Genomic DNA, 136,422 nt, shown 5'->3' on the forward strand with positions numbered 1-136,422 from the left:
CAGATTAGAGTAAATTGGTGAGGATGTTCAGGAACAACACAGGAACCACCAAGGCTCAAACCTGCTGTGAACAATAAACTGCTGAAACACTAGCATCACTGTCCAGAGTGAAGAGCGTTTTATATTGGCATGGACTCAGAGGATACCAACCACGAAAGAAACCCTGCTCCAAAATAGACATCATGAAACTTAACTAAAATTGGCAGCTACCCACATGGACAAGCCTTCTGGAGAAAAGTTTTATGGTCAGATTAGACAAAGATTGAGCTATTTGGCCACAATGACAAGAGGTATTTTGAAGAAATACAGATGAGGTGTTCAGAACTAATAACTCTGTATTGCTGTCAAGAAAGGTGGTGGTAGCATCATGATCTGGGGCTGTTTTGCTATCAGTGGTACTGCTACACTGCACAAAGTGAATGAAATGATGAAGAAGGGCTATCTCCTAATTCTTCAACCTCTAATCAGCAGCTACGTGATTGACACAGCAGGATGTTGCACAGGACAATGATCCCAAAACACATCAAAAGTGGTTTGAAATAGCAGGCTAACATTTAGCTTCTGGAATGTCCTTTCCTGTTTCCATCCCTTTATTGCTGCACTCAGAAAATGTTACATCCCTCAGTCTAACCATCTTCTGATGGCTGCTTCCAGAACGATAATGCACATGGTTTCTTAAACTGGTTTATTGAACATAACAATGAATAACAATGAATTCACAGTATTAAAATGGCCCCCAGAGTCACCCCATCTCAATTCAATGAGGTGGAACGAGAGGTTTGCACCATGGATGCAATCAAAATCTCTGAGGAATATTTCCAGCACCTTGTTGAATCTATTCCATGAAGAATGAAGGCAAAAAGAGTCCAGTCATAGTAACAAAGTCAAATAATCAGTAAAAGCAGAAAATTATGTTTTAGGACAATATTACACTATATTTCATTTATTTCCACCATTCTATCAGAATCTTTAATTTAATTATAATGAAGGAGGCTTCTTATAAATATATTGTATATTATTCTCAGCTGTACCATGAACAAAGTAACACGCTTGCATGTTGATGTTAGCAGCTGGTGGCTGCAGTATACTTTTAGGGGGTTTTATGGCTGTTTTTTCTTGGGAGAAAAAAAAGAAAAGAAAGTTTTACAGGTTAAGTTCGTTCCACCCTGTGAACTCTGAACCAGGGAAACAACTTCCTAGGACTTGTTTCTAAAATAAAATCTGTGGATGTGTGTGTTACCTGTGCGCACTGTATGCAGATAATCTGCTCCATATGTTAATGATCAGCAGTTCAGCTCTGCTAATATCCACAGAAACGTACACATACACACCTCTGCTTCACCTCCAGATCCATCAAGACGCACATAAATACAAGCAAGCTGTCCCACATGACATCTGCCCATGCATGTGTGTGTGAGTGTGTCCACAGGTATGGCTAGTGGTTGACACCGTGTGTATGTGTGTGTCTGTTGTAGACACAAGTCCCACCGGGAACATAGGATCCAGCTGCTGATTTCAGAACAAATGGCATCTGTGACACACACACACACACACACACACACACACACACTACCACCAAGAGTAAATACAAAACAGTCGCATGGTAACTGGTGGTGCAACAGACATACGCACACGTTGTGGTGTAACAGATGTGGGCTTGAGACACATGCTCGCTCTCCTCCAACTGAGGTGGTGGGAGAGCAGAGCATGTCACAGACAGGAAACTTGTCCTGGGAGTCTGAAAATGTCCAAAAGTCGTCCATCATTTTACACCATCAGGAAGAAGCAAAAGCCTGCAATGAAATCTTTCTCGAATAGAAGCATAACTCCACTAAAGGCTCAGCACAAAACCACAATATGAGACCACGGCAAATACAAGATAGCATGAGTTTCATTCTCATTTTCAGTGAAGCCAGTGGTCTGTTTGCAGGACTATTTAACAGCATAATAAATTGGACACAGAAATAATTTAGTGCAAGGGGAAAAAAATCTGCCAGCAAGTCTATGAACCTACATGAAGAGGATTTTACTGTGGATTTAAATTCTATAAAGCGATGCTGCATTTACGGTGAAATGATTTCATTCCTTTTAATATGAATTTTCCAGGTCTTCATATGTACGGGTTGATTTTCTTTGTTCTTTTGTTTCATTAACTCTCCAATTGGGGCTTTTCAATAAACCTTTGCTTAGCTAGTTTCGGTTGTTCCCTTATTTAAAGGGGTCACCACAGCAGCACAGGTTTGATTTCACAGATTTCTTTCTGGCACAACTCCAAAGGGATTTGTGTCTCCTACCAGCATCGAACCAGGAATCTTCTGCTTGTTGGGCAAATGTGTGAAACTTTTAGCAATGAGAGACAAAATGACTGTTTCCTATTGTTTTTGTTGGCCACTGAGTTCAATTTATCTAAACTTAGAGGCGAGTGAGTGAAGTGACTCTAAATGACGCTGAAGAAAACTGTTTTCATGACTGCAAGATTCACGTACACAAACCAATGTCCATTAAATAGTTAATTGACAAAGGGCGCACATTCACCAAATACAAAGTCAGTGGATTTAAGACCCTGAGAGTTGCCCCCCTGCTGGCCACTAAAAACAATGAGGGTTTGAGGCTCTACCACACTAGCTTCACTTTCCAGGCATGGAAGCTGCATCCATCTTATACTGTCTAAGGTCTGTGCTGTGAGCTCCACTGGACCTGTTTTCTTTGTAGCTTCAAGGTTTACTGGTCTTTGTGGAGTTGAGCAAGTACATTCTGTTACATATTAGATGTTCAATAATGGCTGTTTTTGCAACCACTAACTTTAATCCAAACTTGTCACATCTACCCTTGAGCAAACCTAACAGGAGCAGCTAGATACCCCATCCTGCCTACTCCAGACTAAATTAGCAGTCAATTAGTTAGCTCCATTCATTATTATTGATTACAATGATTATCATTCAATTTCATGTCAACATGTCAGCATTTCATATTCTTTTACTTATTGGATAACTTCACTTATCCTCATGCACATCTATATAAATGAGAACAAAAACTAACTAAAGAACTAAAAATAAGATTAAGAGTACTGCATATTTGCATTATTCAAAGCTCTCTTATGTCTTTTTTCTCTTCACAGGGAGTGCACAGGTTGCAAATGATAAAATTTCGAGGTTGTGTGTGGTTAATGTTAGGAGTATAACATGTGAAAGTATGTTTCCCTCCTAAAAGGGAGTTTACAATAACCTGTTCATTTTGTATGAACGCATATTTGTTTGTGCATGTAGTGGGGGGTGGAGGGTTGGAATGAGGGTGGGGGTTAGTGTGAGAGTAGGGGGGGTCACTGGATCAAAGTGGCAGGTGCAGGGATCGTGGCGACGCCCCTGGGCCAACCGCGGGGCTCGAACGCTCGCCGTGACGATTAATCACCCAGCAAAATGCTTCTGACGTGCCGAAGAGGGAAAGAGAGGAGCTTCATGTTTCTGCACACTTCAGTGAACATGTGTGTGAGTGAGAGTGAGGGAGAAGACGGGGATTAGACACACACACTCACCACGGTGCCTGAGAAGATGGGAAGGAAGTGTTGTGTGTTTGTAGATGCGGTGAATACACAACGTATTTGTTTGTGAAGCTGGTTTTACTACAAGTCCTCATTTCAAAGTGACAAAATCCAAATTGACACATTAGAGCATGCCCTGATCTGTAACCCTAAAGCCTGCCCACATTTACTTCAGCATGTGTGTTTAGTATTTCTTTGGTTTCATTGCTGTAGGTTTTTCTTCTCTGTTTTCTAACCATAATAACTGTAATGGTTTCAGTGGACGACATTAGAGTAAGACCGTTTTTACTTTCTATGTTTTCTGATTTTTCACTTCCTCTATCCTCGCTAATCCCACCTGTGACCTGGAAATCAATCTCAGTGCACCATGCCGAAGGTTATCTCAATTCCTATAATACCTGGAGCAGAGATTTGGAATGCTGGAGGAAGTACAAGTGAGGATGCATGGGTGTATCATCTGCCAAAGATGCATTTTTGGGTTTTTTTCTGATGTATAAAAGAGGCATGACAGCTGTAACGTAGCTGCATAAAAGCATACAAAGAAGTGTTTCTTGTCCTTATAAGTTCTTGTTGTTATAATTTTTTATAACATTTTTAACTTTCTTCCATTCTCATTTGTTTGTGAGATTAATATAAAAAGCAAAACTATGATATCTGTACATGTGAATTTCATTAAAAGCAAGACCTTAACATAGTCACCAGACACTTTCTAAGGTATACCTAGTTACTGCTGGACTGGACCCACTTTTACTTTGAAAACTGCCTGAATTCTTTGTGGTATTCAACAAAGTGCTGGAAACATTCCTCAGAGATTTTCCCCCATATTGACAGCTTCATGCTGTTGCTGCAGATTGGTCAGCTGAACATCCACGATGTGAATCTCCTGTTCCATCACATCCCAAAGTTCCTCTGTTAGACTGCCCTTACTTCTGAATGTATTTTTGGTTCAGAGATGTTCTTCTGTAAACCTTGGTTGTAACAACTGGTTACTTGAGTTCCTGTTATTTTCCTATCAGCTTGAAGCAGTCTAGCTAGTTTCCTCTGACAATGCCTTGTTGATGTCGCTCACTGGATAGTTCCTCTTTCTTTGCAGACGCCTCTATAAAACCTTGAGATGTTTGTATCTTAAATTCCATAAGTTGTTCAGCAGTTTCTTAAATACTCCGACATGCACATCTCTCACCAACTACCACATTCAGTTTGACCTTTAGCAGCTTGTTTTGACAAAATGCCAAAATGCATTGAGTTACTGCCCTGTGATTGGCTGATTAGATGGTTGAGCAGGTAAATCAGTGTTGAATTAAATGGCCGGCAAGTTAACATAAGTAGTTACGAACTACTGTTGGGTTTATCTGATATCTATATGTGAGGTTATAAAATCCAGCAGCAGATTTAAACAAAGCAATGGACAGAACATGCAGCTGTGTCACACTTCATACATAATTGATCTTTTTTTATTCTTTTATTTATTTATTTTTCTCCTTAAATATGTATTTGCAAAATACATATTTTTATGTGGCTAAAGGTTACAGGTGCACGGTGACAGCAAACAAGAGAAACATCATAGAAACAAAGAAAATAAAATTAATACAAACATCTTCCCTAAAGGCTGGAAAGTGTGACTAAGATTAATATTATATATAGTTAACCAGTTTAGGAAATAAAATAACTTTTGTTATGTTTAAGCACAGATTGTGTTTTTAGTTCAGTGTTAATACAGCAAATCTAAAGTATTTATGCTTCGAGACAATGTTAACAGCAGCATGCTCTGACTTTCTGGGTACATCTACTAGGTTTTCTTGTTTATGTTCATGTTTTCGATAAGGTCTTAAATTCTGAATTAACCTACATGCTGCTCTAAATTGGAAACATGTTAACTTAATGTCGAAGACAAAATCTGTTCTGCACTCACTCCCACAGGATGAGAGGAAACAAAAGACAGATGAAGACAAAACAGACGCTGCTAATGCAATATGTGTTGGTATTATTCTGCCAGCCTGGTATTTTCCGACATTTTTTCAATAAACAGAAATATTATTATTGATGAGACCATAAATCTTACATATTATTTGCCCTTTATTAGATTACAGTAACACCCCCGCCACCGCACCACCTTTCTGTCACACTTCAAAAGCATCTAATGAAGCACAAAAGCACAGCACAAAAAGTACACACACAAAGGAAAAACAATAAATGATGTTCATATCGAAATACATCTAAGCAGGCAGTTTTCAACAATATTTTTTGTAATGCAAAAATAATATTACACCGTTGATAGCAAAAGATCCCAATGTGTTACTTTTCTGAATCAATTTCCTTTTAAAAACTTTTTACTTCATAGTTTTCATTTGTTTTCCTTCTTTCTATTAAATATATATATATATATATATATATACACACACATAATTTTTTGATCCCCACACTGTTGTTACCCTCCCAGTTATCTGATCAAGTGAGACTATTAAAGTATATTCCATAAAAATAATTATATAGACTTCAAAATAATTATGTAATTAAATCCTGTCAGCCTGACTTTACAGCAAGATATGGAATGGTCAACATGCTTTGTGTTTCTACCTGTGGCTGCCTGTGTGTGTTTTGTTAGATTCTTCCCATTTTAGGTTTTGTAGAGTTTTGTGTTCAGCAATAAAAGCTGCCATTTTGAGTTCAGTCCTGTCTCCAGTGAGTTTGCATTTGGGTCCTATTCCTGCCTGCACACAGCCGAAACATGACAGAAGATCGCGACCCTGACACAGAGAAACACAGGGCTTAAATACACTGGGAAAAAACAAGGGGAATGAGACACAGAAGGAGAGCACAGCTGGGGGAAATCAGAACTGACGAGACAAGGAAGCAAAGTAGGATACACTCACATCAGACGCAGACCTTCAAAGTAAAACAGAAAGTAGCACAGACGCAGACTTGACTAGGGGAGACAGAGCAACTAAGAAACACAGAACAACAACACAGAGGGCAGCTACTAAATACTCAGAAAACTAAACAGAATACAAGAAAGCCAAACTAAGACGCTAGACTAAAGAATAAACTGGGGCAACAAAGAACTAAGAGCATAATACAAAAACTCAGAGACACAAGAAACTCAAAACACTGGGTGGCCGACCCAGGACTGTGACAGGAAAAGTCTATTTGTGTTTAAGGGCACGAAATGTCACTTTTTTTATAACACTCAGAACAACAGTGTAACCAACGTATTCAAAAAACAAACATGTTTCATGTCTGCAGCACATAATTTGTCCAGATCAAGTGGGGATGAGTCACTTTGGCAAGACAAGAACCGACACTTTAAAAGAAGTGGAAAAGAACAGTTGCTTTTTTTATAAAGTAGGTTTAGGTTTTTAATGCCTAAACCAAACCAAATTGTTTCATTTGTGAATGACAAACCACAAACAACCCCTTCACCACCAACCATCCAGCCTTCAAATGTGTTTTTTGGTCTTTAAAAGGGAAACTACAGGTTTTGTGAACATGAAAATGAATCAGTACGTGAAAAAACGGTGGGATATTCATGTTGCTTTTATTTTTTGACCTCTCTCTCTCATCTACACTCTACTCTCATCACCACAGATTCTTGCTCTGTTCAGGACCTGTTTAGCTGACATATTCTGAGAGCAGTCATTGAAGTGGAGCAGCTGTGTGTCAGATTGGTTGTCAGTCGATTTAAACCTGTTGACTGGTGGTAACTCAAAGCTACAAGATTAACACTTTTCATTTACGCTACAGTTAATTTTAACCTTTTTTCCCACTATTATGTTCTTCAGTGCCATGTGGCAGCACCACACAGAGCAGCTAAAAGTTTTCAGTGTGTTATATGCAACCATGTGAAAAACTGAGTACACTCTTATATTTCCCATAAGAATTAAGAAGGTAAGTAGCAGCCACCATCAAGTGCGAGCACTTCTGCAGAAGCAGATGTTTAGCAGTTTGCTGGTCTGGAGTATTTGGGTATATTATCATAGAGCCACAATCTGTAGATCAGACTGTACAATGGTCAAAGAAATTGCAAAAAGTCCAAGAGCTACACGTCACACTTTATACCTCAGTTTTCATGTTAGATTTTAAAGTTTGTTACAGTATTAGAATTAGAATAAAAAAATGAACAAGAATGAGATGTTTGAAAGGGCTAAGCCTCTTCTCTCTGAAAAGAACATGGCAGCACAGCTTAGGGTTGCAAAACTGCCATTGAGCAAACCACAAGATTTATGGAACAATGTCCCTTGGACAGATGAGTAGAGATGTTTGGTCATAAATCACAGCAGCATGTTTGGTAAAAACCAAACACAGGATATCAGCTCAAACACCTCACTGTCAAGCATCTGACTTTGTTTTGCAGCCACAGGTCACGGGTAAGTTGCAATTGCTCCATCAACCATGAAGTCCTCTGTATACTGGAGTATTCTAGAGATAAATGTGAGGCTGCCTGTTCAGCAACTAAAGCTTGACCCAAACTCTGTCACAAAACATTACAATGATCCCAAGCACAGCAGCAAACCTACAACAGAGTAGCTGAAAAAGAATCAAGGTGCTGCAATGCCCAAAAGTCCAGATCTCAGTCTGATGAAAATGTTGTGGCAGGATCTTTATGATCTTTAAAATGATCTTTAAAATGATATTTTAAAAAAAGAAAACTGTGAATAAACAAATCTGGAAATCTCAATGAACTGTTGCAAGTTTGTAAAAAATGGGGGGAAAAAAGTGTTCGTAATGATGGGACATCTTACTCTTTGCCACTGATAGAGGAATATGGTCGCAGATTTCTTCTCAGCACTATAGCCAGGCTGACAAAGAGTCACAGCTCTGTTGATCCTTCTATTCCTTTAGCTCTCCATAGTATTGACTTAAAGAAGTCACAAATAAAAAGAAATAAAACATTCATCACTAACCACAGACTCCTCGCAGATGTATTATTTAACTGCTGATATTTATTTAGACTGCTATTCCTGTTGTAGTCCTCTGAGCAAATTTCATCCAAACCATCCCCATGTCTATTAGAACATCTGTAGGATAGACTGGTTTCTAACCTTTCACCTACCATACACTTCATCACCCAAAGTGGGTGATTCATCAAAAATTATTTACTTCACTTTATATTACTGCTACTTCAAAGAAAATTCAATGAGATAATGAAGCAAACAGTGAATGTGCTGTGAAACCTCTGCAAAACACTGGTGCAAGAAAGGTAAAAATCCTCTGTAGGATTGATAGGAAAGCAGTTCAAAAGCTGGATAATAATTCGTAAGGGGAAAAGAAATACACAGAGATAGGTGGAGAGTGGGGACAGAGACAGAGAAAGGAAAGAGTGAAAGGGATTGTCCTGAAGGGACGAGGGAAGTGTTTTATTATTTGTTGGGGTTTTTTATTGTTTGGGTCTCAGCTGGCAGATACAACATATTCTCTCTCTCTCTCTCTCTCTCTCTCTCTCTCTCTCTCTCTCTCTCTCTTTGTGTGTGTGGGATTCTGATATTCCACATGTTATGGGGACTTAACTGTATTTGCATCAAATTATGGGAACATTTCCTCCTTATGGGGACAAACAGTAGGATCTTCCAATGTAAATGGTTAAAGAGTAACATGGCATAGGCTTAGGGATAGACCTTATGGTTAAGATTAGAGTAATTCTCCAGGAGATTCATGTAAGCCACTGTTGCATCCTCTAAAATGATAGAAACATGGCTTTGAGGAAAAACTGCTTATGCCACACACACACACACACACACACACACACACACACACACACACACGCACGCACACACACACACACACGCACCTACAATGCTAAGTGAAACTGCCCTTTGAGGTTAAGATTTACATAATGATCGTGTATTGGTTTGATTTATCAGTTCAAATCCAAAAGTCCCATTTCTTTATCATCCCCTGGGTGAAGCTGTTTACTGATCTGCTGTCCCTAATCGGATGAGCAAGGCACTAACGAAGCCTGGGTGAGAATTCGATTCCCAGCGGGGGCCCAAACATATTAAAAATAAGCAAAAACTGTGCCCGGCTAAACGGAACATCTATTAGATATGTTTAATAATAATAAAGTATGTGTATTTGAATATGACAGGAAGCGATTCAGAGTCAAACGAACAGATCCCCCAGGGGATGAAATGTGCCGAGGGAGCTTAAGTGTTATGAGGAATTAGGTTAAACATAAAGGAGAAAGCGTTTAAATGAAAATATAGAAGCCTTTAGAGAGATTATCCGGCTATACATAATGCATTTGTTTCTATGCCTAATGCCTTTATATTGCAACTAAAATAAGATTATTAATGCATATTGCTATATTTTGCTATTAGTATCTGTTTATTCCTATTAACAATATTGTCCATGTCCATCTCTCAGTATTCTTCTACTTGCTGTTTGAGCTCTGAGGCCATGCAAATTGATTTGAGCAGTTCTTACAGAAAACAAACAAAAACTCATTTCATAAAATAATTTGGTATTTTGGTCAAAGTGAAAATGTTTGTACTAAAAGCTGAAACAAACAGCTGAAACTGGTGCCAGCAGCATATATGTAATTCCCCCCCCAACTTTTGTGAAGGAAATATAAATGTGGGATGCCCAATCCCTGAAGAATGAAGAATGCATCTTTCTGCAGCTTCTATGGGGAAAAAAGAAAATTTAGATTAAGGACTGCAGGGTAGAGGGAACAAGACATTTCTAAAGATGAATGTTTACAGACAATGTTTCCTGGGCTAATTCTGTTTGGTCAGCCAGGATGTCTACATTTGGTTGAAAACTAAACCGTAAAAAGTCACCCTTCTTAGACTCTTACAAAGATATAAATGTAACCAAATTTCAGTCATATTTGTATGTTTATCCTTTTGAGGCAGTGGATGTCTAAAAGATACAAATAAGGTTACATTTAGTGGAAAAGTTTAAGACATATAATTATTAAAACAATTTTAATCCAGCATTTGATTTACATTTATACTATACTAAATATATGATATGTATAACATACAAATATAATCTCTGGCTCTCTTCCACAGCATGTATTTTGTCCTGTCTCTCTCCCCTCACTCCCAAACAGTCGTTCCTCCCTGAGCCTGGTTCTGGTAGAGGTTTCTTCCTGTTTGAAGGGAGTTTTTCCTTCCCACTGTTGCCAAGTGCTTACACATAGGTGGTTGTCTTATTGTTTTGGTGTTTTCGTTCATTATTTTTAAGCTCTTTACCTTACATTATAAAGCATCTCGAGGTGACTACTGTGATTTGGCAGTAAATAAATAAAACTGTAATTGAAAGGATGTTGAAATGAAATTCAAAATGTTGCCATATTGGGTACTGCAAAAACAGTATGTAAAAACGAAAAAAAAAAAAGTAATGATCTCCACATTTCATAAATTTGCATTTTATTTACACTAGAATAGATAACTGCAAAAATGTAGCATTTTATGAAAAATATTAGTTCATTTTGGATTTGATTGCAGCAGCATGTAAGATTGGCAGATGGCAATTATTTAAATTCAGTAATTTATGTATGCATTTGAATTTTCTATGGCTGAAAAACACATTTAGCCTCTGTTAAAAACCACAATCAAATCAAATTCACATCCACTCCAGGTATCACACCCTAAATCCAAAATCTTGTTTTGTCATCTGCAACCAGCTTTGAGCGTGAATAGATCCAAAAATAAGTGGATATATACCAATAGCACAACAGTAACAATTTCATATATGACGGTGTCATTTTAGGTATACTTTCAGTGACACAGAGACATTTCACCATGTGGCATAGGTTGCTGGTCAAAACAGGTTCTGTTGCCAAGCTCATCTTCTATTAGGATTCTCTTGTGTCAACATCATTTTCTTCAAACACAAAAAACATAAAGTGCAGAATTTCTGCATATCCTTACTTAAAGAACCTGTAACTCAGAAACTATTCATGGTATGAAAGCAAAAATTTCTTAATTAAATAAACTTTAAATACATTTTATTTAAAGCAGTAAAGCAGCACAGTTTGATTAAATAGGATTTGGACATTGCAAATTTCACTCTTGACCAAAAGATTTATTCGTCAACAGCACAATAAATTAACATATATTTGGGGGGTTTTTTTTAACGCTGATCAACTAAATATTTCTAAACTTTAATTTAACATTGCTTCACGCTCTCATTTGTTCATCAATTTATTCATTGCCTCTCTCGCTCTCAATCATGCATGCATCAATTCACGTTATATACATTTTTCAATATGCATGTTGAGTGCATTCAATGTGGATGACTTCAGTCAAACATACATTTTAATTTAACACGTTTGATCAGCGGTTTAATTCATTCATCTGTTTGTAGGTTGTAGGTTGATTTAAATTTTTCAGCTGTGATCTGTGCAGGTATCTTTCATGAATATCAAACTCCCCTCAAAGTGACTAACGCTCTTCTGAAGCACACACATCCAGTGCGCATGCTGTGACTTGAAGTCACTTGATCACTCTCTTCACTACCTCGATTTACAAATAAGTACATTAATACATTTTTTGAAGTTTGTTTTAATTACTCAAAGGTATTATATTTTTTTATCCCTGTTTTATAATGTATATTTCATCCATATTATATTTTGCACACAAAGACAAGTGTGTGTTGTCTGTGGAGTTGATCTTCTGATGCTTTTGGGTGAGTGACTCATTTAAACAGCCAGTCTATGAAATGATTAATCAATGCATCTATCTGCTTTTTCGTAACAAAGATTAAAAACAAACTTTCATGTTTACCCTTTGTTCGCATTTAAAAATGTGTGGGGTTTTGTGTAGCAACCGTGTTCTCCATTAGCCAGCGCCAGCCTTTCCTGTTTCCCTGCCATTCTCCCTCAGTGTGTTTCTATAGTAACCTTGGCTAAAATCCAAACAGCCGGTAGGGCCCTCTGAAGGGCACTACGCAGGCAAGATGAAAGATTTCCACCAGGCGACTGCAGCTTCTAGGCAACAGATAAATGTGATTCTTAAAGGAGGACATGGCTCCGCTGAGCAGAGAAGTGACAGTGAATATCAGGGTGAGAGTGCCCCATCCAACATCTTTATATAGCTAATAATAATCTGGTTACATGTTAGTCACATTCACTGATACACCATGCAGACTATCTGATCAATATTTCACAGAAGATACAACCAAACACACTGGCTAGAAGCAACATATGTAAACACAGTGAGTTTATTTGCTTTGTTGTCATAGGTGGCTCCGATGGCCGGTAATGATCATATGCAAAAGGTATATCTGACCAACATATGAAGCTTCCAGTTCAGCATTTGGTAGTACTCATCTCGTTTTTTTTTTAGATTTATTGGTGGGTGGAGATCAAAAATATCAGCTAATGATAGCTAACAGGGTTAGCAAGGTGCATCTATAGTCTCTGTGGGTACGTGCTGATTAGTGCTAAGTAGCAGGCTAATAAATTAAAGAATTTTACTCATTTGGGAAAGCTGCAGTCCATGCAACACTGTCAGACAAATGCATTAAAAATGCTTGAAAAGGCACCAAAACCATAAACGCTGCTGGGAGTTCCAGTTTTTTAAATTAGCAGAGGTGAGGCCTAGCAGACAGCTAGCAGGCCTATTGGCAACCACTTGCCACTCAAGGGGCCGGGCCAATAATAATACTAACTGAGTTAAAAAATATTACCCTCCCACATTAGTCATTAAGAGAGACAAAAACTGCTTTTTGTACCAGGCTATAAAATGATTTATATTTACTATAAAGGTCTATGGAGAATTGTTTTCAGAGTCAGCTTCAGAGGAACTACAGTTTTTTGGAACTTCTTCTTGGCTTATTTTAAAAGCCCCTGAGGTTGCCACCATTTTTTCCCATTCAGCTAGGGAAAAGCATCTGCTGACTGTTAAAGGAACTGCAGAGTAGCAAATATTTAAAGAGGCATCCAAAAGATCTTAAAGATGGCTAATATTCTGCTTATTGATATAGCACTATAGTACAGTGCTATATGATGAGCACAATATAGTGTTAGATTTTATATAAAAGGATTTTTTCAGCTGCGCAACCTAAAGTTACAGTCGTATCAGAAACAAAGAAAAATATTGCAAAACATTTTATAACTTTTTAAATTTTGTAAGCTAACAGTAGCTTGGATTATTGCAGCTGAGTGATGTATAGCATTAGAGGACTAAATGTGAGTCTTTTTGGGCCCTTGTACTTGTTTTGGATTTGGATTTTTTTTATAAGATAAGACAATTCATTTTGAGATATAGCTATTTGAAGGATCTACAAAATTATGTGAGAGAATATGAAATAGTATGCAATGCAATTTATCAGCTACACAAATATTTCATCTGTCATCCAATACCTTATTATGGCAGATGGGTCTGTGTGTCCCAGGGATCCCAGGGGCTATGTTGTCATGGGGTTTTTTGCACCCTGGTAGGGTGTTCCATGGCAAATTAGTCCTGGGTGAGGAACCAGACAAAGAGCAATTTAGAAAGCCGTGTGAGTGACAGATCTAGGGAACAGTTCACCCTGCCCAGGATAGGGTCACCAGGGCCCAGGCCTGAGGGTGCCTGAAGGTGAGTGCCTTGTGGCCAGGCCTTAGTCCATGGGGCCCTGCTGGGAACAACCTGAAAAAAGGGACATGGGCACACCACCTGCAGGCGGCTGGTTGGGGAACAGGTCCTGACTTTAGAGTTGGATCAGGTGGCAGAGTAGAATGCTGGACAGACCTGAGGCGCCTACACGTATACGACGAGACAACGTAAAGTGACAGAGGCCCCGGTCCACGAGATCTTCAACTCCCACCTCTGGCAGAGCTTCGACAGCATTCGGAGGGAGACACGGTCACCTATGGTCACAAGCTTCCTTCGAAGAGTGCTAAAATATCGAAGAGTGTCTTTTAAATATGCTCAGAAAAAAAGAGAAGCATACAAGAACCTTAAGATGAAACGGGGTCTTTTTTGTTTTCATTCCCACGCTCATGTCACCATTTCTTCGATTCCCAGACACAGTTTGGCTGTTGAGGCAGCAACCAACGAAGGAGTTTAAAGCTCTGAGCATCAGTGTTTCTGTTTGTTCCGTGAAAGATTCATAAGCGCCACATCCACATGAATCATTCACTAAGGAAATGATTGCCGTAAACATGAAGTGCCATCCCTGCCACTGTGCGCTGAAAAATTCATGCTTTTTAAGTCATAAATTATGACACGCTGCTCTCTCCTCTTGCTGGTGGGGTGGAGGGTGAGGTGGGTGGCTGTGACTCCCTCCTCGTCAACCATCCTCTTCCTGACTGAAATTCTCAGTCTCTCACCGTCTCACAGAAAAGCCAAAATTAAAAGGAGGGAGTGTTGAATGAGATATCCACACTTGAGGATACCACATGGAAAAATCCTCCATACTAGTATTATGTAGTGTGAGCATGTAGTAGTAGCATTTTGTGGAATTTTAGTTTTAACTATAATTTCTACTGATAATAACAAAGAAGAGACTTAGAAAGCTTCTGTTATTTTTTATTTCCTTTTTAACATGGGTGGCTTTTTGAAAATGCAGTTTACATAAGATTTTGGCTTATTTATATCCTGTTTGCTAATTTCTTTTTCAGTACTTTTCACTGATGTTACCATATTTCCAGGTTTCAGGTATTACCTGGATGCAATGTCAAGATAGAGGTGAATCGATGGCAAAACAAAGAAAAGTTGTAACAAATGCTTGCTGTAACCCACAAGCATGAACTTTTAATAAAAATATTTGTTAACAAACAGAATGAGTATGGAAGTTGAAGAAAATTCTGAAAATGTGCCTAATGCACTCTTTAATGTCTAGTATGACAGCTTCACTGTTAAAATGCCGAAGCCCACACATCCGAGTTATCTGGCTGATTGTCAGTAACAGTAACGTGATATTGATGCAGCTGGCTGCAGGTTTAATGCAGATGAGTGTCATGTAAAAGTTAGGACCCAAATACAGGAGACTAGAAGCCGAATGCTTTTAATGCTGTAGTAAGTCCTTAAATAAATCAGAGAGTGACATTGTAAATCCACAAGATGTGAAGGGCAAGGAAAAATGTTGGGCTGCACCTGAGGAACAAATGTGGGAATCATAATTGATGCTGTGATGAAGACCGAGGGTAAAGCTGAGCATACACTGTATGATTTCTGGCTCATTTAGAGAAGATTTTTCAGTCACATGACCATTTTGGGGATCGGCCTGAGTTTCGCCTTAATCGTGTATTATGCATCATGTAGTATACATGGGGTAATGAGAAGCGATTAACACCTCACGACCAGCTCCTGATCAGCAATCGTATAGTCACAAGAAAATCATACCTTTTTGAAGTCCTAGTCGCCCCTCGTGAGGGTATCGCACTGTTGAAGTAGTGCCACGAGCCAGTTTAACGCAACTTCTCACACTGCGCACATGCAAACACAGAAATGGAAGTAAAAAAGACGGAGTAGCACGGCGGTGCAGTGTGTGATCTGGACACAAGCGATGGAGGCCTAACTTGTATAACTTTGGCAAGCTCACCCGAGCCTTTTCGATGTGGCCTCACAAAATTATCGCAACCGCAGCAACCGTGAAAAGAGTTGGATGGACATTGCTGCTCAATTGCAGCTGCCTGATCAATGTTTTTCATTAGCAATTTAGCAAAGCTGATGGCGGTGGTGTGTGTGTCTGTGTGAGTGAAAGACAGAGAGGGAGAGACAGACTTTGTGTTACAAGCTTCATGTTATGGACGCACAGTGTGAGCTCTCAGGTTCCCTCAGAGCATCGGGCCGTATAGTGTGAGACCCGTGATCGTGTGATCGTGACCTATGAACTTCTAACCCCTGCGATTTAGTCGTGCAGTTTGAGCAGGAAACCACCTAGTGTTAGATGTGTTCATTTCTCCAGGCCAACCTCGGAAACGATACTTGCTTCCTAAGCAGGCAATGAGTCATGAAATATTTTACAAGCCCCTGGTTTAGGTACTTAAAACAATATTTGATTAGCTGTTTCATTTTGATCACCACAAAGAGCACCTTTTTTTTAATCAGCGCATACAGAGAATGTGGCTCCTTTATGAACTTCTGGCTACTCTAGCCATGTGTCTTTCTATGCTAATATTTGATTGTTATTTCACTGGATCGCAGCTAGTTTATGCGACAGTTACAGGCTTTGCATAAAATAACGGATACGTGATGAGGAGGTGGGCATTTTATCAGTGTCCAATATAACCATGTAGCCCTTGGCCCATCAATTCACTGCAGAAAGTCGTATAAACTGGTGTGCTGGATCGTAAACAGACTGTGAAAGCAGTGAAAACAGTCACACTGACAATCAGTGCAATGCCTTGTAAAAAATGTGACAAAACTAGAAATTATCATTTCTTTATTATTTTTAAACAAATATTTTCAAACACTGGACATCGTAGACCAAATATTCGATCTAATAAAAAATATAGCGTTGTTAGACTGGTTTCACCACACAAGCCCACAAGGGGCTTCTGGACATTCTAGTCAAAATATTTCTATAGGAGGCAGGAACCTCGGGGCAAATGACTGCAGCGAATCTGCACTGCTATCAAATTCGATTCCAATGCAACATGTTTCATCAGTTTTCTACAAAGTGGTGCATCAGAAAATTATTCATCCCAAGCTAAAAGTTGAAAACATTTAGGTGGATTTTTGTAAAAAAAAAAAATCATGGTAATATTTTACTTGTAACCTTTAACTATGTTTCTGGGTTTTAATAGTTGGGGGGGGGGCTCATATGCAAGACTCTGCCAAGCAAATAAGCAAAATCGAAACAGTGGCAAAGTCAAAAGACCAACATAAGGAGCAAAACTAAAGTAGGAGGGAAAAAAATAACACTTTAAACAAAGTCAAATATCTATCAGTGGCTAGATGGAAATCTAGATAGAAATCAGGTGAGCATAAGTGTTTCCAGTCAGACATAAAGGAAGTAAAACCCAAAACAAGATACAAGATGTAAAACAACTTTTGAAATAAAACAGGAAGCAACTAAAATTCACATCTTAAACCCAGAGACAAGAAGACACACTCAATATAACACAGGCGCAGAGGAAACACTGGGGAGAATAGAAAAACAAAATCAGAACCACAACCAAAAATCAATATAACAAAACCCTAGAATTAAATTGTTTTAATTCATTATAGAAACATTTGTTGCACATTAAGAAAGCATACCAGGGACTTCAGCCACATCACGTCAGGTACTTGGCACCCTACACCCCCTACAGGTTTGGAAATGTCATGTCACTGACCAATCTTAGTAGCCCAAATCTAGGTCTAGGGAGGAGGTCGGGTAATGATTCACTCTTCATATTCCCCATGCTTTCATGTAGTATTTCATGTAGCCAAGTATTGTATGTCAGTACCTGTTTTCAAGACAGTTAAAAGGAAGTTGTTCCAACTCCAAAAGCATTCAGAGAATGAAACATGTGGCTTGACTTCAGATTAAAATTTCCTCTCTAATGAGCATCAAATGATGCCGTGATGAATTAAAACAATGTAAAAGATTTGATAAGTACCTTGTTTTTTGAGTTCAGTGTTTTGCTTCATTATCATGATATAACTTGCTATGTGTAAATATAGTAGTTTAGCAGTTTTTTTATCTTATTATACTGAATGCAGTATCTAATTACAGTAGATGTGTAATTGGGGTATGACTGAGTTTGTTTAGCATTTGTACATTTGATGTATTGTTTTTTTACATAGTATTAGTTCCCCACAAAATAAACTGCAAAACGTTGTAAATAAGGCGAGAACGAGCAAAACAAGGTAAGGGTTCTAATTAATGCCTGACAGAAATACAAACCTTTATGTAAAGATTTAAACATATGCCAGTCTTATTTTCTTTATTTCAGTTTTAGGATATTAAAAGTGCCATAAGCTTAATTGCAGATTAAACCTGCAGCGTGCATGTGACTGATTAGATTTAGTTGATACTGAGACAATCATGTTAGATCTCCTCCAAATAGTTGCTCAGTCACACTAACAGTGTTCAGGAGAGTGATCACTGGAAATTTAGCATCTTAAAATTGAGGATCATCATGCACCTTGTTATCGGTGCGGGCCCTTGGTTTCAGTTCATTATTTTAAAATGTGTGTGTGTGTTCCTCCCTCTCTTTTTTCCGCTCTCACTGCCAGATCCTGATTTTTTTTCTTTTCCTGGGGAGTGTGTGGTCCTATCTGTGTGAGCATGTTCCCGTCTTTGTGTGTGTTCCTCTCTCTCTCTCTCTCTGTATATTCGGCCCTCACCTCGAGGCGAGTCGATCCTCTTACAGTAATACCATTGCCTAATCTCAGAGGCGTATCAGAGGGAGCTCAGAGCGCTCGGCACTAATAGGTTCACACAAATGGGATCTAGTCAAAAACCTCCCAATCCTCCTGCCACTGTAAATATGGAGAGCATTATCTGCGTCCGCCTGGAGGCCTCTGATGTGGAACTGATGCAGATTTGACAGAGAGACTGAGAGATAGCGGCCAAAAAAAGATGATTTAACATGCTGTTGACGTAGTTACAGCGGTAATTTGATTGGTTGTAGAGATGAATCGAATCAAATTTCAACTTTTAAAAGTCTGATGGAGCCTGGTCATTCATACATGAATGACATGAATGGCTGCTTTTTCTCTCTCAACTTATTTGATACCTTTGAAGGCCAAAGCAAAGCCTTAGTGTTGCGGTTGCTCTTTTTAAAAACTTTATTTAAAGTTTGGTTGAACAGATTGTTTCTTTGAAAATATATACCAGGCATACAGCTGTAATACTGCTTTTAATGCACTTCATAGTCTGCATTTATCATATCGTGGTAATAAAAGAATATGCACATAATGCAGCATTACAGTCACGATTAACCTCATTCCACAGTGTGTCTACAGCAAAACATTTTCTGTATTCCTTGCTGTAAATCAGTTACACATTTTGTTATGTATTTCACTTATTTTTCCCTTGAATAAATGTAGGTTTCAGGCCAGTCAGTTGACTGTATTGATGATACAAGCATAGCATATCTGCTATCATAAATGTGTCAGTCTACTTCCCCTACAATTTTTAGTTTTAGTTTTAGTTTTGTTTTTTTAGTGACTGGCGCCTTCCTGAGGTGAGCTGTATTTATGACTCTGGAAATATTCAGTATGCATATTTTTTTGACATTACAAGCTTTAATTTTAATGTAATTATTTTAATTTTAATTTAAGTTTTCTAATCACAACATGCTAAAGTTTTGCAGTCAATCATGTCTTACAGTGTACTGCAGCCGAAAACATCAGGCATATACTTAAAACCCAAAGGAACACAGACAATTGTAGTTTTGCTTAAAAATTGCTGAAAATAAAAATGTATACATTAAAATATTTTGGAATATGTGTCATAGATAAAAGATAAAGGAGACAATATAATGATATATAAAACATATAATGAACAGAAACAGAACCATTAAAAAAAGTGTTTTTGTTTTTTACCATAGACTGGAATGAAAAGGAGGCAGGAATCCTGTAACAGCAACAACAACAACAACAACAATAATGGTAATAATATTAACACGTAGATAAATAAAATTAGTAAAGTCAACTCTAGTTTGAAAGACATTAGCAGAATAAGTAAATGAAGAAAACAATCAGAAAATGTCTATGCAGCAGTACAGCATTGAAGTTTTCTAAGTCTTATAAATAGTTTGTGTCCCCAGAAAACATCAGTTTTTATGTTTGTCACTATTGCAATTCTCATTTTAATTAAGATTAAAATGTGATTGTGACTGGAAAATGTTGTGAAAGAATAATTTTATAACATTATTGTTGTAGTTAAACATATACCAAACGTGTCAAAGCTTGTGCAAAGTTAAACTACTACTACTACTACTAGTAGTAGTACTACTAAAATCTTTAAACCTCTCAATCACAAAAGATGCAGTAATAAATGTGAAAATATTAATAATGTTGGCTGTTCTCACTGGTGGCGCTGATTCTTCACTGAAGTGAGAATTATAATGAAAGCAAAGCTGAGAGAGACAAATGCAGTCATGCAGTGACATCAAGAGGGTGCAAACAGTACTGCTCTATTTAAACGCAGGCTGCTGCTTATTTCAGTGGTTACACTCAGGTCAAGACACAAACATGCATTTATAAACCTTAAACACTGCTTTGCCAAAAGAAATATATGTACAAATCAATGAAATATGAACAAAATCATGTAAGATACCAAAAACACATATCTCACTTATAACTGCAGATATCGGTCACAGTGTCTTCCATGATGGCTATGACGAAGACATGTTTTACCTTTATTTCTTCCAATAGTTAGAATTCGAATGCTATTTAAAATGAAAACTCAGTCATACATGTGATTGGTGATGTACCCTACTGCTTGCCCTGTGACAGCCTTGCAGCTCTGAATGGACTGATGGATGAAATTCACATATTTATGGAGTTTGTTATTCCTGTGTTTACATTTCAGTTTGACCAGAAATTTTCAGACCTCTTTTTATTTTAGGGCACCATCATATTTGAAACTTAAATAAAGGAAATGCGTATATAAAAGTGATTAGAAGTGTCATTTCAATTGAGTCCAACCAAGATGTATACAAATACCCTTTCCCATTCTTGACAGTAAATTTTAATCAGTGTAAAATTTTTAATTACAGACGGAGAGCTGTGGAGCAGGGGGGCTAGCACTAGAAAATCACGTTTCTATGTTATCATATTTTACAGTTTACATCCAATTTATAAACTTCAAGATGACACAAGTGAGTGTGTTTAACAAAAAACTTAATTAGTCCAAAATAAGAAACTAATCTTTACAATCTCATCTAATGACTGCTGTCTACTTGAGTTCAACTACAGATAATCCATAACCAACAAAAAATCCTGCATAGAGCGGCTGAGTGAATGTGGCCTGCACTCTGTGGAGGAGAGTCATGTCGTCAGAAACACTGTAGAAGGACAGAGTACCTGCACTGTGGTCCAGATACACTCCAATAGTGGAGGACTGACATGTGGAGATGTGAGTTCTGATGTTGTCATGTCTAAATTCAGATTTATCTCTTATACTATATAGCGCCCAAGATGTGTTATCATTCCCAAATCCATAAACTGGTAGTCTGTTTGTGTTTGTGACTGCTACTGCAACAGTCCCAGACCACGTCACCTCCCAGTAACACCAGCCAGTCAAACGCTCTTTACTTAGGACACAAAAATGAGACATTTTTCTTCTTTCTGGATGTTCTAATTGTGCTAACATGACCACTTTCATACAAAAATTTTGTGTTTGTGTAGTACTTGCTTTTTTCTTGCTATAAGATATTAAAATCTTGCTTTCTGTGTTTGGAACCAGTGTGATATGTTGTGAATATTTTAAGAATTCCTCTCTAGTTGTGTACTCTTTGTGACGGTGACTGATCACACTCACTCACTGTTGCTGATAGCTTGGTCCATTGTCCTTTGAGTATGTTCTGCATCTTTTCCCTGATTTCTGACAGAGAAGCTGTCACATCATCAAAGTTACACAGAGGGTGAATACTGATGCTGGGTGGCTTCTCACTGAAAGTCAAGCTTGACTGTGAGGGATACTTTTGTAGAAAGGTGATGTAATCCTGCATGTGACAGAGTTGTTCCAACTCAGATTTCTTCTGTTGCAGATACACAGTCTCCTGTTTCAACTTCTCTTGAATCTCTGTAAGTCGATTCACCTGCTTTTTTTGCGTAGATCTGATCTGCTTCTTTACATCAGACCTTATTTTTTCTAGGAGGCAGATAAGCTCTGTGAAGATCATCTCACTGTCCCTTACAGCTTTATCTGCAGATTGACTGATGGCCTTCATTTTCTGCTCAAGAACCCGCATGTGTTTAACTTGGTCCTTAATTCTCTGCTGGATTTTCTCCTGACACACCTCGAGTTCTCTCTGCTTCTCACTCATTTCTTTTGCAGCTGAAACTGTGTCATGGCCTTTATGTTCATCCATGGAGCACAGATAACAGATACACTGCTGATCAGTGTGACAGAAAATCTTCATAGCTTCATTGTGATGAGAGCAGATATTGTCCTGAAGCTTCTGGGAGGGGTCCACCAGCTTGTGTTTCCTAAAGGCAGGGGATTCATAGTGAGGCTGGAGGTGTTGCACACAGTAAGAGACCAGACACTGCAGACAGGACTTGACAGCTTTTAGCTTTCTCTCAGTGCAGACATCACAGCTCACATCTTCAGGTCCAGCATAGCGGTGATTAGCAGGAGCAGTTTGTCCAGTCTTCTTCAGGTCCTCCACGAATTCTGCCAACATGGTGTTTTTCCCCAGAGCAGGCCTCGGTGCAAATGTCTGTCTGCACTGAGGACAGCTGTGGATGTTCTTCCGATCCTCTTCATCCCAGTGGATTTGAATACAGTTCATACAGTAGTTGTGTCCACAGGAAATAGTTACCGGATCCTTCAGGAAATCCAAACAGATCGAACAGCAGACTTTGTCCTGGTTTATCTGGGCTCCTCGCTGCGCCATTTCACCTCTGAGAATGTGATTGTGAAATAGTTTCACTTTCGTCTTACCAGAAAAACAGGCTGAGCTGCAGTTATTTCTTTTCAGCTTCTAACATGCACTGACTGGCATGTCAGAGCACAGCATGCCGGTTACACTCATCTGTAAACTTGCAGATCTGTGAACAGGGCAGGAACAGAAAACACCTGAAATGAACGGGAGTGACTTTTCTATATAACAGGAATGAAGGGGAAGGGGCTAATTCCTTCATCATCAAACAAAGGTCAAAGTTTGTCAAGAGTGTGTGTTTGAGAGTAAGAGCACAATAAGCTTAGCAACTTAGCGTATCTGTGACTGAACTGCACCAATTTAATTGTATCATGAGTTAAAGAGGATTAAAGATTAGTCTTATGACTGAACAGATGCCACTTCCAAACTTATAGAACTAGCAGTTATTGTGTGGGTGAGGTACACTTGTACCTCACAATTCATTATTTTCACTTAAAATCTGCAATTTTGTTCACCAACACAATTAATTAATTCATTTATGCATCCATTCATTTTCAAAATATTAACATTTTACTTCATCTTTTAAATGTTATATCTTCTTCAAAGTGGCCTTTAAAAGTATAAGTTATATTAGATGTATTTTTGATTTGTTTATAGAAGACTGGTTTTGAACTCAAGCTCTGTTTCTATTCACAGCAAAGAAGATGTCAAGACTGTTGTCTCTTTCTCTGATTTTAGTGATCTCCTGAATTCATGAATTTTGTCATTTAACATCAATCTCAGGACCATAAGGCTTTTAACATTTCCTTCAAAGGTCAGATAAAAGGTCATAGTTCATGCTGAGTCAGGTGCATCATAACACTCATAACTCATACAGTAAATCCAAACTCTAGTAAACAATGAGATTTGAGGAATTCAATAAATCAAATTTACTGATGGACTTTACAGCCTCTACCTGAATGAGACAACCTTCCATACATGTAAGTCAGTCTTCACTATCTAAAGTCTGAAAGCAAACACTGAGCTAGAACTAGATGGCTCTGCAGTCCCATTGTCAATCACGTCCTTTATTTCAGCATTAAGATACTTTCTTCTCTCTGGACGAACCTGATAAAACATCTAATTGTCTAATTGTCTAAATGTTTATTCATTTAATGTACATATTTAATGCCTTTAACTACTTAAATCAGCTTCAAAGTTAATCAGGTCTTACCGATGCACATTTGCTCTCCTGCTGACACTGCTGAAAACTTCACAGTTTTTACCCTTTTGAAACACTTTAATGAACATCAACAGGAACACAAACAGAAAAAGGATTATATGCATTCAAATAGTACAAATTTTGTTAATTTTGTTATGTTAAAGAAAACCAAATCCCTAGTCAGGTTTCCCACAGCAACAATAACTGTGCACTGTATATTATTTACATCAGCAGTATTTTCACAAACAAATAACTTTAAAACCTAAAGTTACATTAAATTGAGCAAATCTAATTTACTCAATCTTAATGTAGTAGTACAGGTGTACCCCATGTTTTTGCAAAATGAGAACCCAATGTGGAAGAAAAGGCTGAAAAGAACAAAAAGAATAAGTATTTCCAGCACTCAGATGATGTGCATTACTAAGAAGATAAAAAGGCCCAAAAGTTATAGGCTAACAAGGAAAAACACAAGTGCAAATCAATCAATAAGAGCCAGGCAGACAGTAATAATAGAGGGAAATTGTCCCGAGTAGACAAATCAGAAATCCACAGGCAAGGTTTATGAAATATGAAATAATTAGAACGGAGAAAAGAAACACAGATCAGCAAAGCAAAAGCAGAAAAAGAAACACTGGGGAGAAGAGTAAGTATGAACACAAACAAATGTTAGTTTACAAATGAGGAAACAAAACCCTGATTCACAGATATTAAGTAAACCCCAACACCCTAACAGATACAGTACCAATCATTGGTTTGGTCAAGTTTAATTATAATAATAATACATAAAACAAGCTTCTGCAAATTTGTTCTAAACAAGTAAATTTCCTAACAGAACATCAGTGGTGGTAGAGAGATAGTTTAAAGGGAAATTACTAATCATCTTGATCACTGATTGGGTGTCTATAAAGGTTCATTTGTGGTTTCATTTTCCTCTTACTGGACTTTTGATTTATCCCAAACGTAGCATATTTGGTAGTAGGGATACTTTTCTGCACAGTATGGCATAAAAAGCCCCACATGTTGTTCGTTAGTAATGGGGTCATTTTTTATACTCCTGGTATAAAACATGGAAAATAACTAAAAAAAAAAAAAAAATTAAATAGTGTTCCCCACTATGACTGTATTCAACCTTTGACTGGTTCTGCAGCTATATATGTGGACAATAGCTGTAATAAATTATGTCAACACTAAGACTTTTAAAATAACATTTGAATGGCAACCAGCTGCTGACAGTATTATGGTGTAAAGCTTTTATTCTATCCTGGTAAAATCTACAATAAGAAACGACAGTAGGTGACACAGTTACTCTTTCTCCTGCCCATCTATTTGAGTTCACACAATTTCAGAGAATTACCACAACCATAAACACTGAGTCCAGCATAGAGCGGCTGACTGAATGTGGTCTGGACTCTGTGGAGGAGAGTCATGGTTTTAGAGATCCAGTAGAAAGACAGAACACCTGCACTGTGATCCAGGTACACTCCAATTCTAGCAGACCGAGGACCCGAGATGGTGTTGCTCATGCTGTTGTGAATAAATTCAACAGAATTTTCTAAAGCCCAAGATCTGTCATTGCATCCAAATTCACTTTCATCTCCTGTTCTGTTAATGTCCTTGTATGTGACTGCAACTGTAGCACTAGCTGGTCCCATCTCCACCTCCCAGTAGCAACGTCCAGTCAGGCTCTCTCTGCTCAGAACCTGCTGTCTTTGAGTGAATCTGTCTGGATGATCAGGATACAGCTGTTTTTTTATCATCAATCTAGCTACTCTGTTGCCTTCAGATAATATCAGCTGTGGGTGTGCAGTGTTTAGATCCAGTGTGATTTGACGTGAATACTGCAAGAAGTCAGCTCTGGTCTTGGGTTCTGGCTCCGGTAGGAGTAAAAAATCCACACTGGTCACTTTAAGTGAGATCTTGGTCCACTCAAGTTTAATAGTATTCTCGAGTTTCTTTCTGACCTCTGATACAGCTGCTGTTACTTCATCGAAGTAACACGGTGAGTGAATATTGATACTGGGCGAGTTTGTGGATTCACTTAGAGACGACAGAAGAGGGTAACTGTGTAGGAAGTGGATGTGATCTTGTGTGCATGACAGCTGTTCCAGTTCTGTCCCTTTCCTCTTCAGTTCAGCGAGCTCCTGCTGCAGCTTCTCCTGAAGCTCCCCGACTCTGTTCAACTCATTTTTCTGCTTAGATCTGATCTGCTGCTTCAGATTGGAGCTTCTTTTTTTGATGAGTGAAACAAGATCCTCGAAGACCCTCTCATTGTCTCTCACAGCTTTATCAGCCGACTGATTGATTGCCTCCACCTCCTGCTGAAGCACCTTCACGTCTTTCTCCTTTTCTTTAATTCTCTGCTGGATGTTTTGCTGACTCACCTCGAGCTCTCTCTGTTTCTCTTTCCTTTCTGTTGAAGCTGGGACTGTGTCGTGGCCTTTATGTCCAACCTTGGAGCACAGACAACAGATCCACTGCTGATCAGTGCGGCAGAAAATCTTCATAGCTTCACTGTGATGAGAGCAGACATGGTCATCAAGCTTCTGGGAGGGGTCCACCAGCTTGTGTTTTTCAAAGGCAGAGGATTCATAGTGAGGCTGGAGGTGCTGCTCACAGTAAGATACCCGACACTGCAGACAGGACTTGACAGCTTTCAGCTTTCTCTCAGTGCAGACATCACAGCTCACATCTTCAGGTTCAGAAGAAGCGCTGACTGAAGTCTTCTTCAGGTCCTCCACTGACTCTCCCAACATGGTGTTTTTCCCTAGAGCTGATCTCGGTGCAAAGGTCTGTCTCCACTGAGGACAGCTGTGGGTTTCCTTCTGATCCTCTTTATCCCAGTGGATTTGAATACAGTTCATACAGTAGCTGTGTCCACGGGGAATAGTCACCGGATCCTTCAGGAGATCCAAACAGATCGAACAGCAGACTTTGTCCTGGTTTCACTGGGTTCCTCCCTGCGCCATTTCACCGGTCAGAGACTATGATTGTGAAATAGTTTCACTTTTGTCATACAAAGAAACAAAACTGACTCTCATTCCTTCTGTTCACATGCACTGAATGGGGTTTACGTGCACACCATGCTGGTCACACCCATCTGTAAACTTGTAGATCTAAGTATAGGAACAGGAAACATGTGGACCGAGTGGGAGTGTTTGTTTGGAAAGCAGGAAGCTTATTTCCCTGCGTTACAAAGATCAGTGTCCGTCTGAACTGAAACATCTGATCTGAGTGAAAGTACGAGTGTGTGAAAGAAACAGATTAAAGGCTCATGGACCATAACTTATTGCTTATTCAAGATTAACCTTCAATCTTGTTTTTATTCGCACTTAAAAGCGATCATGCATGAATCTCTTCTTATTTATCAAATTGGTTCATGTATTTTATCCAAAAATCTTTGTACAATATTCTAAAATAACAAAGCTAAAGGATTTTTAAATAAGCTCTACGTTAAAATGTTTTAAAGCAGGAATAAAAAGTGACTTTCCCGTTTACTTGTGTAAACTTTTAAAGACAAATATATGAATACAAATGTAAATAACCACCAAAAGATTTCATGAAGGTGAAACTGAGGACATTTCCCTCCTTAAATAATATCCTTTTCAAAAAATGATTGTATTGAATAAATGCATGTAACCATAGAGGTAATGAGTAATGGTATGTATGGTTATGTATGAAATGCCCAGCATGGATGCTTGTAAAAGTATGTGCAATATGTTGTAAAAAGAGGCATGTAACAAAAACATATTGGCAAACAGCCTCCCAGAGAGAGTGTGTGTGACAGATGATATACTCCTGTTACTCCCACCTTATGGGTGCAGCTGGATACTTTAACAATCTAACCCAAAACACAAAGGTGACAATAGCAGTAGGCCATCACACTCCCACCAATAAAAAATATGGCTTAGCTAGCCATCTACAAAGCTCGTTTAAACTTTTAAACTTCCTTCATCTCAGCCCCATTTCTTCCTATAGAGGCATATGGAAGCAGAAAGAAGTTAACATTTTACCAACAAATTGAAAAGAATAGTACAGAGACACAGCCCTCGATAGTGCATCAGCCAAAATATTGTGTGCACCTTTATATGTTGAACATCGAGATCATATGACTGAAGAAGGAGGCACCATCTCATCAGACGTTGGTTGGGATTCTGAAGAGAATGAGGGAATGTGAGGGGAGTGTGACCTGTGTAAACTACAACCTGCACCTACAGCTTGACGCATGCTCAATCACCCCAGTAAGAAAATCCCAAAAAGTTGACTCTTCATCTGGACGTAGCTTTGTCAGTGGCAGAAGTGCACCTACATACACTTCAAAATGTTGTAGAGTCCATATTAAAGGCGATGCTCAGACTGGACAGACCTGCCCTTGCAAAAGAGAGAGAATACAATAACCTCAGTTTTATCTGAATTTAGCAGCAAGAATATACAGGTGATCAAGATCTTTATGACATTCCTGCAGTTTGACTAAGCTGGGGATCCTTGTTTAGCAGTGAAAATGTATATTATCCCTTCAAATGATACTGCCTAAGGAAAGCATGTATGATGTAAACAGAACCTGTTCTGACACTAAATCCTGTGGAACTGCATATTTAACAGTGTGTGAAGAAGACGCTGTTAAACACACACTCCATCCATTTCCAGGAACAAATAAGAGTCTATTAGATAGGAGTCAAACCATCTTATACTGACAACATGGTCTAATCACTGAGGTCTAGCAGGACAAGCACAGAGAGCACTATGATGAGCTCTGAAATTCTTCAAATAAGCCATTCATCTGAAGATGATCTGTTAGCTGTTTGACAACTACTCTTTCAAGAATCTTTGAGATGAGACGAAGGTTGGAGATGTATCGATAATTAGGTAAGAGCTGTGTCAACTGCTGGCTTCTCAAGTCTTGGTTTAATTACGGCCTTTTAAAGGCCTGTGGTACATTGCCCATTAACACAGATTATTGCTTCTCAAACATGACCAATTAGTGGTAGGATTTCTTTGAGCACTTTTGAAGGAATGGGTTCTAACAGACGTGTTGACTGTCTGGGGGAAGTAATGATTGAAGTTCACTCAGAAAGCTCAGTCAGAGAGACTAAATAAATATCAGTGGTATTGAAGGTTGCTGTATGTAATGATAGATTTGTGAGATGATTATTATTTTATTTGTGAATAAATTCATTAAGTCGTTACTAGTTAAGGTTAAAGGAAGACTCAGCTCAACAGAGCTTGGACTAAGAACATTGCTTATACATTATCTCTCTTGTAAGAAAGCACTTCTGCCAGGAAGACACCTTCATTAGAACAAAGTTGAAGTACTGGTAGGAATTTGTTTTTGACCAGTTTGGGAGGGTGAGAGACTGCAGAAAAGAGGAGCAAAAAGAGGAGCAGCAGGTAGGCAATACTCAAATTAAAATGAAAATAACGACACATTTCAGATTGCTAAATGTGCCCTTGGCTTTTATTAACAACCACATGATAAAACACCATCATACATCAAAGACCATACTGCTGCTGGTACTTAACAGCAGTCCTGATAGACTGTTCCATTCATTCAGGAATAAAAAGACATCATCTGTAGACAGTAACACTAGCATGAAAAGGATACAGTAACAGTCAGAACAGGAACTATCATCAGTCTTGGCTCCTCAATATTCTGAACCTGATTAGAGGACTGGAAAAAAAGACCTTTTCTTTGGGTTGATTGTAAACAAAATGAAACAAACATACACACACATACCCACTCACACTAAGACAATTCTCCTGTTTGAACCTAAAGAACATGTAAGTTAACTTAGAATAATTTGTAAAAACAGAAAGGAACGTACAAACTAGTAAAAGTTAATCAAATGAAGATAAACCGACAAACCCTTGCTCTATTTCTGAAGTAAGCTCTGAAGATTGTTGGAGGAGGAAAGTGTGTGTTTTTTTTATGTAAGGTACCGAACAAAACAAGGATCCAACTTGGAAAGAGGTATTTAAAAGATTTCAAGCATGAAGTACCTTAATTTAGTGATTACTCTAAGTATACCTGGTTTGATGCTGCAGAGGAGAAAAGATCACCATTCACATCTCACTGTTAAATTAAGACACACTTTATAACATCTGATCACCCTGCATTGCCTAGCATAGTAACGTCCCACTATTATGTAGAATAAAATATTAAAAAGATGATATCTTGACTTGTTTAACTTTAGCCCACTAGCTTAATGTGAAGGAAAATCTTTGGAGATCAACGGATGGAAATCAAACTAACCGATGCTTTAGCCTGACTTAATGTAGTACAGATTAAATATTATTCTTATACTTTTAACGAAAACACTAATATGTCAAGTGTGCTGTAGACACAACGCTAAAACTCAAAATCATTATATTAGTGTTACAGTACAGAAAGACTTAGCAGGGATAAACTGACTAAAAATAAGACTCTTAAAATCCTGAGTTAAATAACATTGTCAGTCACACAGATGCTGCGTGACCTCAGACCTCATAACGACGGTCGTTTTCGGTGAGCTTTTTTCGCTTTAGTATTTCAACAAAGATTGTGCATAGAGGTGCATCTGGAGGCGGAGAGTCTAGGTCACAGACAGGAGCGAAAAACAATTTAGCAGAGTTTCATTTAAGAAACTTCAGGAGAGCTCATTTTCTTTTATTCCCTTCTGGCATGCTCAGAATACCTTATAGGGAAAATGTTCTTAAACTTCAATAGAATAACTAAGTGCTCCTTGCACTCCCAAATATTTACAGCTCCCCCTAATGCAGTTTTGCTCCGTGTCAGACTCAGACCCGCCCCTTCAGATGTTTTCGGCCTCTCTCCGGGGAATCTCCCTGATGCTCTCTTGAGGTCCACCATGTGCCTGTGGGCGCCGTCGAAAGCTCCGCCCAGATGCAATAAGGTCAGCGTAGCCTTGGGCGTGAGAGAAGGCGTATGCAGATCGCCGGGAACGCCGGCCTCGCTGGAAGGGCGCTGGCTTTTTCTTATCGTCGTCTTCCTTCAGCTCCATCTCGTATTTCTTTCTGTTTCTCTGGACCTAAAGGACGATTGGAAATAAGCCGGTAACATATGAAGCAGAAGGATACATGGAAATACAGTAGAGTTATAACGGAAAGAAGAAATCAATTTTACTTCAAAAGATGGTCAGAATACAAGCCATAGCCTTAAAAGCAACTTGTAATTACAATTACAAAAGAGCGCTTACATATTCTGCAATACAGCCGGTACCCCAATGATGCTGTGTAATTGTAATGTAAGAATGGTGGGTTAGGATAATCTATACTACAGCCCTGCCATCAATGTTAGGAAATAAAGTTGTGGCCAGAATTAGTAAGTGATAATCATACATTTAAAACAATGCATGAAAGAAACAAAACAAAAAAACCTAAAGCTATGTTGTTTTATGTTTATTAATATATTTATGTATGTCAAGCACCTTATTGCCCATCACCCAGGACTCCCCCACCTTCCCTGAGAGGGTTCAGGCTGATAGGTCAGAAAATGACCAGCAGGCTTGTTGCTGCACTGGCAGAGGTCTCACCTTGTCTCCTACAGAGGGCCAGATGGTTTTAGAGAGAAACTGGATGCAGATGACAGGCAGAAGGCTGATGCCCACAGTAAGGATGATGGTTAACCACAGGTACGGCTGACGTAAAGCATTTGATGCTACCCCTACAAACACAACATATAAATACACACACATGTTAACAGAGAAATGAAGAATGAGGGGTTTATGTGGGGACCTTCAATACTTGGACATGATTCTCATTGGGTAAAATTATTAGTAGAAGGCTATTAAATTCATGCTAATGAAAATAAAAAGCCTTTTGTCAAAGCCTGACTTACTGACAACTTGTAGAGGATTTAGCAGTTAAAGAGACAGATGCTTTTCTTGACAAACAGCTGTAAGGAGTGTCTACACTGAAAGCTACAAATGAATGATGAAGTTGCCTTAATGTTTATTATTATTGTTTAATATATCAACAAGTAATTTGTCAGTGATATTCTAGCTTCAGCTCGCCAGAGATCCTCTAGGAGCAATTTAATCTGAAGCAGGCTTTAAATTGGAGGCCAACCAACACAGGAATTTTAGAATACTCCATCAACCCTTATTGGCTTTTTGAATAACAGTCAGACAAACTGCTTAAATTTGTGAAGCTGTGGTCAACTAACCTGTGAAGGTGAAAACTGAGGGGAAGATGACATGGATCCCAGCACTGTGGATGTCAAACATGACCCCAAAGTAGATGGCTATGCTGCCCAGAACTGCAAAGCAGTTAACAAAAGTCCAGTAGGAGGTATCCAAGGAGATCTGACATGACAGGAAGGAGAAAAGACAGACAGGATATTTTACATAAAAGCCATTACAAATATCAATATTCTTGAGTAGCTCCATATTTTGACAGCATCAATACTTCAAATAAGTCACAAAATCCAAATTATAATTCCTAAAAGGAAAAACTGAAAATTTATGCACTGCACATGCTCAGAAATTTGTAACCAACCTGCAGATTCACGATAAAAATCAAGGACGAGGCAGCAACGACAGCAAAGGACTGATAGTCTGAGGGGGCTTCTCCGTCTTGCCCCATGGTTTGCAGGAAGGCTCCATAAGGTATGAAGAAGATGATGAGTGAGACGAACATGCCGTGGAACAAGCTGATGAAAAAGTTTTTGTAGTTAAACAACGTCCCCTGCTGACCGGGAATGTAGAGTTTGGGGAATTTTAAACTCAGCCTGTCGTTGACATCCTACAACAGAGAAAGAAAGAAGGTTTCAAGAAATTTTAAGACTGCCAAAAATTAGGAAAAAAATATCTACTGAAGAAAGACTCAACTAAACTTTAACTCTGTATTTGTGCCATGAAATTATGAGAAAATTATGAAGAAAAAAAAGCTATGCATAGTTAGAGTTTTCACATTCATGCAGAATACAATAGCCCTCTTTTCTTTGGTCTACAACAAATTCAGCTTTTACCTGGTCAAGAAGTCCAACAAGTAGAACAGGCAAGCTGCTGTAAGCCAGATTGTAGAGTGTGATAAACCAGTCTTCAAAGGTGATCTGCGGGAAGGAAAAATAATCATTTATCATCTCTGTTGCTGTTCAGTATTATCTGTCACTGAGTGTGTACTTTAGAACTAAAGCACCACAAATCTGCACTTCTCACTGCACAACCTAATCCAAAGCAATCATGCTATTTAGTGGGCTGAGGAATTGAAGACGTAGGAGAGACATCGGCAGTATCATAATCTTGTTCTTGCCTCTAATGCGACTGGAGCATTCAGATGTATGCACCGTTAAAAGTATTCTTTTAGGTGTTGCTCAGTAAAAACCTTTGAAGGTTAACATTACGACCCCTTAGGCAAAGTGACCAAGGTACAAATTTAGACATTAAACCGAGAAGTTGATGTTGGCTAATGGAAATGAGGTTGTGTGTGAAAGGCGTTTTCTGTGGATGTCTTCCAGCAGGAGAACATTTACTCTTTGCCATGTTTGAACATGGATTAAAAATTCAACAGAAATGAGCTTCAGTGTTTTGTGTGGGAGCTACTCACTACATTTGCAATTTTCACAGGGTTAAAGTACATGTCATAATGGGCAAACTCCATGCAAAGTTAGTCTAATGATGGCTATGATACTACAAACATTCCCTTCTTTTCAGAGTAAAATCAACGGGATGACTTTCACAGTGCTGCTGACCTGTGAGGAGTATCCGTTGAAAAAGGAGTACCAGAAGTGGACCAGAGTGAAGGCAAAGTTCTTGAAGAAGAAGAAACGCAGGAACTTGCACATTCGGATGTAAGACCAACGCCCGTGCACCAGCAGGAGGCGCTGCAGGTAACGGAACTGAGCAAAGGCGTAGTCGCTGGACATGACGGCCTGCATCCCCTCCTGACCGCTGATACCGACACCGATGTCTGCAGCTGGAGGGAGAGCGGAGAGGGAGAAATATTAGAGCAGATTTGTAGAATCTTACACACTTGGCGTGAGCACAGTTAGCTTGTGTCCTTACTTTTGATCATATTGACGTCGTTGGCTCCGTCTCCGATGGACAGTGTCACAGCCTTCTTGTACTTCTTCACCAAACTCACCACATGAGCCTTTTGTTTCGGTGTTACACGGCAGCAGATGACCGCCTCGCATTCACAAGCCATATCCACAAAGTCAGTCTACCGGTAAAGAGAAACATTTCACTGGATTTGATATCATGAAGACAAAAATTCTTCTTACTCACAATAATCAAAGTTATTTGTTAAACCTGTCTCATCTCTTTCTCCCAATCATCCATCGGCTGTCCGTCCTGAGGGTTGCTTGGAGGTTGACGCCTCTTTAGACGCAGACGACGCAGACGACGGCGTTTCTTCTTCTTTTCATACAGAATTTCATTCTGAAAAGAATAAAGAGAGTAGATTAGTATGTAAACCATGCAGGGAAACCGTATTAAAGGCAATATATTAAATTTGTCTTTAGACTATAACATTGGGTAGGCTTTTTAGTACTACCAATTCATCTTTTATAGTAACTTTAATTTAGTTTTGGTTTTTGAAGAAAGCTCACCAGCCATCCTCCAGTGATGATGAGAGCATTTTTGTTTGATCCGGGAAAGAAAGGCTCGGCCGTTTTCTTTTTGCCTCGACGGTAAGCTTGAGGGTCATCCCTTCTGCTGGCCTGACGTCTGGTGAGCTTCTCACTGTAGACACACAATACAGGTGATAACAGTACTCAACTGCAACACAGTTGGGACCATAAATAGTATAAAAAATGGTTGGACCATTTTAAATATGAATGGAAACAGAATGCAATGGTTTCATTTCAATGTTTTCTGATGTTTTGATGGCGATGTGTCCCATCATCAAGTTATTTTCTTTTTAACATGTAACTTTTTTTTTTTTAAGAAAATTTTACATCTGTGAAATTAATCTAATCTCAAATAAATAAAAAAAATAATAAAAAAAAAGAGGCCCCTCTTCTGTGGAACCAGCTTCCAGTTTGGATTTGGGAGACAGACACTCTCTACTTTCAAGATTAGGCTTAAAACTTTACTTTTCACTAAAGCATATAGTTAGGGCTGGACCAGGTGACCCTGAATCCTCCCTTAGTTATGCTGCAATAGGTGTAGACTGCTGGGGGACTCCCATGATGCATTGGGTTTTTCCTTTTCAGTCACCTTTCTCACTATCACACTTGTTATTAATCTTTGTCTCTCTTCCACAGCATGTCTTTATCCTGTCTTCCTTCTCTCACCCCAACCACTCGCAGCAGATGGCCGCCCCTCCCTGAGCCTGGTTCTGCCGGAGATTTCTTCCTGTTAAAAGGGAGTTTTTCCTCCCCACTGTCGCCAAAGTGCTTGCTCATAGGGGGTCATGTGATTGTCGGGTTTTTCTCTCCATGTATTATTGTAGGATCTACCTTACAATATAAAGCACCTTGAGGCTACGATGTTGTGATTTGGCGCTGTAAAAATAAAACTGAATTTAATTGAGTCTGCAGGGACAGTCCGCCTTGGGATGTCGTTTGCAATGTTCTTGTCAACCTACTTGACATCATCTCCGTAGTGGATCTCCATGTCGTCTGTCAGAAGTGAACAGGAATATCCGATGTTCTCTGCCGTTTCTGGGGATAAATTATGAAGATTAAAACACGAGTTCTTTAACTTCTGTCATGAGTTCACTTTCAATTCATCCAAATTGTTACTTTAACCAGCTCAGGCATGTCGCTGTTATTCATGTGATACAGGTGTTTTATTTCTTTTGCACTTTGGGGTGATGGTACCTTTCTTATCTCCAGTCAGGACCCAGATCTTGATGTCTGCTTTAGCCAGCTTGGCAATGGTTTCTGGAACTCCATCCTGTAGTTTATCCTCAATAGCCGTTGCTCCAATTAGCTAAATGCAAGAGAACTCATTACTAGCTGTAACGGGAGCTTCTTGTTTTAAAATCCGATAGATTTTTAGCAGAAGAGATTTTTAAATTAAAACATTGAAATGAATTCTACATGTATGTAGAAACTAAAGCGTAGTCATTTCCCACTCACCATCAGGTTGTTCTCGATCTGCTCATACACAGCATCCAGGGCAGCTTCGCGGTCATTCATGGTCACCTGGGCCTCTTTGTGTCTCCTGGACCAGGCTTCGAACTCTTCAGCACTGATGTCTTTGTAACACAAGCACAGTGTCCGCAAGGTCTCGTTGGCAAAGACCTGATAACATGAAAATATTGACTTTGTTTACTCCTGAGAGAAAAAGAAAGTATCTGGCACGCTGCAAATGAGATTAAACAATAGAAGCTCACATCAAGAGCAGTCTGGGTGGTTTCCTTATGTTTGGAGCTGGGGGAGAGACGCTCGTAAATGACAGTGTCTGCTCCTTTACAGTAGAGACGAATACGGCCATCGGGAAACTTCACTAAAAAGACAATACATAGAAAGATCAGTGGTAATTAGACAGAACCAAGTCTCAGTGAGGTAAAAAGTCAAAAGTAGCAGGTCCAATCTGTCCAGTCTAAATGCCTTTGATAATATTGCTCTTATTTGTTTTAGTTATTTCTATAAAAAGACCGTAGTCATAGTGATGTTTGGAAACCTTTTTTGAAATTTGTAATTTTTGCCAGTTTGCAAAAAACAAAAACAAACAAACAAACAAACCCTGCTTTATTTTCTATTTCATTTTAAATTCAAAATAAGAATTTAGAGAAATAAAACTATGAATGAAACTATTGACTGAGACCATAAAGTCATCGGGAACCTGTTTGTTGAAATCAAAATGAGATATAAGTAGGGTCATTTCCTTTAGATTTGTAAATGACCGCACTTCTTTTTGCATCCAAAGGTGCTGCCCCCTGCTGACCACTAGAAAGAAGGCAGGTGTAAGATCACAGGTTTCACTTTTCAGGCCCTGAAGCAATATGCCCATTTATATACAATCTATATTCCTTACACTATAAAAGGATGGCGTGTGGTGCAGTAGCGACGGTTTTAGCAAGATCTGGATCCACATCCAGGTCATGCAGCATCCACACATATTGAAATTACAGAATGTTTAGGATTAACTACGTATGCATTTATATTAAAGATTGTCCAAAACAAGTAAAACTGTTCAAATACTTTTGAGTTCTGTGCCAGTTGTGTATTTTGAGTAGAAACATAATAAAATCCTTCCATGATTTAGTGAAGACTAAAGATAGATTTATTCAGTTTTTAGGTGGCATTTCATCAGTTTTTCATTCATTGCGCATCCTTCAGTAACTTGGTACTTTGTTTTGTTTCTGATTCAAAGTTTGATGGGTTTTTTTCCCTTGCAGCTTCATGTGTATGCAGATAACTGTACATCTAAAGAAGTATTTAAGCACAATATGTCAGGCTGTGTGCTCGTACAGATGATAGACATGCGCTTGCGGTCAGAGTTGAAGTCGAGAAGCGCCAACATTTCGTAGGTCATCTCCTGATCCATCTCCCTGATGGTCATGGTGTCCTGCGTACGAGACAGAAACACGTAACCAAAGTTCCTGGCAGCCGTGACCAGGGCGCCCTCATCAGGAGACGCTGCCTGGTATACGAGATCATCTGAGAGGACAGTACAAAAGCAGAAGTCAGTACCTGTAGTCTTCTTTTTAAATAGGACCTATATTATGTGACTGTAGGATTACCGTCTTTGTGCTCCACCATGACGGTGTGGCAGAGGGAGAGCAGTTTGAAGAACTCCATGGCATCTTTATCCTTCTTGGATCGGACATGGGCAACCAGGGAATGATCTATGAACTGGAACTTCTTATCAGCGTAGCGGTTCCAGCTCCAGTCCACCGGCTGACATGAAATACAAGAAGGTTTTATGACTTTCCATTTTCCTGAGTTTATAGGGTTTTTTGGGGACTATTTTTACAGATCGCTGAAGATCAAACTGACATTTCATTTGTTGCTACTCATGAAAATTCTTTCAAGTCATTATTTAGATTTTACCTTTCCTCGTTCCAGTGACACACCCTCAGCAGTAGTTGGATCACCTGTGGGGAAAAAAAACAAAAACAACCCCCAACAAAACAAACTTTTAATGCCAAAATTACAAATCCACAGTAAAGCAGGGTTTTTACAGAGGTTTTAAATAGAGTTGATACAGGACCCAACAATTTACTTAACATATTTTCCTAGATTCATGTATTTGTTTCATTTTCTGCTTTAATTTGCATTTGAGTTGATCTTTTAACTCCCTCAAAGCTGTGCCACAGGCCACCGATCAGGAAACTGCTGCTTTTCTTTTGTTACCATTAATCAAACATGTATTTGGCACAAACTTCATTGCCGGTAGTTATGTGCCATTATTACCTGTGTAGCTTAAAGTTTGGGTAACTTTAAGCTAAAAACCTACACCGGAACATCACAGGTGGCTTTTCTTGGGGGGGGGGGGGGGGGGGGGGTTGTAAAACACCCATTCCTGAATCTTATCTTTTCCTTGTGTGAAACAAAAACTCCTCAGTACCATAATTGCGTCCAGCGATGGTGCACTTCTTGAACTGCATGATATTCTGCGTCAGAGTTCCTGTCTTGTCGGAGAAGACGTACTGGATCTGACCCAGCTCCTCATTCAGGGTGGTGGTCCGAGCCTGCAGACAGTTAAAGGAGTTTATGCAGCAGAGCTGTAGTGATCAACTGAGGGTGGAAAATCTGCCATTTTCACAAAATAATCTCCATTTAAAAAGGTCTGGTTTACCACAAAACAGCATATATTCTCCATTTATGTCATATGATTTTGGCTTGGTACAAAAAAACCACTCCCACAAATACTCTTCGCCTCTTTAAAGGTCATTATATTCTTGAATACCGGAAATGGCCATTTAATTGAGGGGCAACACTCACAGGCCTTCGACAACATACAGCATAAAAGTGGGGTAAAAAAAATCAGTTAAAAAAGATATTTGAAAAACAAACATGCAAGTGTTATTGTACCTTAGCTGGGGTGTCTTTTTCTGCAAAATACATCTGCAGGTCCCAGTTGATGAACTTACTCTGGCCCAAGCGAATCACCTCCACGCTGTAGACAAAGCACAAAAACTTTTATTTGGTGTACTGTTGAACACACACAAATCTGTAAGTGAGCACAAAACGCATTAATATAATTGTTTTCACTTAATTTTGTCTGGCTTTATGTACCTGACATAGAGCGAAATGGGCACCATGGTGTTGAGAACGATGATGTATCCCCAGAAGCTAAGGAAGCCTCTGTAGCCGTTGGTCCGATCTTTGCCATCGAACAGATACCAGGCCTTGGTGCCGATAGCCTCATACCAGTATGTGTGACCAATAGCCAAACCCGCGGACACCAGGATGAGCAGTGCAAAGATCTATGGTGAGGAGTAACAGAGAGACACCAAATAGCTGTTGAGAAGACTTCATATACTACTTGTATGGCTTGACTTACTTATTGCAAATGTATTGTTTAAGTGTCAGTGCAAGAAATCGGGGGGGAAAAAAAGACCTCAAAACATATTCAGGAAAAGCAAACATCATCAATAGCATATTTGCATCACTTAAACAGAAACATTCAGGAAGATTGGGCCTACACATTCAGCCATACAGGCCAACATTTACCTCAGTCTGTGGCGAGGAGGTGCATCAGATAATAGATATGAAAATATACACTGTGTGTTAAAATGGTGATTGAAGCTTACTGTGTAAACCATATAGTTCATCAGTTCATCAATTTTGGTCCTCTTGAACCTCGTCTTGCCACCATTTTTCATGATTTTGGTATCACCTCCTACAACAAGAAGTCAGTAAAATAAGTTCACCAACCTTTACAATCAAATTAACCAAACTTTTGAAATACCAATGTTCTAAAAAGAGGAACTGCCAAACTACAACACAAGAAAGTACAATCTGGTATTGAGTTAGAAACAAAAACTAATAACACACACATTTATATTTAATTATTTATATACAGTGGGGCAAAAAAGTATTTAGTCAGCCACCGATTGTGCAAGTTCCCCCACTTAAAATGATGACAGAGGTCAGTAATTTGCACCAGAGGTACACTTCAACTGTGAGAGACAGAATGTGAAAAAAAAAAAAATCCATGAATTCACATGGTAGGATTTGTAAAGAATTTATTCGTAAATCAGGGTGGAAAATAAGTATTTGGTCAATAACAAAAATACAACTCAATACTTTGTAACATAACCTTTGTTGGCAATAACAGAGGTCAAACGTTTACTATAGGTCTTTACCAGGTTTGCACACACAGTAGCTGGTATTTTGGCCCATTCCTCCATGCAGATCTTCTCAAGAGCAGTGATGTTTTGGGGCTGTCGCCGAGCAACACGGACTTTCAACTCCCGCCACAGATTTTCTATGGGGTTGAGGTCTGGAGACTGGCTAGGCCACTCCAGGACTTTCAAATGCTTCTTACGGAGCCACTCCTTTGTTGCCCGGGCAGTGTGTTTTGGATCATTGTCATGTTGGAAGACCCAGCCTCGTTTCATCTTCAAAGTTCTCACTGATGGAAGGAGGTTTTGGCTCAAAATCTCACGATACTTGGCCCCATTCATTCTGTCCTTAACACGGATCAGTCGTCCTGTCCCCTTGGCAGAAAAACAGCCCCATAGCATGATGTTTCCACCCCCATGCTTCACAGTAGGTATGGTGTTCTTGGGATGCAACTCAGTATTCCTCTTCCTCCAAACACGACGAGTTGAGTTTATACCAAAAAGTTCTACTTTGGTTTCATCTGACCACATGACATTCTCCCAATCCTCTGCTGTATCATCCATGTGCTCTCTGGCAAACTTCAGACGGGCCTGGACATGCACTGGCTTCAGCAGCGGAACACGTCTGGCACTGCGGGATTTGATTCCCTGCCGTTGTAGTGTGTTACTGATGGTGACCTTTGTTACTTTGGTCCCAGCTCTCTGCAGGTCATTCACCAGGTCCCCCCGTGTGGTTCTGGGATCTTTGCTCACCGTTCTCATGATCATTTTGACCCCACGGGATGAGATCTTGCGTGGAGCCCCAGATCGAGGGAGATTATCAGTGGTCTTGTATGTCTTCCATTTTCTGATGATTGCTCCCACAGTTGATTTTTTCACACCAAGCTGCTTGCCTATTGTAGATTCACTCTTCCCAGTCTGGTGCAGGTCTACAATTCTTTTCCTGGTGTCCTTCGAAAGCTCTTTGGTCTTGGCCATGGCGGAGTTTGGAGTCTGACTGGTTGAGGCTGTGGACAGGTGTCTTTTATACAGATGATGAGGTCAAACAGGTGCCATTCATACAGGTAACGAGTGGGGGACAGAAAAGCTTCTTACAGAAGACGTTACAGGTCTGTGAGAGCCAGGGATTTTCCTTGTTTGAGGTGACCAAATACTTATTTTCCACCCTGATTTACAAATAAATTCTTTACAAATCCTACCATGTGAATTCATGGATTTTTTTTTTCACATTCTGTCTCTCACAGTTGAAGTGTACCTCTGGTGCAAATTACTGACCTCTGTCATCATTTTAAGTGGGGGAACTTGCACAATCGGTGGCTGACTAAATACTTTTTTGCCCCACTGTACTTTTAAACAAACAACAACAAACACACACCTGCAAAGATGACCAGCCCATGACACCAGTCAGTGTTTCTTATCTTGCAACCTCGGAGCAGCATGTTGTCCAGTTCCAAAGGGTAGCGCTCCCTGTCCCACAGCATCATCCCCGTAAACTTGTCAAGACGGTTGTTTGGCTCCTCGCACTCAATCAGGGCTACGGGACAGAAAAAAAGGCGTTGGTTCAGAGAAATAAAATAAGAAATAGCTTGTTTCTGTAAGCATGATTCAAACTGACTGAGTGTGTTGTGGTGATCCAGTTCTTACCATTGAAGTCAGCGAGCTGATGATCCTCCTGAAGTCTTTCATCAGTCACTCGAAGTCCCATCCTAAACTTGAGGTTGGTTTCGCTGCAACGGGAAAACAATATATACACAAAGACCTGAGAACTGATTCCATATGGATTAAAAACAAAGAAAAATCCCCAAATCATTTCTTTGTTTTTGCAAAAAAAAAAAAAGATTATGATCTTGTTTGTATCACTTTCTAATTTATTTCATTTCTATTCCCATTCACTGTAAACACGTTCTATTGGAGGATCTAACTGCACCACATATACAAGTATCTGTTTGATTTAAAGGTGTTCCCTCTTAAAAGCAGAACGCGTTCACACACCAGAGCAAAGACTGTTTGGTTCTTAGAAAAGGCTTTTCAAATTTGCTCTTCTCTTCTCAGTTAGTAATTTGTTGACTGAACACTTGGGAAAAAGACTGATTAAATAAAAATTCCTCAAACACAGTACTCTACTCCAACAGTCCAATGCATCGTTTGTACAGTTTAACCTAATATATGGTGATAGCACAGTACATGGTGTTTTCCCCCTCTTTCTTACCCGTCGAGTTCAGCCGTTTCAACATAACACAGGCTGTTTGGGTTGGAGCTGGATAACAGCAGGAGGTCAGCCTACAGAGTAAAAAAATATATATATATAAAATATCTGAAAATATAAACATTTGAGTTTTCAAATTGATAAAGCACTCAGAGGATTCAAGGCACACATCTGCGATTTCTTAAGACTTTCACTTTTGCTCAAAACTAAAGGATCAATCAGCTAATATTTTAAGTTCTGGATTATGCGATGCTGTATCATTTTATTCTGCTCATTTCTTTTTACCTAGAAGATGTGGATACATTTTAATCCAAATACAGGATCGATCAGGAGTCCCTTTTAAGTAAAGTATAAAGAAAATGACTACACACTGACGATTATATTTTTGTAAACTTTTATGTAGATGACACATTAGTTTATGTAACAGTGAACCTCATAATGGCCTCAGCATGTCCCTCTAAAGTCTGTTTCCCATCTTTGAGTTTTCTTCTGTACCTTTTCTCTACAGTTAAATCTAAATACATAAGCTTACTTCTTTCAACCACAGATAAAAATGGATGCAGCTGTTTGATGTTACCCATTAGTTTGTGAAATCTCAAGTTAAAACTGAGCACTGAATTTACTACATCATGAAAGTGACTGAAACCACACACACACATCCTGAATAATGCTTTCTGATTCTAACGAAGACTATTATTTTAAAGATTACATCAATTTAGTGAGGTTATTATTATTAGTCTTCACGTAATAATATTTAATCTTAATGTCCCATAGCGCTAAAAAAGTTGAAATTCAGTTCACATCATAATAGGGATTTTTGAAGAAAATAAATTAAGTGTGCGCTCGTTATGTGAGCTTGTTATGGCTGATTTAAATTAAAACTAATGCAAACTTGTAGCAAAAAAAAACACTTTGGGTGAATTATCATACCGGAATAAAGTCATTTTTCTTGAGACGAACCACATCTCCAACCTGGATTTCCCTCCACTTGGCCTCTTGAAACCTGAAGCAAAGAGAAAAGCAAAAAATGGGAAATGGGTTTGTTTTGTTTTTTTAAATTGATTGAAAAACCTTTTTTTAATAAGCAGCTTTCTTCCAACCTGCCATTTAGTAGAACCTCAGACTTCCTGTTGTTGATCTCGTTGTCCATCCTGTGGCGTGCCTGAAGGAAAAAGACATAAGAACATGAAGAATAAAACAATCAAAAACTATGCAGCGTAGCTGTAGGAGCAGCCAGTTAACTTGAACAGTTTCCTCGTTCTTCTACAAAGGAAACTGAAAATATATCGCTAGGTTTTTTTTTTTAACTGATTAAATCAATGCTGCATGTTGTTTTGCCAAGATGAACAATGAGGGTAAGCAAGTTTGCACCTGAGGGCCAAGTCGAGAAGACAATAACAGAAGAATTAACCTCACATGTCTTCCAAAGACCAAATCTTACCAGATCGTCCACCAGATCTTTGATAGCGGTGATTCCAAGCACGATGACCAGGGGAATCAGAGTAGTATACCAGGGCAGAGTAGAAATCTCTGGAATAATCTAAACAAACAAGACATTTGGTGGCACTCACTGATCCCCATTCTTTGCAAAACCGTCAGTCACAAAACAGATAATGCATAGAAGTTATATTTATACCTGTAGGATGAGCAGAACCAGGAAATAGATATTGGCTACTCTCTTAAACTGCTCATACAGATTCAGGGGCAGAAAGGTCAAGAAATTGTACTTGTATGTCTTAATGGCATTTCCCTGCAGAGAAAAAACAAACAAATTTTAAATTTTAAACAATTTTAAACACAAGAGCTTATTTTGGCAGCTTATTTAAAAACAACTTGATTTCAAAATTCTACTACAAAAGTAAATTCAGACTAGGCCTGAAGACTACATGTTTATGATAAAGCAAGAGTTATAAAATTCTCGATTCTGGTTAGAAAGACAAAGATGCTCTGCAGAAAGTAGGGTTGAGAAATTGTAAACTTATCATGCTGTCAGTACTGAGCTGATGCTGTGTTTCATTTACAGATAACCATCTAAACTCTGCTTATTACACCTGGTTTCCACTGAGCAAGACACTGAAGCTCTGCCACTGTGGGAGAGCTCAGAGTTTGATTTCACAGAGGGCAGACTCTCTTCTTACTGGTGCTGAATGATAAGAGCTGGCTCAGGGCAGATTCCCCCAGCTGGTGTCTAATGGGGTGATGGACATTGTTCTATCTGAGGCTATGCTTCCATACTGTATCTGTGTTGTTATGTTGAACCTTCACATAAATATCAAAGCAAACAGAAGCAGTTGGCCAAAGGTTCTAGTCTGGAACAGTGGATTGCTTTTTAGACTAAGACCTGCAGGTGAAGCTGTTTTCTTTTTTGTTTTTGTTTTAATAAAAAATCATTTTCTGTTGCACAATGTCATGGGAGAAAATGGGAAAAGTTTCCAAACTTTGTCTTATTCAAGCTAGTGATCTCAGTCATCATCAATATGAAAAAAAAGTATTTCCTCAGGAATATGTCCGGTTCTTTGAAAAACTACATACTATTAACCACTTTTATAGCAATTAACAGTAAGAAATGCACTGAAATGCACTGACGTTTTGGCATCTTGCTAGTCTGAAGCATTCAGGTTTTTATTCACGCCATAACAATCTTCCCAGGAGTGGACGTGAAGCAAATTCCCCCTAAGGTTAGACTATGCAATGCTCAGAGACAATGCAGAAATAAAACACGAGCTACACTGCAGACTCTACGGGTATGGGTAGTATGTTAAACATCAAAGTTCATGACAGTACAATTAGAAGACTGAACACGAGTGGGTTTTTTGGAATTTTTAGAGTTGCCTTTCTCTGAAAAGAACATGGCAGCATCTGAAAGAAAACAACAAGCAAACAAACACAAACAAAGACTTTTGGAACAATGTCTTTTGGACAGAGGAGCCTAAAGTAGAGATGTTTGGAAATCATTTCTGCCTATATGCTGTGTTTGGAGAAATGAAACACAGCATATTGGCAGAAACGCTTCATACCAACTGTCAAGCACAGTGGTGGAGACGTAATGATTTGGGTTTGTCTCGCAGCCACAGGACCTGGGCATTTGCCATTTTGAGTCAACCATAAACTCCTCTTATATACCAAAGTATTATAGAGCTACATAAGAACCGATCCATTTAAGATTTTACCATGCCCGCACACATCAATGAACTCTACAAGCTACCAAATCATGGTGCGTACTTGTGTTTTGCTTTTTTTTGTTTTTTAATTTACAGGACTGCACCTGTTTTTATTAAGACGTCAAGCTTTTGGCGTCTGTTTACTACATGCATTAAATGGGAACTTTTTCAGAATATACTTGTACTTCTTTAGATTAACACAAAAAAATATGCCGTCATCAACAGGTTATTATGCAGTGGTGTTGATGTAATTTATTTATAATGTCATTTATGACACTTTAGCACCACCGGGCAACGCTATGTGGCTTCAATTATATAGTAGAGAAGGCAGGCATATCCATTTTGGGCAGCTAATACCAAAACAATCTAGAGATCCACAGAACTACAGAAGAGATACGAGTATTTTTAAACATCTCCTGGCATCAGGATCCACCGTATCTGACTGTGTTTGCTGGTGAAAGAAAGGCCACCCCAGCAGGGTGATCAGGTTTCAACCTTGACAGAGGCCAGTGACACGAAGCATAAAAATCTCTTCCGTGTTAACCGGCTGTTAGAAGGATAAACCACACAGCCAGCAGCAACTACTTTAAATGGTTTTCCACATGAAGGGAGACAAATTTAACAAATGAACTGTGTGATGAACAAAAGCTGTACATAAAGCAAAGAACAAGATTTTCTCATTTGACTCCAGTGTAGCACGCCCAACTCTCATCGAGTTACATCCACCTCATCCCATTATTCATCTACAGTTCCATTCATAACTGAACAGCGTACAAAATAAAAACGATATTTCATATTTTATAAAACACCCTCTTAGTGGGATCCCTGATGGAAAATACACACCTGCCCTGGTATTTGTTTAGGGTGTGCCATGTTCAGCTCTATATGCTGAGGGTTTGGTTTACACCACAACCAACAGTCAATCTGCAGATAAGTACATTAAATGGCATGCTGATGTAATGTCTAAACTTACAGAGTATTTGCTCTTCTTTATACACAGAAAGACTTTTTTCTTAAACTCTGGCAGCTGGTGATAGGGTCGGTCATTGGCTTTCACTTTCCAGGTGACGTCTGCGAAACAAGAAGAAAAAAGAAAAAGAAAAAAAAGACAGTGTTTTACAAATATACCTAATGTTGAGTAAAGTAAACTATAGAATAAATAACATGTCTGTTACGTATACATCTCTAGAAAGTTAGGCTAAAACACAGACTGTATGTGAAAGATGGATGTAATCAACATAACTTCACCCACCAGTTAAATTAAAAACAAGAAGAAAAAAGCAAAAACAAAAACAGAACGACTCAATTTTCCAAAGTAAAAATCAAACAAACAAGAAATTAGAAATGTCTTGATGCATGTTCAATCATTCAGGTAAGTAAATCCAAAAAGATTGGTTCTGTTCATCTGGACGTAGCGTTTTGTGGGAGAAACGTTTCGTCACTCATCCAAGTGACTTCTGAAGTCTCAGCTGACTGCAGGTTTTCCCTTATAAAGAGTACATGTGCACAATATCTGAAACCAGCCAACTGAAGGAACAATGGGCTGGGAGGTCAGTTCCTTGATCATAAATATGCAAACTGTCATAACCATTGATCAACAACCACTGATCAAATCCCATTGATCGAAGACCACTGATCAAAGACCACTGATCAAAGACCACTGATCAATGGCCATGAGTACCATTCACAGAGAGTTCGGGAATGGCTGCAATCACAGCATTATAAGATGGTGAAAGATGTACCCTTAGGCCCCCTCCTCGATTCAGAGATGGTCTTTCCCTTTTCACATAAATGGGCTACTTGACTCTGCGCTCAAACCAGCGTTCCTCCCTGTCCAGGATGTGTACATCCTCATCATTGAAAGAGTGTCCACTGGCTTGTAGGTGTAAATAGACTGCAGAGTCCTGGCCTGATGAGGTAGCTCTTCTGTGTTGTGCCATCTGCTTCGCCAGAGGTTGTTTGGTTTCCCCGATGTATAAGTCCTGGAAATCCTCCTGGCACTTAACAGCGTACACTGTGTTACTCTGTTTGTGTCGGGACCCGATCCTTGGGGTGGACCAATTTTTGGCGCAGCGTGTTTTGGGGTTTAAAAGTCACAGAGACCCGGTGTTTCGAAAAAATGCGCCTCAACTGTTCCGATACTCCTGACACATATGGGATCACTACAGGTTTTCGCCTGGGCAGCGGTTGTCCTTCTCTCCTGGATCGGCTGGAGCTTTCTTTAGGTACCTTTCCAGCTTTGACAAAAGTCCAGCTGGGATAACCACATTTACTCAGGGCCTTTTTGATGCGCTGTTCTTCTGCTTCCCTGGTCGCTGTGTCTGTGGGGATGGTGTTTGCTCTGTGTTGTAGCGTCCAGACGACACCCAATTGATGCTCCAGTGGATGATGAGCGTCAACCCTTAAATACTGATCCGTGTGTGTAGGCTTACAGTAAACATCAGCTTATCAATGGTCATAACAATTTGCATATTAATAATCAAGGAACTGACCTCACAGCCCATTGTTCATTCAGTGGTGCTAGTTTCCGTCATTGTGCAAATTTACTGTTTATAAGGTTGGGGAAAACTGCAGTCAGCTGAGGCTGAAGAAGTCACTTGGATGAATAACGAAACGTTTCTCCCACTAAAAACGCTACGTCCAGATGAACAGAATCAACCTTTTCAGAAGAAACTAGAAAGTCCCCAAAAGCGGGTCACAGTATGATGTGATGTTAGGACATTTAACCACACAGCAACCAGTATTATTTGCCTTATTTATTATTATTTGCCGTTTGTTTGTTTGTTAATTAGTTTGTTTGTTTGTTTGCTTGTTTTAATCAATTTTAAATCATGCTTTTTATTTGTTTTTGTTTCTAATGTCTCTGTAAAGCACTTTGAATCACCTTGTTGTTGAATTGTGCTATACAAATAAACTTGCCTTGCCTTATAGTGACATTAGTTATGCACATGTTAATAACACTTAAAAATCCACTGAGAATTTAAGGAGGCTCAAACATATTTGTCATTCACTTCAAATTAATCTCATGTCCATTAAAATCTGATCAATACTTTGGGAGAAATAGAAATTGTTATGAAACAGGAAAACTGCATGTAAAATGACACATTCATCCCCTGAAGAAAAAGAAAAAAAAAAAAAAAAAAGATCATCGCACGTCTTGAATAACTCACCAGTGGGTCTTGTCTCCACTTGGGGTTGCGGTGCCCTTTCTGGTGCCTCTTCTTCCCCTTCAGAGCTTTCCTCTTCCAATTCGTCATCCGTCTCATCGTCACTGTATGGCATGACCTCATCATCAGGCCCCAGGGAGCTCCGGGTGTCGACACGTCGTCGACTCATCTTGGTTGGTCAGTTATCTCTGAAAAAGGAAAAAATATGAAGAGATCAGTAGGTTCAATAATAATTTTACAGATTGTTTTACAGTGGAGTCTTCAGACAGTTTCTGAGAAGTTCGGCAACTTTTTAAAAACAATCAATCCAACAGCTACGTTGTGCAACAACTGCAATGATGCACCAGGTGCCTTTTTTTTCAGACCTGCTTACAAAAAATAAATTAATTAATGAATACATAAATGAATAGATGGAGTCAGCAGATCAGTTTAATCTAGACAAAACTAATATGTGAATGATCTGTAGTGTGATTTCCTGAATAAAGGTTTATACTAAGGATGCATCAGACACTAGATACGACTTAGATGATAATACCAATGCTAAAATCAAACCTGCTCAGCATGTGGGGCCTCTTACATATGTTAGTATCAAGATTGTGAGTTTACATTTTCTTTAAGACAATCTCCAAAAACTTCAACTAACAAAGTTTTCCTTAGGGCTAGTTCCACATAAGCCCTCAGATTCAGCATATTTTATTTTTTTATTTGTACAATAATTATACAATTTGTTCTGGCCTCAGTTTTCAGACCCACACGTTGCATCCATCATTTATATACAGCCCATGCAGTCGTGATTTGCATTTTTCTTTTTAATTCCAAGTCTGTTTCATAAATGAGGAAGATGATGCAAGCACTACAATGCATCATACAAAGTAGTACAGTTGAAATCAATGGGGCCTTCAGATTTCCATAATGTACACAGTAAACTGTAAATAAACGCATCGACTATAATAAAAACAATCTAAATAAATTTAAAACATTAATATTTCAATAAATAAAATTTTAAAAAATTGGTCGGGTTGACAAGGATTAATGGTTCCACAGGCCTCCGTTTCTCAGACGAAGAAGTTAAAGTAAAGAACACTACAGGGGGAAAAAAAGACAGCAGTCACAAGTCTATCAGGTTTACAGATGCCACACACTGACTTAGTACTTAAGAATATGAAAAGAGGGGGAATGCAGCTGAATCAGGAAATGCAGATCTGGCTCCAGCTGACTGATCAACTCTAAAAGGTTTTCACGGCAGACCGCCCACGTGTAATATCATTATAGCCATTAATACTCAGTAATCAGTCACAAGAAGGGAGCTGTACTTCTGTTTTTCTCCCTACTTTGACTGACAAATGCCATGAGCAAAATGATGCAGTGTGATGACGTGGGATATGTGTCAAAGTGATCGTGTCCATCTGAGGAATGCAATCACTCCCTCCTTGTCATCACCACCTCTCATTAAGGATGAGCTTTTTATAGCCTATTTGCGATGACTGGAACAGCAGGACAAACCTCCAACAGCAGTTTTCAGAGTTTAAAACAAAGTCTTGTGTTTGAAAAGTTTATCTGAAGGTGAGGTGTGGTTCTGTGACATTTAATAAAACAAACCTTGTTGGTCTTACCGCTGCACTGAATGGCATGACACAGATAATAACCTATGTGCTACTGTGCGGTTCAGTTACTCAGTGGAACACAAAATATAGTTTGCCCTGATGAGGTAGCAACCTGAAATCCTCGCCAATAGTTAAAATGTGCAATTTTAGACCAAAAACATATTTACAGCCTGGTACTAAATGTTGTTGATCTCTGTAGCGACTTAGTGACAGCTGTACACTGGTGACAAAACAAACAAAAAAAAAAAAAAAAAAAACGCTCATCCATTTATTATTATGTTAAAGTTTAAAGTTATGTATTTTAAGGAGAATAGCTGCCACCTGTCTTCATGCTACACCAGTCTCTGACCTGAACTGTGTTTTGTCTCTTTTGGAACATTTTTAATGGAGTTATATGACAATAATAACTTTGTGTAATTAATCCCCTTTACCTTTGGGTGACTGAAATTCTAATATTGGATGGTATGTTAATTAGCACTTATTAGCAAGTACCTAATCAACCAAGAAATTAACCAAGCTTTATAGCTTATTTTCTTTGTCAGCTAATACTAGAAAGCACAAATTCAGGGTTTAAATATCCAAAAGATGAAAATTTATTTTCATAATATCAATGTGTGTCCATCTTTTGTACCATCTGTAGACAGATTAAAGGTGGATGTAGCTACAATGATGTCATCCACTGGTTTCTGAAGCCTCAAGATGAGCGTTTCCATTGTTACAATCTTGTGTGGGGGGAAAAAATGGATGTGACAAAGAAAGGCGGGTCTCAATGTGGAACGCTCATGGGCTCACAACTTGTAATTAATAAGTTGTTACCCAATAAGCTTGTGATTTCATGCCACAAATAAAATTTTAAACATTGGGCTTTCTCTGTTAGTTTTTTTTTTTTTTTTTTTAATTGAGTGGACATATGTCTAACACCTTGTTTCAGTATATATGCAGCAATAGAGGCAATAAGCATGATGCCATAGTTCATTTTAAATAAACTAGAGGGTTATAACTATAACATACATGACTGTTTTTTAAAAAAATAAATAAAATTGTTTGGTCTTACCTCAGCTTTGATAGACAATGTAATGAATTGGCCATTTTATGGGAAATCTCCCTCTGACATCTGACTGACTAACAGTTCCTGATTACAAGGCGCCAAGCTCAGATTGGCACGTTCAATCAGCTTAATGTTTAATGTTGTTAAAGAGTCTTTTAGCACAGCTGATAAGGTTGATTAATTTGGTTTCCAAAAACCAAACATAAGCACTGAACAATGTCAGGAGACACAGAAATGTACCAAACAGAGCTTAGCAGGCCACTCGAGGCAATTATAGTGCAGTCAGCATCCTGTTCGTCTTCATATTAAGGAACACTTTTTCCACTTTGAATTTAAACATCTGTCTATCTGTATGCAAGCGCTCTTCCCAAAAAGAGGTTTACGTCAAATTAAAACTGCACAATGAATAAATCAGTGGCAGCTAAATTTCAAGCAACTCATTCAGATTCAAAGCTTTGGTCGCACTCAGAGCTTTTGCTAATATTGTTTTTTGTTTTTTTACAAAACAGGTGTACTTAATGACACGTCAACACGTCTGCCATGTCACAGGCCCATCTGAAAGCTGACATTGCCGGCTTGGACCAGCTTTTCTTGTGTTCCTATTATGAATGTGAGCCACACAAAGAAATTCCTTTCCACTTGTTGGGCAAGAAAATCTAGTTTTAAAGCCTTCTTAAGTCATAAAGGAAAAATATTTTAGTCATTGAGAGAGTCTTCAGTCCACACAACCATGGTTTCAAAGGTTTCTAAACCAGACGACATGTTACGTCTCAGTGCATTTATCACCTTTATCTCCACAATCAGTGTTCATGTAACAGCGTTTTTGCAGGAAATGTTCCATAGCTTGTAACGGATTGCCCAATTCTATGTTCTGCCAGCTTACATTTACTATTCATTACCAGCTCGGTGTCAACATTTAATTAAATATTAATCATGCTTTCCTTGCCAGAGCCTCTGTAAAGGCTATTTATTTATTAATTGGTAAGCACAGAAGTCTTCTCACAGACCAGGAATACAGCTCAGCACGTTTTGTGCATACATGTTTAAGCCACGCCCTCCTCACAGCCTGTAGTGTGTTCCCATGCGTCGTGTTCGTCAACAGTATTTCACAACTTTAATTAACAGTTGCAGCAAAATTTCCACCAATGACTTGTTGGCACACATGAATTTCATGTCTGACCCACAAAAAACAGGGATGAACATATTTAACACACAATATACTGTACATGTAAGATGGTTAGTAGCTATGTATTCACTGCTGCTGAATAAAGCCGTTTTGCTTAAAAGGTTTTATGTCCCATCAAAGATAAAGCAGAGCCATAGAAAGGGAAAGAAAAAAATTGGGGCGGTAAGAGAATGTCTTCAGACTCTTGCTGTAATTATACTGATAATACACAACAAAAACAAACAAACAAAAAAAAAGCAGGAAACTGCTCAAACAGACTGAACAAACAAGGTAATATTCAGATCGCTCCTAAAAGTTTTCATCCAGCTAAAGATTTCTATAAGAAGTTCATTTCTATTCAAGCTCTCCATTTACAGTGGGTGTTTTGGCTGAATGGGCCTTGTTTGAGCATACAAGTCCAAACACGAAAACATGGGAACACAGAGATTTGATGACGGGAGGGGCGGGAGAGGAAGAGGGGGATCGAGTGTGTAGAGTAAAAACTTGCTGCTCTGACCTCACTTGGCATTTCCACCATTTCTCAGCAAAAACGCCACCTTTAAAAGCCAAATTATTCTAAACAACAGTCCGTCTAACCAGAAAAACTTTAATCACCCAGTCAAACAACACCACGCCAAAGGAACACACAATGCCAAATAATGCTCTGCGTCACTCCTGCATTCACGGATATATCCTTTAAGACACCTGTCATCACTGCAGGTATGCATGCCATCAAAACAACTTCTTCCAAGCGAGTTGGCTTCATAAATACACAAGTCTAAAAGTTCTGTTAAGTTACAGTTTTGCAGCTGCTTTCATAAAAAGGCAATTACTGGGAAATTTGCAATTTCGTTAAATTTGTCATTTAAAGAAAAATTCAAGTTACGAAGGCACTTAACGGCAATATTTCTGCCCGTGTTACGGCAAAATGCCCGCGTAACGAAATCCGCTGGCTCTGATTGGCTGAGTCCCGAAGGCCCACAATGCCTTCCGAATCATGTGACAATCCCCTTGGCTTTCGTGCTTCCTTCGCTGTTCCATTTGAACGACGTATTGTTGTTGCAGTTAGCAATTAGCCTATAGCTCACTCAAAAGGAAGTGAATGTTGAATCTTGAAAGAAGCATTGAATCATATGAAAATTATGTGGTTTTACAAAGCTGCAAATGAGCACTTTACCAGGAAGTTTCCACTCCTTTTTAGTTTCCCCTCCTTATTAGCCATTCATGATTCATGCATCAAAATTACTATAAATATGCCATTACTGCACTGAACTGGATGATGCTGAGAAATTTCCCAAGCATCTGAGAAAAATGCTTGTATTTGGCCATGATGACTGATGTTTAGCATTGTATCATGAGCTCCGGCTTCACACGGCTCTAAATGCATCATTTGAGACCCTTCTTTTTCTACTTTTAAATGTTTACAGCGGTAATGAGACACACTCTTACCGTAGCTCAGGAAATAGTTCCCCTTATCATTATTTTTTATTTTACCAACATGTCTCATATCTGTTGATTTTAAAGGCTGGCAGGGCTTTTGTCTCACACCACAGACTGCACTTTATAATCCAGTTAACATGACACAGTTGAAATGTAGAAACCTGCCCTGTCAGAAACAGAGTATCAATGAATACTACTCTTTGGGTTTAAAAAAAAAAATGAAAGAAAAAAAAAAGGTTTGAGTTGAAATATAATGGTAACAACTTTTTTTTAATGCTTAATTTTCTTGTCTCAAAAACCACCATGCTGCAGAGGGGATCGTGCTTTTTTGATGACCCTTTCCATGTGTCATGACTCTGAGGTGGCTGTTCAAGTCTTATGTTTACAATGAATTCTTCTTGTTGCTCCTTTTCATGCATGGAAACAGTGTTACTTTAATTGAAAGGAAGGTTGTGTATGGGAAATGAATTACTGCTGTACCATGTGTGAAACAAAAAAATAAAAATAAATAAATAAATAATGAACAGCTGGTAACGGGGGGGGGCACTTTGGGCTGTGCCAAAGACATGAAATAAAGATTATTTTGCACTGTGAATCATACAAAGCTACTCTAGTACAGTGCAGTCATTAAACTAAAGAGCTAGGTCCCCTTTAACTTGTGGAACTAGACCAGTGAAGTTAAATGTCTTTTCCTGTGGTTGATATCTTCAATCTGTTGACAATATTGAACGTTAATATATTTTCAAGTTCTTTAGGAGGTATAAATAAATATATCAGACCTTGCTGTGAAATAATGAAGAAGTGGAACCTCATCAACTTGACCTAAAAAGCTGGTTTTATCACCTGGGAAGTCAATTGAGGATGACAGCAGCCTCATTAACAAACAAATCCATCAGTTTTCTTTCCCGAGAGCTCAGCGGTTCCTGCACAGGTCTCCCTGATAACAGATAACGACCAATGTGAGGCTTAGAGGCAGCCACGCTCTTCAGGATTGCTCTTCAGAAAACAGGTTTTGCTATCTGGTACAGGATATCCCTATGGCAACCAGGAGGAGCAGGAAGGGGTGGGGGGGATTCACAGAGTGGGACAGAGTAGAGCCTACCTAAGTGACGACATTGAAACCTGAGGAGGGAGGAGGTACAGCGCTCCGTGAGACTGCTCAGGTGAGCAGTCGCCTTCAGACAAGTCAAACAAGAAGCACAAGACTGTGCAGCTCTGTAGATAATGACCCTTAAATATCAAATTTGCATTTGGCCTAATATTTAGTCTATGTCTTTTCTAAGATCTGCGCAGAAAGCCATCCAAAAAAAGTCAATTAAAAGATACAGAAATAAAAATGTAATCATAAAATAAATGACTTTGGGTGCCAGTTTGCAAGTAAACTCAAAGTTAGTCCCTTATTGATATAATGCTGTACCAGCTGTAAATATAATATTTACAGTTTGCAGCATTGCAGGAAGACCTGACTGGAAACAGTTATGCAGTGTGTGAAGTTTGAAGGCTTTTGTTTTTAGTAAACAGTGTCTTCACATCAGGGTACATGAACAGGATCGAAGTGCACTTTTGTATGTGTGAAAAATGTGTTAAAGTCATGTGACTGCCTGTTGCTTTAGGTGAAAAACAAGTTTGAAGAGCAAAACAAAAACAAAACAAAACACACACACACGTATGAAAATATGAGCTCACCAGATGGTTGCCTGAGTTAAACTCTGCTAGCATAGCACACCACAGCCACTGTATTGTGGGTAATGTAGGCCTCAGGCTTCAGAAATGAAAAATACAAACCAGAGACTACTACTTCTCTAAATGTCCATCATTAATCTGAGAATATTGTGAAATATAAACACAACAGCAGGAACTCAAACAGCAGTCATCCACTACCAGCTCCAGTATTTGTGTTTCAGTTATTAGAAAAGAAAATGATCTGATAAGAAATTTCACTTGGCCTATTTCTACTTGGTTCATATCCAGAAGAACACAATTACAATAAGACTGAGGTTTATTCATGTTTTCTCAGTTATTTCCAAAGCCTAAAAGAGAACAGCAAAGTTTTGGACTTTACAGCAGGAAAGATGGCTTCCATTATGAAGATTAGTGCTGTTAAAGATGTCTGACATTTATGTATGAAGTATGAGAAAAATTGTAAATAGCATGAAGTCACTGATCATTCCGGTTTTCAAGAAAAATGCATTTTTCTTACTGCTGTGCTTAAAACTCAAAAGCATCTCTACATTTAGAGAAGTTTTTTAAAATCATGAAATATTTGAAATACTGCTGCTGACCTACAGAAAGCTCACACGAAATATACTGTACTGGTCTTAACAAGGTTGCAAGTAGAGCTTCAACATGCAACAAGAAGAAATGGGAGTGAGACAAAACATTTCTTTGAGCATGCAATTTATTGAAAACAACGCTTAAACTGAAACGGGTTGTTTTATAGCTGATCAAAAGTTTAGGACCACACCTCCAAAAAACCTGTAACCACCCCCAAAACAGAAATCAAAGTAGCTCCACCGTTATTGATGATCACTTCATTGCAGGATGCTTCATGCAAGCACTTCCATGAGATGAGTGGGAACATTTCTCAAATTGGTGAAGAGCATCTCCTGCCCGGAACTGTTGTCCATTTTTGTAAACTTCCCTTGCCATCCATCCCCAAAGCTTCTCAATTGGATTTAGATCAGGGAAACACACAGGATGGTCCAAAGATTGATGTTATTCTCCTGGATATAGTCCCTTGTTCTGTGTACTGTCTCGTTGTCCTGTTGAAAACCCCAGTCGTTACCACACAGACAAGGGCCATCAGTCGTGACGGATGCTCTCTGCAACATCTGGACATAGCCAGCAGCCGTTTGACACCCCTGCATCCCATTGTTCCACAGAAGGAAAAAGCATCCCAGACCATTATAGTGCCCACGCACTGTACATCTCAGTTGGGATCTGCTTGTCATGCCAGTGACGTTAGAAACCATCAGGACCATCAGGGTTACATTTTTTCTCTCTGAGAATAAAACTTTCTTCCATCTTTCATTGTCCCATGTTTGGTGCTCTCTCGCAAAGTCTAAATGATCGGTTCTGTGTCGTTCAAGGAGACGAGGCCTTTGTAGACGTTTTTTGTTTTTGAAGCCCTTCAGTCTCCGATGCCGTCTGATGGTTATGGGGCTGCAGTCTGCACCAGTAACTGCCTTAATTTGGGTCGAGGATCATCCAGTGTCTTGACAGACAGCCAGTTGGGTCCTCCGGCTCAGTGCTGGTAAAATTTTGGGGTCTTCCACTTCACTTTTTTGTTCCATAAGCCTCAGGATCATTTAAGAAGTCCCAAATGTCTTTCTTATTGCGTCGGACATCAGCAGGGATTGTGCGCTGCGAGAGACCCTGCTTATGCAGTTCAACAACCTGACCATGTTCAAAAAGGGAAAGTTTTTTTGCCTTTGCCATCAGTACGTCATGACAGTGTGACTATCTGACAGAAAATGACAATGAATCCACATTTTTGCACAGATTTGGCCTTTTAAAGGGATGTGGTCCTAAACTATTGAACAGCTGTAAAACAGCCTGTTTCATTTTAAGCGTTGTTTTCAATAAATTGCATGCTCAAAAAATGTTTTGTCTCACTCCCATTTCTTCTTGTTGCATGTTGAAGCTCTACTTGGAACCTTGTTAAGATCCAACCAAGCAAAATATGATTTTTTTGCCATTTTTCAAGTGGTCTTAAACTTTTGATCAAAACTGTACATAAGGAGAATACACTCAAATGCTGAAAAACTGCTCATTAAATGAAAAACATATTTAAGAAGAAAGGCATTTTTTGTTCTAAACAATTAGCAATAACTGTCAAACTAACAGGTTTGACGTTCAAATTTAGATGTTGAGAAGAAACATTTTTTATGTGAATTTGGGCATTTTGAAAAGGTTTGTTCTTAGTTTTTGTTTGTTTATATTTTAAAATAAACATAATTGGTTGTAAGAAAATGAGATTTTGTCTTTATTTTACAAGTCTGTGGTACTGCTGAGCCCTAATCCACAAAACCAAATCACTTGTTCCTTGAATTATAACCTAAACCTGACTTAACGCTTATGGAAGTCATTTCTAATTTTCCTGCTAACAGAGTCAAAAAGGGGGAAGAAAACAAAACCGATTTGGTTGACCTCATTTAAAAACCTGAAAGATATTTGTGTCTGTGGAACATTGAGGACAGAATAGATGTGATTGGTCGCATTAACACAGAGTCGGGTTTCTGCAGCACCTGGAGGGGAATCTGTGAGCTGATGTCTGTAATACAAAAAAAAAAAAAAAAAAAAAAAAAAACACAACCTGAACAATGGCTGCCTGTTCTCTGCAGAGTCGGTGTTAAATTCCAGTACAAAGCTAAACTATTCACCATATTCCTGCTTCCATAACATCTTCTTTAATACGCAGTTCTTTTCAGTCAGCAGAGTCCATCTTTGTATTTTAATGTAAAACAACTGAGACAGAAAAAAAAAAATCATAAAAAGGTCATTTTTCAAAAATCTGTTTGATTCATTTGAGGAACATTTGTAAACTGTAATGTGTGGTCGCCTCAGCTCAACGGGAGAATATTATTCCTGCTTTTGTGTCGTTTAGATGACTGTAGATTGTATTGACATAGACGAGTGTTTAAACAGGCTGTTGAGAATTTTTAGTGAATTGTTACCCACTCATTTTTAAAACAGTTGTTTATCTGTTTGTCTTATTGTATCTCTGTATTGGCTATAATGACACTTAATATCTAATTAAGTAAAAAGCATTTAATAAATAAACTTGTGTTTACATTATGAGATATATATATCTATATAAATATAAAACAAAAAGTCACTAAAATATACATTAATGTAATGCACATAAACCAAAATTACTACTCATTTACAGATACGTGCTTCCATATGTGTGTATGCTATAGCCAAATTTAACAGGTAAATGATTAAAGAAAGACTAATCTATAAAAGTGTGTTTGTTTTTTTAAACAGTTGTTTAAAACAAGCGGCTGATTCAGCCGACGTGACGGGCCGAGGAAGGTGGTTCCAAAGTTTAGGCGCTATGACCTCAAAGCATCATCATCACGTTTGGATTTAAATTAAGAACACTTTAAAGACCTTAATCCTTTAATTAGAATAAGATCTGAGGAGTTCTCATATTTAAGCCACACAGGTTTATGCCATCACTGTTTCATATAGGAATTTGGTTGCTCAACAGTTTGTCCTCCATCACACTTTCTTTTTCATAATGCTCTTAATGTTTACATGAGTGGCAGTACTGAACACGTTTTTAAATATGCTCATTAAATAAATTAAATAAATAAAAATAAAGAGGTTTAAAAAAAGGGTAAAAGGTAGCAAAGACTGAAAATTCTGTACTTTGAGAAATGTTTCATGTTTTGCCAACATGCTGGCAAAGTCCTCACCATCTGTACTCCTGAAAGGTGCCGTCTCTCTACACTCTCTTTTTGTTCCCACTCACATTAATGACCTGAGTATATTTTTTCCCCTCCGAGAAACTGATATACGTTTTCTATGTTGCCCCATGTCTACTTTTAATTTCTTTTCAATAAAACAACTAGCGTCTTAGTGTCCACATTTGAGATGTAATTTTCGTATAACTTCTCTATTAAAGATAAAAGATGTAAGATGATTTGAAAAACATGTTTCTGTTTGCATTTAGATAGCTTGCAAAAGTCTTTTGGGGAAAGTGAATTCTCTGTCTATATAAAATAGAAGAACTGAGTGGCCCTGGGGCAAACCACTGTACTGCTAGGACTTTAACGTTTCTGTGGATTAAGATGAAGCTCTAAGACTGTAGCAGGAATCCCAATAACTGGCTTTTCCCCCTTTTTAAAACAACAAACACGCATTTACTTCATATCCTATGCAGTCAAATTCTATTTGACTGCTAGTTTGCATCTGTTTGCCTTTCCTCTCATGAGAGCAATGACTGAAACCTCAAGATGGCTCAAGGTTTGAGAAAGATTCTGAACAGAAGTGGTTTTGGTTGGAGTGACCTTTAGGGAGGCCTCAAGGCCAACAAAGATACCCACACTCAGTTTACATTCTTAAATCGGGGACTCTTGATGAGTAATTTTAAGGATTTAAGGATTTTAAAGAGTCTGGGGCAGAGGGCCACAAAGGAAAAATAAAACCATCAAACCAATAATTTATTAAAAAGCTTCCACAAAGCCACTTTAGCAAAACAGGTGAACTGGCAGAGACGTTGCTACATTCCCCTCTGGGCACAGTGAGTATGTCAGGGCAAGCGGTCACAAAATTCTGCAAGAGAACTAAACGGAGCCTGCAATGACCTTGTTACAGTTTTACACTTTCCAATTTATTTACTCATTTATTTAAATTCAGTTTAGTCTAATGATTTCCAGAGTTTTGCTGGTTTGGTTTTAGTTTTTAAGTGTCTGAAAGTGAATGAAAATGAAAAACAGTGTACATTCATTTTTGTGTATCTTCTAAAAACGGGTGGGGGCAAACCTTAAGAAGTTCAGAACAGGTACAAATAACACACTGAACTCACATCCCAAGTCTCAATAAATATCTGTATTAAAGGATGGCCATCTCTGGGCTACAGGCCACACTTTTAAAACCCTGGTGCTCACTTTAAATTACCCCCATATAGCAAAACTATTGAAGCTGGGCCATTGCATCTCTCGGGAGAAATACAGTTTAAGGACCAGGTGTCTTTGGATATGCAAATAACTTAGAGCTTAATGAAGGAATTAAGCGAGATTAATGAAGCGTACTCCTTACTTTATATGCCAATTTAAAACATTATTTCCCTAATTATCAGTTCAAGGAGTAATTAAGCGATTAGTAATTACCCTAAATATTGATTAAAATACCTAAAGATGGACTCCGTGTTCAAATAGGTGTTGGAGGGGAGAGAAAAAGTTGATAGATTCACTTTCATGGTGACAAGAAGACAGATGTGAGCCTTCCTGTTATCCTATGTGTTCCTATTATTCCTGTTTCATTGTCATAATGTCATTTCTTAAGCTTAGACATGGATGCTACTGGGGGGAGAAAGTATGATAACCTAATAAAAGAAGAAGGGCAAAAAATTAAATGAAATGAATGAAAATCAGTGATATTATTGAATAAAGCACTAATTTAAGAACAGACTCCTAAACCATGGATAAAAGCAGATAGACAGTCGTGACAGCACGGACAGAAAGCTTCAGATGGAGTAAGTGAAACCTGTCTGATCGTCCATATGGAAAATTTGAAGAAAAATTTAAAACAGCCTTCGTGAAGCCTTGACCTAACATCACTCTTCTGTCCATTTGCCTCTCAAGTCACGATTCAAATTCTCTGTCTGTGCTTTCAAGGTCAGGCATTTCCATAAGAAGTACGAATATTTCCCTAATCAAAGAGACTCCAACTTGCTGCGTCTGCTGAGGAAAAACTTCCTTGCGTGTTTATGGAAAAAAACATCCAGGCTGGCTGGGATGGGTGTACCCACCAGCCGCCATTGTGTTCACAAATACAACAGTAGCCACAATTGAGGATGTCCAGGCTTGAATCACAGTGTTTTAACTGCAGACAAGATGTGTTTATATAGTAGCCATATGTAAAAGGCTCCACTTCTTTTACTATCAAATGTTAGACCGTGAGAAGTTTGCAGCATGGAGAGGTTACGCAAGTTATAAAGAAGGAAATGGGGTGGCTTCAACACAACTAAAATCTATATGGAGGCCTAGAAGGGACACGGAGATACTAATAATAAATAAATAAAGTATTATTATTAATTCATTGTTTGAATAAATAACCTTCAAGTCATTCAAAAGTCACACTCCAAAATTAAACAATATGTGTCCTCTGCACACTAAAAACGCTGGGTTGTTACATCTAACCACACGTGAGACAGAGCCTGTTGAGCCACTGTCCTGTTATATGTATATGTAGCTCAGATGCCAGTTTAGTGAGCGTAGTGCCAGCTCTCGTCACAGCTGATGTGCATCTATCCACAATGCATCCGTATAGCTGGGCTTTAGTTTTGTGCTTGTCTAGATTAACCTTGCATGGGCTCGGTCCAGTTAAGTGACATCATTGATTGTTGACCATGTAGATACAAATACAATAAAAATAAGAACAATAGTGTAAACAGGTAAACAAAGAAAAGTGATACGTAAAATGAGGATGTGATGTTTAAGTTAAGTGCTTAATTTTTCTGTCTTCTGTGACAGCCAAATTCTGGAATTCACCTTATTGAAGTTTCATTATTCTTATGGATTTTAATCAGAATTCCCAAACTGTGGAGCAAAAGCAAAATATTTCATTGGAAGCACATAAAAAGATATTTTTAAAATGCAATACACTGGGGGCGGGGGGGGGGTTTGAACACATCTGTTCAATACACATGTCCATTTACCTCAGACACTGAACAAAGACAGAAACACAAGGAATGGAAAACGTATGATAATTTTTGCAGCTGTGACTTGCCTTAGTCATTCTGGTATTTATTGTGGAACACAGCCACTTTTACCAGCCCTCCAAGTTGGTCTGGGTATCACAAATGAATACAATTTGATACCACATTGAAAAACCATAATAAAGACATGTCGCCCATCCCATCACAATCCAGACTGCATTTGGTCCTAATTGCAGCTACTTTTGGTGACCCACAGCTCAGGTAAGGTGCTAGTATGTGTTGTATGGCACAGGTGTGGCCCAAATGTCAGGACCTTTGTCCCATACAATGTGGGCTTGTGGCAAAGCTGAGACTGCACCACTCAAACCTCATTAAAAGTGTTAGTGAAGCCCAAATGTGGGCCAGAGAAAAGCACGGACGTGAGCCACAGCGGGCAGAATAATCCACAGCAAGCTTCAAATTTATCTGATTTCAACCAGGAAGAAGAATGTGATTGTGACGAGACAGGTGATGCCCATGTTTTCATACCCATGGGGCTTAATTTTATTTATTTGCTTATTTTAAATCTAGGGAACACATTAAGGTATATAAAAAAATAGAAGTACTGAATATATCCCAACCCCACTTAGATTCCAGAGAGATTCCACTTGAGAGCAACTGGATCCTGTTAGGGAAATTCCTTCTAATGGATCATCATGTTATGATCATTTTTGAAGTTGTAAATTGTTGAATGATACTGACTTGGGAGTTTCTAACGTGTAGCCTTCCTTCACAGGAAACAAAAGAAACGTAAAAGTAATTGTTACTACTCAGAAATTTGGAAACAATTCAGACATCATTCAAACAGAACCAGCAGCTTTTTAAAATCATTTTTGTAAGTAGCCTAAGCAGTGTTTCCGCTAAAATATGCAGTAGAGATTTTAAAGTTAACCTCTTCTTGGACAGGACAAAAAGACCCTTATTTTAAAACATTCGCGATCATTGAGGAGTTTTCAGTGGGAAACTTTAACCGACAACAGAGGAAAGGTGAGCCGCCCAGGGGAAACTCTGGTTTATGCCCAATCTTTAACGCTTACAAACCTCACAAACAGCAAAGTACTCAAAGCAACGCTTATACGTCTATATTTTAGCTCGACTTACTCGTTTCCTCGTCAGAATAGTATTAAAAAGGTGAATCCTGCTCTCAGTCGGTGTCCGGAGCGCTCTGTCACCGCACCATGTTGTCAGCTTCTTCCTGATTGTGCAGTCTCTGGCAGCGGCTCCCCGCCCTTCTTCTCCCGCTGCCTCACCTGGTTTAGTCCACACAAACCTGCCGGACCGGTCTCTCCTCCTGCCCCGAAAATAACAACTGAAAACGACGCGTTCAGACGTGGGGGCAGGCTGCAGCTGCGGAAGTGGGCGCGGAGGTTCTCTGGTCACGTGACGGACAGGTAAAGGCGTCTAATTGAATTTCTAATTAGACCATGTGGTGGCTCAAAGGGCGATGCTACCTGCCTGGATATACGATGAAACGTGTCGGGGTTTTTTTATCGCCTTTACAGGGTCTTATCGGGGTCTTTGTAGTGGGGAAAAGTGGGGCAGACCACTGGTGCTGAGCACAGTGGTGGTAAAACCAGTACCGATGTTTTTTACCTTTATCATTTGTGTGATGAATGTTTGTCAAGTTGCAAATTCTGAACACATTTTAATAACCACTAAATCACAGGGAGTTTTACTTCCCACAATAACTACACAACAAAACACAACTTTCAACTTTTAATGCAGGTGTTTTTTTTTTTGAAAACCTGTAATGTAAACGTACCTGCCACATTTACATTTACAAAGAGGACTAATGTTGTGTTATTTAAATGTCCTGCACGCTATAAATTAAACAGACACGACAGTCAAGACAAAAATAGGTAAAAAAAACAAAAACAAAAAACAAAACGACGTATCAGTCCTATCACACTGGTATCAATCTTATACCAATACCAGCATTGGCATCGATGTCCTGATCGATCCGATTACTTCTAAAGACTATCCAGAACCCTAATGAGGGGTGAGGGCTTAGCAAGCCAGCAATGAGTCAGCACTACAGCATGACACACATGGCCCTTCATTTTAGAAACAGCAGCAGGTCCCTCTTCAAATGATCTGATGACAGGGAAGCTCATAGCAGCTTAAAGTCAGTCCAAGCAGTCATGTATCAAAGCAGGTCCAACATTATACTTTAATATTAGACAAATGAGGTAAGCCGGCATTGTGAGCAAGCAGGTGTGCTTCAGGCCGATGAAACCTAGCTTGCCACAATCATTGCTTCTCAATCAAATGTTTGTTGGCAGTTTATATTTACATGACGATACCCAAACTCATTATAGTTCATTACAATTACAATTAAAATTAAAAATTTGATGTGAAACAAACAACCAAAATAAAATGTCCTTTTAAAAGAAATGTCCTTAGTTTTAGTATTTTCAGTATTTTTTAGTTGTCAAAGCCTGATGAGGTTCTTCAGTAAAAACTGTCTGTGGTTTTATTGTAAGTTTAGACAATAAATTGAGTCTGAGTTTCCTAAATCTTGCGCCTTTTACATGTTCTCTATACCATAATAATTAAAAAGACTAAAACTAACAGTGAAACTAATGAAAAATACTTTTAAAATAAACATTTTCAAACAACAATCCACAAATTCAAATCAAAATTACAATAAAAACTAATTAGAAAATACAAACCTATAAAAACTCAGTGAATGCCTTTATTGAACTTTTTCTAATTTTGTGAAACATTATGAGGCAGCACACTGACACACCCATATACATTTTTCTGTATTGCTTAATCATCCAGTATCTACAAGACAATTAGACTGCTTTATAATTTTTGAGTTTGATAAGATCCAAATAATTCAAACAGGAAGTGGCATTACTGTGCAAGAGTCTTGAGCCCCGGTGAAAGACTTTTTGGCAGGTTAGAAAACTACAAATACCATTCACTGTACAGCCATCCTTTAAATTAATAACAACAGAGACATTAAAAGAGAGAGGCATGGAAACTGCAAATGTTGGGTGATTTTATAAGATTTGGCTGGTGATTCTGTACATGATTTTTTTTAAACTTCCAATTTACCACAAAAATTAAAGTGAAGGCTCTGATTGATCTGTAAAAATAGTTTCTCTGTCAGCACATCATAATAATTGTGTTATACTTCATTTATTTCACTCTAAAAGCATCTATTGAACATTAACTGTTACATTAACCATTAATGTAATGTGATTTTGGAGTTTCAGTGAGATGCACTGTATGTTTAGCTTTGATTTAAAGCCTAAGTCACTGTGTCACTCTAACTCTCAATTCTTAAAACCCAGTGCAATTCCATGGGAAAGTGTAATGGGGCAACATTACACCAAAGGCTGTGTTTAACAATATCTTTTTTTTAAAAAAATTTCTTAATCTGAGAGTTTACATGCTGCCGATGCTTCTGGTGCCTTTTTATGTTATCAAAATACTTTGCCAGCGCTGATTGTCTCCTCCGTTGTTGTACAACAGTGACACCTAAAGAGATTCTACAGATTAGCAAGTATAAAAAATATTTAAAGATCAAATGTATGTGCTTTATTTCCCTGTCAATCATAAATCTTTTTTGATCGGTTTAATATGAGGCTCAGCTCTTCTACAAATACTCATTATAATTATGTTTTTTTTTATTTGTATATGTATAACACCCGACCTACTATTTACTATGAACGCCTAAAAGTGCCTAAAAATGGTAAAAACTGCAACATATCTAAGATCATAATAATAATAATAAGTAATGATGATGATGATGATGATGATATTAATACTACTAATAATAATGTTAGAATTTATGAGTCTGTAAAGTGTATTGTGATGAATTTTCTTTTTTCTAATTGTCTTTTCTTAATTATTTCATTTTTCATGTTCTTCATTTGTCCATTGTTTCTTTATTGTTCATGTACTTTGCCTTTTAATTTCATAATTTTTCTTTTTTTTAATTTTCAATTTAATTAATGTATTGTATGTATGTATGTGGATTTAATTTTATTTATTTATTGCATTAATGGCCATGTTATTTTTCATTTTGCACTGCATATATAGTTAGCTAAATTTATGGAGCAGTCCATTATTTTCTCTACAAAATTCAGTGGTGAGAAGTAAATGAAATTTGCAACATGTGAGCTTTGGATCAAAAAGCACATTTTCCTTTTTTGTCCTTTATTTATTTATTTATTCAATCTTACAAATTCTTTACTGAATTTGTAAGATTTATGAGACCAGCGTTTGATTTAATTTGCACTTCTGTTTCCCCTAATAATTAAGATTTTTGTTGTTCTTTCTTTAACCTGTTGAGGCCAATATAACGTACGGACACTGACTCGGCAAGGACGAAGAAGAAAGCCCTACCTTTCCGGTTGTGTAGTAGCCAATCAGGAGTCACATCCTGGAGCAACGCACTGTAACTGTAGTGTGTGACGGCTAGTCGGCTAACACACCGACAGAAGGCTAAAAACAAAACACCGTATATTTGTTAGGTTGCCCTGTTTGTTCGCTCTGAACACCACCCGGGTAACCGCCTCACATCGCAGCAGCACACTGCACCATGGTAGGCGTTAAAGTGATCGGGAGCGACCCGGACTTCCAGCCGGAGCTAGCCGCCGCCGGCTCCAGGCTCGCCGTGGTGAAGTTCACAATGGCCGGGTAAGCTCAGGCCCCTCGAGACTTAATCCTTAGTTTCGGGATATGACTGAGAAACATTCAGGGATAGTCGCTTAGCTGCTTTGAGGAGGTGACATGAGCTGAATATTTCTCTCACCGGCAGCGTTTATTGTATTGTAATTACGGCCGGCATGCTAGCGTTATGCTAGCAGTGAGCTAGGCGTTAGCTCACTAGCGCTGCTGCTTACAATGACACGGCAGTATTACAGCAACTTGGCTGCTGAGGTGTGTGAGTGAGCTGGCTGATTAAATAGAATGAGCTCTACTGTAGCATTGCCCTCATGAAAAGCAGAACTACTACCACTGGCATAACAAATGATCTGTTACGTGCGGGTTTTCAGGTCTTTGTGTGATTTTATGTACACTCTGATTGTAAGAGGCTTTGATTGATCTATAGGCCTGTTAAGCTGATGAAAAGACAGCAGATCAATAGTGATAATAATCAGTTTAAAGTATCTAAAGTTAAAGGTTATGTCTTTCGTTTGGGACACATTAAATGATGATAATGCTAGGTTCTTGTCCTGGGGGTAAACTCAGGTACCCACAACAGCAGCAAAAAGGTCTAAATGAAAAGTTTAGACCAACATTAAAACTTGTAATTCATTTATTAGTTTACATTCTACTAAAGGTTTTTATGATATTATAATAAATAAAGGAGTAAGTTAAGCTTGTATTAGCTTCACTGAGCAGTGTTATTGTGTGTGGCAGATTTTCATCACATCTTGCAGGACACGTGCTGCAACAATTGATGCAGTGATCCATCGTGAGACTAGAATTGACCACTAACCTGATCTGTCCTTCCTCCTCAGGTGCCGGCCATGCATCAGAATAGCTCCAGCTTTCAACATGTTGAGTAACAAATACCCACAGGTCGTCTTCCTCGAAGTAGATGTTCACGTCTGTCAGGTGAGTCTGATTCACCACATTGTTGACATCCTGTGCAGTCCTGAAACAAGAAAAATACAGTGCTGTGACCAAGCACTGTATTTTTTCTCTACAAAATGAGTAAAAATATGAGTAAATACAGCCACCCAAACTTACATAGCCTTGTGTGAAAAAGTAATTGCCTCCTTTATTAAGTGGGATTAGCCACATTTTTTGGAAAGCTGAGTTCATTTTCATTAGCCACACCCAGGCTGAATTACTGTCAGACCTGATGAGTCAAGACATGTAAATAGAACCTGTCTGACAAAGTGAAGTAAGATAAAAGATCTCAAAAAGCAAGACATCATGCCACAAGCTAAAGAAACTCAAGAACTGCTGAGAAACAGAGTCAATGATGTCTGTCAGTCTGAAAAGGGTAAAAAGCCACTTCGAAATCTTTGTGACCCCAGTGAGAGCTGTTATCCACAAATGGAGAAAACCTGGAACAGTGCTGAACTTTCTAAGGAGTGGCCAGCGCAGCAAAATTACTCCAGAACACCATCTAAAGAACTTAAGGTTCGCCTTAACTTGCCTTAGTTAAGGTCAGAGTTCATGATTGAACAATAAGAAAGACTGGGCAAAAATGGCATCTATGGGAGATTTATAAGGACTCATTCTTTTTAACACTCTTTGCTATTCTCCATGGCCAGCTGACGGCTCTACAACAACACAAGCAAGAGTAGCCCACAGAGCAGTTGTACCACATACTTTGTATCGTGTTTTTCAACCCTGAAAGTTTAATTGGGATGTCTCCTGCACTTATGAAGTCACGAGGGCTCAAAAAGGCTACAAAAAAATTTAAAAGGTTCCAAATTTCAGCCCAGATGGGATACATTGGTGGCCTATAAGTCAAACAATTGTCATACTGATGGTTGATTTCTATGGTTTCATGAAATTAATACAAAAAAAAAACAAAAGGGGGAGGGTGTGGGAAGCAGACCAAATTTACTATGAATATTGATTTTCATCTATTAATGGGAAACAAGCTCAAACTTAACTGTGACCTAACTGACAATATTACTGATCGTCCACAATCCCTGAAGTCGTCATCATCATCCTCTGCAGACTAGGTCAGAGCAGCAGAAATGTAGCTTCTGTCGGGGGTTATGAAATAATAGACATATGTGGTGCCGGTCAATAGTGAGACCCAAACAGGCAAGTTTAGTTGCACTAAATTCTGATTATATTCTGAATTTTAAATATATTTTTTTTCTAATTTCCTCAGGCAACCGCCGCAGCCAACAACATCTCAGCGACACCAACGTTCCTGTTCTTCAGGAACCGGGTGCGGGTCGATCAGTACCAAGGAGCAGACGCTGCAGGTCTGGAGGAGAAGATCAAACAGCACACAGAGAACGACCCTGGAAATAGCGAGGACTCCGACATTCCTAAGGGATATGTGAGTGCATAACGTTCCTGATGGCTTTCGATTGCTGATGAGAGGACAGCTGGATTGTCCGCTGGCCATCAGCAGTGTTCAAATAAAGAAATAATCTGTGCATTTATTGCTAGTTGAAGACAGCAGTCACGAAGTTAGGGAAAAGGTCATTAGTCATTGTCTCCTTTAGGGATGTGCTTTGGCTTACGAATGCCAGCTCAGTATGTTCCCCTATATTTACATTTCTCCTGAGTTATTTTACAAAGTTAAAAAAGCTGTTTAAGCTGAGCCTGGTGTAAAGAATGGTTCACAGTCTCTTCCTCACAGTGAGAAATAAAGCTATTGATTTAAGATGATTATTGATCAGAACTTTACATCAGCATTTGAAAAAGTTGGACCTGTGCATCATGAGCCAACTTGACTACCAATAAAGGTGTGAGTCAATTCAGTTGTCCCATATTTCTGTATTTTTTTAGTGTAAGATATATATTCATTGTGGTATTATTTAGAAAAGCAGCATGTCAGATAGCATCATTTTTTAAAAATGAACTTTAGTTAAAATAAAATGCCATCAAAGTTCATATTTAATAGTTCTTATGTCAATTTTCATCAAACCCAATAAGACATTCTTACATTTTTTTAGTACCCTTTAGGCTTTAATGAGGGTTCTCATCAGTGATGGTGTGTTATTTGTGGTAGATGGCAGTGGGCCATGCCCCCAAGCAGACAGCATAACATTTTCACTATTTCAAGTGCTGGCAGCTCTTTCCAACAAGGAACTGAAGTCACTGCTAAACCACCGGACTATTGACAAAAATGTGTGTTTTACCTCACCTAACACAGGAGCTGTTTCGTCTACTGCTTCCTAAACAAGTTAATTATTTTGTCTTAATGTGTAACTTCTGTGTTTAATAATTAAGTTTGAATAAAAGATAAAGTTATAAAATACAAAGTCCACACAAAAACAGACCAACAAACTGTTATCTGTGATAAAAAGCATTGTTTTGTCAGCTTTCTTTCCTCACAGCGGCTGAACTTTGTCACCTGTTGCCACTTATGACATTATAAGTTAAGATGTACCTTTAAAGTTTGAGTTAGTGTTTAGATGATTCACCAGCACATCATGTCACCATTAATAATACTGTCTAATCTTATCTTGATAATCCACTCATACGTTTCAAAAACTAAACATCATCCAGCCATACTCTGTACTAAACCAATGTAAGCACTGATTCGACAGTAATACTCTCTGATTCAGTAAAAAATGATAGAAAAATACCATAAATAGCCCAACTCTGTGTGAAAACACGTGCAAGCTTTGCAACAGATGAATGAAAGGGTTAAATAAATGTGTATGTAAATAAATATCCATAAATATCGAGCCGTACACGAAGTTTGAACTGAATAAATGAGTTTGCCTCCTCTGCTGTGTTTCAGATGGACCTCATGCCTTTTGTGAACAAAGCCGGTTGCGAGTGCCTCAACGAGAGCGACGACTGCGGCTTCGACAACTGTTTGATCAAAGACTCGTCCTACCTGGAGTCTGACTGCGATGAACAGGTTTGATTTTTCGCTTCATGCGGGAAGTTTAAACATTACTCACGAAATCAGTACCCCGCTCAGCCTGGATGTTATTTCCGCAAAGAAGCTGGTTTCACATTGAGAATGCCTAATAGATGAGTTGTCTCTTAAAAACATGTTTAATTTGTTTGGACCTCTTAAAATGTGACGATACATTTTCAGGGGTTTATCCTCATATTTTTATATGAGGATAAACCCCTGAAAATGTATCGTCACATTTTCACCACCAAGTATCATGATACTTGGTGGTGTTCCTGATAATTGTTTTTTCTTATTCTTTCTAATATTTGTCTCCTGAATACTCAAGAGAGAAATTTTTAGCATATGGTTTTAATGACCCTGAATTTAGATTTTTTTCTCTTTATGTTCATGACACTTTTAAACAGAATGTAAACTAGCTAAAACGTATTGTGCATTTAAAAAATGAAACAAAGATATACAACAAATATCTTCATTTCAGACAACATAACCATCACGAGAGGCTTTGCTGATTATATTTATTGATTTAACAAATCCCACCCATATCATAATGTCTAAAGCTAACAGACTCGACATTTAGACATTTTCAAACAATACAAAATAAACTGAAACTCTCAGGTTTGTTCAGGAAACTGAAACAAAGCTAAAACTAACTGAAACCCTTAGTCTGCTCTCATTCTGTTTACCTCCTTAATAAACTTTGTTATATGTGGAGCATCAACCTGATGGATGTTTTCCTTTTTAAATCTTGTCCAGTTGTTGATAACGATCGCCTTCAATCAGCCTGTGAAGCTCTTCTCTATGAAACTACTGTCCTCAGACTTCGGTGAGTGTTTCTCCTGCTGACATTAATCACAGCCTCTGGAGTATCTGGAGGCGCTGATATGAACTTTGTCAGTTTCCAAATAGTAAAAAAATCATCTTCTTCCTTCTGTGTCTCATTTTTTCTTTATTTTTCACTCTCTGTCAGCCCAAGCCCCTAAGGTGGTGAAGGTGTTTATCAATCTCCCTCGGTCGATGGGGTTCGACGACGCAGAGCGGAGCGAAGCCACTCAGACTCTGGAGCTGTCTGAGGAAGATTACAAAGAAGACGGTTTGATTCCTCTGCGCTACGTCAAGTTTCAGAACGTACAGAGTGTTACAGTAAGGACCCGACTACCAACAGTACCTCTGAAACATTACTGCGGTTAGATCGTAATGCATTAGAAATGTATTTTAAGAAGGTTGTTAATGAGCAGCAGAAGAGGCCGTGATGCAAACGGCAAAAATGCTCAAGTATATACAATAGAAGTAAATCCTGTAGGTGGGGGGAAAAGCTTTTAGAGGTTTATTTGTGGGATGATTACCAAAATTGTGAGTTATAGGAAAAAGACTTCCCTCTTGGAGGAATTTGGAGAAGTAGCTTGGGAAGGGTTGCCCTATGGACACATTGCACACTGGCAGAATCAATGAACAGTTAAAGAAAAACATTTTTGTGTGTTTTTGTTGAATTGTTAAATGCATTTTCTTGCTTTTTTCCCCTTCAGTTGTTCATTAAGTCAAACCAAGGAGACGAGGAGACGACAAAAATCAACTACCTGACATTCATAGGCACTCCGGTGCAGGCCACTAACATGAACGATTTCAAAAGGGTGAGGAGCAGCTGCAGCAGCCTGTGCTCATTTGTGTAGAGCAGTGTTTGACACTCACCCATGTTTTGTCCCCATGCAGGTCGTAGGGAAGAAAGGCGAGAGTCACTGAGCAGGAGAACGAAGGGGAGGATGAGGAGGAGGCTGAAGATGCATCCAAGGACTTTCCCCCTCTCTGCCAAAGCTGTCACACACACATGATGCTCACATACAAACACACACAAACACACAGGGCCTCCAACTGTCCTCCTCGAGCTCTGAATGAATGCTCCACCTGTGGAGTCTATAAATCATTTGTATTTTAATTCTGATGGAACCTCTGTAAATAAAACACGATCCTTTTTCAAAGGCACGTGCGTCAGTATTGATTTCTTTTAGTAGTAGTAACACCACGAAGACATGGCTGCTGGAAGGTTATACTATTATTTACTATTATTGAGTCAGAACAAATGGTATTGGTTTATTGATGCATGACAAGCTGCAACCTGAAAAATGGAAAACAAAATGTGCTTTCAGTTTTATCACCACTCAAACTATTCCTCTCATAGGTATCAGCCATGACCTGAAAATCCACTTGCTCTTTCCTCTCGGTGATAACGTTTCTTGCACTCCGTGTTTCTGAGAGGTGAAATGTCAGCGCTAACTATTCGTTTAGATCAGAACATGTTCTGCTGTTCAATATGTTTGAGTGTTTCTCCTGAAGGACCCGGTGACTATTCCCTGTGGACACAACTACTGTATGAACTGTACTAAAAGCTACTGGGATGAAAAGGATCAGACTGAAACCTACAGGTGTCCTCAGTGCAGACTGACCTGTGTAGACAGACAGATCGTATTAAGTATGAAGAGTTGGACAGCACCAGAGCCAGACATGATTCACACCTACTGGCTGAAGAAGCTAACTGCACATGGCAGCACAAATGAACCAGTTGCTGATCATCTGCTAGAAACTGATTTCTGATGTTTCCTTGTGTTTTTATACGTAATGTTTTTACTTATTTTGGTTTGTTGCTTCAAGGCAACACTGTGTGGCAAGGGTAGTCAAACACCAAGTTATTCTATAATATGTTTTATTAGTACAATAAGGATGAACAAATAAACAAACAATAAATAAACAATGTAAACATTTCACAGAACAATAAAACACCAAAGTACATCCAACATTTGACCCTAACCCCATGCACGCGCACGCACACACACACGATGTGTTTCCATCACTTTTGGGGACATTACATTAACTTACATTCATTTCCTGGAGACTTATTCTGAGCCTACCCATCACAAGTCCCTGCCTGAACCTAACCCTGACTCAAGCCTTCACCCTAAAATGTAATGATTTACCTTGCAATTTGTCCCCATAAAGTAAGCGAGACCTCACAATGTGAGTGTGTAAACAGATTTGTGTCCCCACAACAATAAGTAATACACGTCACACACATACAATTACTTTACCAACTGACCCCTGACTGCCTGTGTCCCTCAAAAAAAAAGTAAAGTAAAAGTAAAAAACATTGGCTATGATCATATAAATGCACACAAACACAGCTCTACACACATATGCTAATGCATTATATTGCCTGAAAAATTAGGCTAACTACACAGTGTTGCCTTGAGGCAACAAGTGAAAATTAACAGTTTTACTGTATAAATAAATTTCAAAAAGTAGAACAAACAACCAAATATACTTCTTAACATATTAATGCACAAACAAGTATTTTTATATACATTTATTTCACTTTAAACATGTAGAATAGTGATCTTTATCTTACCTCCTAATGGAGATGTCTCATCTTGCAGAAAGGGGTCGTCCCCCCCGCCCCCAAAACTTAAAGTCACCACCTTCAACTCATCATTTTATTGGAAAGAGATGTGCCTCGTAGCATTATTTGGAAAAAAAAAAAAGTTTGTTTATTTTGAAGGGCCAGTGTGAGGCATGGAAATGTGGTTTGTTGCCTCAGGGCAACGCTAGCAGTAGTGGGATAGTTCATGATAACACGACTCAGTGCCCACACACATGGATACTGGAATGACTGGACACTAGGGGCTCGAGCCCTTAACAGGAACTCAGTGGGAATGTGGCGAACATCACTAAAAGATGCATTTTCACAAAAACTGTATTTTCATAGCTTTTATAACCGCGTACTGCAGCTGTTATGTCACCTAGCTATGTTACACAAAGCAATGAGCTGTCATTTCCAGGACTACACATTTGTTACGTAGCTGCTTCTGGTAACTGGCGTGAGTCACTAACTTCCCCGTGGTGCTCGGTTATAAAACGGGACTCAAAAGGACCGATTATAAGCCTGCAGCTTTTTCTAGAACTGCTCCCTGCCAAACATTTAGTGTGGTGAGTAAGAGCGGCTCTGTTCAGCAGAGCAACAGTGGGCTAGAGACAGAGGGATAGGCTCAAACATTACATCGATTTACCATCTATTCATTCTTAAAAAAGCTCTTAAATTCATTTATATCTTTTAATTTATATTGAAATCATATTAAAATCTGTTCTCAACTAATGCTAATGTCAGGAATTGTTCTTTTAAACAGATTTATATTTAGAAGTTTGCAGTTGTTTTCGCTGTTTAATGTAATTACTAACACGTGCAGATCCCACTGTTTTGTTACTGTTTCCTCCGACGTGCTGATGGAAATACTGTTCAGGTTAGACAGATTGTGAATGATGTGAGCAGATGCACAACCTTGCACCATGCCTCTGACTAAGCGTATCAGAACAAAATCAATAAACGTTATTTGTTGTATGATGGGATGTAAATATGAGGGGGGAAATTCGCTATTTTGTTATCAACCAGTTCAACGGACACTATGTGTCACACTATGTATCTAAAAATGGTGTTGAACAACTTTTAAACTTCAATTAAGTTGTGAAACATGCTCAACAGACTGCATTAAATAAGCTGGATCGTGTTCACGGTCTGCCTGAAGAGGACGCCATTACACTGCATGTTCTCATATATGTAATTATATATTATACTACGATGCAGTTACTTTAGTTTAACCTATCGATAACATTTACATGAATATATAAGTCAAGGTTTACCTGTGTTGAAACGTGAGCACAACACATTTGCATTTCTTCTTCTCCTTTTTCCCTCTAAGGCTGTGGGCGTTTACGTGGAGCATGTGAAGGCGTCACGTTCGGGTCCGTTTAGCTCTGTCCGCTGCTCCCTGACAGTTGAAGAGGACACACCGAGGCACGAAGCAGCGAGAAAGACAAAATGAAGGACGTCAATATTCTGCGGATTCTCGTCATAATCCTGTGTGCTGTGGTTTTTGTTGCCGTTTTAATCTTTAACGCTTTGGCCGGAACGGGCAAAGGTAGGTGAAATATCGCTGCTCAAGAAGTGAGTTTCACAGAGCTCAAAAAAGATTAAAAACAAAACTGCAAGACTGTTAAAACTGCACACGGTAGTACATTCTCGGTGTTTTATTTCTGGTTTTAGTTTTCTGCCTTCACAAAAGCTGTGTTTTCAGAAGTTTTGTTAACTGTTTACTGCAGCTGTTATGTCACCAAAGCATGTTACACAAACCAGTGAGCCGTCATTTCCAGGACTGCTCATTTACATAGCTGGTACTGCTAACTGGCAGGAGTAACAATAACACAGCTCACAAACTTCCCAGAGTTTGTTATAGTTTTGAGAGGGGGCTCAAATTAACCAGTTATTAGTACGAAGTTTTTATTATTTTATCCTAATAAATAGTCTACGTGAAGTGTAGGAATAGTGACTGTGGTATCCCTCCGCCCACTGGTTCTGCTGGACGGGAAAGATCCAACAGTGATTTATTTATTTTTATATATATATTCAGGGTGTGGCCGAGGAAATGCTCCGCTGGGCTCCCACATGGATAAGACTCATTTCCTTCCTCAGTGAGCTGGCAAATAGTAACAGTGTATCCACTTTTTTCTATTTTAATCACAGTTTTTACAGTGATCAATTTGTTTTATGTAATGATAGATATTAAGTCATTATGTTAGAGATCTTTTAGGAGCAGCAGGCACTGTGATTCATGTAAAAAGTGTAAGAGCTACTCTGCAGCAGAGAAACAGTGAGCTTGAGACAAAGAGGTAGTTTAAAACGTACACTTTAAATTTAAGCCTGCTTGCTAAAATAGAAGTGCATTACATTAATGGAAACGAAAAATAGTCCTCATAATTAGGACACATTGATGTTTATACCTAGGAGAGGTGACCCTGCATAGGTCACCAGTCCGTCACAGAGAAACCATCGTCCACATTCATGTTGACACCTACAGCCTTGCCTCTTACAGTCATGTCTTTGGACCGTGGGAGGAAAGTGGAGCACCCAGAAATCACAGTGTTTAGGACAGATTTAGATTTTTTTATGGCAGGAGGTTGTTATGTGTGCACGCATCAAAAGGAGGAACACACACTTTGTTATATGAATTGAATGCATATGTGTTTGCCAAGCCTTTTTGTGACTGACGCATAACTGAACATAATAATCAGCTGCTCCTGAAGTGAATCTCCTCCATCTTGGACTGCAGCAAGCCTCTTGTACTCCTTGTTCTGCTCTCGAGCCTCACTGTGGCAGGACATGGCAGCAGCTCTGCATCTGCTTTAAGTTTGAGTTCTGCTTAGGAGTACCAGTTGGTGGAGGAAACACTGTAAGGGCTGCAGCAACTGAGCCTTTAAACTAACTAAACTAAGACTTAGGAAGTTGTATAAACCTGAACATTGTCTCCCTGTTAACCTAAGATCTTTTCCTGTGAGGTACTTTTTAAAAAGTAGGAGAGCCGTTCTCAGAATTCTGTGATGCTTTCAAAATGACGAAGTAAAGGTCAGTTTTTTTTTGTTGTAGCTTATTATTCATCAGTGATTTTACTACTTAATAAAGGTCTTTATGTTTGAGTAGTTATAAAGGCTCAAAGGGAACATCTACAAACAAAATGAGGACTTTCTTTAGTTTACTTCACATTTAAGATGTTGCTAATTTAACAAACATAGTCCCAAAAAGTTGGAACAGGTAAATAAAAGTTTGGAAAAGTAAGTGGTACCAAAAAACAAACAAACTGGAGGAACATTTTGCAACTAACCGTTTGATTGGAAACAAGTCTGTAACATGACTGGGTTTCTCAGACGTAAAGATGGGTAGAAGTTCATCAGTCAGTAAGCAGTAACCCTGCTGATCTGACACATTTCTCTTTAATCCAGCTGAAGTAGTTCTGTTTTTCTGCATTTCCCCCTGTAACATCTAGTCACATCACATCAGTTTTCTTCCATCTTTGTGTTTGCTGCTTTGTCGCCCCTGTAAACAAACCAGCTGGAACTGGAATGCAAACTCCACCAGTGCACATTTGTTTATTCTCTCTCTGTCTGTTTTCCAGGTCCCTTTCATACTTCTACAGGAAATGTATCAGCCCGCTATGAGACAGGCATCACTCCAGCTGGCTGGACCTTCTCCATCTGGGGCGTTATCTATACCTGGCTCACCCTGATGGTGATTTATATCACTTCATACACATGCAGAGGGTAAGCTAGCATCAAAACAGCTGGACTAAATCTAAACACACAGGATGAAACTGATATTTCTCTCTCTGTTAATAGATCCTGGGCTCAGTGTCTGCTGCCCTACGGCTTCCATATTTGCTGGCTCTCCAACATGGTGCTGAACATTATATGGCTCCTGCTGTGGGACGCAGAGTATGTCTTCATTTTATTTACTACTACCTGTTCTTATGCTTCTTTTGGCTGCTCCCTTTACGGGTCACCACATCCACCTCTTATCTCACCCTGTCGCCAGAGTCCCTAGATCCATATTCAGCATCCTTTATCCAACATATCCACAATCCTTCTTCTATAAATGTCCTTGTCTCTCTATATTTGTCTCCAAAGTGCTTAACTGCCTATCCACTCTTCACCCTCTACATAGCTGCCTTCACTTCCTCCCTACTAAATATGCATTCATGAATCACTAACTTTTCATCTGTTCTCTTCTCTCTCTGTTATTTTCTTCATTTATGCACTCCTCAGAGTACATTTCCATCTTCTCACAACATTCACTTCACTCATTAGTACATTTCCATCTCTATCCTTAATCACCCTAGTCAGAGATTGAGCTGGAAAGGATGTGCAGCAGGTTACCGCTCAGAGTCTCCTGTGCTCTTGTCTTTGCTTCTCTTTCAATTTGTCGCACACACCATATATCTGCTATAACCCGATTGATTTGGGATTTTTTTGTTAGACAAATATCAATATTTTGTGATTTTAAAAATCCAATGAGTCCTTACGATGATATGTATGATATGACAATACAGGTGTGATCTTGTGTTGTCGCTGCACTAAGTCATAGATTACTCATTTCCATACTGCCTGAGTCTGCTTGGAGCAGCTAGCTGTTGTGTTTGTGGCATTCCTAACAGGAAAGTTGCAGAGTGTGGTGAACAAACTCATAACACTCATGATGTAGTTAAACTTTTGTGTTTCCTGTCTCGCCTTTACTTTTAAGATGCTCATATATGCCATTACTGATTTATTGTTGGATGGTTAATATCAGCTGATACATTGTCTGCTGTTTACAAGAGCTCCAGCCAATCCAGTATGAATATCTTATTCTACATATTTGATTTAGCACTGCATGTCTTTCCTAATGTACCTCAGCAGTTATCCATTTGTGGCTTTTGGCTCCACCCTGGCTGGGTTCTGCTTACTAGGAGTTTAATTTGTTTTTACTATTTTTCTGCAGCACAGTACAAAATTGAAAACTTCAAGACTGTTAAATTATACATGTGGTCGTATCAGAGACATAATAAGAAGGAATGGACCCTGGAGTTAAAGTTTAGTTAAAGAGAAAAAGGTTTAGCAAGAGCAGCACATGGTTTAAATTGTTCCACGAGCTTCATGAGGTCGTAAACTGGAGCTTTTTCAACATTCCTGAAGTAGTTCTCACATATGCTGAACACTTGTTTTTTCTCACTTGTGCGTCTCTCTGCACTCAAGTTCATCTGATACACTCTCATCACCCTGCTGGTGGGTTAGACCTCGCAGGTGTGTTTTGGCTCGTTGTGCTCTTGGAAAAACAAATGATGGTTCCAGACCAGGTGTGTCTGTGAAGACTGGAATAAATTCCACATGTGTTACTAGCAGAGCTCGAGCACTTGTAGGACGAGCTGTTCATCCAGACTGAGTCATGCAAATAACTGGAACTCGTTTGAGCCAGAACTGATGTTATATCTTTGATGATGGCTCCAAAACAGTGGTTCCTCTGTATCGGACTTTGTAACACTTGGCGACCAAACAAAAATTCAGACAGGACAATTTAGGATGATCATCCTATACTGTGAATACTAACAAAACAATAGTCAGTGCAGTGCAGCATGAAATGATGTGCTGTTCCAGCCACCACAGAGAAGAAAACATAACTAGAAAAAAATTTGCATTTCCTGCGAAAATGCTGTGTGGATGCCTTAATGTTGAAGATGTCTGCTGAAAAAAGCTGAAAAAGTTAAAGTTGTATGGTGGTGAAGAAACTGAAAATTTTGCTGAAAACAGGTGAAGAAGCAGATTTTTTTTGCTGAAAAGTGGTGAAAAAAAAGTTGCTGTGAGCAGGATTCGAACCTGGCCCTCTTGGTCTCAAGGCAGCTGCTCATCTCACTGAGCCAAACTCATTTTTACAAAGACAAAGTGGAGAGACTGACAATTCTGCTGAAATGAGCAGAAGCTGCTGAGAATTGTGCTGGTAAGAGGTGAAAAGGCTGAAAATTTTGCAGAAAAGAGTTGAATCAGCAGAATTTCTGCTCAAAAGAGTTTTTTCTGAAAACAGCTGAGATTTGTGCTAATAAGAGGTGAAAAGGCTGAAAATTTTTCAGAAGAGGTGAATAAGCAGAATTTGGGCTGAAAAGAAGTGAAAATTCAGAAAATTCTGCTGAAAAGAGTTTTTTGCTGAAAACAGCTCAAATCTCAGCTGTTTTCAGAAAAAACTCTTTTGAGCAGAAATTCTGCTGATTCATCTCTTTTCAGCGCAACATTCTGCTTCTTTACCTCTTTTCAGCAGAAATTCTGCTGATTCAACTCTTTTCTGCAAAATTTTCAGCCTTTTCACCTCTTATCAGCACAATTCTCAGCAGCTTCTGCTCATTTCAGCAGAATTGTCAGCCGATTTTCTCCATTCAAACTTTAAAAAATTCTCCTCTTTCTGCTAATGCCAGCTATGACTTTTGGTGCTCATAACTTGCTCATAATTATTTTTGCAATATTTTTTGCCCATTTCTGCCATATTATCAGTGGCCTCACTGATTTTCCTTGCCGGGCTGAGCTGTGTTTTAGCTCAGTGAGATGAGCATCCGTTCTCAGACTGGGAGGCCGGGGTTCAAATCCCGCTTATGGCAACATTTCTTTCAGTTAACAGTTAAACTTTTTTAACTCTTTTCTGTAGAAATTCTGCTCATTCACCTCTTTTCAGCAGGATTTTAAATTTTTTCACCACTTTTCAGCACAAATCCCAGCTTTTTCAGCTGTTTTCAGCAAAAACCTCTTCTCAGCAGAATTCTGCTCACTCACCTCTTTTCAGCAGAATTTTCAGAATTTTCACCTCTTTTCAGCCCAAATTCTGCTTATTCACCTCTTCGGCAAAATTTTCAGCCTTTTCACCTCTTGTCAGCACAAATCTCAGCTGTTTTCAGAAAAAACTCTTTTGAGCAGAAATTCTGCTAATTCATGTCTTTTCAGCGCAACTTTCTGCTTCTTTACCTCTTTTCAGCAGAAATTCTTCTGATTCACCTCTTTTCTGCAAAGTTTTCAGCCTTTTCACCTCTTATCAGCACAATTCTCAGCAGCTTCTGCTCATTTCAGCAGAATGGTCAGTCTCTCCACCTCTTCTTTGTGAGAATGATTTTAGCTCAGTGAGATGAGTAGCCGCCTTCAGACCCGAAGGGCCCGGTTCAAATCCTGCTCAGGGCAACATTTTTTTCAACTTTCAACTTTTTCAGCTTTTTTCAGCAGACATCTTGAGCGTTAAGGCATCCACACAGCATTTTCGCAGGAAATGCAAATTTTTCTAGTTGTGTGGATGCCCTTTGAGGGCTGAAGCCTCATCAGAAATGGTCTCGGTAGAAGAGTGGCTGCCAAGAAGCCATTCTTATGAAAGGAAGAGAAGGATGACATATGCCAGATTTCACAAGAACTGGTCTGAACTGGTCTGATGGAGTGGTGAATCCAAATCCAAACTTCCAAACTTATATCCAAGTTTTTGGTTCAGCTCATTATCATTATGTATGGAGGAGGACAGGAGAGAGGTATAACAATGAGTGTGTACAGCCACCTGTAATCTCTATTATGGTTTGGGGCTTCATTTAAGCCAGTGGTGCTGGGAATCTTTTCCAAATTGATGGAATTGTGAACGTAGAAATGTGTTCACAATGTGCAGATTTTGATCCATCAAGTAATACCATCCAAAAAAATCATGTCATTGGCAACGACTTGATTTTTCATCATGGAAAGAATCTGAAACACACTCCCAGTAGATTAAAAACATACCTGAATAGGAAAAACCCACAGATTGGCCTGCCTAGAGCCTGGATGTCAACATTACTGAAGCAGTGTGGAATCATCTGGACAGAGAACAGAACAAAAGTCAGAAACATCCAAAGAGATTTGAGTGTCCTTAAACACGAAGATTAAAGATGGCCAATGGCCATAACAGACATTGCCTTTAAGGCTCATTAGAAATGTACAGACTGTATGCATGCACGTTTCAATAAATCACCACACTTAGTGATTAAGATTTATTATGGATGTGCAAAGAATCATACTGATAGCTGTGCTAAAGTATGCTAAATATCAAGGTGACTATGCATAGCTGCAGAAAGGCAAATAAATATCCTTTGAGATCTTTGTGAATGGAAGCATTTATGTTAGTTTGTGAATAATGAGTAGTGCATGAAATAAGAATGACCAAAATGCAGTATAAATAATATGAATATGCAAATAATGAACATGCAATTACGTACTGAAAGCTCAGTTTGCCTGAAAGTCACTGTGGTAAATTATGTTCAGTTACTACAATGCGGACGCACCATTCAGTTAATAACAAAAGGAATTGTTGCCCCTTTGTCAGCTCTGTGTCTCTAATGTCTGACCTTGTGACTTAATAATCTGTACTTTATTAATCACATTCACTCAGTTAAGCAGTGGGCAGCCACCAATCCAGTGCCTGCAGTGGAGCAGTGTGTAGGGACAGCACCTTGCTCAGGGTAGCCGTTCAGTGGACTTGAACTCCCAACCTTCTGATCATGGGGTCACCACTCTACCTACAGAGCCGTTTCTGCCCCCTATTTATTGCATTCATTGTTTCTTTCTGTTTCTCTGTCTTCCAGGATGGTTCTTGCGTCTTTGGTCGTTTTAATCCTGATAGCGGTTTCCGGATACAGCGCTCTGTTCTTCTGTTGCTTTGCCACAGATTACTACGGACTCTGGTTACAGACATACCATCGCAAAGACCTGACCTTTCTCAGAGTACTGGTAGGACACAGTGTGAAAATCTCTTTGATTTTTGCATATTCGTCACACTTTAGTGTTTCAGATCATCAGACAAATGGTTATATTAAAATACCCATGGCAAATATGTTTTTAAAAAAAAGAAATTAGGAAGGGGGCAAATACTTGTTAGATGAGTGTCAGCTCTGTCCTCAAAAGGCAATAGTAAGATACTATTTGTCTCATTTTCTTTTTTTCAGGTCCAAAATGGTTTGGCTGTCTACACTACATGGACTTCTATCGCCTCTCTAATCAATTTCTCTGTAGTTCTCCACCTGTGGGGTGTGGATAAGAGCACAGCAGCAACTGCGTCACTGTGCATCCTGTTTGCAGAGGTGATAGCATGGTAAGCTCTGAGTGGATGAGGTTCAGGCACAGGGATGTGGGAGCTAACAAGAAATTACCTTGAAGATAATTTCTATGATCAGGGAGACAGAAGAAAGTCAAATATAGATTCACCAGTTAAATCTGATTTTTTTTTTTTTTAAACGAAAGCAAAGGTTTGCTTTGCACTAAAGTTCACCCTTAAGAAGCCACTTAAATTATGTGATCTCCCTCCATCTTTTGTGACTCTAAAAAACCCAAAACACTGGTGTAAGAACAACACACATAACTGAACAAAAGTCTGTGAGAGAATCTCCAAACAGTTTGTTTCAACAGTAAACAGAAACACTTATATATAAAAATGATGAATTAACCACTTACTAATGCTTAATAGTGTGACATTATTATAGTGCTACACAGTAAACTTGTAATGTATTCTGTTTCTTTTTTTATTTTTGGATTTCACTGATCATTGGCTGGTGCATAGATGGATAATATGAGCCAGTTGGGTTTAGCGTTTTTAGAATTTACAAAGTAAAGACGTTTTGCAGTCCATATTGAGCTTTCTTATAACAGCAGCGATAGTAGATGAGGTGAAATGTTGTGTGAGCACTGTGCTTCAGTCTCAGCTGTTTGATGATGGCAGGTTCATTCTGGAGAACTGGGTGCTGGACCGCTGGGTGCGCAACATCCTCACAATCTACCCGGTGGTGATCGTGGCTCTGGTCGGAAACGTCTACAAGCACTTCAACCCAGCCGATCCCACTCCGAACGCCATCTTTATGGGTGAGTTCAGCAATACTTATTTATCAATAATGATTATTAATGAGCCAGTATTTTTTGTTTTGTTTGGTTTGGGGTTTCTGTTCCATTTGAATATTATACGGGTGTTTCATGCATGGAAAAGCTGCTTTCTCCACTGAAATGCTGCTTATGAACTACTAGAAATGTGTAAACTTTATAAAATAGTGAATCTGTTTTTGTCACCCCTGAAACACAAATATAATAAACTTGTGTCACAAGAATCATCAGTTTATTCAGTGAACAGAGGCAGAGAGGAGTTCAGTTAATTTAATGTCCAGCCTTGGCCGACCTAACCACCAGGTGCCCTGCTTGTTTTCTCTCTGCAGTTGTGCTGTTGGTCCTGGCGTGCATCCTTTTCGTGTCCAGATTCTTCACGGTGCTCTGGAGGAACAAGTGGCGCCCCCTCCACTCCCCGGGCTCAGCACGGCTGATGGTGTCACCCCTCGACGGCAGGACGTTCAGAGTCCTTTCTTAAACGAAACTCGTGCCTCCCCAGACCCACTGAGTTACATGTTCCCACTACCTCCACAGTCATGTTTGAAGGTAGATCTAAATGTTAAATAGAGTTTATCTGTCAGCATGGGGAACAAATGTATTTCTTCAGTGGAAGAAAGATTGCACGGGAAGGCAGGAAACCCACAAATCTTTTCTATCTGCTCTTCAGCTGTACTGAAGAAAATAGAAATACCGTCTTTAAAATACTTTTAAATTCTTTTAAAAACTACTACAACTATTTAATACACTGCTTAATTTTATCTTAATGTACTTTATTCATGTATTTCAGTGTTCCCCACTCACACACTTTAGTTTGCAGGTTTATTAGTGGCTCCCGCAGTATATTTAGCAGCTCATTTTTGATTTCTGTTTTGTTTTTGTTTTTTATCCATCTGAGACACTGAGACAAGTTCACACTCCATGACTTCATGATCCCTGTGCTCTTATTTTGAAAGTTCGATCACTGCTAAATAGGGATGTATGGCACCGGTTCTGACATAAACGGTAGTAACCAGACTGAAAAGCAGCGCACATTTTGGTGCTTTTTTTTTTTTTCTTCAGATGTCACACACTTTAGATTCTAGCCAATCATTTGACCTTTGCAAGGATAGTAGGCGGGCCCAGGTACGTACGTTCTTTTGGAGCAGAGCTACAGATTAAAAATGCCCAAGGCGAAGCGGTCAAAAGCCTGGCTGTACTTCACAGCGAAAGATGCAAACTCAGCAGCCTGCAACAAGTGCTTTAAGGTGATACTGTGCAAAGGAGGTAACACCTCGAATCTGATGAAACTCCCGGTGACGCATAGCGTTTTTTTAAAAGCCGAGAAATGCACCGTATTTGATAGCTTGCTGCGAGACCTCACACCGTGCACATCTACTGCGGGTGTGGTGCCTGTTATCGGACCCGGAGTTTGCAACATCCCCCAAAAACCCGAAGAGTACAGTCCTGGCCCCTAGCCCTGCCAGTGTAGCAGAAATGATGACGGATGATGATGGCAGCAGCAGCCGTTTTTCTCTGCGTGAGTAGCTTAATGTTGTTCGTGTGTAATTTACGTTGAGTATGTTAACCACGTTATTAAATTAATGCACGTAAGGTGAACTAGCAAACACCGTCGTAGTTACATGCGGCTGTCTTCTTGTTTGATAGAGTGAAACCATATATGCCCTCTAGCTGCAGAAAAGGCTAACATTGTTATCTTTTTACAAAAAAAACAGCTAAACATGAGAGGTTTTAGGACAAAGTTGTGTTTTCCATTGTTTAAGCACCGGTATCAACCAAAGGAGGTATGTTGTATCAACAGCAAAGGCTAACTTGGTTATCATTTTGCAGAAAAAAAGAGACTGCTAAAAATAAAAACATAAAGAGGTTTTTGGACAAAGTGTGTGTTCTCCATTCTTTAAGCACCGGTTTGAGCACCGTTTAAGCACCGGCACCGTTTCAAAAGTACTGGTTTGGCACTGGTATCGGATTAAACCTAGACGATACCCATCCCTACTGCTAATCAGCTGGCTCGCTGCACAGTTTACTGTTGTGGTGATGCTCAGTGTCGTTCGGCTGTTTGTCCTGACAGATTCTGGTCCTGAAATCAGGACGAGAAACTCCAACTCCAGCTTCTTGGACTGCAGATAGTTGATGTTAGCTGAGTATCATGAACCTTTTTTTTTTTTATTTAAAATAAATAAATAAGATTGTAGTCATACCAGAGTGCCAAAACACCCGGCCAAAAATACTAAATGTGTGGGAAAAACGTCATTGCATTAGATTCATGTTTTATATTCTAAGACTGTTTGTTATTGCACTTGTATTTGCTTTTGTACATGTATATCCATGCTGGGGCACTAAACCTCACTGTACAGTATGATAACGTTTGACAGTAGAACTTGACTAACTCTTAATGAAGCACTTACAGTTTTGTTGACCTTGAACGTTGAAATAAATAAATGAATGCAGCCTCTCTTGTCTCCTGACTCTTTCAGGGCATGTAGAATCAGGCTCAGCAGGCCTTTATGTTCTTTGTGTTCGGCTGCTCCTGTCTGATCCGCTCAGCTTGATCCACATGTGTTTTCCTTGGTGCTTACAATGTTTTTCACTATTAACACATCCACATTTGATTCATACACTCGGGTCTGTGAGTAGAGTCTGTTTCTGATTGGCTGCTCTGTGATCCCAGTGAGGCCCTGATTTAGTGGGCGGAGGGTAAGATTTAAGATACTGAGTGAATCTTTCCAACAACGCTCCGTCTCCTGGTAACTCCTGTGTTATTATGTTGTCTGGCTGATATGGAATGGTAAGTGTATTGCTGGTTTAGTTGGTGTAACCTTCTGTTTCTCATCAGGAAAGAAAACCATTCTGTTTTTAATTCCAGCGTAAGGTTTTTACAAATACTTGAACCAGCTCGACTGACTCTGCATGTGTGCAACACGTCTGGTTCAGTCCCTGTGGGTGGCATCTCTGCCAATCTCTCATAAGGGATTTCCTGTGTTTTGTACTTTGGCAGTAGCCACAGCCATTGTCACATCCTCCAATTATTAAAAAGGTTGGAGACAAAATGCCTCTCCACCAGCCTTTCCTGAAGTTGTCTTCCAAAACCTTATTTTGAAGTCCCCTCTTTTTCAGAACAAAGCCACTTTCACAGCACACACTTCTGCCCCACACAGGCCTCAGTATAACTGTCTGCACTCTGAGCAGCTGTGGAGTTCTTTGAATGCAGCTCCTATATTAGTTAGTCTGCTTTCAAATATCAAGCAGAATATTGTGATTGCCTCAACCTAAACCCATGTGTATGAAGGGAATACAGAGCTGAGGAATAATTCATTCAAACCAGTTAACAACAACTGCCATCTCAATGGCAAAGACCCCAAAACTATTAGAGAGAGACCTCCAATGCTCAGACTATAATGTTAACAGGAAAAGGAAGAATTCCTTTTTAACAGGAAGAGGCCTCCTTGGCATCAGGATCAGGGAGGTGCTGCCACCTGCTGGAAGTGGTTCAGGTTTGAAGGGAAAAGAAAAGAGAAAACAGGAGCCTTAACCACACCAACCCTGACTGTAAGCTTTCACACACATGAAAAAACAAAACATTGATGTTGACATTATACATTTAAATGTTGATCGTGTTAACTCAGTTTTTAAACCGTGTCACCTCTCTGTGGTATGTTCGATGCTCACCTCTTCTTCAGCTTTTCTGCTCTTTTGGTATCTCGTCAATCTGCTGCAGTCTGCAGATGTGAACCCAGTGTGGGAACTAAAACTGTCACCATGATACAACATACCAGCTTGCACATAACTGCTTCATTGACATCATGGTTTTATACAGCTGCTTCAAATAAAGACAAAATAAGAGGTTTGACAAAGTTGAAGAAGTCAAACTTCACTGATTGCTTATTTTACATCATTCTGTGAAATACAGACTAACACACCTGACTTCAACCTTTAGGTAGTGGACAGTGTCTGACATTTTATATTATTTTACTATAAATTATTGTAAATAATTTTAAAAAGGTCTGTTTATCGAGTGACAGGAGCAGGGCACCAAAAGTGGGTTCACTGTGAGACAAGGAGTTGTAGGACATGAGTGTGCTTGTTTGATACAGTGACTCATCAGTCTGTGAGGACCTGTGATTCATGCTTACAGACAATACAGTTGTTTCGTTGTTACTTTAACGAGGCTAAATCTGTTTGGGCTTGTGGCAGCCAAGCTGAAGAAGATGAGAGTTTATAGCATGAAGTTACATAAATGTGTTCGTCCCACGACCTCTGACTGCAGGAGCTCGTTGTTGTTCCTGATGCTGATCTAAAGCTGGAATGATGTGTGTTTGCTCTGGTACAACATGGCAGTAAGAGACAAGGAAATGACAGTTAACTAAAAGTGGATGTGAAAAAATAAAATAAAAATAGAGAAAAGATCCTTAGTTCTGGTATTTGTTAATTTGGTAAGACGTTAATGTCTAACGGACTGCGAGTCAATTGCTTTCTAAAAGTTCTGTTTGTATTGTAATTTCTATACTTGCTTGCCTCTGTGTGACACCCAAACTCAGGCCAGTCACCCTCCAGTGTCAGCCCTCGGTTAAGTGTGGGACAGTTTTAGTGATAAATAAATCCAGATCACACAGACAAACACGGATTTGGATTTTTAACTCCAAAGGAAAAGCTCAGAATCAGAGATTACAGATTACAACATTTCTGCCCGATGAGACTGGATAGAAACACACCGACTGACTGACTTTCTATGTTTTGATACATGAAAAGTTTTGGTTGCTTAACATTATTATTTATGTTTAAATGTGCACACCACATCAGCCAGTGCATCCAACTTCAGTGGCCTTTTTTTTTTCACTCCGTAAGTTAAAATGTCTTTTCAGTGCCTAATCTGTAACTCACTACAAATGTAAAAGCTCTGCAGGCTTTTGTGGAAAACAGAGATAAGTAAACGGACCGGAGACTCCCAAGGCCATATGGGCCACTATATGTTGGTCTTGTTTTGTTCTGTGTTATATTTTGTCTCACAGGAGCTAATTGGATGCTAATTAGCTGCACGAGCTTGGTGTTCTTATGAGCTACCTCTTTGCTGCAGTGCTTACTTGGGCTCCCAGACTACTATTCAGCTACTGCTCATACACTGCCACTCATCCATACATACATAACACTGCTGGCTTGCTTTTAAACGTGTGCTCTTTTAATTTAATTATATCTTGGCAAATAAATGTTGTTTTTGTTGCAACCTCTTCTTGGGCTTTGACAAAGGCTGCAATAAAGACTTCTAACCATGTGAAAATAGTGGAAGGTGATCCCCTGAATGTTTTTTTTTATGTTTGTGTCACCTGTCTGTGTCTTACAAGAAGTGTGTACCTCAAAAAGATGCACCAGCTGAAGCCTGAATGATTACCAGATGAAACAACAGTCTTAAAGGTTATTGGAATAAATCAGGGAACACAAGATGGCTGTTTAATACATATTAGTTTCCTTTTATTTGCACCTGCATCTAGCAGCTTGCCAGATGTTGACCCCAGAACATAGGGATATATTCACATCCTGGAGTTATTTCCATAGTGAATCTATACTTCTAGTTAGATCAGGCTTAAACACCAAGATAACTGGAGAATCATTATAAATGGTGGAATAATATTTACTTTCTTTTGCCACTTCATTAGTTTGAACAGCAGGTGGCTCTGTTGCATGAAATAATCCTAAATACTGCACACATGAACTTGTCTGTCAATCTCTCCATCCATTTCCCTCTGCTTATCCAATTCAGTGCTGTGTGCACATATGTTCAGTGTATAGCAGTGTTCGGACATTGTGTAAATAGCCTACCCCTGCTTTCTGCTACACCTGTGTGACAAAAGGGGCAAAACAGAGCAGCAAAAAACTGGATTGAACCCACTGAATACTCCCATCCATCCATTCTCTTCCACTTATCTGGATTGTGGGGCTGGAGCCTATCCCAGCTGGAGGTACAGTATACCCTGGACAGGTCACCAGTCACAGGGCTAACAATGGGCAATTTAGAGTTACCAATTAACCTAACCACACCCTGCTTTGGACTGTGGGAGAAAGGCATGGACACCTGGAGAGGACCCAAGCAAACACTGGGAGAACATGCAAAGTCCTCACAGAAAGACCCTGCACTGATGGTGGAACTGAACTCAGGACCTTCTTGCTGTGAGGCAACAGTGCTAACCACCATGCTGCCCACCACTGAATCCTTCAACATGTTTATTTGGATATGCAGGTGTACAATGTATACACAAGAATCGTCATCTTTCACACATACAGTAGCTTTTGTTTTGCCAAGTAACGATTAAAGTATCATGATCCATGGTGTGTGTGAGATAACCACACCTTGTGTTTCAGATGTGAGTGAGCATCATTCCTCTGCTTCCCACCCTTCATCTCTGCACACCTGGATTGATGACTTCACCTGTTTGTAATCCTGTGATTAGCTGTTCACTATTTAAGAAGAGTGATAGTGCAATAATGCCTTTGTTACACTTTTACCAGAAACTCAAACTGAAATTAATTGAAAGCGCTTTACTACCTTCCTTAGTTTAAAAGAGAACAATAGAGCTATTGGTCTGATCTGTGTTAATGAGCAAGTAAAGGAAGAAAGAGTCCAGGCAAAAGCTGTATGAAACGTTTTGTAGGATATTATGCGGGTAAATAAAATGATATAAAGATGATAATTTTTCAAATATTGCAGCGATTTTCAAATCTAGTGAGCCCATTAGCGGAAAGTTTACAGTCTGCAAATGCAAATAAATTGTCATTGCCTGTCTGAGTTTTAAGGTTACTTTAAACCTCTCACTGTCCTTACAGTAAATGCACATTCAAACACAGAAGGAGAAATATATGTTACTCATGATTATATTACCTTCATGTAAAACAAGAAAAAACAATATATGGAGACACCTGCAGACATGCTGTAGAAAAGTCCATTTTTAATTTATTTTGATTTACTTTGATTCTATAACTTAAGGGTGTTTTTGCATGTATCCTCTAGTCCAGTGTGGTATGAAACTGGTTTCACATAAAAACCTACAAATTATACATAAACTTGACAAAATACTTTTTTTTTACACACAAAAAAATTTGTTTTTGCAATTTTTTTAGTTTGTTCATTACTTTGTAGGTGACGTAAAGGGGAGCCTGTCTGTTTAGTCCAGAAGAGCAAATAATTGTACCACAACCCCGACCTGTCTGAGTTTGCTAAACTTTCTTAGCCTTTTGAGTCATCAAGGATTTAGCAGAAGCTTTAAGATTATATATGCCAAATCCAGGACAGACTGTCCAACTGAATCTGTTCTGGACTCTGTGGAGGAGAGTCATGGTTTCAGTGGCTTCACAGATGTTATGAAGGACAGAATACCTGCACTATGATCCAGGTACACTGCAATTCTGGAAGACTGAGGGCCTGAGACTGCAGGTCTGATGGTGTTGTGTATGAATTCATAACCACCACAGAAGCACTCCAATGCCCACAACCTGTCATTGTTTCCAAAAACAGTCTCTCTTCCCGATCTGCATATATCTTTGTGAGCTAATGCTATGACAACATTCCCGTTCCACTCCACCTCCAAGTAACAACGTCCTGCGAGACTTCACCTGAGGCCAGTCAGTGAATCTGTCTGGGTGATCTTGATACCTTTCACCTTAAGTAGAACTATTTTCTACTTTTAAGCTCTGGACACATTCAATACGCTGGTGTGTTGTGTTTAGATTGAATGTGTTCTGACATTTATAATTTAAGAATTCATCTCTGGTCATGGGCTCTGTCTGTGACAGTAAAACATCCCATTCAGTTCCTCTCAGAGAGGTTTTGGTCCATTCCTCACCGGGGATGTCCTGTAGTTTCTCTCTGGTCTCTGACACAGCTGCTGCCACATCCTCAGTGTAGTTCTCAGGATGAATATTGATGCTGGCTGAGTCTGGAGCTTCACTGAGACGTGACAGCAAGGTGTAGTTGTGTAGAAACTGGGCGGGGTCCTCTGTGTGAGAGAGCTGCTCCAGCTCAGTGTTTCTCCTCCTCAACTCAGAGATTTCCTGATGCAAGTTTCCCCTTAAGTTCATTAACATGACTCACTTCAGACTTCTGGCAAGCTCTGATCTGCTGCTTGACCTCTGTGAAGATCTCCTCACTGTCTCTCACAGCTTTATCAGCAGACTGATTGATGGTCTCCACCTCCTGCTCAAGCACCTTCAGGTGTTTCTCGCTGTCCTGGACTCTCTGCTGGATTTTATCGTGACTCTCTTTGAGCTCTCTCTGCTTTTCACTCATTGCTGCACCAGTCAGTACTTTGTCGTGTCCTTTATGTTCATCCATTGTGCAAAAAAATTCAGATACATGTTCAATCGGTACAGCAGAAGAGCTTCATCACTTCATTGTGGTGAGGGTAAAAGATCTGCCGAAGCTTCTGGGAGGGGTTCACCAGCTTGTGTTTCCCAAAAGCGGGGGATTCATAGTGAGGCTCACAGTAAGAGACCAGACACTGCAGACAGGACTTGACAGCTTTTAGTTTTATCTTAGTGCATAAATCACAGGCACAGCATAACAGAGATCAGCTTTAGCAGCTTGGAGTCCAGTCTTCTTTGTTTCTTTAACCAAATTTGCTATCACGGTGTTTCTTACCATCGTTAAGGCCTGTCTGCACTGAGGACACCTGTGGGTTTCCTTCTGATCATCTTCATCCCAGTACCTTTTAATACAGTTCATACAGTAGCTGTGTCCACAGGGAATAGTCACCAGATCCTTGAGGCGATCCAAACAGATCGAACAGCAGAGTTTGTCTCTTTCCAGCTGATTTTCTTGTTTGCGCCATTTCAGGACAGTAAAAGCAACTTAACCCGTTGTCACCTCTCTAGTGTGCCTGCAGCTTCTCTATCTCTCTCTCAGGACCGCACATTTGGACATTTGTGCCCTTGAGAATCTTATATGAGTAAGCAAATCTTATAATTGTACACTTGTGTGCAATATAATTAGGGAAAAGATATTTTGCTGGAAAGTTTTATCTGCTGCAGGATGGTTTTCCCACAACAGGCTCACAGATGTTCCCATAGCCTTAAAGGAAAGTGATGCATGATTTTAAAATCATTGTTTTTTAAGCATCAAATGACAAAAGAAAAACCTAACATGTAATATTATTTATAATCAGCCAGTCAGTATCATAGCCTTTAAAAATTGTACTTTTAACTTTCTTTTATCATTAAATCAAACATCCCACTGAATTGACTATTAAATGAATTTTAAAATATTTTTCATCTTAGTCTTAAGTACATTCTTAAATTCTCTTTCTTATCAGTTCAATACGGACCAAAATAGCTGAAGAGTTTGTGAGAAAAACACCACCAGAGGCTAGAACGACTCCGCCAGCAGGCGGGGCCTAGCGCAAAACTACTCCACCTTTACCTGGAGAGCAGTGTAACGTGAAATACGCAGTGTGAAATACGCAGTAAAAACAAACAAACAAAAAAACTAATTAACCAGCACAGGGCTATGACATGCTCATTTAAAACATATATGTCTTGTTACAGCCAGTAGCGGTTTTAGATACGGGCGACACGGGCAGTTGCCCGGGGCGGCATCGTGGTGGGGGGCGGCATCACGGGCATCGGCGAAAAATAAATAAATGCTCGTACTCATGCTGCCCCGACGTCAGCCAGCGCATATTGGGAATGGCGCAGGCACCGATCGGTTTTCTATCGCCCATTTGCTGGGAGTAAGGGCGCCCTTCGTTTGCGAGGTGCGCCTGCTGCTTGCGGCGCAGAGACCAGAGGGCGGGGCGGCGGGGGATTCTCTGACCGGCTGGAGCAGCATCTAATAACCAACTTGCAATAAAACAAAAATAAAAACAAACCAACAAACACGAAAACACCAGACATCCTGATACAGACTTATAATTTGCACCGATGTTTTTTCCAAATTCTGTACACGAAAAGTGAGCGCAAGAGCCCTCGGTGCGCCTGCTCGCTGCTGAAGTCAAAGTAAACTTTATTGTCATCTCCGCTACATACAGTCCAATATACAGCAGTGCAAGGAAACAAACAATAAATATAAGAAGAGTAAGAAAATAAACATACACTTTAGGACTAGGGGTAAAGGGATCAATAACAATTTAAAATTTAAAATTTACAGTTTGATGATTTAAAGTCTCACACACAACCCGTCGAAAGGGGAGGGGGGCTGGCTGCTTCCAAGTAGAGCACATTTCATTTATAATGTTGTAAATCCAAGCCCATGATGTATTCATGATTTGAATCCAGGGTTGTGTGAAATCTCAGAAATAAACCTTAGACAAAGTGAATCTGTGAATTAAGGTGTAGGTCTGTTAGGTTATGTTGTGCTGATCCTCAGGTTGGGGGATTTGTGTTCATACTGGAGTGCAACATTAAAACCAATGGAAGATGGACAAGAAAAGTTCAAAGCCATCAGGTGCTCAGTTTAGAAAAAAGAGAAAAGAAGAGGAGAAACGAGCAAAAGATGCAGGTAAGCAGATGTGTGATTGGATAATGGCAGGTCATCCTGAAACAATCAGAATCAGAATACTTTATTAATCCCTAAGGAAATTATGTGAGTTACAGTTGCTCCAAGAAGAAATGGTAAAAGTAGTAACAGTAACAGACTAAACTCCAAACAATACATTATGTTACAGATTTTAATATTAATGAGTCATTGTCAATTGTTGATTTGTCCTGTTCTCATTGTATGACGAATTATGATGGCTGTTTGGTATCCATTTGCATACAATGCATACTCTCTCTCTCTTCGTGTGTGTGTGTGTACAACAGTTTTATGTTAATGTACAATCCTTAATATGTTTTGTGTGTGTGTTTGTGTGTGGGGGGGCGCCAGAGGGAGTGTTCGCCCAGGGCGCCAAACAGGCTAGGCCACTGGTTACAGCACATTTTGTGAAACTGAAAAGGAAAAATGCAAGAAGCAGGAAGAAATCATTGACAGTTATTTACTTTATTTCCCTCATTAAAAACAAGAAAATCTGGCTTTCTGTTCATAAAATTACATTTATGAATGTGGAACCATGGGCACATGGTAGCAATAAATAATTAAAAAAAATGATAGCATCAAATGCGGAAGCATCTTTGCCCTCAATGATCATAGCAAACAATTAAAATATTCATAGAGTAAGAAGCAAAATAAGAAAAACTATTATCAACCACAAGAGTCTTCTTTGATTTTCAGTCCCCGTTGCTGATTGGTCGCATTGTTATGGCACATGAGTTGACTGACGCGGCATACCACCAATTGGATTTGCTTGACGTCTCCACTCTCGCCAATCAGCGCCTGGGAAATGAAAACACGCTTGAGTCTCTTCCCCTTCCCTTCAGTGTGAGAGCAGGCTCTAGCAGGGCTGATGCAAAGTTGCATGTACCCGGTTAGCAGTGAATACCTGTCGTCAGCTTTGGAGGTTAAATTCCGTATTCTTTAAATATAAAACTAGCGAGCTTTAGCGGGCTGCTGCTGCTGTAACAGAGCCGAAATGGCGACGGAGATAACGAAAGGTGTGGAACAGATCTCAGTAGGTAAGGAAGGAGAGTGAGCTATCTGGTTAGCTAGCTCCCACAGACATGTGTGCCTTTAATATTGCATCAGTTGCAGAGATGTTAGCAGTTAGCCTGCTGTGTAACGCCGATTTCTGATTCTGTCAGGTCTCTGGGATGATATGAGCTAATATGTGGCATGATCACACATCGATCGGCCCTTCTTACCGCTGCAGCACCAATGAAAGTCATTATACAAACGAAAACATTAGCAAGGATATGCTAACATTTAACCAAGGCAGCTGTCAGTTTGCAGTGGAGAAGCAAAAGGAGGCTGCGGCAGACCTGGATTTGAATATTTCACCGTCTTTCATTTAATCGATCAAACCAATATCTAACCCGTGACTGTATTTCAGTCTGTTTTAATCAAGCAGAAAACTGAAGGTACTTTCGGTTTCATTTCAGGGTGTCACTATGATAGAATTCACACATATGTGGTGTAAATATACAGCAGATTTTTACACATTACATGTAAAGTTTGTGATTCGATAAAAAGCGTGACAGTCTTAGTCTTTACCATTGCCTGTTGTTACCCGGATAGCTGACTATTTTACGTGTCAGAGATTTTAACACATGATGCAATCTTGTGGATCACATTGCTCAGTGGTGTGTGAAAAGTACTGCATCTCCAAATTCTTCACCAGGACTAAATTCGAATACAGTTTTATTTATATAGCGCCAGTCACCTCATTAGCTTTATTAAAGAGGGAACCCCAAGGGTCACACGGTCACTTATGAGGAAGTACTCCCTTTTAAAAGGAACCAGAATAAATGAGGGATGGTGCAAGATGACCTGATCCCATAAGCTTGAACAAGTAAAGTTTGAAGCCTGATCTTAAAAGTACAGAGGGTGTCTGCCTCTTTGTCTGACATTCTTTAGCTATCAGGAAAATCTCCTGTGTAGGAGCTGGTTGCTGAAGGCTCTGTCTCTGATTCCTCTTTTGGAAACATCCTGCAGTCTGAGAACAATGTTCTCTACTAGGATAATTTGGTACTTTGAGGTCTGAGATATGGTGGGGCCTGATTTTGCAAGACTTTATACATGAGGGGCAGAAGTTTAAATTCAGTTCTCGTATAAGAGGGCGCTAACGTGGGAGAAATGTGACGTCTCCTTCTTGTCCTTGTTAGTACTGATGTGTGGAAGTATTTTAAATGTGTTTTGCTCAGAGCATTTTAGTTGTCTTGAATGAAGAGTAAGCCCTGCCTTGAACGCAGGTAAAATCTGAGCGCCAGAAACTTAAGAGATTGCACATATTGAGAAAATACTGAGCCGACTGTGCTGGTGTTTCTCAGGTGAGCTGTATGTGTCAGATAAATGTGGCAGCGACCAAGACGGAGATGGCACGGAGCAGAAACCCTTCAAAACTCCTCTCAAGGTAACTTGTTTGTTTACTTCAGATGTGCGTGGGTAAAAATGCTTCAGGCTGCATGGATTGTGGGATGTCTGTCAGCACCTCACTGTGTCTTTGGATCTTCACAGGCTCTGTTGTTTGCTGGAAAGGAGCCGTTCCCCACCATCTTTGTAGAGTCCCAGAAAGAGGGAGAGGTTGGTTATATTTATAGATGATCACTTTAACATGGATAGGAATCCATTCTTTACCATTTTGAACCAAACTTTGCACGTTTTATTCCAGTACCAGCTGCAGCACCTGTTTTTACTAACTGTTATTAATGACTGATTCAGTTTATTTTCCTCCTCAACTCCCTCAGCGCTGGGCGGTGATCTCAAAGACACAGATGAAGAACGCAAAGAAGGCTTTTAACCGCGAGCAGATAAAGAACGATGCCAAAGAAAAGAAGGAGGTTTGTGTCTAACCTCGAGATGTATCCTGCAATCAGTGGGTCACACAAAACATTCTACAGATTCATCTGTTTTGTGCTTTTCTCTTTATTGTGGCTCCACTGTGTTTGTCATAAAGGCCGAGGACAACGAGAGAAGAGAGAAGAACCTGGAGGAAGCCAAGAAGATCGTCATTGAGAACGATCCCAGCCTGCCTGAGGCCGAAGCAGTCAGTCTTTCTTATTTTACCTTTATTTTGGCTCCTGCTCCTGTTATAAAGTTTGGTTTTAAGTCTGATTGAACTTGAACACAGAAGTTAGCACAAACAGTCCAAAGAACAGCAGCTCTGAATGCAGCCTCATTTCCTGCTCCATATTTTTAGTGTTAGACTCAGAGTAACTTTGCATGATTCACAGTTCAAAGTAAACAGCTTGTTTTGTTTCTATCTGAAATCACTGAATGACTGCATTATGCTTGATTTATGTTTACATTTAATTTGAAATATAAAGCCTGAGCTTTTGGTTGCTTGCAGATTTATAAACCTCCTTATTGGGAACCATTTTATGAGAATTAATTGTTGTAAAAGAATATATATGAGAAAAAATAAGAACAGCCCTCTTAACCTGTTCCTTAAAGTTTCACTTTTTGGTTCTTTACATTCATTTTTAATATTTTGCAGCTGATGCAGCGTTTCTGAATAAAAGACACATACAGTTTAAAAACAAACCAAATAGATTAAGCTGCATTTAACTGGCTTTGTGTAGATAGAAAACAGTTCACAGACGACATTCCTGAACCAGTCGGAATGGTTTGTGTGGCGCAATAAGCTTTGGCTGGTTTGCTGCTGTTTGAATGTCTGAACTGAGCACCTGAAACACAGAGGTTTGTTTTAAACCCCAAACTAGCTGAACAATCAATAAAAATATAAATATGACTCGAAAGTCTGAATCATTTCACTGATTCTTCTTCTTCCTGGTGATGATTTAAAGATGATTGTTGTCTTTATTTCAGGTTAAAATCCATTGTCTCCAAGAAAAGAGAGGCCAGAGGGTCAAAGTGTTTGGATGGGTTCACCGCCTCAGGAGGCAGGGTGAGGAACACATCAATATAATCAAACAGTCAATCCATTCAGTATTTACTCATTCTCATTTCAATTTAAGATTCCAAAGTCAGAGAATTCAAAACTGATTTGTGGCTTCTTATTCATTTATAATATGGTCAGCTGCATTAAAGGGTTAAACGAGGATGTTTCTGAATTATTTTGCATTTAAGAATAATGTCAAAATGACAAACTTGAAATGGAAAGATTCATTTGTTTGTTTAAGATTCTTTACTGACTGTGAAAAGAGAGAAATAAGTAAGATTCAGTTTTTAAGATTGAGCCAAATGAAGTTTTTTAAGAGGATAGAAATAATTAAAATGTTACTTTGAGTCAACATATGTGTATTATTGTTTTTTTGCTTTTTTTTTTTATCTCCTCCAGGGAAGAACCTGATGTTCCTTGTGCTGAGAGATGGCACCGGTTTCCTCCAGTGTGTCCTCTCCGATCAGCTGGTAAAGCTTCATAAACCCCCATTTTTAACCTTTCTACACTGTGAGCTACATGTTATGGTTAAAAATTAAATGTTCATGTCCTGTCACGGCCAAAAGTTTGGCACCGGTGTGGTTTTTCACAATCTTTGCTTCTTCTGTCTTTATTCACAGTGTTTCTATGTTGTTGTGCAGAGTGATCAGAAACATATTCACAAGCTGCAAAGAGCTCCATGGGATTAAAAAGTTAACTTTGGGTTTTTTTGGTTTTTTTTTTTGGATAAACGTTTAACTGCCGCTCCTAAAACATTTGGCCGTGAATGTAGTTCAAGACATTTCTTTTTATTCTCTATCACCAGGCCAAAGCACAGAATCAAAGATTTAACAAAATCGGTGGGAGTGATTCATTTGAAGTTGGCGCTTTAAAAATAAGCTGTTTAAATTCTGAAGTTGATTTTGAGTGCGACTCTCTGTTGTTCTTCTCTTTAGTGCCAGTGCTACAACGGCTTGGTTTTGTCCACAGAGAGCACGGTGGCTATTTATGGGACCGTTACTGCAGTTCCTGAGGGAAAGCAGGTAAACTCACCTGCTGCAGAAACCTGCTCTGCCTGTGCATGCTCACAGGAAACTAGGTCACCCAGAGCAACATGTTTACATGCCCCACAGTTCTTCCTGGAATCATCCTAACAAGAAATCACCGCATGACTGAAAGTGTATTTCAGTAATGAGATTTGAGTTTCTGTTATTTTTATCAGTGTACAGTAAATATGTTGTGTTAAACTAATAGTTGAACAGAACAGAAAACTCTGTCTTCTGCTAAAGTCTGAACCATGACTGAGGAACAACCTGAACAATCTAGTAAACCGTCTGTTTCCACTGATGAGCCTCCTCAGGCGTTACAGGCGCTCTGCAGATGCAGGACGGAGATGTTCAGTGAGTTCTCCTCGTCTTTTCTCAGGCGCCCGGAGGCCACGAGCTGCACGGCGACTACTGGGAGCTGGTTGGCTTAGCTCCGGCGGGCGGGGCCGACAACCTACTGAACGAGGAGTCGGACGTGGATGTCCAGCTGAACAACCGACACATGCTGATCAGAGGAGAGAACGTCTCCAAGATCCTCCGAGTCCGATCCACAGTCACACAGTGCTTCAGGGACCACTTCTTCAGCCGTGGATACTACGAGGTGAAGCACAGATTTATTGTGGATGCCAAAATGTGGTGGGGTTGGGTTTGTTTTGTTTTTGTTTCTTCACCTCTAACAAGGAAAGAAATCCCCAAACCTGATGACCTCACTTTTAGTCAGTGACACTCTGTGCCTCTGTCACAGGTTGAGAGCAGTATTGCAGATTAGGAATCAGATCCACCTGAACTGAAGTGAAAAGCTCCTTAGTCAGGTCAAGTCGATGCTGCTGGCCAGATGCAAGTAAATAGCTTTTTTCCAGTCTTCTTAAAGCAGCTGCTTGAGTTTAGCTGGTCACATATTCCACCTGCAAATATCTGTCTGTGGCCCAAGTTTGTAGTTTTTAGCTGATTGTCTTATCTGGGACCTATTGAAGGATTTAGCCTCTATCAGATAAGAGCCTGGTACTACGTCTTCTTATCAAATCCAAATGCATTCAAATCACTTCTTCAGTTTGTTTATTTGATTACAGATATTTTAGTCATAAAAGTGCAGTTTAATAGTACAGAGAAGTCTCACTGGACAGCTGCTCGCTCAGAAATAAAGTTGGTAATAACTACAAACCGTTATGGTTGTTTTATTTCATCTTGCTTTGTGATTGGCCCGTTTCTCCTTTATTCTGAAAAATATGCAGCAGCAGTAAGTTTGAGGGTTGAGTGTGAAAAGGAGCAGACAGCTTGGCATCAGACTGAGGTTTGCTTTGCTCTACAATAATCGTTATTAATTTATTTTTCCGGTGTAGATCACTCCTCCGACTCTGGTGCAGACTCAGGTGGAGGGCGGCTCCACGCTCTTTAACCTCAACTACTTTGGCGAGCAGGCGTACCTGACGCAGTCCTCTCAGCTCTACCTGGAGACCTGCATACCTGCCCTGGGCGACACCTTCTGTATCGCCCAGTCGTATCGGGCCGAGCAGTCTCGCACTCGCAGACATCTTTCTGAGTGAGTCGCCACGTTACAGCTTAAAAGCCTTTCTGCAAAGATCTATCATTTACTTACAGTGTTTTTATTATTGTCCTCCGTGGTCAGATACACTCACATCGAGGCGGAGTGTCCCTTCATTTCATTCGAGGACCTGCTGAACAGACTTGAGGACCTGGTGTGTGACGTGGTGGACCGAGTGCTCAAATCTCCCGCCGCAGAGCTGCTCTACGACATCAACCCTGTACGTGACGAGCGACAGCTTTGTGCTCCTGCGTCATTTTTCTAACTATTCTGGAGCATTTGACCTCATAACATTCACGTGTGGTAGTAAAGTTGATATTTTGTTTGGTGACTATGGCTTTTCCAGAACTTCAAACCCCCGAAGAGGCCGTTCAAGAGGATGAACTACAGCGAAGCCATCGAGTGGCTCAGAGAGCATGATGTCAAGAAGGACGACGGCACCTACTACGAGTTCGGAGAGGTGACGGCTGAACACAGCACATCATTCAGCAGCTCAGCTCATCTTATAAAGTCCCCAAAATGTCTGATATCAAAAAAAATTAATCAAACGTATTCCAAACAATTCAAATTCATGAGTGCATACAATTATAATTAAACATTCATCAATGTTTTATTAAGTTTTAAAACAGTCCCCTCGATTAAAATGTTACAAATTTTCCAAAAACACCCACATCTTCATTCTTCAAAGTATTATTCACACCAGCTCCTCTGAACGTCTAAGCCAGCCTACACTTGTGACAGACAAACAGGAAAGTGATCTTCAAAGATCCTGTCAGTAGCAGAGAGCTGCGGTTTTCAGAGACATCTGTAGAGGGCACTATTGTACAACTTGCTAAAAAGCTCAGCTGTCAAACTTTGGTCTTTTCAGATGTTCTGCAATCATTTACAAGTTATAAATACAGTTTTCTCCTACCTGAAGAGTTTTTAATTTTGAATATTCATGAAGTCTTTCTTTGATTCTCTCTCTTTCTTTGACTTGCCTGTTGTCGATATTTCTCCCTCTGTCAGGACATTCCCGAGGCTCCAGAGAGGCTGATGACCGACACCATCAACGAAACCATCCTGCTCTGTCGTTTCCCAGCCGAGATCAAATCTTTCTACATGCAGCGCTGCACCGAGGACAAACGCCTCACCGAGTCGGTACGAACCTCACAGATCCAGCTGTGGTGTGGCTGAACTTTAAGCCCCAAAGCCTGGTTAGAGAGCGGGGAGGTCATGTCCTTCGCTAAAAGTACAGTTTCTGTGTGAAAAGGAGCATGAACTCTTCACTTCAACCTGAGCATTAAGTAGGTAAAAAGGTAAAGACTTAAAGTATAAGTAAGTTGTTGATGAGTGAGTTAAAGGCTCGGCAGGAGAGTGTGAGTGACCTGTGGTGTGAGAGATGAGGTGTAGAGCTTCACTAAAGCAGGTAATCTGTGACTAAAAACAATGTTTTATCTTAAAAATAAAGGCAGGACAGCAGAACGGCAGTTATGCTACAGCAGCATGTCAGGAAACACCCAGCGGCCTTATTAAGATATGATCAGATATATTCATTAAACACAGTAAAGGTTCAAAGTTCTTTATTTGTCACATGCATAGTTATACAAGTATAACACACAGTGGTCTGTCTCTGATTTACCAAAAAAAAAAACAAAACGTGCGTTATCTGGATCCCTCGAGTATCGTATGTTTCTCTGTGCTGCAGGTCGACGTGTTGATGCCAAACGTTGGTGAGATCGTGGGAGGGTCGATGCGTATCTGGGACGCTGAAGAGCTGCTGGAGGGATACAAGAGGGAGGGAATCGACCCGACTCCATACTACTGGTACACAGACCAGGTAAATGAACACTGGTTTGACCTCAGATGTTTGATACATGTTTTGTGCACCTCACTACATCTTTACTTTGTGCAGTTAAACAACTCATGTGGCAGTTAGTTTGTAACGTTAGCTTGAATAAGGTCATCAAACATGTGCTAGTCGACGTTAGCCAGAAGAAAGACAGTTCAGGACTTGGTGACCAAATCCTTGTTCAGCTTTATCATTAGATAACAGCGGTTCTCTTATGGCTGATGCAGTGGCTTCCAAACTTTTTGTCTCCAAGGAACACCAAACAGGAACTCAAGATTTTAAGGCCCACCTGGAATGAGCCCTAACGTTTGGCTTTATTGCATCACTGCATGTGTGTAGTTGTTGGTAGCTGTGTGTTTCAACAGACTTCTCTGCCTCTGTGTGTGTTTCAGAGGAAGTATGGCACGTGTCCTCACGGCGGTTATGGTCTGGGTCTGGAGCGTTTCCTCACCTGGCTGCTGAACAGACACCACATCAGAGACGTCTGCCTGTACCCGCGATTCATCCAGCGCTGCCGACCCTGAGCGCTCACACGCCAAAACACACACACACGCAGTCAGTACACCCGCATGTGGCAGCGCACATTAAATGAAACAGAATCCATAGTTTGCCCGTGTAGCTTTCATTTCTGAAATCTGAAGAGTTTAAAACTTCATCATGCAACTCCTCAGAAACAAAGTCGGACGCCAGCTGTGCTTCACCTCTAACCTTCACAGCTTCCTCCTGTGACTTCAAAAGTGCATCTGATCATGTTCAGTGTCTGATTATTAAACCAGAAATAAACAGTTGTTTCCTGTAAGTATCTGCTTCTGAATGTTGCAAAATATTAGCTCAGTCCACCTTAAATTCTTTGTTTTTCTTCAGGAAATTTGGCTTTAAACATTGAACTTGCAGCCACGACATTTACTAAAATAAGTCAGCCTTAAGAATATTTCAGGTGCTCCTGAACAGAAAGCTGAAAAATATGAATAAAAGAATAAAACAAATCCACTTTATTTCTGAGACTCTTCGGTGCGTCCGTCCTCCTGAAGTCTGGACTCAGGAGAAATTCACAGCCTCAGCATTGCTTCTCCTGCACGTGGTCCTGGGAACACTTTCTCAAAACTGTTCGTCATTGGTGGTTTAGAAGTGTGACATACTGTACGTGTTGGCCTCAGGGTGTCTTATTGTGTTTCTGTTCTGCCTCTTCATCTGAAATAAATAAACTCTTACTCGATCAACTGAACTTAAATAAAAATATGATTCAGACGTGGCTGCTTCTGGCTTGTGTCCTTTTTTTTTTCTCCTTTTAACCGTAACAAAACCTTAATTATTTAACCTAACAAACACTACAGGACATTCTAATGAAAGATATTTTATATTAACTATTTTTTCACACAACATCTGGCCCCATGACATGCTCATCATCTTGCGAAAATCTGTGCCTTTTGTTGCTACTCCACCTGCTATTTGTAAAATCAGCTCCAATACCGCCCCTACAAAGTTCCAACAAAGCAACACTTTAAGATGCCATTTTTGCTCCTTCCAGGCCGGATACTTTGACAAAATCCCCGTAGACATTTCATCAGATCAGCTTGGTTTTTGGGCGGATCAGTCTAAAGATCACAGTGATGCTATATTGCAAAGCGTTTGAGTTCATGTTGGAAGGCATGTCCATGGCCCTATTTATCTTATGTCAACCCTAGGACTGATGTTTTTGCACCAACTTTCTTTTGATTGGCTGCTCCTCACAAAACAGAAGGAAATTGCAGCACTGCAGTTCCACGTATGACCACTAGAGGCTGAGATAATCCAACACTTGCTTATAAAGACTTTGAAGCGAAAGAACCCAAATGGCGACAGGTTGCGTCTGTGAGAACTCCCCATCTGGCAGCTTTTGTTTCTTTCTTTGTGTTTCTGCTTAATTTAACTTCCTCTTCTTGTAAAAATGTTTTTAAGGAAGAAGGAAACATGATGCAAACTGGAGAAACTGGTATTATTTAAAAGGAATGTGGGCCATTCAAACACGAGCTTCTGATTCAAGGAAATAGTTTTCTTTGAGCTCTTTAGTAGGCCTGATGCTGTTTATAACACACTTCTATAGCATTTTAATTCCTTATTTAATTAGTTTGATTACCGGGAGGTTGTTAGGCAAATGTTTGTAGACGCTTTAAAAAAAACCCCATCAAAACACATGGTCTGACAGAGCAAAGCAGTCGTAACAGGCTGTTTATAATCAGCATAGTAAGCCTTTGGCCACTTTTGCACCAGAAAGTGCAGCATAAAATACACAGCAGGTCAATGAACATGTGAAATGTTAATTATGAATAACTCATAATTAAATGCAGAGGGGCGTAAGAGTGGGGATCAGGTTGGATCAGCTGCAGTGTCAGGTGATCAGGTGTGTCACAATTATAGAGCACATTGTGTGTTTCACTTTTTCTGTTTAAATTAACGTTTCTCTTCTTAATTCCAGCTCTGATTAAACTCTGGTACTTTATCTCCTAACACATGTCTCTTAACACGCCGCGTGTGGGCGTGACCAGCACGGCCGTGGGCGGGGTCCTTTAACGTTAAGATGACGCCACACTGAGATAACGATTCTACGTTAAGCGCGCCACAGTAACAAAGCAACAAACCGGAAATTGACTCAAGCTATTTCTATAATAAAAGCACGTGTTCTTTTTCTTTTTTTTCTCAGTTTAAAGCAAAAACAAAATAGATATCGAGCAAAGGCCTTGTACAATGCAGCTTACTATCCGTTTCTATATATATTTTACAGTCATAAATACAATGAGAAATGTGAAATATATGTTCAGTTTAATTTATTCAAATAATTTTTGTATTCTACGGTTCTTCTTAAATCCCAAATAGTTGTAATTAGAGTAAAACAGTTCACTAATCTCTGGAACTGACATGGTTTTCTACAATTTGTGTAATTTTCTTTTGTATGACTTTGTATTTTTCTTTTTTTCTTCCTTTTATAAATTTTGTTGTTATTTATTTATGTATTTATTTACAATTTTACCTGTAAAAAGCTTCAGTGTCACTGTTTTTCTTGTTTTGTTTTAGTTTTGATTGATTTTATTTTATGTTGTGTTTCATTGTCTTTATTCTAGATTGTCTTAAAAAATATCTTAAATCTTAAAAAATATAATAGTGACATCCTCTTATGAGGAAATTATCCAGGACACATATTTTAGTTTTTAAAGCGTTTAAATATATTTTAAGAAGATATACAAGTGAAATCTAATGAAAAAGATAAATTTACATCAATGCAGTTTTTGTAACGTTTAGCTCGTGTTAGATTTTGTTTCGAAACTCTAAACCGGAAGTTGTTTTTCATTAGCTGTTATAACTCTTAACGGAAGTCCGTGCAGGCAGCCGGCGGTAGCTGAAGGAATCTGGTTGTAGTGTCGGATAGTACCGTGAGTTACTGTGGATCCAGCAGCAGAGAGTACCAGTATCCAGCCTTAATCTTAGCAGGCGCGGAGACATTTTTTGCGTCAGTGAAAGCGAACATGATGGCAGCCCTGGGCAGCGCCGGTCGTTTGATCCAATGTGAGTGTGATTGCGCCGCCAAGTTAGCCTGAAGAGAAAACTTCCAAGTTTTACTGGTTTTATGAGGATTTTATGTCAGGGCATAAATAGCATCACAGCGCTTATTTTACACAATTTACGGTCACTGAATAATTTTATTTTTATTTGCCAGAAACTCAACAGCACGCTTCTGACATTGACATCTATATTTTGTAAATGTAAAGTTAGCTCAGGGGATAGCATAACAACTTCCTGGCCGGATATGCCCCTCGCTTTTAACAACCTCCTTTATTTTGCCATATTACTGACTTTTTTTTTTTTTTTACCGTCACCGTCGTCTTTTTTTGGAATACATCGAACCCAGGTTTTGTGTATATTACCCATGCGTTTAGGTGGAAAGGCTAAAATTATCTGAATATGTTATCATGATTGAGCTCTTATTTTGTAAACGTTGGTATTTCTGTGGCTCATTTCCACAAGCTTGACGCGGCAGAGCCGCGTCCCTTTAGGTTACCGTGCGAACGTGAGCGTTACATAAGGGATTTATCCCGTGCCTAGGCTGCATTTGGTGAGCGTCAGGTGGCCTGAAACTATCGCCAGTGTGCGCGTACACTTCGCGTTTTAGCGCCGGGAGGAAGAAAGAAAGACTGGAAGTTACACAATTGCAGCTCTGTTTACTTGCGTAACCTCAGCGAGCCCCCTGGCGGTGCGGCGCAGTACTGCTGGGAGCGGTTATGAAAGTGAAGCCGGCTGAACGCATCGGTTAGACTGTATAGTTATTATCATTATTATTAGAATAATAAAGTTTATTTCCACGACAGCTTTCAAGAAGTATTTTCAAAGTGCTTCCCAGGATATTTGAAAAAAAGGGAAACGATCTAAAGAAGAAAATGCACGCAGTTAAAACGATAATTACTGTTTAAAAGCTCATTCATGACTTCAGCTTCATAATCCATGAATAAATCTGTAACCTATCCACTAATCTGAGACCACGTTAGGATTTATGGGTACTTTAAAAAGATTTAAAGTAAACTCTGTATCTGCCAGGAAGCTGGTGTTAAGTTCACTCTTGCCCAGCAGCTGGTGTTTGAGGCCTGAGTGGGTTAGGAAATTACAACAGTCCAAACATGATGAGATGAAGCAAACAAATCTTTATTTATATAGACTTTTTCATCCCAGGTGGGGGCAAAATTGGCCTCCTTCATACTCTATGACCAGATTTAAAACTGATTCAGACCATGCATGTGCAAAAATGATAATGAATGAAGGCCATAACTTAAACACACACATCTATCATTATTTTTTTTGTGAGTTTAATATTTTGTTTTTCAATAAACCCCCAAAATGCCCAGAATGACAATGAAATTTAAAAAAAAAGGCAATTAAATTACACGTTAAGACCAGAAAGTTTTAAGTAAAAAATCTTCAGCTTGAATCCAGCTGTGATTTTGTGTGAGCGCTTACATTTTACCTGCATTTCTATGCTCATATCAGTGCCCATTTATCTGCACAAAGCCTGAACCAGTGCAGCCATGGCAGATTTAAAAAGGAGCCAAAATGCAACGGTAAAATGTTGTTGTTGTTGTTGTTGTTATTATTATTATTATTATTATTATTATTATTATTATTATTATTATTATTATTATTATTATGTACTATTTTAATCCATAAGCAAAATAGAAATTAAGATTGTTATTAAAACTTTAACTGTACTTTCACAGTACTTCTTTGGAGAGTAGCATTGGCTGTGATTTTTCTGGAAGAGAGACTTTTGAGTTTAATGTAACAACAGATTTGCCTTCTCTTCACCTTGATGGTTGAACTCTTCACTCATTACAAACTGATCCTTACACTCACTCACTGATTCTTGAGCTAATAAAATCATCTAATTGTTGTTCCGATGAATCGCACGGTTTCTTGTTCTTCAGTTGCCAGGAGCAGCTTGAGTCTGAGTTTGAGACGACGCTCCACTGCTGCAGCCGCCGCCTACGCCCAGACTCCAGAGACGCAGGAAAACAGGTCACGCTCGCCACACTCGATTTCATGTCTTAGCGAGGACATCTAATTGACATGATGCTTTCCCTAGCTGGTTATCCTTACCCTAAATATCAAAAATGAATACCTACCCCTAAGCCTTTGCCTAAACCTAACCATAACCTAATTGTATCCCTGACACTAAAACCACATTTTGAGTCTCAAAAATGCCTTCAAACTTGTGGGGACCGGGACCACAAGGGCTGTTGGTCCCCACTAGTGATGTGCGATACCACTGATTTCCTTTCCGATCCGATACCAAGTAAAAGTCAGGGTGGTATTGACGATACTGATCCGATACCGATACTCTGTACAAAAACGTAATGTTTCATTGTATTTCATAATACAATATATACTTGTATTTAGGGTTGCAAAATTCCCGGAATTTTCAAAGATGGAAACTTTCCATGGGAATAAACTGGGAATTTTCAAAATTGAAGGTTGGCTCTTCTTAGGGAACTTAAATATAGTTGAGCAAAGTATATTTTAGCATAATATTGACAAAAACAAACAAATGCAATTCAAATACTCTTGAATATCCATGCCATTCCTTAATCACATGTACAGAGCACATGCTTGCTGCATGGCTATTGAGACCACCTACTGGCACTGTGCATGCCTCCATCACATGTACACATGGACCACACTTTTGAGCCTGAAGGACAAAGAGTATTGAAGGCACACATTTGAGCCTGTGGACTTAACAAGTGAGGTAAGTTTTGATGATATTATGGGAAAATATATTCATTAAATGTTTAAATTGTGAATATCACATAAAATGTATTAATCTGGTAGATAGCAATCTGATAAGATGCTAAATAAAATGCTAGCATCTGTTAGATGCTAAATAAGCCATAGCTAGTATAACATAAAGAAGATGCTAGCTTCCTCATTTGGCTGTTTTGTTTTGAAGATCATTCCAGTTGTTTAGCTAGCCTTACTATTTATATCTGTTTATTATCATATTGCAATTGTGTTATTACGATCTCTTGCATTGCATTAGCATTTTTACAAGCTCTTGTTTTATTTTACAGAAAAATGCCATGTGCGCTATCTGATGTGTGGAGACATTTTACACCAGCTAATGTACAAGGGAAATCTGTATATACAGTGGGGCAAAAAAGTATTTAGTCAGTCACCGATTGTGCAAGTTCCCCCACTTAAAATGATGACAGAGGTCAGTAATTTGCACCAGAGGTACACTTCAACTGTGAGAGACAGAATGTGAAAAAAAAATCCATGAATTCACATGGTAGGATTTGTAAAGAATTTATTCGTAAATCAGGGTGGAAAATAAGTATTTGGTCACCTCAAACAAGGAAAATCCCTGGCTCTCACAGACCTGTAACGTCTTCTGTAAGAAGCTTTTCTGTCCCCCACTCGTTACCTGTATGAATGGCACCTGTTTGACCTCATCTGTATAAAAGACACCTGTCCACAGCCTCAACCAGTCAGACTCCAAACTCCGCCATGGCCAAGACCAAAGAGCTTTCGAAGGACACCAGGAAAAGAATTGTAGACCTGCACCAGACTGGGAAGAGTGAATCTACAATAGGCAAGCAGCTTGGTGTGAAAAAATCAACTGTGGGAGCAATCATCAGAAAATGGAAGACATACAAGACCACTGATAATCTCCCTCGATCTGGGGCTCCACGCAAGATCTCATCCCGTGGGGTCAAAATGATCATGAGAACGGTGAGCAAAGATCCCAGAACCACACGGGGGGACCTGGTGAATGACCTGCAGAGAGCTGGGACCAAAGTAACAAAGGTCACCATCAGTAACACACTACAACGGCAGGGAATCAAATCCCGCAGTGCCAGACGTGTTCCGCTGCTGAAGCCAGTGCATGTCCAGGCCCGTCTGAAGTTTGCCAGAGAGCACATGGATGATACAGCAGAGGATTGGGAGAATGTCATGTGGTCAGATGAAACCAAAGTAGAACTTTTTGGTATAAACTCAACTCGTCGTGTTTGGAGGAAGAAGAATACTGAGTTGCATCCCAAGAACACCATACCTACTGTGAAGCATGGGGGTGGAAACATCATGCTATGGGGCTGTTTTTCTGCCAAGGGGACAAGACGACTGATCCGTGTTAAGGACAGAATGAATGGGGCCAAGTATCGTGAGATTTTGAGCCAAAACCTCCTTCCATCAGTGAGAACTTTGAAGATGAAACGAGGCTAGGTCTTCCAACATGACAATGATCCAAAACACACCGCCCGGGCAACAAAGGAGTGGCTCCGTAAGAAGCATTTGAAAGTCCTGGAGTGGCCTAGCCAGTCTCCAGACCTCAACCCCATAGAAAATCTGTGGCGGGAGTTGAAAGTCCGTGTTGCTCGGCGACAGCCCCAAAACATCACTGCTCTTGAGAAGATCTGCATGGAGGAATGGGCCAAAATACCAGCTACTGTGTGTGCAAACCTGGTAAAGACCTATAGTAAATGTTTGACCTCTGTTATTGCCAACAAAGGTTATGTTACAAAGTATTGAGTTGTATTTTTGTTATTGACCAAATACTTATTTTCCACCCTGATTTACGAATTAATTCTTTACAAATCCTGCCATGTGAATTCATGGATTTTTTTTTTCACATTCTGTCTCTCACAGTTGAAGTGTACCTCTGGTGCAAATTACTGACCTCTGTCATCATTTTAAGTGGGGGAACTTGCACAATCGGTGGCTGACTAAATACTTTAGTCAGCCAGAATCCTGACATTCCTTCACTGTGCAAATGTGTTTAACTTTTTTTTATGGCAGCAATAAACATGATAGTTTACTTATTTTAATTTAAGACATGTTTTATTTTAATTAAGTTTAAAACTTTTTTATTTAATGTAAAATTATATTTTGTTTTAATTTACTTTCAAATTCTTCAGTTGCTGAATGGGGCTGCATAGTTTTCATAAATTGCATAGTTCAGAATAGCTATAATTGTACCAGATGGTTGCGTTCAGTTAAGTTGGACTAGACTGTAATATAAACCGTTCAGTTTGTCAACAATAAAACTGAAATGAGAGAAAGACTGAGTGTGAGACTTTGATATTAGATAAAATGATTATTGATAAAATTTACCTTTATGTACAGAATCTGAATATCGCAAAATATTTTAAAAAATTGCAATAATATCGTATCGTGCGTTAAGTATTGTGATAATATCGTATCGTGGGATGTATGGTGATTCCCACCTCTATTGCAAAGTGCAAAAAAATTCCTCAAGGCCCAACACATGCAGCAGCCAGGAGTTCCACTCAAGGGGAAAATGAATCTGTTTCAGCTGTATCAGAGTCAGATACCCACTCATCAGCTCCTGGTCCCTCTGGCATCAGAGGATTCTTTGATTTTATGGATGACACTAGCCAGAAAAACGCAGATGAGTGTTTCGCTCGTGCAATCTATGCAACTGGCTCACCCCTGATGCTGACATCCAATGTGTACTGGAAGAGATTTTTGAATGTTCTCCGACCAGCATACATTCCCCCAACCAGACATGCATTGTCTACTCATCTACTGGATGAAGAGTTCAGTCGAGTTCAAGCAAAGGTGAAACAGACCATTGACCAAGCTGACTGTATTTCAGTCATCTCTGATGGATGGTCCAACATCAGGGGACAAGGAATTATTAACTACATAATCACCACTCCTCAGCCTGTGTTCTACAAGAGTGTAGACACAAAGGAAAACAGACACACAGGCCAATACATTGCAGATGAGCTAAAAGTGATCATCAATGACCTTGGACCAGATAAGGTTTTTGCACTGGTCACTGACAACGCAGCCAACATGAAGGTTGCCTGGGCACATGTGGAGGAGACCTAACCTCATATAACTACTATTGGCTGTGCTGCCCATACACTAAATCTTCTCCTAAAAGACATAATGGCACTAAAAACAATGGACACTCTGAATAAGAGAGCGAAGCAAGTTCTGAAATATGTTAAAGGCAAACAAGTAACTTCCGCTACATTTCTGTCAAAGGAAAAGAACAAGAGTACTACACTGAAGCTTCCCAGCATAACGCGATGGGGTGGTGGTGTTATCATGTTTGATAGCCTTCTGGAGGGAAAGGAGTCTCTGCAAGAGATGGCCATATCCCAGTCTGTAGGCATCAACAGTGACATCAAGAAGGTCATCTTGGATGATGTGTTCTGGGAAAGAGTATGTAGCAGTCAGAAAATCCTCAAACCTATTGCAGCAGCAATAGCGAAGATAGAGGGGGATGGTGCCATCTTGTCAGATGTCCAGTGCCTTTTTGCAGAACTCAAAGAAGAAATCCAGACAATTCTGCCCACTTCCCTACTACTGAAAGCAGAGGAAACGGCTGTGGTCAAGTCATTGGAACAGCGGAGGGAGTTCTGCATGAAGCCAGTGCATGCAACAGCATACATGCTGGACCCCAAATATGACAAGGGCATACTTTTTGGGGAAGAGATCAGCGGTGCCTATGCGGTCATTACAGCCATGTCTGACCACCTGGGTCTTGATAAAGGCAAAGTTCTAGGCAGTTTGGCAAAGTATCAAACAAAGAAAGGCCTTTGGAAAAGGGATGGAATATGGCAGTCATGCCAGCACATATCTGCAGCCACCTGGTGGAAGGGACTATGTGAATCTGAGGCCCTTGCACCTGTAGCCTCCATCCTCCTCCAAATCCCACCATCATCAGCCTGACATAGAGCCATCCTCAACAAGGCTGGAAAGTGACACTGAAGAGGAAGACTCAGAGTTGGATGCTGAGGAAGTGGACATGTTGTTGGATGATGATGAGGTCCAGGAAGAGTCTATTGGCTGAGCAAAAATGAGAAAAGAGGATTGCTTGAAGGAAGATTTGCATGTTTAATGGGACGTTTTGGAGGATAAGTGGCATTTTTCATTTAACCTTTTGAATGGGACTTTGTGGAGATTTTTGGACAGGGGGCATTTTTGAATGAGCGGGGTTAGGGGATGGTAATATTGAACTCAACATTTCTGTTTTTATTCATCCATGAAACAAGTTATTGAAACGTGTTCTATTCTACTGTACTTACAAATAAATCTGTTGAAATATCTGTTGAAAACATTTTGCATGGAGGTTTTCTTATGATTTCTGTTTATATTTATGCTTGGAAATAATATATTCCCAGTTAGTTCTCCTAAATTCCCATTAATTTCCATAATTCCCATTATTTCCATGGAAAGTTTCCAATATGGAATATTTCCAAAAATCCCAAGCTTAACTTACCATGGAAATTTACCGGAAACTTTTCGGAAATTTACCGGAAATTTTCTGCCCCTTTGCAACCCTACTTGTATTATGAAATTGTAATAATATAGCTTCATAATGATTACAGGACATCAGACTACTTGTTCTTTTTGCTTAATAATGTAGAATTATCATGTAGAAATAAAAAAAAAAAACAAAACTGAAGTTGTGCGTTATTTGAACACGTTGCCTGCCTGCAGCACTAAAGGTGCTCTCTGCGAGAGACGTCTGTCTCGCCCTGGCAGCACCTGTCCCTGTTCTCCTCTTCAGTTCGCCTCAACATAAGCTCGTCATATTCTGTGGTATGATTTACTCTGAGGTGTTTGAGGAGGTTAGTGGTGTTGCCACAACACCTCACTGTCTTGCCACATGTATCGCAAACCGCGTCTTGGCTGTTTGTGGAAGTAAAATACGTGCACACATGACTCCATTTATGCTCAGCCATTGTTGTGAGTGCGCATGCCAGGGGCTGGACACTTTTCTACAGCTGTGTTTTGCACATGACTATGAAAGGCGTAAGAGGAAATGGTTCCTTCCAATTTAGACGATCTGAACGATATAGTTTCTTTCCACTTTGTTCCTGTTAATGAAAAACTACAAATTTACCCCAAAGTACTAAAATATCGATATTTTAATATGAGAATTGATTCTAGAACATAAATGACTGGTATCAGAAGAATCAATATTTCAATATCGATCTGCACACCACTAGTCCCCACAAGTATAGTAAACTTCCAATTTTTGGTCCCCACAAAGATGTTTATACCCGTCCACAAACACACACACAAAATATGAAATAGGTGTAAATGGCTAAAGTGGTCTCTAAACACAGTCGGTGCCAGAGGTGGGTGGATCGATCCAAGTATTGGTATAAGATCAATACTAGCCCGATAGATTCATACTTTCTATCATCTATGTTCAGTTTGAAGCCAACTGAATGTGCTAAATTGTTTTTACCTCAAACATTAAATAAGAATATATTATGTCTGAAAATTATAACCATTTTGTGTGTTTTTGTTGCTGTTGGCTAATTATTGTGGAAACTAAGAATCACAGTGATTTAGTGGTCGTTAAAATGTGTTCTAAATTTGTAAACTGATGATGATCTGATCAATCACGACACGCTCTCCCCTTTATAAGCTGCGTTTAAAGATTAAAAGTATCGGTGTGAGTGTTTTCATCCTGCTGCTGTATTTACTTGGCATTGGATCGATACCAGAATTCTCAGTATCACACAGCACTAGCCTGTGCTGAGCATCTGTGTCTGAAGACTGCTGACGTTAGTCTGATGACGCTGCTTTAGCTGCTCTCCTATTGATTGATTTATTCCTTTTATTTCAGAAGCAAAGTCTAATAAAACCGCTCCACACCAGTGTGCAGGGCCGTATACACAAAGATTCCTGACCTTGTCTAAAAAAACAAAAAACACGTTTCACAAAGCATCTTGAGTCTAAAAGAAGGTGAAAGCCTGTCAGGAGTGAGGAGGGGAGAAGACGTCCTGTAATGATTAAAGAACAAATAATGGTGGATTTCCTTTCATCTTCTGTGAAATCGTTTCTCCTGGTCTGACCTGCTGGGGTTCATTAGAAATGACAGGGACTGTTTTCACCAGTTTGTCAACATCTTCTCACACAGGACCCGCCTCACGCCTCTTTATAAAATTCTGTCCTCCTCAAGCTGACAGTTGAGCTATATTTATGAATGCGACAGCAGATTATTGGAGTTCAAAGCTCACTGAAGGGTTTAAAACCTTAGCAGTGAAACATGAAACATGCAGTTTTTTGTGCATAAAAAATATATATTGGCGTCTCCTCCAAGCAGGTTTTCTTCTGTTAGGGGAAATGTTTACCCTTCACTACCAATTTTCATAACTAGACTTTCATTTATTAAAGCATAAAATGCATTTTTGTTAATGAGAAGTGGGCATAAACATCAGAACTTGTTGTGTGTGAGGAAAGAAAGATAAATGACCTTTATTAACTCTAGATCAGATTTGTTAATTTGCAATTGATTAACATTAAAATACAGACTGCTGAATGACCTGACTTTGTACTTTGTGAGGTGTAAACGCATTGAAGCACTGAGTCTGGTTTAGATCCTGTTTGGCTCAACTTTTCATTATTTATTCCAATAATTTATGCCTTTTGTTCTTAAACGATTAAATTTACCTAACAGAAGCTCCCCCTTGAAATATCTTCCCAGTCCCCCTGGCTTCCATCCATAATTTTCTGACCTAGATTTGGCCTAGTGCACAGTTTCTACACAGTGTCACATCTTTTAGGGGTGTTAAATGTGAATTATTGATCGTGACTCTCTCCTGTCTGCAGGAAGCCGAAGACGGGGATCCTGATGCTGAACATGGGAGGACCCGAGAAGCTAGAAGATGTTCACGACTTCTTGCTACGCCTCTTCATGGACACAGACCTGATGAAACTCCCAGTACAGAAGTACGCACACAGAGATCACGCTGCCTTAAATGCAAGGAGTTATTTGCAAATGTGAACACAAAATATAGTGACGCAAACGGCTGACCTTAGAGTTGAGGTGGTTGGTGTTTAACAGCCGGGATCTTGTTTTCCCGGCGCTCGCTCCATGCATTTAGCCCGTAATGTGAACTCTCTTGTGGACAGGATGTAAACAGGATATAAAGCTCTGATAAGAGGTCCTTCCTTCAAACAGTCCTCTGTCATCATTATTTCAGCAGGGCTTTGTGGGGATCTAGTGGATTATGTTATGTCTCGTGCTTTTCTGAAACTCCCCAGATGTTTTCTGTTTAGATTGAATTTATGTTTCAACAAACCTGGTTACATGAAATATGTGATGAATTAAAAGCAACTGCTTTATTTTTGAGTTTACACACATGTAAGCGCACACAGTGGGGGCGGGCGGGGGGTTTGAGGAAGTTTGTTGGGTGACGGCTCTGTGCTGTGTCCGTGTTTCATAACATCCCACTGAGAAGAAAAATCTTTGTGGTTTTTAGCAGCACTGATCCTTTTTAAAGCAGGCGTGACTGACCCAAGATCACACACTTTGACTTCAAAGATTGCTCCAACCTCAATATGAATGTTTTATGAGCCACTTATTGACTTTATTTAGACCTCGGGCGGTCCCGACCCCGAGGGAATGAAGCGCTATAGCAAACGTCTGGATATTTGGGTGCAAATGTGTCCTGTGACTTAACCAAGGACGTCATTCCAAACCAGCAGTTTGATCTGAACTGAGTTCACTCTGTGAAGAGCTTTCCAGAAATTAAGACTCGCTTAATGCATCCAGTTCGTCTTGGGGTGGGGCTGTCACAGGATAAGATGCGGGGTACACCCTGGACAGCTCACCAGTTTGCTGAAGGGCCTCGTGCATGGTTTTGGGCTGTGGGAGGAAGCTGGGGTACCCATACAGAAGGACCCATGCTGTGAGGTGACTGGGTTGGCCACTGCACCACCGTGCTGCCCTGCACATAAATGCACATGATGCAACTTTCTGTGCAGTTTTGGAACATTTAAAAAAAAAAAATATAGAGGAAATGTCAAAGTCGAACTGTAACTGAAACACAAATGACTAAACGCGTTTGTCTGTCAGTCGGCTGACCTCGGGGGTTAAGCCTTTCTTACACTTGAAGCTGTTTGACTGTAAAGCAGAGAGATTCCCATCAGCCACTGCTCCTCTTTGTTTGCTGCTAACATGCTGGGTTAGGATGGTAAATGGCCTGTATTTGTATAGTGCTTTACTAGTCCCTAAGGACCCCAAAGCACAACCAGTCATCCACCCATTCACACACACATTCACACACTGGTGATGGCAAGCTACATTGTAGCCACAGCCACCCTGGGGCGCACTGACAGAGGCGAGGCTGCCGGACCCTCTGACCACCACCAGTAGGCAACGGGTGAAGTGTCTTGCCCAAGGACACAACGACCGAGACTGTCGGAGCCGGGGCTCGAACCGGCAACCTTCTGATTACAAGATGAACTCCCAACTTTTGAGCCACGATCGCCCCTCATGCTAACATGCTGAAGTGCTGGATGGTGAGCATTTCAGCATGCTAACATTAGCAGGGGGTCAAATGACAGCTGTGTCTAAGTATAACCTCACAGAGCAGAGTTCCCTCCCTTTAACCTCTATTTCACCCAGAAGTGAAGCTCTTTGTGTGAAGAATCTCCTTTTTTTCTTTTTTTTCTTTTTTTTTTTTTTAAGTGTCATGATTGTAATTTCTGCTCTGTGTAAGAAAACAACATGAGTGACCGTCTCCATGTTGTCCAGCACTGAGACAAACCATCCTGAGAAGCTGGACAGAATAATACTGACCTGCTAGGGGGTCATGTTGTGCATGTTTTGTATAATTTTAGACCATTTTGTGTTTCTGTTTTATTGTTTGGCATTTAAAATGCTCAAATATGACGGCACAAACTCCTTGTAACCCTGCACCAGTGCTCAGTAAGGTATGTTTGTTCATCCATGCAGCATCTGCTCGTTGGACTACAACAGCATTTCATGATGTAACAGGATGAATCCAACTAGACCTGACAATAGAAATGTTAAAATAATAAATTCCTGCCATCATTGTGTACTTGGTGGTCACTTTACCTTTCCTGCTTCTGGCCATTTTGAGCAGAGTTGTGGGAAACAAACAGGGTGAGGATAAATAAGGGATTAATACCCACAATGACACAGGAATGACACAAAAACGGTGCAAACGTTAGTGCTTCTTGCTTCTCGCTGCAGAAAGTCCATGCTGGAAACTCTAAACTAGATTTATTGTCTGTTGTTTGGTGACGCTTGTGGACATGAATCTCACCTCCGTGTCCATGGAAACTGCACATCTTACTGACAATGTTAATAATGAACCTTGACCCTTTAAAGCTCCAGAAATCACACGTTATAGTGCTGTTACAGGTCATTTGCTTTTCTTCTTCGTTGCTGTGCAATAATTCACTGTATTAAATCTGTGATGCATTAAGTGTGAGTTGTGTAACTGCAGCTGTGCGATCTGCCTCCCGCTCTGCAGTAAACTCGGCCCATTCATCGCCAAGCGGCGCACACCGAAGATCCAGGAGCAGTACAGCAAGATCGGAGGAGGCTCGCCCATCAAACACTGGACGTCCATGCAGGGGGAGGGCATGGTGAAGCTGCTGGACGAGATGAGTCCTGAGACGGGTGAGGATGCCTCACAGAGGCCTCCGCTCCTCCTCAAATCTGACAGCTTACATGGAGTTAAAGTCATGTTTGGAGGCAGTTTGTGTGCTTTTATTGAGATTATGGTTTGCTTGGCTGTTGTTGGCAAAGTGTGTGTGAAATGGAGATAGTAAGACAGCCAAGGAGTGTCTCCTCACACGCCTGCAGCACACCTCACTGATAACACAGCAGCAATCTGAAAGCTGACCAGATCTGTTAGAATTTCGTCTAAAAGCACGATAATCTTCATAAAAACCTCCCTTTAAGCTCCTGAAATATTATTTTTATTTGAAGATTTCAATTAAACCGCACATCCTGTATATTCAAACTGTAATGTTGCCAATGAGTTTCTCCCATGCTGTCTGGTTATTGGCTGTTTCTTCTCTCTGCGCAGCTCCTCACAAGTTCTACATCGGCTTCCGGTACGTTCACCCGCTGACGGAGGAAGCCATTGAGGAGATGGAGAAAGAGGGAGTGGAGAGAGCTGTGGCCTTCACGCAGTATCCTCAGTACAGCTGCTCCACCACAGGTGACACAAGCAGGAAATGATGTCTGTTAAATATAGAGAACATGTAAAAGGAACAATCAGAAGATTACTCAGACGTTTGTGTCCGTTAATGCCGCCACACCCAGGGTGCTCTCTGCTCTGCGAGCTCCTGATAAATACACTCTGTTCTCTCCAGACCAAACCCCACACAGCATGTTTTCAGACTGTTCCAAGAACGCCCAGCACACACGTGAGGCAGGCACACTCTTCAAACCCACAATCCATCCATGAATTGGTGCCCACAGACTGTTTTTGGGTTACAAAATATGCATCTGAGGAAGAAACTTTGAGGAAATTTATTGATTAGTGATTGGCAGCAGCAGAGAGATTTTATTCCTGTGTAATGAAGTATTTCTCAATCTGTTTTCTTCTTTTGCTCACAGGCAGCAGTCTGAACGCCATCTACCGTTACTACAGCAACAGAGCTGACAGGCCGAAAATGCGCTGGAGTGTCATCGACCGTTGGCCCACACACCCTCTGTTGGTGGAGGTTAGAGACACACACGCACTCATTTTCATATCTTAGTGAGGACATCTAATTGGCATAATGCTTTCCTTAGCCGCTTACCCCTTAGGTTATGATTAGGCTAATTCTATCCCTGACACTACAACCACATTTTAAGCTCCAAAACTGCCTTCAAACTTGTTGGGACGGGCATTTGGTACAGTGGAGGCCAATTTCTGTCCTCACAAAGATGTCTAAACATGTGTGTACACACATGCAAAGTAAAACAAAACTAGTACTGATGTACACAATTCTGCCAAAAGTATTCACTCATCTGCCTTCACATCCATATGAACTTGAGTAACATCCCATTCTTAATCCATAGGGCTTAATATGATTTTTGACCCACCGTTTGTAAAAGCTTCAGTTCTCCTGGGAAAGCTTTCCATAAGGTTTGGGAGTGTTCATGAGAGTTTTTGACCATTCTTCCACATGTGCACATGCGAGGTCAGACACTGATGTTGGGTTGAGCGAGAAGGCCGGCTTAGAGTCTCTGCTCTAATTCATCCTAGAGGGTTTGAGGTCAGGACAGGTGGGTGATCATGGCAGCTTTTAGTCCTGACCGTGTTTTATCAGCTGAGGTAAATTTCACTAGCTGTGTTTATAATACACCATAAGTGTGTGTGTCTGTGTCCAGTGTTTTGCAGAACATATCAGAAATGAACTGCTGAAGTTTCCAGAAGATAAGAGAGATGATGTTGTCATTCTGTTCTCGGCACACTCGCTCCCCATGGCTGTAAGTATGAAAAACTACTGCTGACAAGTACTATCAGTACTGCTCTAGCCCTCAAAGTAACATGCTAATAAAATACTCAAGTTTCACTCACCAGAACTGGACCACAGACTTCTCTAAGCTCTGTACTGCATAACACTCATTATATTTCTCAGATAATTCAAGTAAAAGGCTTAAAAGGGTCATAAAATCGAGTGAAGTCACTCCAGCTTGCAGCAGCTGTCTGTATCACACCCATCACCCCAAATTTTAAACTTTAATACATTTGAATGGGTGGATTATAAAAATGAGAACAGGTTTTTGTCACCAGACTGTAAAGTTTGGCATTTACTGTCACAGTTTCTGGGGACTGACTCTTGGAAAGGAACGAATGAAGCCAAAGTGGGGTCTGGTCCTTATTACTGATGACACTGATCAGATGGTACTGGTACTGACACTCTTATAAAGACGGATGTGCTTTCCACAAATTACTACTAAAATTTACTGAAATTTCTCAGTATAGGCATTTCCTTTCACAATGGAGTAGAACTATCGTATATTTATCTGTAGAAAACAAAACCCACTTCATCTTCATTTTCTTTTCGTGTAAAGAAGTACACTTTAAAAACTATTTCGATTTGTTACCTGACGGTTCATCAAAACAGATGAAAAACCTGAAATATCTCAACAGAAATCAGTGCAAATTCAGTTTGTCTTTGCTGTTAGGAAGCCTATAAAATCTTTGGCATCTATATCCAACATGTCACCAGCGGTTCAGTGTAACTACTCACACTTTAAATCCAGGAAAGTCCCAAACTCTGTGATCTGTGATAGGCCAAGCTTCTCAGATGAGAGATCTGATTTCCTCGTGCCTTGTTAGCTTTCTTTGAACCATGCCATTAGGCAACAGAAGGTTTTTGTCCAGCTGAAGTACTTTCTTCCAGCACATTATTCAGGAACTGCTTAATGTGTTAATGTTGCTTAGCGCCGTGCTGTTGTGTGCCCTGTGCTGCAGGTTGTAAACAGAGGTGATCCGTATCCTCAGGAGGTGGGAGCCACAGTTCAGAGGGTCATGGAAAGACTGGGTCACTGTAACCCCTACAGACTGGTGTGGCAGTCCAGGGTGAGTAAACATCACTCACTATGTAATTGAATAAACCAGCAGCACCACCTAGTGGTGACAGTGTGCTGTAATAATCAGGTAACGCTGCATACTCAACACTGATCACACATCAGTTTGTAATGCTTAGTAAATTTAAACCATATTGAGGAGCTTATGCTTTGCTGTTTATCACACAACTTTCGTTGTCAAAATGCTTTTTTTTGGTTGTTTTGTTTATTTATTTATTTTTTGGCATTATTTCACCCTGAGCCTGACTTTAAAAAGACAAAACGTACCTAGCGACATGGTCGCCACAGGCCAAAGAAAGTCTGTGACATTCAGCGACTGAGTAATGATGGATTAAGTGACCACTAGTGATGCAGAGTGGGCAGGTTCCAAGTAAGGGGGGCATCAACACAAGAAACAATTTGCTCATCACATTTAACTTTGCAGCTGCCTGGTTGTTGCTAAGGGACGTTCCAGACTCCAGTTGCCTAGGTAACCCACTATTTTATTTACCACACCATCAAAATACAGATAAGAGCATCCTTTGCTCTCATAGGTAGTTGCTCCATTCGCCTAAAAGTTCAGTAAAGTTTAACTTGGGATTTTCTATGGGAAATACTCAATGTCACGTAGGCAACCGAAGCCTAGACTGTCCCCTAGCGACCATCGGTGACAAAATGCTTTACTTCCTACATGAGCAGGAGCCCATCTGGTTACTGTAGGTAAGAATAGATTTGGGCAGTGCTCACATTCCTGGCAAATGTGTTCAGTTTTTCTTTAGTTCTGCAGACAGATTCTTCCAATCCAGCTTTACCTTCTTATTATACTTACATGCAGCTAAACTATTAATATTATTTAGACCTGGCCGGCCTGCTTTTATGTTTTGTGTTGCCACAAGATGGAGCCACTTGTCTGACTAATATTTTTGCTAATTCAGAGTAGAAGCCCTCAAAGCTCCTCAGTGCTCAGGTCACAGGGCCTGGCAGCTTACATAATTCACAAATGATAAAAATTTCACAGTGGAAGAGGACTCTGAGCTGTCACTGGCTACGTGTAGGGCAGAATGAATAACCCAACATGTGTGAAAATGCACAGTATGTGGTAGATACAGTAACACAGGGTACCAGAGATAGCCTTCCTGCAAGAAGATCGTAGTATCAGTTTTATTTATATATTTTATATTTAATGGGATTTCAAGAAAGGTCACGGGGTCGTTTACGTCCTCACTGAACCAGGAACACCTGAAACGACCTTGGACACGTATCCATCTATAGAACTTAAGTCAGCCATGTCCTGTGTGTGGTTTCTCAGGTGGGGCCCATGCCGTGGCTCGGTCCCCAGACAGACGAGGTGATCAAAGGTCTGTGTGAGCGAGGGAAGAAGAACCTGCTGCTGGTGCCCATTGCCTTCACTTCGGACCACATAGAGACCTTACACGAGCTGGACATCGAGTACAGACAAGTGCTGGGAGAGGAGGTGAGAGGGGAAAAAAGCAGTGTTTATATACATTTTCTCAGCTTTATGTAAAAATTAACCGGTACATAAATACTGATTTAAAAGAACAGAATAAATCTGCAGCAGCCTTTGAAGAAATAAACTGAAGCAGGCAGAAAGTCAATTACACAGACCTGCTCTTTCTCTAAAGTCCTTAGAAAGATTCATTAAATAGGGGAAACGTATTTATGCATTTGTGATCTACAATTAGGGCTAAAGCCTTTGTACTGGTTGTTTTGGTTAGCTAAAGTGTGTGTATGTGTGTGAGGTTTGTTTTCAGCAGCCCAGTGCCCTCTGTCTGTCTGAAGGCACCAGTAAAATGGCCACCAATCAATGTGACTGGTGCCATAAAGATACACATGCTTATACCCATGAGGAACCATCGAAATCGTTTCTAAACTTGAACCTGAAGAAACACATCTGTCTTCCATCCTAAGTTTTGAGGTCTGAAATGCTAAAAAAAACGTACCCCACCAAAAATGTATAACACCTCTACACACCTGATGTATTAAATTCCTCGTGTTTGGATTTATTTACTCCAAAACAAGACTGTCGCATTAACTGAGCATTTACTATCTTTTTTCTGTGCGAGTATAAATTGTTGGTAGATATGTGCAGTTCCAGTTTTTCCCAGTGGGCTGGAGAATATCATGACGGTCATTTTAATTGATGTGTTGTGGTCGTGAATCACATATGAGCTGTGGCATTGACTGCATTTTCTCTTTGGGTCTACTGAGTTTCCAAAGCTCAAAAGCCAAACGAATGACTGCATAAAGCTATAAAATGGAGTAAAGCAGCAAATGCTGACCTTTTAAGTCCACAATCAAGAGACTCTTTGGTGTTCTGACTCCACACTCAGACAGGAGCAAAGGAATGAGGAAAAGGGGGGGGAGGGTTTGTCCCCTAATTTTGCAATTTTCTAAGATGTTATGCACATTTGTTATGTGTTGTTATTTTTCTTTCCAGTGTGGGGTGGAGAACATCAGGAGGGCCGAGTCATTGAATGGGAACCCTCTCTTTATGAAGGTACCTGTCACACACTAACCTGACCCATGTATGCAGAACAAAGATTTTCTTTAAAAGAAATGCAGATGCCTAACATCAAGTGCCACGCTGGTTTTTAAAGTCATGTTTTGATCCCTTGCATTGAGCATTTTGGCTCTAATGTCATATGCAAGTGTTGCATATATCTCAGAAACTGAGTTGTTAACCACAGATTACCCTTTATACAGTCCTTTTTACTTCAAATACGATCATAACTGACAAAATGAGCATCATCATCAATCAAATAACAGTTAAAATGAGCAACTTGGACAATAAACCCATCAAGAAACTCTTCACTGAGGTCACAGATCAAGTGAGAAGTAGGGTCGTTTTTCCCATAGACTTCTATGTAGTTGCGGCTCTATTTTATAACCAAAGGAGTTGCCCTCTGCTGGTCATTGGAAAGAATGCAGATCCAGCTTGCATATATATTCGTAAAACAATATGAAGACTGACTTATACAACGGGTAATTATTAAAAGGTGCAAATAAATGTGGAAAAATGTTCAACCCCATATACAAAAGAATAAGTGAGTTTTCAGTTGGTAGATAAATTTTCACTCATGTTCCCAGACTGTGAAATATTCAGATTTCTTTTCAAACTTGCAAACTTACAGCTCTGTCATCAAACCTTTTTCTCTACTAATGCCAGCAGAAAGGACGAGTAAAGTAAATAACAACAGTATATGTACAGTAGAAGAAGAAACGAGTAAAGATAAAGTTGAGGTATGCTGCAATGTTCCCGTGGGGCATGTTTATGTCATATGACATTTCTTTCCTGTTGTAGGTGAAACCTTTTCGTTGGCACCATAGCGCTTTTTACCGCATAACATATGTAAGAAGTTAGTTTTCACAGTAAAACTTCTGAATCTGAATGAGGTGGATGTGATTTTAACCTTCTAGGTGAACTGCATAAAATGATGAAACCTGTCATTTTCCATTCCCACTAGGTGGTGCTCTAAGTAAAGATTATCATGTACATGTGTTCCAAGGCAGGACTTCTATCACATGAACTTTGGGGCAGATTGGGCGATCCAGGTTTTGAGCTGCAGCAACTTTTTGTGTTTTACTGTTTCATGACGAATCATTGAAATTTGACCTGGCACCATGGAAACGCTCTTTAGCAAAAACGCAAAGAAGAATTCATTAAAGTACACTGCCTGGAAATGGCTAAAACTGGACCAAAGTTGCATTGTAAATTAAAAATGGGGACCTTCCTGTTGTGTTCAGGGTATGGCTCTCATAGGTGTTTTTATACCTTTTGGGATGACACACATGTGAGCCAAATTTCACACATTTACATAAAACAAGCGGCTGTTTCGTTTGACTTTGCAGGCAAGACCCATAAAACCATATTTAGGTATGAAATCTGTAAGGGGGTCAAAAGAAGAGATGGTCCTGTGAAGTAGCTGTAGCCATGAGATGGTGAATGAATGAGTGAATGCCTCCTTGTGTCCTTCGTTCTATCCTTTATCTCTTTCCTTCTCCATTGTCACTATTTTTCCTTCCATCCCTCCTTCCTTTCCTCTCTCACCTCCCTCTTTCCCTTCATCCTCAACCCTGAAACCTTTCTCACAACAGGCAACTCCTCCAGCTGTATCGTGTGTGTTTGTGTGTGCGTGTGCACAGGGTTTATTAAAGGAAAGGGGCAGATCAATGGGAACCTTTAGAGCTGACTACAGTAGAACTGAACCGCCCGGCTGGCTGGCTGGTCAGGCCCGCCGTGCTCAGAGACCCCTTGCCGTGTGTGTGTGTGTGTGTGTGTGTGAATCAATATCCAGAGGATGATTAGTTGGTAGTTACTGAAGGATGGTTTCCTTGGTGTGGTTTTTAGTTTCTCCGTGAGCTGCTGCCGTCTGCAAGTAGCAGCAGCTAGAAAATAAAGAAAAATGCATTCATCAGGATTTTTACTGCACACTCTGGCTGGTGTTGAAGCTTCATTTTTAAAAAGAAATTACTACACCTAACAACTTTTTAAAGCAATTTCAGAGTTGCAAAAAATGTCACCTGTAAGACTAAAATTACAACAGTTCAGGTAAAGTTTTGGAGCACTCCTGTCATCCTGTATGTTTGGTATAAGGGGGTCTTAAGACAAAATTTGCACTTCAGCAGTTGAATGAACTATCATGTGACTATTGTAACACCCACCAATAGGTGCACTCGCTCCAGTCTAGTGCATTAGCTGAAGTTGTAGTTCATGTTCACTGTGTTTGTAACCTTGTTGAGTAAATGTTCATTTGCTCACAGATGTGGTCAGACATTTCCATCCACTCATCGTGGGCATGAATGTTGTGGTAATTCTGTGCTTTTAATGATATCTTTGAGCTGTTGTTTTTCCAGAGTGAAATAATTGTACAGCCTACATCTTTAATGACTATTTATTTAAAAAAAACAAAAAAAACACTACAAGGTGGTACACAACTTCATTCATTTATTGTTTTTTCTCAGTTTCAAACACACATTAATTATTTATGCAGGTAGCAGCTCTGCCAGTTGCTTTTGGTCAAATATCCTGCCAGAGGCTTGTCTTGGCAGAATTGGTAGCTTATTTAACTTGGTCTCCTTGTGCAGATCTGGCTTTAAGCATAATCCACAAATTTTTCAATACGGTTGAGGTCGGAGATTCGGAAAGGCTATTCCAAAGGCTTAATGTTTGCCTGCTATTTTAAAACTAGTTTTGATATGCGTTTTTGATCATTGTCTTATTGGACCAACCACTTATGTCCAAAGTTCTACTGTCTTACTGATTTGACAGTTTTGGAGGTAGTCCTCCTCCTTCTTTATTCCAGGCCTATTAACGGGAAGTTAATATGCATTGACCTTATCAACTTGAAATATTGCAGAACCTATAGCACCACATTAAAAGATTTAAGTGTACATGTATATTTGAGCCTGTGGATTAAAGAAAAGGATTAAAAGTTCTTGTTTGTCTATTTATGTCTTAGATGTATGCTGTACAATCCTGTCTTTAAAACAAACACAGTGAAAAGGATTCTTATTGGCTTTTTACCCACAAAGGTTTCAATTCTGATTATAGTAACCACCACCATTGCTTCGGTGCTGTGTTCTTTATGCCTTTTAAAGCTTAATATATATTTGCTTTGCCGGGTTACAGCATTAGTTACAGCGTAGGGTTTCAGAAAGGTTTGCAGATATGTGCCCAATGTAGAAGTTATACTTAAGATGGCCTACTTTCTTTTAGCCTTTAAAATTAAAATGCTGACTCCAGCCATCTGTTTACTGGTTATATTGAGCCCTAATCTGTGAGGCAGAGTTTGAACATACTTGTCTGACTGCTGGTATTCATTTATCTCGTTCAGGCCTTGGCAGACCTGGTCCAGTCCCACTTGAAGTCCAACGAGCCATGTTCCCGTCAACTGACCCTGCGCTGTCCGCTGTGTACCAACCCCACCTGTGGAGAGGCGAAATCCTTCTTCGCCAACCAGAAGCTCTCATAGAAACTCAAGACACACATTCTGATGCAGCAGGGCTACCTGTGGAGGAGCTCGAGGCCTTCTTCTAAAAAGCTTCATTCAAACGCACAAGCCCACACCACCTCTCCAACAAGAGTGTCAGTTAACCAGGAAATGCCACCAAGAAAGGACCAAATGGTTTCTGCAAATGTATTCTCACAGTTACTTTAGGTTTTGGTCTTTAGATGGGACTAATATCTGCCTTTCAAAACCTCTTTATGCTACTTAAATTCATCATTTTATTTCACCAGAGAGGTTAAACCGTCAGCAGATACCATTTGGTCAAAGCTTGTGTTGATTAGAGAACTGGGACATCACATGACAGGAAAAAATTGCACTAAAAACTGCATTTCCCCTTATTCACATTCCATTTGCTTTGCCCCTGCAAACTTCCATCAGAGACCCCGTTTTCTTGCCTCTTCGCTGGTGCTAAATGACTAACAGTCGGCCATGATGACACAACACGCACCCAAAGGGTTCTGGGCTGTCTGGCCATTTCCTTCGCCCTTCATCTCACCTGCTGCTTCACGGCGTTGTCTCCCCAGGTGGTAGCCCCGCCCATCCTGCTGTAACTCCTGCAATTTGATTGGAGGAGGTTGGATCCTGCGTGATAGGAGGGTACTGGTGGGCTTAAGAGAGAAAAAGAGGTTTATATTTAAATTAAATAAAACTAAATGAATGAATGATGAGTGATGATCCTTCATCTGCTCTAATTTCATAAATGAACCCCAGTGAAGCTGGGAAACTACAGTCACACACTGACCCCGTGAGTGTCATAAGCAAGCTAGAAAAATATGTTGCTTCTGTTTTCCTGCTGAGGGAAAAACGGAAACCAAAACAAGTCAAAAAGCGATGAGGGATAATCGAACTGTTCACATCTTGAGCTGTCCGTATCGGTAAAGGTCCAGCCTGTGAGTTAGGGGTTGTGTGCAGCTATTTATTTTGAGAGCGATTGGCCCAGTGACGTGACCAGGAGATGAAATAGTAGCTGCATTTTTTTTTTTTTTTTAAATAAAGTAAAATGAATGTAATGAAGAGACCAGTCAGAAATGTGACTTAAAATTGTAGCTTAACAAGGAAGAAGTTACCATAAAAGTGTGACACTATATCAGTGAGGCTGCTCATGAACCCTCCATGAGGAAAAACAAAGGGGGAACAGATGTTATTGGTATTTATAGTAGCAGTACTGTTTTCACAAATTGAATAACAGCCACCAACATCATCAAGCTTAAAAATATCTGGAAAAGAGGGGAAAATGACATTGTCTGTGTCTCTACACCTGAAACTGAAGCTAAACCTAATCTCTTTAAAGATGAGGAAAGTAAGAAGGAAAAACAAGCAATTAAAAAGAAAAACTAAGTGATCAACACAAGATATCCTCACATCTGCTAAAGGTTTTAAAGGCTCGTACAGCTTTAAGCTATAAGGCCGAACAGATTTGGTTTCAATGGGTGTAACAATTCTGAAAAGACAAATCATCATATTAATGCTACTTACTCCCATTTTTCTATTGGCCATCACCAACTTGGAGTTTTTAGTTGCTGTTATGGTTTCTCTTGTGAGCCAGTAAATCAGTACTAGTTGAATACTTTAAATCTTCTTTATCAGTATAGGTTGCTGAGTCGGTGTCAATTCCATCACTCTCTAACCAGAGCCAACATCAGAAAATGTCTTTATTCTTAACGACGTGAACGACGCGAGCCGGCTCCTTATTGCGAGCCATGGGGTTTTTTTTTTCCTTTCTCTCACCCTCTCTCTCACGCTTTTTTCCGCTTCACTCGCACGCGAGCCTTGTGCTTTACGCTGGGCAGAGGGGGGAGGGTGGTAGTTACACTCGCAGTAGCACAGGAACAGAGCCAGAGGGAGAGAGAGAGAAGGAGAGTCAGGGACAACAACGTCACATTAGAAAGGTATAGTAATCATCCACAACTATTTTCTGTTGCGGATGATAAAGGATTCAGAAAGTTTATTCATGCAGGCCCATAAGATAGAGAATATGCATCTTATTTTTATTTATATTTAATTGTGTTGTGGTTTCCAGTGTTTTGTGTTGTTTCACTTTTAAATTGGTTTAAAAGGAAAAAGCTGAACATTTATATAGTTAAAAGAAGCACGTACAAAAGACAACAGAAGTGCTCCAGGATGCTGGGCGCAGTGTTGAGCTTTTGTTACCTAGTGGCTACACAAGCCAGCAAGTACCAACGACCTGATTTGGTGTGTGGTAGTAACAGGTAAATTAACATTTTTTTTAAATTATTTGAATATATATGAGTGCTTGTGTATAAATACACAAACAATTCACACATGCTTTCAATTGTGTAATTTAAGTGATCTAGGTAGCTCTGTTTTGGAAGTTCAGTTCATGCTAGAAATGTGTGTTGGAGTTTGTCTCTAGGGGCCACAGCATATATTTATATAAACGTATATAAATAAAACCACTTTTTTTTTTTTACATTAGTAATTCCTTTTGTGCATAATTTTATATTATTATTAATAATAAATAAATTAAAGCAACAAAACAACCTGAACAACCTTTCGGTCCGGAGCCGAAAGAGAAATCCCATCACTAATGTTTGACCTCTGACCCTATTCCTCCTTTACTGGTTTTGTTCTGTTATGCAGTGATAATGTGCCTTTTTTACACTGGCTGACTAGAAATACTGGACTTGTGCTGTATGTAAATTATACGCGTGCTTAACCAAAATGCTGACAGGAGAACTCCATCCTGAAATCTGAATTTGTGTGTTTCTGCTGTGGTCAGTACCATTTATTTAAAAATACATTAAAAATAAAATCTAACCATAATATCCAGAAAGTAGTTAAATTTCTGGGGCTTTACTGCACATGTTTCAGTACTGACCAGTCTCTTTAAGGGTCTCCCCTCCCTAAAACTCCACTTTCTTCTGTTTGGCCACTTTCTGGAAGCTTGCTTTTTTTGTGTGTGTGCTATTTGGAACTATGACCATGTGTAAATTTTGCAACACTGTATCATTGTGTCAAAAAATAGGGAAGAGCTACAGATATGTAACATTTAAAAAGTAGCAAGTACAGGATATTTACATAGTTTACAAATGATATGAAAAACTGAAGGCTTGAACCTGTTTGTAGAAGCTAATGGAGCTCAAATCAGCCTTTTCATGGTGCAGGTCGTTCTCATATTTTTGCCAATGCTTGCAAAAACTTTCTAAGATATTTTTGCTCCTACATTTTTCTGCTTCAACTGTACAACACAGACAGAAATGCACTATACAACATGTACTCATCCGATACCAGACGTGTTAGTGTGCTTCCACATTCTTTTTTTGTGTGTGTGTGAGAGTGAAATGCGTGAAGTATTACTCGGTCTCAGTGAGTCCTTTTTAATGTCAGCATCCATAAGCTGTCTAAAGTGGTTTGTCATTATTATTGTGACCCATGATGTGGGCTTTCAAAACTGCTTTGCAAAGGTTTAAAGGAGTGTCTCACTGCTTATGTGCAACTAAAAGACAAAGTTGACCTCAATTAAAACCCTGCTAACAATGGGAAAAGGTCACAGCAGAAAGACATTCTCAGGGTGGGTGTATCCTAACTTATTTTCAATGATCCTCAGTGTGTCCGCTTGGACAGCTGGTGTGAATGTGCGTGCGTTCAGCTGAAATTTTGCAGTTTGATTTGTACAAGCAAACGCACTCTAGATTTCTTGCACCTCCTGTGTGCTTGTTGTAGTTTGGATTTTTTTAATTGATTTATTTTCTTTGTTCCAGAGCACATAAACCACCTGTCTCTGTTGTATCATGTTTTTTGGACATGTACATGAGAGGACCTGGTATTAACAGTGCAGTTACAGACGACAGCAAGTCTTCCTTCAAAATAAAATACAGTAATGTGAGAAAAAAAAGTAGTCATTTCTCATTATTATTTGAAATCTGTTGTCACGATTATCATTTGTCACTAAATAAAGGGTGAGATTTGCATGCACCAACCATTTTATTAGGCACACCTGTTTAGATATTTGTTAATGAGCAGTTAATCATCGAAATGCCAGCAGCTCAGTGCTGTTCATATTATGATCGTAGAGCATGTGTGTGTTCTCTCACTCTAGACGAGTAAACCAATCATGATAAAACTTTGCATAAACACTGCAAGTCCCAACCTCTATATTCCATATCTAAATATTTTTATACTTCTGACAGTTCAGTTGAGCACCAAATATGTGTCACAATATATTATACAGTATCATAACATATGGCTGGCATTCACATTGGAGCAGCCAGTTATCTTTACATCTTGAAACATCTCCCTCTGTATAATCTGTGAACTTCTACGCTGAGAAAAAACAACTTGATCATACTGTTGTGTCCTCACCTGTGCGCAGACACCAAATCTGAGAGGTGCATGACTGGCTGAAACTCCACCAAAGCAGCAACAGCATTCATGAGACTGAGAATGGCGAGTATAATGGGCTCTTTGAACAGCTAAGCCAGGTGTAACAGTAACCAAACAGGTGAGATATAAAAAAGACTCCAAAACATGGAGGTCACTGGGGCTTTATGCTGCTTTCCATTTGAAGTTAAAAGTTGAAAATCCTGAGTTTCCAGTCAGGATTTACAGTTCGAATTCCGACTTTAGAAAATTTCAGAAGGCACACCAACCCAATGCATCTATGCTGTGGCTGTTGTGTATTTGTATTTGGATAAAGCTCTATCAGGGCACATTAAAAATATCAATCCAATAACCTCAAAAACTTTTATTCCCCCCCCCCCCCCCCCCACAATTTTAACGCTACTTTTATTCCCCCCCCCCCCCCCCCCCCCCCCGGGAATAAAAGTAGCGTTAAAATTGGCTTCCTATTATTTGGTTAGTTTTGGACAAATGTAGGTGATTCGAGACACGTGATTCGAAGTTTTGTTGCTTGAGGGTTTTTTTGTTGCTGTTTAAGGCTAATATAGCACGGTCTAACACACAACCAGGATTTGATTTCCTTTATTCCTCCTCTGTTTTCCTTTCTTCTTTCACTCATCTCGTCTTTTCTCCTTAATTGTCCTTTTAATCCTCAGGATATTTCTCTTTATCTTCCCTTTATTCTTCTTTCTTTCCTTCCCTCTCTATTTATGTCTTCATAGTCGTCACCTTTTTCATCTGAGTTTCCATTCATTTCGCTTTCTCCTCCACTTTCATCTGTGCCTTGGAAAACATTCCTTTCACTTGCCTGCTTTCAGTTCCTCTTTTTCCCCTTTCTCCCACATCTTCCTTACTTCCTCTCCCATCTGTCTTTCTCTTATGTTCCACTTCATTCCTTCCCTCCTCTTTCCCGTCTCGCCCTCTAGCTCATTTCTCTTCATTTGTGCTTCATCTTTTTCTGCTTTTACCCCCTCACCTGTTTTCTCCTTCTGTCATCCCATAATTTTCTCTCCTCTTCCTCTCCTCTGTCCCCCTTACTGCTCTTTACCCCTCCCCCGTTTTCTCTGTCCCATCTTTTCCAATCGTTTGTCCTCCCTCCTTTCCTCTTGCACACCCCCCTCTCCCCCTAGTTCTCCGTGCTTTTCCAATCTTTTCCTCATCTTCGCTGTGCCTCCCCCCTTCCTCTCCTGCACCGTTCATTCCTATCTCGTCTCCCTCCGCCTCCTTCCTTCGTTTTTCCCAGCAGTCCCCTGCGGTGTTGCAATCACCTCTGCTGCTGTTGATTAAGCTGAGAGAGATTGGCTGTCCACGACCCAATAACCCCTGAGGACGGCCGGCTGAGCGACCACCCCCCCTCCCTGCATCTGAGCCAGCAACTATCTTTCATTTCATTTTCTTCACTCTCCCCTTTTTCCTCACCCTTCTTCATCCCATGTTTTCTTTTTCTCCTTGTTCTAGTTTATCTCCACTTCTTCTTTTAATTTACTCCTCATTTAGCTCCTATTTTTTTTCTTCCTGTCTTCCTCTCTTGTCCACTGTCCAAATAATCCGTCCTGTCCTGTTCTGTCTCCTTCATTCCTCTCCTTTCCTGCATCTGTTTTTATTTATTTCAGTTACCTTCTCTCCTTGTGCTCCACCCCTCGCTAGCTTTTTCTTTGATTTTTCTTTTTTCCTTTTCTCTTTTCTTAATTGTCTCAGTTTTGTCAAACTTGTCAGCTAAACAAGTGTCAGGAGGTTTGGTGCAGATGTTTACTGAGACTCTGATCCTGTTTGGATTGTCGTATCCATTCTGAACTTAATTAAATTAAATTAAATCTTTATCCTGACAAAAGAAAAAGCAGCTACCATAGAATAATAATATATTTTTTAAAAAACACGCAAACTAAAACAAGTTAAACTCAAATCAACTGTGGAAACTGAACCCATCCATCCATTCATCCATCCATCCATCTATCCATCTTTTTCCGCTTTTTCCGGGGCCGGGTCGCGGGGGCAGCAGCCTAAGCAGAGAAGCCCAGACCTCCCTCTCCCCAGCCACCTCCTCTAGTTTATCTGGGGGAACACCAAGGCGTTCCCAGCCAGCCGAGAGATATAATCTCTCCAGCGTGTCCTGGGTCTGTCCCGGGGCCTCCTCCCGGTGGGACATGCCCGGAACACCTCACCCAAGAGGCATCCTTGTCAGACGCCCAAACCACCTCAGCTGGCTCCTTTCGATGTGGAGGAGCAGCGGCTCTATTCTGAGCCCCTCTGGCTGAACTTCTAACCCTATCTCTAAGGGAGAGGCCAGCCACCCTTCGGAGGAAGCTCATTTCCGGCGCTCGTTCTTTCGGTCACCCTCACCCACAGCTCGTGGCCATAGGTGAGGGTAGGGACGTAGATCGACCGGTATCGGTCGGTGACAATGGGCAGCCCGAAAAGGGTACACGGGCCCATCCTCCCGCAGGCCCACCACCCGCAGGAGGCGCCGTAGGGGTCGGGTGCATTGTGTGCCGGGCGGCGGCCAGGAGCGGAGGCCCTGGCGGACTGATTCCCGGCTACCAAGACTGGAAACTGAACCCATTTAATCAATTTTGTATTTTTCCTCAGATGTGTACTTCTCATTACTTACACTGTAAAAATGTCAAAAACTACTCAGAGCATCGTTAAAATCTCCTCCCACTAAATATGGCCCATAGTTTAGGAAGGCTACTTACTTGAAACACTCGCTGCCTTCATGTCTTTTGAAAACCAGCTCGCATTTCTACAGGTTGGAGATTTGAACATAACGAAACAGAAGTTTTCCGCCCCCTCATCGGCACCCACATTAGTGGGAGCATTTTCAGGATTTGTTTTAAATGAGGCGGTGCAGGCAGGCCACATGAAGTCAGAATATTTGATCAGAAGTTTTACAGAAATGTTACAGCATTGTCTTTTCTCAGGACAGGCTTTTCATACTTTCGGTGGTCTTTAGGTGGAGCCCTGCTTGGTTCTACCTGCATTCATTCCACCAATCACCCCGCTGTATTTGAGCACTAGCTTAAAGCTCAGAGCACAAATCATTGTTGCCCTTGTGGTGTTAAGCAGGTTTAGTGAGGTTTGATTCTGTCAGTTTTTGATGTTGCTTTTTTAATTTGCCTCCTTGAAAATCTTGAAAACAGTAACCCCCCCCCCCCCTCACCTGCAAACATCTCTGGGCAAAACTGCCTCTCCACCACTCCTCGGCCTGACTCCTCTCAGCAAACTGTAAAAGGAAAACCAAGTAAGGACTCTAAACTGCACACTGAAGCATTAATGGCATTAAACATCCCCACCACTTCACACTAATCTGTCTGCTCCTCTCTGGCATTCATAAATTCCTCATCCTGCTTCTGAAAACAGACTTGCCTGGTTTCACTTACTGGCTTAAAATACTGGCTCCAGCTCCTGAAAATGGTGATCGGTCTCTGAGTGTTGCTTCTGATACTATGAGACAAGTACATTAAAATGGTACTTTAATAAAGTACCTGAGTAGATGTACTGCTGATTGGTATCACTAGTCCTATCCTTGCTTTCATCCAATGCTGTTGTCCAGAATAGAATTAACAATAATTCAGTATTTCTGCATCATTCAGCACTGGAAGGTGTTGATTTCATATCACAAGTGACTGACATCCACGAGAGGACACGCAATGCAAACATTCATCATGGATCACTGACACTCCATTCTTCAGATTTTTCTTCTTTATTTCCTTCAACAATCTGACTTTGATTTATTCCATCTCTATCTGTCTCTGATGGTTTCTGTCATTTCAACATCCAAATTGTCCTTTCATCTCAAAATCTTTGCACTTAATTTTGCAACGGTGGGGTGGAGGAGCGGCTCAGTACTAAAGGTGTAGGTGTGTGTATTTGTGTGTGTGTGCACGCGCTGTGGTGACTGCAGGCTGCTAGTAATTGAAAAGCCAGGACGCCAGCGCCCGGAACCCCGTGACCTCCTATTGTGGAGAACGACCATTGATTTCTGCAGAGCAAGAGAGAGAAGGACGGAGCGAGGTATGAGGTAAAATGAAATTAGAGAAAT

At 39.8% G+C, this 136,422-nt stretch overlaps 6 protein-coding genes, 2 long non-coding RNA genes and 2 pseudogenes across 10 annotated transcripts in view; 6 read left to right on the top strand and 4 right to left on the bottom strand.

The window, feature by feature from the left end:
* LOC146514700 (uncharacterized) overlaps positions 1-3,274 on the top strand; it is a 7,186-nt gene extending 3,912 nt beyond the window's left edge. For both annotated transcript variants that reach the window (XR_014875059.1, XR_014875060.1), the window contains exon 3: positions 1-3,274. This exon is cut by the window's left edge and continues 113 nt beyond it. This is a non-coding gene — a long non-coding RNA (uncharacterized LOC146514700).
* A 9,960-nt stretch (positions 3,275-13,234) lies between these two features.
* On the bottom strand, positions 13,235-23,008 carry LOC146514701 (E3 ubiquitin/ISG15 ligase TRIM25-like). Its single transcript, XM_085166104.1, has one exon. The coding sequence runs from the start codon at positions 22,971-22,973 to the stop codon at positions 21,852-21,854; it is 1,122 nt and encodes a 373-aa protein (XP_085022230.1). The 5' UTR covers positions 22,974-23,008; the 3' UTR covers positions 13,235-21,851.
* A 555-nt stretch (positions 23,009-23,563) lies between these two features.
* Positions 23,564-27,471, bottom strand: LOC146514702 (tripartite motif-containing protein 16-like; annotated as a pseudogene).
* Positions 27,472-29,582: 2,111 nt separating this feature from the next.
* Positions 29,583-63,890, bottom strand: atp8b1 (ATPase phospholipid transporting 8B1). The gene is made up of 30 exons (XM_085166729.1): positions 63,659-63,890; positions 48,876-49,060; positions 46,679-46,776; positions 44,181-44,294; positions 43,986-44,084; positions 43,645-43,706; positions 43,475-43,547; positions 42,548-42,618; positions 41,983-42,065; positions 41,714-41,872; positions 39,805-39,893; positions 39,287-39,477; positions 39,083-39,167; positions 38,616-38,739; positions 38,099-38,142; positions 37,789-37,945; positions 37,517-37,705; positions 36,436-36,548; positions 36,179-36,343; positions 35,918-36,029; positions 35,683-35,758; positions 34,703-34,835; positions 34,404-34,532; positions 34,158-34,314; positions 33,845-34,068; positions 33,122-33,205; positions 32,650-32,895; positions 32,318-32,456; positions 31,686-31,816; positions 29,583-31,181 (listed from the first exon to the last, which is right to left on the bottom strand). Exons 2-30 carry the CDS (start codon positions 49,039-49,041, stop codon positions 30,945-30,947), a joined length of 3,750 nt encoding a protein of 1,249 aa, XP_085022855.1. The 5' UTR covers positions 49,042-49,060; positions 63,659-63,890; the 3' UTR covers positions 29,583-30,944.
* Positions 63,891-66,945: 3,055 nt separating this feature from the next.
* Positions 66,946-73,068, top strand: txnl1 (thioredoxin-like 1). The gene is made up of 8 exons (XM_085167512.1): positions 66,946-67,210; positions 68,038-68,134; positions 69,378-69,551; positions 70,968-71,090; positions 71,847-71,916; positions 72,061-72,233; positions 72,617-72,721; positions 72,801-73,068. Exons 1-8 carry the CDS (start codon positions 67,113-67,115, stop codon positions 72,828-72,830), a joined length of 870 nt encoding a protein of 289 aa, XP_085023638.1. The 5' UTR covers positions 66,946-67,112; the 3' UTR covers positions 72,831-73,068.
* Positions 73,069-74,963: 1,895 nt separating this feature from the next.
* On the top strand, positions 74,964-86,802 carry LOC146514705 (uncharacterized). 2 transcript variants are annotated; one of them, XR_014875214.1, is made up of 9 exons: positions 74,964-75,065; positions 75,833-76,051; positions 78,080-78,224; positions 78,300-78,395; positions 83,066-83,210; positions 83,426-83,571; positions 84,196-84,335; positions 84,680-86,075; positions 86,214-86,802. XR_014875214.1 is itself a non-coding variant. In XM_085167510.1 (8 exons), exons 2-8 carry the CDS (start codon positions 75,952-75,954, stop codon positions 84,826-84,828), a joined length of 921 nt encoding a protein of 306 aa, XP_085023636.1. In that variant the 5' UTR covers positions 74,964-75,065; positions 75,833-75,951; the 3' UTR covers positions 84,829-86,802. The 2 variants fall into 2 exon arrangements, 1 of the variants encoding a protein (XP_085023636.1); XM_085167510.1 differs by having other exon boundaries at positions 84,680-86,802.
* LOC146514706 (uncharacterized) lies at positions 78,402-81,131 on the top strand. The gene is made up of 2 exons (XR_014875215.1): positions 78,402-80,437; positions 80,537-81,131. It is a non-coding gene; the product is annotated as an uncharacterized LOC146514706 (long non-coding RNA).
* Positions 86,803-89,218: 2,416 nt separating the features above from the next.
* On the bottom strand, positions 89,219-95,724 carry LOC146514707 (tripartite motif-containing protein 16-like; annotated as a pseudogene).
* Positions 95,669-104,412, top strand: nars1 (asparaginyl-tRNA synthetase 1). Its single transcript, XM_085166731.1, has 15 exons — positions 95,669-95,879; positions 97,191-97,273; positions 97,378-97,443; positions 97,608-97,700; positions 97,817-97,906; positions 98,689-98,767; positions 99,161-99,231; positions 99,697-99,783; positions 100,166-100,387; positions 101,127-101,326; positions 101,414-101,549; positions 101,676-101,789; positions 102,338-102,469; positions 103,017-103,148; positions 103,553-104,412. The coding sequence occupies exons 1-15, from the start codon at positions 95,837-95,839 to the stop codon at positions 103,682-103,684; spliced, it is 1,680 nt and encodes a 559-aa protein (XP_085022857.1). The 5' UTR covers positions 95,669-95,836; the 3' UTR covers positions 103,685-104,412.
* Positions 104,413-106,488: 2,076 nt separating this feature from the next.
* Positions 106,489-129,613, top strand: fech (ferrochelatase). Its single transcript, XM_085166732.1, has 11 exons — positions 106,489-106,700; positions 108,608-108,698; positions 116,280-116,399; positions 118,955-119,103; positions 119,516-119,650; positions 120,052-120,158; positions 120,811-120,909; positions 121,901-122,008; positions 123,305-123,469; positions 124,454-124,513; positions 127,851-129,613. Exons 1-11 carry the CDS (start codon positions 106,661-106,663, stop codon positions 127,986-127,988), a joined length of 1,212 nt encoding a protein of 403 aa, XP_085022858.1. The 5' UTR covers positions 106,489-106,660; the 3' UTR covers positions 127,989-129,613.
* The last annotated feature ends 6,809 nt before the right edge of the window (positions 129,614-136,422 follow it).

Source organism: Neolamprologus multifasciatus, chromosome 7, assembly GCF_963576455.1.
Source record: "Neolamprologus multifasciatus chromosome 7, fNeoMul1.2, whole genome shotgun sequence".
Taxonomy (NCBI): domain Eukaryota; kingdom Metazoa; phylum Chordata; class Actinopteri; order Cichliformes; family Cichlidae; genus Neolamprologus; species Neolamprologus multifasciatus.

Bases quoted from the DNA above. Each gene is read 5' to 3' on its own strand.
- LOC146514701 (XM_085166104.1), bottom strand. From the start codon at position 22,973: ATGGCGCAGCGAGGAGCCCAGATAAACCAGGACAAAGTCTGCTGTTCG.
- atp8b1 (XM_085166729.1), bottom strand. From the start codon at position 49,041: ATGAGTCGACGACGTGTCGACACCCGGAGCTCCCTGGGGCCTGATGAT. The intron at 39,168-39,286 runs GTACATAAAGCC...CTTTGTCTACAG, and splicing joins CCCATTTCGCTCTATGTCAG to CGTGGAGGTGATTCGCTTGG. The intron at 31,817-32,317 runs GTTAGTTGACCA...TTGTGTTTGTAG, and splicing joins CTCAGTTTTCACCTTCACAG to GGGTAGCATCAAATGCTTTA.
- txnl1 (XM_085167512.1), top strand. From the start codon at position 67,113: ATGGTAGGCGTTAAAGTGATCGGGAGCGACCCGGACTTCCAGCCGGAG. The intron at 71,091-71,846 runs GTTTGATTTTTC...AATCTTGTCCAG, and splicing joins AGTCTGACTGCGATGAACAG to TTGTTGATAACGATCGCCTT. The intron at 71,917-72,060 runs GTGAGTGTTTCT...ACTCTCTGTCAG, and splicing joins ACTACTGTCCTCAGACTTCG to CCCAAGCCCCTAAGGTGGTG.
- LOC146514705 (XM_085167510.1), top strand. From the start codon at position 75,952: ATGAAGGACGTCAATATTCTGCGGATTCTCGTCATAATCCTGTGTGCT. The intron at 78,225-78,299 runs GTAAGCTAGCAT...CTCTGTTAATAG, and splicing joins ACTTCATACACATGCAGAGG to ATCCTGGGCTCAGTGTCTGC. The intron at 78,396-83,065 runs GTATGTCTTCAT...TCTGTCTTCCAG, and splicing joins CTCCTGCTGTGGGACGCAGA to GATGGTTCTTGCGTCTTTGG.
- nars1 (XM_085166731.1), top strand. From the start codon at position 95,837: ATGGCGACGGAGATAACGAAAGGTGTGGAACAGATCTCAGTAG. The intron at 95,880-97,190 runs GTAAGGAAGGAG...GGTGTTTCTCAG, and splicing joins TGTGGAACAGATCTCAGTAG to GTGAGCTGTATGTGTCAGAT. The intron at 97,444-97,607 runs GTTGGTTATATT...CAACTCCCTCAG, and splicing joins AGTCCCAGAAAGAGGGAGAG to CGCTGGGCGGTGATCTCAAA.
- fech (XM_085166732.1), top strand. From the start codon at position 106,661: ATGATGGCAGCCCTGGGCAGCGCCGGTCGTTTGATCCAAT. The intron at 119,651-120,051 runs GTGACACAAGCA...TTTTGCTCACAG, and splicing joins GTACAGCTGCTCCACCACAG to GCAGCAGTCTGAACGCCATC. The intron at 123,470-124,453 runs GTGAGAGGGGAA...TTTTCTTTCCAG, and splicing joins GACAAGTGCTGGGAGAGGAG to TGTGGGGTGGAGAACATCAG.